The sequence below is a fragment of the Mytilus galloprovincialis genome, chromosome 8 (assembly GCF_965363235.1).
Source record: "Mytilus galloprovincialis chromosome 8, xbMytGall1.hap1.1, whole genome shotgun sequence".
NCBI lineage: Eukaryota > Metazoa > Mollusca > Bivalvia > Mytilida > Mytilidae > Mytilus > Mytilus galloprovincialis.
In genome coordinates this window covers 43,296,260-43,440,438 of record NC_134845.1, presented here as the reverse complement: position 1 = coordinate 43,440,438, position 144,179 = coordinate 43,296,260, and the positions used below count along the sequence as shown (strand labels likewise).

Sequence of the window (144,179 nt, the reverse complement as noted above, 5' to 3'; positions counted from 1 at the left end):
TAAGGAACAATTTTGAATGGTGACAAATAAGGGGAAGGAACTCCAGTTGTTTTATTTACGATCTAAAGCTAAGGTACTTGTTAATTAACAATGTGTTTGACACCAAAGCTGTCAAGTGAAGCCATGCACTAAATGGGTCACTTAATTTGACAGTTTACACAGCTAGATGAACTTCCTGTTCATGAAAGAATTACGAATTTGCTGGTATTTCAAAGAAAAATCACTTATGAAATCAATCTGAAGGCTAAGAAATCCAGGTGAAAACGGGTCATTTTCGGAATTCCAGGATATGCAATGACCCGGCGGGTGTGCCGGTTGATCCCTCAGAATTGAGTGAAATTCTCGGGTCACACCCGCAGAATACGTGTCAGTTGACAGTAGAAAAAATCAAACTGCCAAATGCATAATATTTGTTATATGAAGAATGAAATAAAAAACAAATCAATCCAAATCTTTATTGATATCATATTTATGTATCTGTTTCGCATTATTACTGTATATATATAGAAATGTATATATAGATACTAAGAGAATTTTGCGTATGTTCCACATCTGCACCACTACACGTGTCCAAAAAATCTTGTGTCCGCATTTCAGCTATCATGTTATTTTCGGTAGTGTAAATGCGGACATTTGCTTTTTCATATTTTGTAATCATATGTAGACAAATCAGTAAAAAGAGTAAACAGAAATGTGTTCTTCAATATAATACTCCATGCCTTTTTCTTTTCAACACATAAATTACCACGCTTACATGAATAACTGTGTATTGACTGTGACACGATGACTTTGGATTTTTTTCCAAATTTCCCGGGTTTCAAACTTGTTGACATAAGCTATTTATAGCATGTACTTTCAAACACATGGCATGGAAGTAAATCGTAAGTAATGAACATGATATCATCATTGCAACAAAATAGAGTGTAAATAAAAAACAAAACACATTTTTTCATATATTTATTTTATATATTTATTTCAAATTTTTATTGAAAAGTGTGATATTCGTTTTCCGTCCGCAAATCGCCGCTGTCCGCAATTAGGCGAATTTCCCCTATGTAATGATATAAACATTAAAAGAAGAACCAAATATTGTAATTTACATTTTTGTTTTGATTTTGTTTGTTTAGTATTTATTAATTCCTTCAAATGAAAGTGACAATACTTTCAAATATAAAAGTTATATAAACTGTAAAATATTCAAATTTGAAAAAGAAGAGTGGAAGCAAGATTTTAATAGAGATTAACATGTTTCTGTTTCTGTACTTTCAGTGGAATGTATCCCTTGTTTAAACCTGGATCTTCTAGTTTCGGTGGTGCCTTTGCAAGGGCTCATATAACCTCCAAACCACAGTTTGGTCCTCTTCATCAGGTAAATACAGTATTGAGACTCATAATTAATATTTTTATTCAAGGCTTGTGTTTTATTGATAGAATTTATATATAATTTATTCTCTGTCTCCAGAGTGCAGATGAAACCTACTCGGACAAATAATTTATTTTTTATATTTTAATTTTTAGAAATATTTATCAAACATGAAAATAGCACCAGAACAAAGTAACAAACTATCAACAGAAAAAATCTTCTTTTTCATTTTTTTTTTTTTTTTTTTAGAGAAAATGAAAAAAGTGCATACAAATAAAAAGCAATCATTCAGATGCATAAAAGTAGGGTTTACCTAGATACTGTTGGAACTAGTGGTTTTTATCAGTTTAAATGAGTAGCCATGACAGATACTTATTCATTCAGATGTTGAAATTCAGAAAAAAAGTAAAATGTAGAATTTAAACAATGCAATACTTATATAATTTAAGGATCAAAGCGAAGATGACTTGGAGGAAGAATTATCAGAAAAGTCAGTGACAGAGGATCCTGATTATGATCCAAATGACAGCTTCCACCAACTGTCTAGCCTTAAGAAGGAGAAGTCTAAGAAATCTAATCTGAGTGTTGTTGAAGAGAAAGAATCGTCAGTGTTTAGTGTTGTGATCTCTATAGACAGGGCAATGCATTTACCTCATATTGTTGACAAATCAAGGTAGAGTTGTCTTCTCTTACAAACCTTTCTGGAAACTTAAAAGAAATAAATGCGTACTGCAGATTTTATTCTGGTTGAGTCTTGTATTGCTAGGTATATACATGCAATTTTTTATTGAAATTACACCAAACGTGATAGACCTGTATTGCCAGTCAAGGTGGTTAAACAAACTCATTATCAATTATTTGACATCTGAGCATATTTTTAAAACAGGAACTAATCTGTAATTTTCTTTCAGATCTGATGAAAGTCATCCAAATGCCTATGTGTCTTACCAGACCTCAGAATCATCAAGTCCGTCCTACACAGCAGTATATCACAACTCAGATAGTCCCATCTGGGATCATCAACATGAAACTAAACTTAGTACAGAATTACTGTATCAGGAAAATAAGGTAACTATATTACAATTCATTTTGAGACCAGATATTGTTTCAATTGATGACAAAGTTACCAAATTTAAACTGCACCATTTTTTATGCCCCATTGTAGCTGAGTTTTACCCTTGTTCGTCCATCTGTACATTTGGTTAAATTGGTTTTCTTACTTTTTAACTTTATCTGAGTCCCAATGATACATTCACTGTCTATTGTTAAATACAAACAAAAAACATAAAAGTGTTAGTGTGATAAGAGAACTTAATAGCAGTTTGAAAATCGAAAGTTTTTAAAATTTTATGTATACAGTACTTAGTTCCTTGTTGCTCAAAATATTGAATTTGCTTCAGTATAAAACAATCTAGTTATAAAATTTTGACCTTCATGTATTTTGACTACTGTTCACTTGTATTTATTGACTTATGAAGAATTCATTAGGACATTTTCTGTGGAATCACTCTAGAAAAAAACAAAAAAGTTACCATTATTAAAATATCACTAGCTCCTTATAGTTATTTGTTACAAAAAACATAAAATATAACATTTAATTCCAGAATTTAGTGCTCAAAGTTTGGCATAAACCTCATGGTGCTTCTAAAGAACCAGGTATGTAATAGATAAATTTCAGATTAGTAATTCAATTTTGTATCCGAGATAAAAGTATCAGGCTTTTTCAAATATTGAACGGTTTTAAATTTTTGATTTAATTAATGTCCATTTCAGTAATTGATTATTTGCCTATATATGTCTGTACATTCACAACAATTCACATCACTATAATTACATTTTAAAATTCTTCATGTTATTTTTGACAGACAAATCAGCTGATCGAGTCCTAGGATTTGTGTCGGTAGATTTAACTCCCCTGTTGTCAGGGTTACAGGCGATTTGTGGTTGGTACAATATTACAGACTTCAATGGCCAGTGCAAAGGACAAATTATGGTAATTATTACTTTTGTTTAAATATATAGATTTATCTTTTAACTTAAAAATTCTTTTATTTCCCTAAGAAAAAAACTATTCAAGAATGCGTGACATTTTACAGGAGAAAAAAAATAACACTAGTTATTGACGTCATACAACAATCACTTTTACATTGCAGTGTCAAACATTTTCTCTTGTGACATTGAATGTCCATTAAAGGTAGACATATAGTAAAAATGTGTATTACTGTAAATTCAGAAATTATTGCGTGCATTTATTATTGCGATTTTGTCATTTCAGACTAAAATGCGATTTTAATTATTACGATTTTGAGAAAAATCCTGTTTCATTCATATAAAACATTTCAAAGTGCGAGTTTAAATTATTGCGTTTACAACTCAGTCGCATATTTCGCAATAATAAAAACCTCGCAATAATTTCTGAATTTACAGTATTTGTCCTAAATTATGTAGTTTCAATATATTTAATCTTGAATGTTTATCTTTTCTGGATGAGTTTGTATATCTTTTAAATATAGTTTATTTTCCCCAAATTTATTTATCCATTGTCAGTATATATATAAGAGTATGTGTGCATGTGCTTCATTTAACATACATTCTTAATTGTTTACCAAACATCTAAACATAAAAACACATTAAATGTTAAATTATCTAAATGACACGAAGTGTTAACAGATCGTATATGAATTCAGTAGAAACTAAACAAGACATCCTAATTTACAGAAGACTTTATTTTTGTAAAACTATGTGTATTTTATTTCAGGTAAACATATGTCCACAGGATTCAGTGACACAATACAACTTTTCTGAACACGGAGTACAACCAACCAGTTTACCTGCTGGAGTCAGTACATCAGGGATTTGGTTCTGTGATCCACCGATGTCACTACCGGCAACTACTGCTCCCTTTACCAGCAATCTACCTCACTTTAATGCCCATTATGATCAGGTCCAAAATCACCATCAACAGTTACAACAACAGCTCAGCGAAAATATACGAACATTCCTTCAGAGACATGAGGAGAATCAGGAATCCCCTGTATCTACTCTGCCGTCAAACGTTACTCTTCAGACAAGTTTGTCATCCAGTGTACCGTCCCTTAACCAAGTGCCAAGTCTTTCAACAGCTCAGTATGATGGTGGCGCCAGTGACTCCTCTAGGTCCTATTTGTTTTCATCACTCAGGTTAGTTTATATATACAGTACTTATCAAAGAATTGCAGAGAATCTACACAACTTATATACCAAGTATATTGAAGTTGAGAATTTCTGGAATATATTTAGGTATATTTGAAAATAACTCATTCCACAGCATTTTAGAAACTGTAAAAATATTTGTGGCTCTTTTTAAAAACAATGTATGTGAAAAAGTTTTTTTTTAACATGGAACAGATTAAGATAAATGTATACAAGATGTGGTAGGGTTTCATATGATACAACTATCTATCAAAAGATCAGAAAATAGGGTTGAAAACAACTACAGGTCAGGTCAACATAAGGCCTTCAAAAATTAGCAAAACATAACGTAAGCAAGAAAAGGCCTTGGATAACAAAATTTGAATTAATATCTTAACATAAGAAAAAAAAAACATGAAAAAATCTCTTGGAAAGGACTACACTCATCAGAATAGTGTATAAAAAACAAAGACATACAAAGTGTAATTTCAAGAGTTATCACAGATACTGATAGCTTATTCAAAGTCCTATTAAACTAGTACATGTAGATAAATCATATTTTCCTTGCCTAAATATCAATCAGTACATCTCCATCTGATTTAGTGTAAATATCTTGTAAGTAATCTGTTCATTTACAGCTATTGCATTTTAATGCTGAGGACTCATTATTAAAATTAAACACAAATTAATTGTTTGATTATATTTAAGATTATTTAATTTTAAAAGCATTGTATTAATCATAAATTTTGTATTTATTTCAGAAAACAAATGCAGGACTTGGATGAGATAACATACAAACTCAAACAGAAACTGGTTACCTCCCCACCAACAACAGGAAGTTCATTCCATGTCCAGCATCAGCCTCAGTATGTTACATCTTATGACACTCCACACTTGAACCAATCAGGATCAAGTTTACCAGTCACATGTCAGTCACAACAGTTGGTTAACTCACTAACTCAGTCTGGTGTTTCTACCTTATCTTCCCTTCAGTTTGCACAGAGTCGACAGGATACAGTGAGGCAAAATGAGGCAGAATTGATGTTGACTGGTTCCCAGGAGGCTGAATCCTCTCAAACGGGAGCAGATTCTGGAGCCTTCTCAGCAACTCATTCTAGTGAGAAATATCAAGACCATGATGCTTTAGACTCTCATAGGAGTGGAAGTGATAAACTTGATACGTTCCGATTTGGCACTACTCCAAGAGATTTTGTTGGACTCACTGAAACTAACAGTACATTAGCATGTGATTCCACACCTAGGGACCAGTCTAATAACTCTGATACAGGGATAAACATGAAATTTACGCCTAGAGACGATGAATTATTGTCAACTTCTTACACATTTACATCCAATGCTACTCCTAGGGATCCCACTGTATTAGGTGTGACTCCTAGAGACAATTACTCCCCTAGAGAAATTACGGAAAATTCTGATCCATCATCATTAGGATTTATGTATCATGGAGAAAATTCACAACGAAGTACTGGGTCATTTAAACTTGATTCAGCAAGGTCATCAAATGGAAATGGCAATGGCAATGGACATAACCATGTTGATCCTAAGGAAATGAGTATAATTCAGGAGAAAACAGAGTACGAAGGATCTGACGGCGAAGGTGATCCAAATTATTATCATCGCTATCGAGATATTCTTGATGAGGAGGAAAATGAAGATGATTCAGATGCTGAAAGGAGTGATGAAGATGTTATTATGCCAAGAACTTTGAATGATGTGTCGGGAAAGTTTGGTGGAATTCCATCTTCTGATCGTTCGTTTCACCGGACTTTAAAGCCCAGCGATAAGATGGTGTCAAATGATATTAATAGTAGTGCTACAAATGCAAGAGACAAAATGAATGAGGATAGTTTCTTTGACATTGAATCTGTTCCAAACTCAAGAACACCACAACGAACTCAGGTTTTAAGAGAACAATTTGTTGAAAAAGATAGCTGGTTTTCTGATAATGAAGATGATGAGGAAAACGAAAGATCACGATATAAACCATCATGGAGTCCTAAGAGTAAGAAACATGAGGAATTGAGTTTAAATTTTCACGAAAATATTGAAGATTTGAACAGAAGTTGTGATGCTGACACTGATCGTTTACTTGAAAACGTTGACTTAGAATCAGAGAATTCTGGTAGTGTCACACAAAGAGAACGAATGTCACGTGTGTCATCAGCGGGAAGTCAACGATCTTTACCATCTAGATCTGAATATTCAGCCGAAAGTGATCATGTGCCAAAATCTCCTAGAGCTTTATATAACAAAGTTGTTGACGAACTTGATGATTATTTTTATCCAAATGAAACAACTCCAAAGACGCGAGATCATACAGAGGCCAAATTATCTGTAGAAAGTGCTAATAGTTCACGATCAGCAACTCCAGTGCCAACAATAAGAGAAAGTGAAATTGACACTAAATTGGTAAACGGTGATGCTAACCAATATTCTGACTATGAGGAAGATGATTTTGAAAGTAGAAAAACTAAAAAATCATCTTTCAAAAGTGAAAGTAGAACATCTGCCATGCCAAACTTTTTCCTTCCTGCTCAACATTTGGAGGCTTCAATGAAAGCACTAGAGATAGCTACATCTGGACCTTCTTATCCAACGAGTGAAAAGGTGTGTTTATGTTTTAACAAATTAATGCACTTAACCTTGTAGTTTTCCACACTGTAAAACAATTGTTGCATAATATTTCTGTGTAATTTACACTTAAAATGACATGACCCTCTAGGAACAAATGAAAATAATTTTTGTACACTCAAACAAAGAAATAGTTTTACACTCTAAGCCTTAATCTATAATATAATAGCGATAAGAATAACATAAATATATATGGGTAATTATAAGCAAGTGCACCTTCGTTCAAACATTTTAATTTGTGTATATTTGAATACATATGCATTACTGGTGACAATTTTCACCTTACTTGCCAACAATTTTATTAAGGCCATTGCTCTCCCTGAATACGATTTTATAACAACTGTTATAGTGTTCTTTTCATTCCTCTATGTTTAAGGTTTAATTTCAGTCTGTTTTTACAGCATTGTTCAATGCTTTCTTTAAAATTTATGTACTATAATTACCTGTATCTGGAATTCAGTATCCCATAATACCCATCATTATGTATAATTTATTTCAAGGTCAAACCCTCATTTTTGAATTTATGAATATTATATTTTATGCAGGATTCTGATGTGTCTGATGATCCTGAAAGACAACAAGGGAAGACAAAGGAGGCATTCCATATGAAACAGAAACTTTCTGTAGACAAGAAGAAATTTAATGGACAAACAAAGGGAAGACAACTCCCAACAGCTGAAGAAGCAAAAAGAATAGCCAAGATTTTCTCATCCAAGCTGTCATGAATACGAAACAATATTATGTAAATTATCTTTTGATATTCTGAAGTGCCAAAATATTTGTATTGGATGTAAAATGCATTTGGTGTTAATGGTCGTTGTATGTCCTATTCTCCAATTGGTGAATTAATGAATGACTTGTGTTTCATGCACAAGTGATGTAAAAAAGGAACTTATTCAGACAATATTTACAAAAAATGTGGTCAGAATTGTATTGAAAATATATTTGTATTCTACAGCTCCGTGATTGTAGGCATATATAATATACAAAAGACTGAAATTCAACGTTTCAGAATCTAATGCATCCTGGGTAATTTTTTCAAAAGTGTACTCCAAAACGTTGTGAATGGTTAAAAATGTCATGAACAATGGAAATTCAACCAATGATGTGACGTTATTTTCATTTTGGGGTACAAACAATGAAATTACCCATGATGCTTTAGATTCTGAAACGGCCAATTATACGACCACAAATTTTAGGTAGTATTATGTTATGGTGGTTCTTGTTGTTGCTAAAATACATGTCTGAAAACAGAATCCAAGATAGGGTCAGTTAAGTAGGTAAATAGTCAGTAAGAAGAAAAAATACAGTAAAATAAAATATAAGTGATATCAATTTTATCCTGAAAATATGTTGTTATTGATTAATTTTGTTAAGATATATGCAAACCAAATACATATGTCTGTTCCTGGCCTTAGTTGGAGTCTAAATACCAATCATGCAATGGCAAACTATAATTGTTGATATTATTCTACAAAACACACTTTCTGTAATCATTGTTATCCAAAAGCTAAGCTCAATAATGAATAGTAGGATCAATTTGTGGAGAATTTTCAGAAGTAGAATTTTTACTTATTCAGCTGAAATATTTCCCATTTATGAATCATATTAACAAAAAGTAGCAGACATGTATAATATATATCTAATTTTTTTCATTTTCATTGCAAGATAAACTTATAATCTAGTAAATAGATATTATTTTACTCGTCAATACCTCCATCCATAAATTCAGTTAAGAAATCATTCAATTGACTTGAAATCATTTCTAGAGACATGTTTTGGGGGTTTATTTTGTTTAAAAGAAGTTCCAGTCTGGGAAAAAGAGTTGATCTGAGCTAAGATTGCCAAAAATGGGGTCTACTGCCTGTAAGGGGAAATAACTCTCTCAATTATTACTTTACAGTTCAGATTCACAATTCTGTGGATGTGTGAAGGGAGTATAAATATGATAAATGAAACAGTTATCTGCAGATGAGTTGTAGATAAACTTATTTTTAAAAAGTAAATAGGTAATCATATAGATTATATTATATATAGATAATATTATTTGTTATTTATAATTTTTGTTAGATATCAAGGCTATTTTTATCTATCTTTCAGCGATAACATTTTTATTTTTCTTAGAAATGCATATTAAAATAGTTATAACTGACATTATTTCATGACATTTTGTTTGTTAATTAGGACATTAATCTCCCATTTTTCATTACTTTTGTATTTGATTTTGACATGTATCTCTCTTATTTATCAATTTCAGTCTCTGACTGGTCTTATCTGTGATAGTATACTATTATCGCTATTTTGTGCATTTTTCCTTTGATCTTTTTTTGTGATAATTTTTCATATCATGCTACTCGCTTGAGATGGACAATTATCGCTAGAAACTAAGGTGGCACATGGCGTTGCTAATGAAATTGACATGAAATTGACAGCGTCATCATAGGTAAAATAGCGATAAACAGATTATCATTGGTCATCTCAACTCGATTGCATTTCTCGCTTTTGCTGTATCGGCTCAAGCGAGAGAAAATCAATCTCCTTGAGATGATCAACGATAATCTATAATTGTAGTCCTTATATAATTCCACCCAGTTTAGTTGTGACTGCTACTGTAGATTTATTAATATTTGGTGGATTGAGAGAAGATTATTTTTTTTCTGAATATTTTATTTCATGGTTTTTCCACAGTGTGCATATGTGCCAATAGAAAAAAAAATTCTACACCCATTTAAATCCAAAAACAAATTGATATAATGATAATAATGAATCTGCATTATGTAAGGTCAAATCACATCATTTAGATAAGTTACAATACATTTTTCATGATTTTAAATCTTTTAAATGGTACATATATTATGCAGCCCTTTTCTAGTATCACTTAAATTATGTAAATTTGGATATGCTAAGTATTCAAATACCTCATAGTCTTCTATATTTATGAATTATAAATGATTAAATACATATATGTTTGTTCATTTTTCTTGGGATTAAATATCTATACCTTATACTATTTATCATGTAAGCAAAACATTCCATTTCATTTTGCAGCACTCAGAATGTCTTTTATTTCCTGCTCGAAATTGATAATTACATATTTTCAGTTTTAGATTTCAAAGCCATCTTTAAGAAGTAAATCACTTTAATTATTTTCATCCTTGAACAAAAATATTAACAATTGTCTAATTTGTAGACAATTTTATTTTCTCATTATTAATAATCACATTTGAAGAGTTTTGAGTCATTGTCATTTCATTTTAATGTCAGTAGGAAAATAGTTCAAAAATGCATTTATTTATGGATATTTGTAGATGGCATTTCTTTAGCTGAGGGTATTAAGATTAGATTTATTATACCAGTAGGTACTGTAAAGTACGAGAAACATTTTTATATATCTTTACAATAGTCCTAAGCTAATGAGAGATAAAGATCTGTGTGTGTATTGGTAACATACAATATTAAATTTGACCTTGTAAGAGGAAATGTTTCAATTGCATAACTATTCAAATTTAAATTCTGAACTATAAAGCTGTGTTTGTATCTTCATGATTTTTTTCCTTTCGAATAAAAAAAAATCATCAAAATCCATCTCAATAAAAATTTTGAATGGTAGAAAATATTTAATTTTAGGAACACTTTTTTCTGATTTCTGATTTCTTTTTGGACCAAATTTTATTTGTGACATTTTAAACATTGATTGTTATTTTTTTCGTTATTATAACAGTATACTTCAAATATTCCAGTTTTTGATGTAAGCATATTTGACATACAAGGAAATGACATTGAATACTTATAAGATACAAGATACATGTCAAACTTTATTAGATGATATTACCTTTATTTTTAATGTTATGGATATTATTATTATTTTTTCTATTTAATTGAATATTTAAAGTAAATAATGGGATTTTTAATTGTCCGTCCACTATTTGTAATGTTGTACAAAGTATAAATGAACTGTGACTTGTTTATATTTGTACATATTATAAGTTATTTATAGAAACAGGTCTTTCCCTACACAAAATAAAACAATAAAGGAAATAGAGAAGTATATGTATTTCTTGTTAATGTTAGGGCTATATATATATCTTTATTCTCTTAAAGCCAATGCATTACATCAGTACAGAGATAACAACAATAACTATTTACAATATATACAAAACAAGGAGAGAGGTTACAGAAGTCACTAGCCAGGAGGACAAACACAAGTATTAATATTTTTATAAATAAACAAAGTTTCTTCAGGACTGGTTTTCGTGTACTCAACATAAGTTCCGAAAATTTAAATGTATTATGTCGTTGTACAAACATTTTTTATACGACCGCAAATTTTGAAAAAATTTTCGTCGTATATTGCTATCACGTTGGCGTCGTCGTCGTCGTCGGCGTCCGAATACTTTTAGTTTTCGCACTCTAACTTTAGTAAAAGTGAATAGAAATCTATGAAATTTTAACACAAGGTTTATGACCATAAAAGGAAGGTTGGTATTGATTTTGGGAGTTTTGGTCCCAACATTTTAGGAATTAGGGGCCAAAAAGGGCCCAAATAAGCATTTTCTTGGTTTTCGCACTATAACTTTAGTTTAAGTTAATAGAAATCTATGAAATTTTGACACAAGGTTGATGACCACAAAAGAAAGGTTGGGATTGATTTTGGGAGTTTTGGTTTCAACAGTTTAGGAATTAGGGGCCAAAAAAGGGCCCAAATAAGCATTATTCTTGGTTTTCGCACAATAACTTTAGTTTAAGTAAATAGAAATCAATGAAATTTAAACACAATGTTTATGACCACAAAAGGAATATTGGTATTGATTTTGGGAGTTTAGGTCCCAACAGTTTAGGAATAAGGGGCCAAAAAGGGACCCAAATAAGCATCTTTCTTGGTTTTCGCACCATAACGTTAGTATAAGTAAATAGAAATCTATGAAATTTAATCACAAGGTTAATGACCATAAAAGGAAGGTTGGTATTGATTTTTGGGAGTTTTGGCCCCAACAGTTTAGGAAAAAGGGGCCCAAAGGGTCCAAAATTAAACTTTGTTTGATTTCATCAAAATTGAATAATTGGGGTTCTTTGATATGCCGAATCTAACTGTGTATGTAGATTCTTCATTTTTGGTCCCGTTTTCAAATTGGCCTACATTAAGGTCCAAAGGGTCCAAAATTAAACTAAGTTTGATTTTAACAAAAATTAAATTCTTGGGCCTCTTTGATATGCTGAATCTAAACATGTACTTAGAATTTTGATTATGGGCCCAGTTTTCAAGTTGGTCCAAATCAGGATCTAAAATTATTATATTACGTATTGTGCAATAGCAAGTCTTTTCAATTGCACAGTATTGTGCAATGGCAAGAAATATCTAATTTCACAATATTGTGAAATAGCAAAAAAAATTTTAATTAGAGTTATCTTTCTTTGTCCAAAATAGTAAGCAAGAAATATCTTATTGCAAGAATTTTTTTTAATTGGAGTTATCTTTCTTTGTCCAGAATCAACTTAAATCTTTGTTATATACAATATACAATGTATATTCACTTTTTACTACCAACTGATAAATTTAAATAATCTTTACCATTCAGTGATAACAAGCAGTTTTTTTTACATCTTAACATTTTATGATGTATTTAAATGAGTAGTTATTGTTGCAAACTCCATTAGAATATTTTAATTGAGATTAGTTTTGGAATAAGGGAAAGGGGGATGTGATTAAAAAATTGGGTTCAATTTTTCTCATTTGAAATTTCATAAATAAAAAGAAAATTTCTTCAAACATTTTTTTGAGAGGATTAATATTGAACAGCATAGTGAATTGCTCTAAGAGAAAACAAAAATTTTAAGTTCATTAGAACACATTCATTCTGTGTCAGAAACCTATGCTGTGTCAACTATTTAATCACAATCCAAATTTAGAGCTGAATCCAGCTTGAATGTTGTGTCCATACTTGCCCCAACCGTTCAGGGTTCAACCTCTGCGGTCGTATTAAGCTACGCCCTGCGAAGCATCTGGTTGACACTTATACAGCTCACATATGATCTTTCAGTGTCAGATGAAATGAAATGGAGAAGACACCAATAGCCAATCAAAAACAACCGGTGTAAAAAGAGGCAACATAATTGTCATAATAAAAGACAAAAAGACAACATTCCACAAATACTGAAGTTTAAGCAACATAAACTTCACAAAAAAAAAGGAGCAAGAGCAACATGTATTTAATTTCTTTTGATGCAATCTTTAAAATAGACCACTTTCGAGTTCATCCGTCACCTTAAACAACTCGTCAATTATACGTGCCTTTATGACATCATTTACCAGATAGAGGGGATCGCCTGTATCCCTGCACTATTAACGTTCATCAATCGTCTTGGTGATCGTCATAGTGCAGGATAAACTAGAAAGAATGGTTGTTCTGTAGGTACTTAATGACAATTCCCTAATGACAGCAGTGCTGATTGTCAATTTTGAGAATTCAATTTGCCAAATAATTCGTACAATATAGAATTATAGTTTTCCAACAACTCGCTCAACATTGGAAATGGAAGTGACGACGCCCCTAAAAGCACAAATGACGTTCACTAAAACCAGAGTTTTTGACGGAAATGCATTGAACTCGAAAGTTGTCTATTGACTAGGATTGTTAGTTTTCCTATCGAAGGTTGATGGTTTTCTCCGGGCACCACGGCTTCCTCTACCAATAATAACTGGTTGCCAGGAAATAGCCTAAATGCTGTGCTTAAAAGTGGTGTTAAAACACCAAAAATCAATAATCATAATCTTGATGCAATACTGCTCTTACGGCAATAATATTAATGATATCATCTTCATATCTTATGAAAAAGATCATGGATTCATGTAACATACAGAAATTTATTAAGACCATAATTTAAAAGGTTCCTCCTGAATAATACTGATGTCAATACATTGTATAGAATACAGTTCATTGTACGGCACATTTGTCCCTGAAAAGTCACCAAAAATAAAGCAGTTGTAGAATACCATTACTGATCTAATTTAGTCTCTTCTGTGATGAGTGGTGCAGAATGCAAGACAAAGGTATGCTTGTACTGAGGGCACAGCTTAACCTTTTTTTTAGAAGTAAGAAGAACTGGAATATCCAAATCTTCTCACAGCTGCTTTATGTTCTTAACTTCCGACAGGTATTTGTCTATTGTCCTTTTCATTTTTCATAGTTTTTTCATAGACTGCTTAAAACCAAATGATATAAAAAAAAAATATTTGTAAAGAACAACTTTGGTATGTATTGTGCTTACTGTATGGTGCTATACAGTGACATATCAAGCACTATAATGTATTGGTTTTGCTCATTGATGAAGGTTGTACTGCTTGATAAAGGACTTGGGTATTGACAATTTACATTGAACCTCAACATATACTCCATCAACTGTAAACCAAGAAAGAAATACTGAATAATCATAAGTCTGTGCCATGTTCATTTGAAATTTTAACCAACGACGGAAGAACTGGATCTTCCATCACTGTATTCTATACCTGATCATATCAGTGTCACTTTTTGACACTATATATTGATGGGTCATCAAAGTGCTCCACGAAACCTTTCTAAATCCAGAGATCAGTGAAGTTCATACAACCTACGTCTCTTTTCTATTGCAATAGTATTAAAAGATATCTTGTCTTAGTGAGGGTTAAATGGTAAAACATACTGATTCAAACATAAATTCTCTAAAACTGACACTATCACATGCTTAATTTCTTAAACGAAAATATTTTTTACGTTAGGAGGGACGAAATTTAAAAAAACCTAGACATTCCAATGGGAACCAATGGTGGTCTACTCCTCGATGTTTTTATTGATGTATTCAATTGAGGGTGACTTCATACAGGAGCGTTTTAGGAAAAACAAAAAGAAGCCAACATTATCCCTTAACTTCACGTTCTGCTACTAGTATATAGATGATGTCCTCTCACTACAAAAATGAACTTGTGAACTATCCATTTCATTGGAGCAACATTCCAGCAGTGCCTTTTCAACAAGATAATGCTCATGCACACTCTGCACGACTCACAACTGCGTTCATCAATAACAAATATGTTAAGACATTTTCATGCCCAGCCTTTTCGCCGGATCTAAGTTCAATTGAACACATATGGGATCAAATTGGACAAGCCGTAAGACGACGACAGCCACCACCAGTTGTGCTGCGCCAACTTGAAATTGAATTGCGAGAAGAATGCACAAACATTCCACAGCACCGTATGTGACGTCTGGTCAGGTCAATGCCACGTCGCTGTAGAGATCGCGTTGCAGCACGCGGTTGACACATTCGTTATTGAGACTGTCAGTTAGTGAATTGTAGCGTTGTAATTGTTGAATGAACACATTGCATTCAAATCGTGGTAATTGAACATTTTTGTTTGGCTTTTATCTTTAGATAAACCCATTAACTGTCATTAACAATTACTGTAAGGAAAATACTATTTTGTATAAAAATGTTATATTTAAAAAACAAAGTGTTGCGTTTTCATTGGCACTCAGTATATATAGTCAGGACATGAAAGCTACGGTTCCGCAGCTAATTCTATATTATATAGATTTTTTTTGTTGTAACACGATTAATGGTAAAACAGTAAAGTCAGTAAAACAAATAATTTGAATGTCAACAGAGAATATGTTCTAGTATAAAGACACATATAATTTAATCTTCCAACAACCGGTCAAAAAACTTTTTTTTTCTACATTTATGAAAGGTGAGTTATTATTTAAGGTTAAAACAGATTACAGTCTTAAACATATTTTGAATGTCGAATAAGCGAACTAACGTGGGCGTCAGCAAAGGGCCGTGTCTAACCTTATCACATGGAATCAAACATGAACTTTCAAGTGAAATAGTTCACCTTTATTAACATTGCAGACCTTTTTTGTTTGATCAGGATTAAGTTTGAGTACTCTCTATCATAAATTCATATTGATAATTTTATTTTACCCATAAAGCTGGACAGACTGGGTGACAGGTATAATGTTATTACGTCTTTTGTGACAATTTAATTTATTTGATAACACCATATATAATATCTGATGTTTATGATAAAAATGAAAAACAAAATTCTAACCCTACACACTTCCAGGTAAATGTGAGTTCATTTATGTGATAGACGAGTTATTAAAAATAATTCGATATTTATGCCTTTAATGGTTTCAAGGGAAACAGATTAAAAAATTATCGTAAAACATGTGATGGTCAAAGTTTTTCTACAATTGCATATAAATGATGCGGTATTGAGTCCACTTACATAAACGGACAAACCTGTGCCTTTGAGGTAAGTTGTATTACCGTACACAGTTAGCTGTATTTGAAAATTATTTAGGGTCATTTTGGGTTATCAATGCTCTTTAACCTCGCACTCTATTTGGCCTTTTATTGTTTTTTTATTTAAGCGTGAACTGTTTGGTCTTTTTGTAGTTGAAACCCGCGTCTGGCATACGAAATTACCAGCCTGGTAAATACATCTATGATAAATTGTTGTTTACACTATAGCTAGAACTAGAACAGAATAGAATAAAATTTTATTTTTGTAATGTGTGTTTGTCAACTTATGTTCTTTAGAAAGTCTATTTCAAGTTATCCTTTTTTAAAGTATTTGTAAAAGAATTAAAGTGAAGAAGGAAGTCAAAACAATGCCTTTTAAGTTTTTGATTATTGACAATCTGTCCCCGAGAGAACACTGTCAATGTAGTACTTCGGAATTGGTGTGATCCAAAAGACACATCCCTTCTCATTTGATAAATCCAGAAGTTAGTACGAAAAAAAGGTTCAAATTCCCTCCTGCAAAGATGACCTTAGATGGATTTTGATTATTCTTTTTAGCTCCCTTTTTTCGCTCTTCACCTATTCAAGTATCTAAACATTTTTAGCTTTGTATTTTGTTTTGAGGGGTTTTGTTGAAGGTAAATATATTATCTGTGTTTCAGACTCATCAAAATTGTCTGTTTATATCAAATTCAAAAAATATGCAATAAGGCTTAAAGCTATAACGTTCAAACTATCACATGCAAAAAAAAATGAGAATTATGTTATATCTATTTGAAAAAAAACACTAAAATCTCCTCATTAATACATAAAAAAATATATAGATGTAAAGTAGAAAAAAAAAATAAAACTCTGCAAATCTAAAATAAATAAGATTCAACCAGTGAGACCGGAGAATAAAGATAAAAAAAAAAAACAGTGAGACCGGATCTTCTAAATTTTAATCCTGACAATTATTATAAATTCTGAAATGCATCATTTTATGTAATGATTGTTTTGTTTTATTTTCATTCGTAATGATTTTAATACACTACATACAATCATCAAAATACAGAAACGTCAAATATTACAGGAAATTGCCAAAGTGTGTAACTTTAATGAGCATGACTTGCTCACTTTTTGAAAATAATACTTTATATTGTTCAATCACGTGTGATGCTAATATGAACACTCTTACTTAAGTACTTTGAAAGTATTTGAAGTACATTATCGATGTAAATACTTTAAACTTAAAGTTATAGCATTTGAAGAACGTGTGTTGATAATTAAGTATAAATACAAAAAGTGGTTGATTACAGTTTGTTATTTAAGTAAAGTTGACTTGAAACTTTTCAGTTGGGTTTTGCCAAGTTTGGAATTAAAATCAAACACTTATAACATGTATAAGTTATGGCAGCAAGATATATATACATATTTGCAGGAAAATTGGTTTGATTTCATGAAAAAATGGCTTGTCAACTTTTTGAAAATAATACTTATGATCGTTAAATCACATGTGATGTAAAATGAACACTCCTAACGAATTAGTTATGATTTGAAGTAGATATTATATTATATATTAAGCACTTAAAGTATATTAAATATACAATACGCAGGCTGCTTGTAATAGAATAGTGCTCTTTATAAAGTGAGTAGTTTTTGTTTTGTGATACGAAACCTGAGTGATTTCCAAAAACATAACTTACTAATTTTTCTGCATCTTAAACATGTTAAAGTACTTATCTGACGAAAACAAAAAGTATAAAAGAATCAATAGAACCTAGGATAAAGACATATCTGCCTGGTAGTCTGGGTCGGATCCCGGATTTTTGACAGGGGGCGAAATTCCAGATTATAAAAGATATATAGTGCCGAGCGAATCGAATTATTTTTTTTTGCGATCAAGGGGGAGGATACGCCCTCTACGACCCCGGATCCATCACTGAGAATGGAAACGGGGAATGTTTCAAAGAGAACTTTTGATGTTTTTCATTTTCTATTATATATATCAATGTATTCATATCATTAATAAAAAGAATTATAATCAACAATGCATATCTAGTGCATTTTACAGTCAACATGGTCAATTGGATATAAATATTCTTATCACAAAGCCGTAAGCAGTTAAAACACTTTAAATTATTCACGTGTTTACCGAGACCTCCTTCAGACGTAACGTAACAATAAATTCCGTGTGAGCATGCCAGTTGCATAAGATTTAGAGGTGACAAATGATAAAACAAATGTTATTTAATACATTTTTTGGTATCGTGTAGTTTGCATCTTAGTCACAACTGAAATCCTTGAAGGACGATATAAGAGAACATTTAAGTTCTTTGACCTGTACAGGAACATATATATTGACTATATATACTGTTGGAGGGTTGGTGTTTACAAATTTGCTTTTAAAACAAGGATTATTTTCTTTACGTTTTGTGATCGACACGAATCATTTGGTTGGCTATTATAGAAAACTGTATCTCAAGAATGAATACGGTCTTGTTGTACTAGTCATAACCACATTCCTGTACTGTACACTTTTCCTAATTATTTTATTTTACATAACCGCTTGTCACGTGCAATCAAAATGTTACTTAGCCACGAGCAACAAGGCAGATACCAGTGGACTATATTCGAGCAGAAACTGCATTTTTTCCCACTTCTATCTGACTTAAGTTTGTTTTGTCTGCTTTATATTATTTCTACATACTTTTATTTTTCAATGTTTGTGTTTTGTCTTTCCGTCACAGTTATTGTCTTTTTTACTAATATTTGCTGTCAAAAACACACCAACTCTGTTTTCATTTCAAATTATGACAAATATTCCTATAAGGTCATATATTTAGATTTGATAATATTAGTGTACCGCTGATATATATATATATAGGTATCGCATAAAGCTAGATAAGAAAAACATATGCGTTACGCATCACAAACTGAATTTTACATGAACAACATCAGTAACATTAGGGACAACTGACGCTCTTGGAGCACCTGAGATTTTTCGGCTTAGGTTGTTGGATTTAGTTATTTAGTTCTCTTAAAATATTGTGTGAACTGTTGTTTTTCTATTCCTCGTTTTTGCTCGAGTGTGTCGTTCTTCAGTTAAAGTAAACGTTCCCTCTTTTTATTTTTTTTATTTTTTGCTGAATCAGATTTCAGGTCTAAATTCTGATATTATTCAAAAGCAGCTCTTTTTGTACAACAGAATATTATCAACGAGTACATAGACGAACAAGACGTGTGTTTGGATCACTTTGAATTAGACCTGATTTTGTAATACCAGCTAAAGATAGTACTGCTCAAATTAGTCTAGTTTTAGGATGCACTTTAGTCCATCACTGTTAAAAGTATGACATAATATAATACTGTAAACGATACATGTACCAGATACGACGAAAAAGCTGAAATTATATAATAATATATTGTTTCGTATATATCTTTTATCGATACCATTTCTCAAATGTTTAGACTTACATGACTTCGTCTTACCATGCTTACGACACGGAATGAAATGTAGAATCTTAAATTTTCCCAAGAGATGTTTGCTGCGGAAGTACAAACTGATATGCTACATTGAAGACCTGTTGGTGACCTTCTGCTGTTGTTTTTTTCTATGGTCGGGTTGTTGTCTCTTTGGCACATTCCCCATTTCCATTCTCAATTTTATATGGTATTTGATTGACAAGGCAATATATATAAAACATAAATATAAAACATTAAATTGTCTAGCCTTAAGCTGTCTTGTGGTTGTCAGTGTGATGTGTATTTAATAATATTCCATTATCATAGTATATTTTAATTATTTTATACCAGCGGAACTGATTGGGACATATGTTCAGTACTGTGAGGTAAACATTTTTTTTATGCTTCAGAATGTTTTACAGAATTAAATTTATCCTTAAAGGTCGTAATATTTTTTGTTAGTTGATGTATAAATTATTTTCAATATGAATTATGATCGTGATTATAAATGAATATATTAAAGTGCTGAATCACCCCACACTATTATAACTAACAAAAGGGTGGGGTGGGGGGGGGGGGGGTGTAACAAATGATAGCAACTAATTACACACATAAACAACACATGTTATTTCGCTTGAAAAGTTCTTCGGCCTTGAAGTATATATTGAAGTGAATTGTATACTGTTCCATGACTGTCATGATACTGTAGTTTAAAATTTGATGCATCTCGACAATTCTCTTCTTATTTTACTGTTCCCCAGATATATACAAATACAAATTATATCACGGGCGGAGAGACAGTTTTTGTTGTTGTCTTGCACCAATGACGAGCCAGTACAATGCCTGTCCGTTGAAGGAAACTAAACACCAAGCGAACGATGTTGTTTGAACATATTAAATATAAAAAGAAGGTAGTAACATCGTCACTGAAAAACAGTTGTCAAAATGTTGGGATTGGCAATACATTTGTTTGCATCACTTAGTCATTTGAAAAGAATTACCTGTAATTTTTAATGTTAAGGGAATAATTGAACCAATGCATGCATATATACTAGAATAAGTCCTATATCCACATCATTTTTCTTTTATCACGACTCAATGAAGTATAATCCACCAAAAATGTTCAAAGTTCAAAACATTGACTCTTAATTCGTTTCGAGTATTGCTGCCGAAGTGTAGCGATCGTGCCCTTAAGGTGTCATACAACCAATTCAAAATCCCTATCTATTCAACCACATTTTGCAATTTTCACAAATTTCTTAACATTTTTCCTTGAGTTTAACATCAAATTAACGAGGTATGTATCACCTTTCTACTCGCCAATTTTCAACCATCCTTTAAAGTCTAATAAGGAAAAAAAAAATCGTACCTACGGGACAGTAAAAATAACCCTTGTTTTTCTAAAATTCTGAAAATAGTATACTATGGAGCGAATTAATCCTCAATGTTTAATGCAAACTCATAGACTAGTAAATTTTGGCTCAAAATGTTCTAAATATATTTCTCTTTCAATTAAAAGTGACAATTTTTGTAAATGTGATGGTTAGTTTAAGTAAACAATGACACCAAAAACACTATTTCGTGTCGGAGTAGGGATACTTTAACATATGTCTTAAATTTGAGGAAGCGATTTGGTGGTCTGACATCCTAATAAACGAACAACACAGAATCATAAAGCACGTGAACAATAAGTTGAATTATTTGGTATATTATTTTTTTCTTTCCAAATTAATTAAACTGTAGACCTTCCAATACACGTTTGTTAATCTTTTCTCTTATCATAGGTGTTCCCTCGCACTCGCGCTGCGCGCTTGCCGAATTTCTAATGTGAGGTCTCGTGATTAAGGTCACTGCGTTTGGAAAAGCTATCTGCAGATTAGAGTACAAGAAGACAATAACAGCAGTTTAATTTTTGAAGATTTTTATAGTTAAACTAAGCCATTGAAGTATTGAAACATATTTTAAAACTTTTTTTTTATTTATAAGAATCATATTACTTTAAGGTTATCTGGGAAATCATTGGCCAGACATAAACATATCTGAATCATTTGACATAATAATATCGTCTGAACATATATACAAATACTGTGTAACATTTTCTCATAATTTTAACGTTATAGTGATAATTAAATAATTATAATATGTAATTACCATGTTTATATGTAATGTCACGTATTGCAAATAGTTACAGAATCAGATACGGTTGTTAGAGTAAATGAAGCGATATATCACTCATTCATATTTATAGACTGGTATACATTTTGTTTGGCATATATGGTTATAAGTGAGATATATTCGTATTTTATTACGCCGACAAATGGTTTGGTCAAGTGGTTTTGAATAAATTTGTTTCCTCAGTGGCCGTAAGTTCACAAATACTTACGGTTATTTTTTACCAACATTTACGTATTATTTTGACAATAATACCCATATAATACAAGGACTAGTGTTAAATTTGACCAATATAACACATTTTCGTGTCACATTATGGGGATAAAAAAGTAAATAAATAAATTACAGATTTATAAATTTGTTAAAAGTATAGATCATCAGAAGATTTTTTTTTTATGGATTAGACTGAAAGATTTAATATACATACTATTTGAACAATATTGTATTTCCAGATATTAAACATATTTAAAGGAAAAAGAAATACAATTTGAAATTTACGTGAGTATTATTTGTACATCATTATACATTATATTACACTATGTTTATGTTTGGAAAAGCCAGCTTGCATGGTTCGGACGCAAATGGTTAAATAAGGCTAAAGCATCAATCTTGCATATGGAAATTAAAATGAAAATAAAATGTAGTAAAAGAGAGTTGAAAGATACCAGAGCGACATTCATATTCATAAGTAAAAAAAATAGAAAAACAAACGAAAAACAAACTGGCAACACCATGGCTAAAATGGGAAAAAAAAAAAAACAAAAAAAAAAACCAACAAACAAACAATGGCACACACAAACTAAAGACTGAGCAACACAAACCCAACCAAAACCTGGGGTGAGCTCAGGTGCTCTGGAAGGATGTTAGTTTTTAAGATAAAAGAAAACAGTTTAATCTCAAAACTTTGCAACGGTTAAAACGATGCAAAGTAAAAATAAAAGTGTAAATTATATGCAGTGATTCACTTTTTGCACCATGTGTACTTTTATAATTGCATGTGGTTACAATCAGTAACAGGAATACAAATATCTCTATCAATGTTATCAGTTAAATCACTTTTAAACTTTTCATCTGCATTTTTACCTAGACGCCCTTTCAAATTTAAAACTTAAAACCAACAATTAATAGTTTATCCGCATGCCATGGTTTGAGGTAGCCGTATAAGGTTATGATACATTTAAAAGATAGTAAAAACTGATATGATGATTTTCGTTCCAGTTTAGTTATTGTAGACTGTGTGTGGAGTTTGTATCCTGGTCACAGATTTAAAATTTAAAAAGGCATCGAAATGGTAAGTTTACTTATATTTTACTTATTTTAGATTATCATACAACAATCATAGGGAAGTTAAGTCATAGTAATGATTTTTTTTATAAGTTGGGTTTGGCTTTGAACTAGCTGTCAGTAGCTGCGAGTACTCTTATATCTGTCTTTTTGTTGTTGGGATGTATAAGTACCCTGTCACATCCTCTCTGTGTGTTCTGTTAGCTGTGCTTCTGATTTTTATAGTTTGTTCTTCAGTTGTACTGTTACACCACTGTCCCAGGTTAGGGGGAGTGTTGGATCGCCTTCAAACTAGTTTCGTCCCGCAACATTCTGTGTTTGCCGTTCCCAAGTCAGGAACCTTTAATTTTATGATTGTTGTTTGTTGCTGTATATCATATTTATTTTTTGTTCTTTAATTTGTACAAAAATCAGGTCGTTAGTTTTCTTGCTTAACATTTGACATTTCAGGGTCTTTAATAGCTGACTATATGCAGTATGGGTTTTATTCATTGTCGAAGGTCGTACAGTGACCTATAGTTGCTAATTTCTGTGTTATTTGGTCTCTTGTGGAGAGTTGTCTCATTGTCAATCATACCACATCTTCTTTTTTTCTATATTATGCATGCATGTTGCTAGACATATTTGACACAAATTTTTAACCATTCTACTTATAAAACATGATATTTCAGTATCACTTTTATATGCTTCTTAATGTTTGTAAAAAGACTTAGAAACATGTCCTTCTTTTAAATCTTAAATTTACAAATCATTATATTTTTTCCTCAATTACATGAGGATTTTGCAGTAATTTTAGTCTTAGGTTACTAAATATAATCTGTTTGAAATACAGAGTTTAAGAAGCAAGACGTCACTTTTATCAGAAAAGGTAATTTCAGCCTCATTTTTGTAACTGTGATATGGCATTACATTATATATACCGACACAGTTGAACATTTTATACTTTCTATGATTTGATTTCCGCATTGTATATTTGAATAATTGATTTGTTTCCCTTGAATCGAAAAAGAAATAAGTTTAACCAAGGGTTATGTTTTTGTGACCGTTACAGTTCAGGGATGGACAGAGGGTCAACTCTCTTTTCCCTATCCTTACTTCCAGACGGTCGAAAATCGAATATCCCTATTTCTATTCACCCTTTCCCCAGTTCATCCAATCATTTCCATATAACCTCAGCTCTGTCCACTCCTCGTTTAATGGTTTGTGTTGTCTTTATATGCGTTTTGTCTCACCAAGAACTTGGTGTTGATATCATCACACAACAGTTCATCTGTTGTCAATTCCTTCACAATTTTTTTCTATACAACGTGTGGTCAGTCGTCCAATATTGAAGACTGATTATGGTGACATCTAAATTTCTGTTTTAATTAACACTTAATATTGCCGTTCACTGAAATCAACCGCACATCCCTTATTCTTATTAGCTCACCGGGCCCAAAGGGCCAAGTGAGCTTTTCCCATCACTTTGCGTCCGGCGTCCGTCGTCGTCGTCGTCCGTCGTCGTCCGTCGTCGTTAACTTTTACAAAAATCTTCTCCTCTGAAACTGCTGGGCCAAATTAAACCAAACTTGGCCACAATCATCATTGGGGTATCTAGTTTAAAAAATGTGTGGTGTGACCCCGCCTACCAACCAAGATGGCCGCCATGGCTAAAAATAGAACATAGGGGTAAAATGCAGTTTTTGGCTTATAACTCAAAAACCAAAGCATTTAGAGCAAATCTGACATGGGGGTAAAATTGTTTAACAGGTCAAGATCTATCTGCCCTGAAATTTTCAGATGAATCAGACAACCCGTTGTTGGGTTGCTCCCCCTGAATATGTAATTTTAAGGAAATTTTGCTGTTTTTGGTTATTATCTTGAATATTATTATAGATAAAGATAAAGATAAACTGTAAACAGCAATAATGTTCAGCAAAGTAAGATTTACAAATAGGTCAACATGACCGAAATGGTCAATTGACCCCTTTAGGAGTTATTGCCCTTTATGGTCAATTTTTAACCATTTTTCGTAAATCTTAGTCATCTTTTAGAAAAATCTTCTCCTCTGAAACTACTGGGCCAAATTAAACCAAACATGGCCACAATCATCTTTGGGGTATCTAGTTTAAAAAATGTGTCCGGTGTCCCGGTCAACCAACCAAGATGGCCGCCATGGCTTAAAATAGAACATGGGGGTAAAATGCAGTTTTTGGCTTATAACTCAAAAACCAAAGCATTTAGAGCAAATCTGACATGGGAACAATTGTTTATCAGGTCAAAATTTATCTGCCCTGAAATTTTCAGATGAATCGGACAACCTGTGGGTGGGTTGCTGTCCCTGAATTGGTAATTTTAAGGAAATTTTACTGTTTTTGGTTATTATCTTGAATATTATTATAGATAGAGATAAACTGTAAACAGCAATAATGTTCAGCAAAGTAAGATTTACAAATAAGTCAACATGACCAAAATGGTCAGTTGACCAATTTAGGAGTCATTGCCCTTTATAGTCAATTTTTAACCATTTTTCGTAAATCTTAGTAATCTTTTACAAAAATCTTCTCCTCTGAAACTACTGGGCCAAATTAATCCAGACTTGGCCACAATCATCATTGGGGTATCTTGTTTAAAAAATGTGTCCGGTGACCCGGCCAACAAACCAAGATGGCCGCCACGCCTAAAAATAGAACATAGGGGTAAAATGCAGTTTTTGGCTTATAACTCAAAAACCAAAGCATTTAGAGCAAATCTGACATGGGTAAAAAAATATATCGGGTCAGGATCTATCTGCCCTGAAATTTCCAAATGAATCAGACAACCTGTTGTTGGGTTTCTGCCCCTGAATTGGTAATTTTAAGGAAATTTTGCTGTTTTTGGTTATTATCTTGAATATTATTATAGATAAAGATAAACTGTAAACAGCAATAATGTACAGCAAAGTAAGACCTAAAAATAAGTCAACATGACCAAAATGGTCAATTGACCCCTAAGGAGTTATTGCCCTTTATTTAGTCATTTTTTTTTTTAACAATTTTCACAAAATTTGTAAAATTTTACTAACATTTTCCACTGTAACTACTGGGTCAAGTTCATTATAGATAGAGATAAACTGTAAACAGCAATAATGTACAGCAAAGTAAGACTGTAAAAGAAGTCAACATGACCAAAATGGTCAATTGACCCCTAAGGAGTTATTGCCCTTTATTTAGTCATTTTTTTTTTAACAATTTTCACAAAATTTGTAAAATTTTACTAACATTTTCCACTGTAACTACTGGGTCAAGTTCATTATAGATAGAGATAATTGTAAGCAGCAAGAATGTTCAGTAAAGTAAGATCTACAAACACATAACCGGCCATCACCAAACCACAATTTTGTCTTGAATCCATCTGTGACTTTTGTTTAGTATTCACATAGACCAAGGTGAGCGACACAGGCTCTTTAGAGCCTCTAGTTAATTACAGCTAAAAATATAATCTTGATGAAAATTAACTACGGAAATAAAATATATTTTTGGACATTTTCCATCATTATGTAATTTGGCTGTCAGTCTAAGTACCATATTATTGTTTTTACAAGAGGGTAAAATTAACGCATTATTTGTCGTCATCCCATTGATCCAGTGTATGCAATCTACTTCACAATTCGTCACTGTAGTATTATGCTAAGCGTCAACAGTCAAAATTGGAAATAAGGGTTTCCACTGTTTTTTGATAGCTGTACTGTTAATTCATTTGTGAAATAAATCAGAATCTATTCTTAAATCTAAATGGATAATATCTAAATTGTTTTATGAGATATGAATTTAATGTCTTTGTTAAGTGTTTTTATGTTTAAGCATTAAACTTGCCAGTACTTTTTAAATAAGGATTATTTTGATACGAAACCAGTTTTACTCATCATGTACTAGCGAGTCTTTACAATGATTATGTCCGATATGTACTTATAACTGAATGCGCTTTGTAAAGCATGATCTGTTTTGACTTTTGTAACATTTAATCTTTTTGCGGATTTCGTGTTTACCAATTTTCTCTGTAGTGTTTGTTGTACATTTGTTTGCATTTTCGTTTATTTCTATTGATCTTGGAGTTGTCTTTTCTTCTTTACTTGGTGCTTGGTTTCTTTCATAATTCATGAATAAATCGGCATATTCATTTCCATTTTACATGACATTTCACAGTCAAGCACATTATCATTCGAGACAAGATAAAATTAAATGTTGATAAAAAGAATAAATACAAATCTTTAGACAAGTTATCCTCTATCATAACCACGAGAAATCATTATTTCGACTTTCATATTGCAGTCAGTTAGTCAATGACATGTAGTCACACAAAGGTACTTGTATTAGTTTCTTTATTTAGAGGAGTTATTCGGACGAATCTAACAGGTCGGTGAAGTTTTATATTAAGTATGATAAAATGTTGATTCTAACAAGGATCTTTGCTTTTAATTTTATTTAACATTTTAAAATATGGGTATCCTGTTATTTACCCGTGATCACTACACGCGTAATAAAGATATTCGTAGGTGGAAAGGAACTACATGTATATAATTCAGGTCGAGGTAAATGATGTCACAAATACACAATATGTACTTTAAACACAATTATATGTTTATTTATTGAAACATTAATTAATAGTCTACTTAATTGCTTACGTTGACTTTATTTTCTTTACAATAGTCATTACTGCTGACATTGAACTTGAACAAAGGATGATATAGTCTAGGGTGGTTAAATTCGATGTATCGCGTAAAGGTACAGCGGGGGATACAGTCATTTTAAAAAGGGTGGTTCCCAACCCAGGATGAAGTGGGGTTCCAACTATATGTCCCCATCTTATGCATCAATAATAAAAAAAAAAAAAGAGGGGAGGGTTCTATCCCCTGGACCCCCCTCTGAATCCGCCACCGAGGGAGTTGACGTTAAAAAACCCTTGTAACAACATTTTAAAAGTTGGACTGATGATGTACCTGTTTGAAAGCTGAATTACGTTTTTTATACATGAAATATACCAGTTAACTACTGCATGACAGTCCAAATTTCCTGTTCTACATTTTTGCAGGAAACAACCTAATATTAGATCTTTTGTTCAATTGCACCCTCTCTCTCTCTCTCTCTCTCTCTCTCTCTCTCTCTCTCTCTCTCTCTCTCTCTCTCTCTCTCTCCTGAATATGGATGTAATATTTGCCACTGGAAGTAAAAGCACACCACAAATATATAATCTGTCTGAAAGAAAGTTGATATTCATCGATCAATGCATTCATTTATTCATTCAAAGTACAATTATTATAAGCAAATCATATGTTGCAGACCCCAGAAGGTTCTACCAGGAAAAGTATATATCTGTTCCCAGGTTCTACAGACTCTCATAGGTTGTTGGCTCAAAAACCTAATCTATAAAGGAAAAAAATACAGAAATTTCATACGAATATCTATAACTTCTTTTGACACCATGATGTATAGACTTTTCCCCATTTTCAAAAGTTCTGATTGCTTAGAGTAAACATGAGTCACGAATAGAAAGTTTCACATATATTTTTTTTGGTGTTTAAATCATTATTTACATGGGTGTGTATCATGCGTACATTTACTGTGTATCAATACATATATAGTATAATATTGTCTACACCCCCATATAAGACAAAAGTTACAATTCAAACTTGATTTTAAAGTCTTTAAATTGGTGTTCCTTTATCATATATTGTAAACAGTTCAAGATTGTGGACCGGTTTTATAATATTATAACCCTTCTATATATGACAGAGTTGTAAAATCAATAGAAATGCTTACCATCCCCAATATGTCGCTTGAATAAATAGACACCCACGGTTATGCATCTTACATAACTCGTACACGCACGTACCTCAGGGTTGAAAACGAACTTAAAAAAAATATGTCTTTTAAATTATTGTGTATATTTTTAGAAAATTATTCTCAATGAATATTTAACTAGCGACGGCAATATCTCAGAGGGCAATATATATGCCTAGGTAACTCTATTTCACATTATTTATAGAAAAGAAAGACATCCTTATAAATTGAAAATGAAAAAAATCAATTTACTTTTTTTCTCTCTCTCGACATATAGTACGTACTAATTACTAGTATGATTTATATTTATGTAATGAAATGCCTACATCATACATGTAAATATGATATGCCTCTAGCATCTAGTAAACAAAACAGTATTTCACCATTCAATATTGTTTAAAATATTTGACCCTTTAACTCCGGAAATGATAGGACTTGTATAGTTTCTAGTTTTAAACAGGTAAATTAAAGTTATTTAAGTTATGCATACAAATATACGAGAGTGAAACATTATAATGTTGTAATGCAAGTTCTAAATTTCCTGGGTGTATGTGATTTCAATATTATTATCTGATTTGAGAGTAAACACATTTAAGTTATATTTGATGTTATTTATTTTCTGTATGGTCGGATAATTTCAGACGACAACAAACAGACATGGCTACCCTGTTCAGGACACTGAGAAATACTGTGTATAGGTTATCCCATAGACGGAAGAAAAAAAGCAACAAGAAAAAAGATGTTAAAAATGATGCAGATGATATTGATGGTCCGAGAATCGAAGCGCGCGAATTAATTGACGAAACGAAAGATACACAAATTACAGTGGAACTGCACAATTCTGACGAAATGGACCAAAAGAAAATAACTAAAGACGAAACAGAAGATGGCATTAATTCAGACGACCATAATACAAAATCAAAAAAGAAATTCAAATTGAAAGACAGAATAAGTGATGCTTTGTCAAATCCAGACTTTGAACATTGTGAACCTGAAATTTGTGTGAAAATGATGCACGTTCCAACAATCAAAACTGTAACATTATTGAAAAAGAAAATTAAACAAAATGATAAAATATGGACACGTGGATTTCTAGAGGCTGAGGGCCTATCTGTCTTATTAGATTGTGTTGACACTTTAAGTAGTGGTCGTGTGACGCAGTTGGCTGATGCCTTGTTACTTCTAGAAGTTGTTGATAGTATTAAGGCAGTGGTCAGTTCTAAACTTGGTTTGGACTATCTGGTAAAAGCTGAAAATGATACAAAAAAACTTATTAAAGGTAAGCATTTAATTTTGATGAAACAATATGCACATCTCGTAGTATTTGCTGACCGATTATGTATGGTCAGTTCTAAGATTGGTTACGACTATCTAGTTAAAGCAGAAAATGATACACAAAAAAATATTAAAGGTATATAAGCATTTAAGTCTGATAAAAGACATCTTGTAGTATTTCCTGACACACTTATGTATATAAAAGATCGATTGGTCAGTAAATAAGACGGCAAGGCAATAAGTGTATCTTATCTACTGTGTTTACAAAGTCACTATACCACGATATTATAACCGAATTATTTGACCCCTTTATGACAACCTAGTTGAAAAAATACTGTAATCCAACCCTGATCATGATCTTCATGCCACATTACTGAAACAATTTTACATGTTTTAGTTTTAATCTTAATACGATATGTGTGTTTGTTATTCAACCTTGACCATGCAACTTGTAATTTCATACATAACACATGCATAACCAGTCTCACACTGATATGTAAATTTTCACAAAATTTCGATTTTTATGAATTTAAACACAGTGGATAAAACATATCGGATGTATTACGTAAATCTGTATTAAACAGTAAGACAATAAGTTATCGACTTATCGAGATGATAACTGTTGTGTGGTGATATTTTCTAAGCTGTCTAGAAATTTAATTTGGAAAAGTACAATCTTTTATTAAGGTTTTGACAATTCCTCTAAGGTAGTTTGCTTCTTTTCCTTTATGTTACAAGAGTTGATTGAGCTCTAGAAACATGGTCATCCCTAGAATTTTGTCAGTCCAGCAATAAAACGATTGCTTTAAAAATGAGACGACCATTTGATTGTTCAGATATATAAGTACACGGTTACGTCTGATCGGAATGGGGACTTCTAATCCGATGAATCATGAATTATCACGCTATCCTCGTGTTAAATAATCCTTTCCAATATAACCTTTATAATATTAAAAAAGCAAAATCCTTTTGAAATATTTGCCACTAGACTTTAAGCAAACACAATCAATTATTCTTAATCCCATAACCCATCTGTCTTTTGATACAATCGCTAATAAGTTTTTTTCTGGGTGCTGGGGTGAAGACGGTATGTAGGAATTCCATTTAGTTTTCTTCTTTCTATGTGCCTCGTAAGGCAACCTGTTTAAACAGCTGGACGGCTTTTGGTGAAAACTTGATACAGTTGTAGGACAATAACTGAGGACATTTATATCTGATCCTAGTTCAACATGTTCAAGGGAGCATTATGGAATTTCTTTAATAAACTAAACTTATTGAAGGCTGGTGGCTATACTATAGTGTGAGTTCAGTCTCAGCTTTTGTTTTCATAGACAATGCATTAGATATTAGTGAAAGCAAACCCAACAGAATATAACAATTATTTGATTGTGTGTCTATTGGGCACAAATGATGCCACCGCTAGCATATAACGTTATAATCGAGCAAAGCTCAAAGAATGGTTAACATGACGCCACCCAAATTCGAATGTGATCTGTATTTTGTGGTAATACGCATATAACATTTAGGCAAGGCAGACTTAAGTTAGAGAACGGAAACGATTCAGTTACAATAGTGAATGGTTCAATGAAAAAATATAATTATTTCTTAAGAGAACACTCATGACCTGAGATCACTCCAAGTTTATGTTTCTCAGTCTTTAATTTTTGTGTTGTGCATTGCATACTGTTGTTTGTCTTATAATTTTATTTTTTCCATGACTTACGAGTGTAAATATTCCTTTGGTATTTTCCGTCTTTCGTTAATGCTTATTTTTTTCAATATTTTGTAAGATTATGATATGCTGTTTAATACTAGTATAGTGTTTGAACTTAATAGAGATGTCAAAAGAAGCAAACACGTTAAAGTTTACTAAACTATCGGATAAACCAGATATTTTTTTCATATGGGAAAAGGGACATAATCCACTTTGTAATATGTTCAGTATCGCCAATTACACATGTAATAAATTTACGTCTGAAATATCATGGAGAGGATACGCTCACCTTATCCATTCATCTAGTCTTGTTATTCTTATGAGAAAGTTGATAACACTGATATTCATTAGAACTTGATGTAAAAGAAAATAGCATGAGGTGTCGTTTTCAGAATATAATTATACTTTTATTTGCGGATTATGCCATTGAAATATACAAATCTTCTTCTATAATGCGTCAAAGCAAGACGTATAAACTATATGAATTCAACACAAACAAAATAGTATCACATATATCAAAAAGAAAGTATGGAATAATTTAATGACTGTTATTTTATAAACTGCAACGCTATGCAATTTTTACTGATGGAGTTATAAAATAGCTGGAATGCCGATGTAAAATACAATTTCTTTGAACTTCTACTCTAAATATTAACGTACGTGTATCTAAAGATCCACATGAAAAATATCCTTACCACATCTTTTTTTATCCATGTTCAGTAATTTTAATTGCAAGAGAATAAAGTCATTCAGTATTAGTTACCAGGTAACTGTCCATTGGTTGTCCAGTTTTAATCTAAACACATATATATCTCCGTCCTTTCCGTTATTTAGAAGATGCTATTGGACACAAAAGTGACAACACTATATACCCTATGTTGACGTATATGATTTACATCTTTATTTCAAAAATGCTAAAGGCGTTACCAACGCATTAAATCTGTGATCCGGAAAAGTATTTGGACTAAGTAGCAAGGACCCTTTTGTTGTCAGATTTGAATGGCTATACTTATTTGTAGCATTTATGACAATTTAAAGATAATGATTTAAATCAGAGTGATGCATAATAGGAAAATGAAGAAATGAGGCGAAAGTTTAGTATGTATTTTAACACATAATCGTATTAGACACAGTATGCCAGACAATTTCGTGTTTAAGAAAGTTTAAAATGTTTTTCTTCGACGGATATATCAGTGTGTACAAAGTTAGTTATTTTATTTATTCAGCATCGGTTTGGTTCTCTTTTGAGTAAAAATTTCGTATTCTGTTAAAATATACCAATTGCTGAAAAGAATGAAGCAGACTTGCATCATAATTACACGTTCTTATATACAAGTCACCGTGTTATATTTGTTCATATAAACTGCTAAAAGGTGTTATTTATGAATAATGTGACACATTAGTCTGGAGATTGATTAGGACAACATATGAAATGTCAACTGTCGGAAAGTATCATGAGAATATTACCTAATGCAAATGTAAACTTAATTTAATTTAAAAAAAAAATAAAAAAATGAATTGTTTTCGACGCTGTTGTGGTAAATTTCAATGTCTTCGGCGGGAAAAGGAGAACGATAAACTCCAATCGACAGTTTCCATGGACACAAGAGTCGCAAAGAGTGATTTCGACTTGTATTCGACACCTACAATACAGATAAGTAATGATGTTGAAAGTGGGGACACAATTTTGGAACAAGTTGATAAGTTATCAGACGTTTCGCAATCTGTAATATTCAAAGATGAAGAGCAAGTGAAAGGTGCTGCTTCTGAGGAAGATGTTTTAATCGAAATCAAAAAGGATAATTATACAAAACAGGGTGTGGCAAGAGAGAAAGGAACATTTAAAAAACTGGTCACTGGAGCATTTGTTAACCCTGCTTTTGATCACTGTGAACCAGAGCTATGTATTGAAATGATGAAACACCCTAGTATGAGAACTTTCATTGCGCTGAAGAAACAACTTCAAAATAGTAATTCCGAATGGATATCAAATTTCTTAGATGCTGGAGGATTATTAGTGTTACTGGAATTTATTGATTCATTGAGTGCTAGTAGAGTAAGTCAGTTATCCGATGCCTTGGTGTTACTAGAAGCCGTCCAATGTGTGAAAGCTGTGGTTAATTGTAAAGTTGGACTGGAATATCTTGTTCAGAATATAGAGTTCACTAAGAAGCTAATAAATAGTAAGATTTTTTTTCAACCCGTACTTCCTCAATATACGAGGGTCTGGATGGGGGTCCTTCAATTCTTAAATGCTTTTAAACGTTTTTTCTATTCCCTATTTGTTTTCCAGTTCTTTATATGTTAGCCTCCCGGTTTTCCCTTTTCTTTATTTCATGGGCCTATTTTCGCCATTCTTAAATAAAAACATATATTTAGGGCCATTTTTCTGTAGTACATGTGTTAGCCCATAATTCTCTATTCTGTAAAAGTCATCCAGACCTTCGTATATATGTAATGTTATTTTTCAACACATTCATACTAACAAATGTACCAATAAAAGAACCTTTCTTATAAAGAGGTTTACTAATTCTAAACGTTAAAGCTAAAACAATTAAATGACATAAACAACCTGTTGATAACGTAAGTAAAAACAAAAACAGTATTTAGTGATTGAAAAATGACTTTTCTGACCCAAGATTTGTGACATTATATTTTATTCTTATGTAAGTTGTTACTTGTATGTCGAGATATTTCCCACAAAAATAAATCATGTCATAAACGACGAGAAAGAATTTTACCTTAACTTTATACCTGAATTTTGTTTTGAAAATTCTAACAACACACCTTATAGTTGACGTTTAACGTCTATATATTCAAAGTACTTGACTTCGAGAAAGAATTTTACCTTAACTTTATACCTGAATTTTGTTGTGAAAATACCAACAACACACCTTAAAGTTGATGTTTAACGTCTATATATTGAAAATACTTGACTTATTTCATTAAAAAAAAAAGAGAAATATATACGAGAAAATTGAATGTAATATCATCAAAACATTAATAGCTATTGTCTGTAATTAATGAGGAGAACATTTTTCAAATCAAAGACTTGTATCCGTGGTGTACCTATATAGTAGATTTCTAGATTATTGCCAAAAATCATTTGAATACTAGTAAACATATAATATATGTAAATATGTGTTAAGTCCAACACCTTTACAGTTTCATGAAAAAGACAATTAATAGAGCATTATGCTCTTAAGAAATACTTTTCTAAATGTTGATATACTTGTGAAGGGACAAAGGAGCTGAGGATAAGGGGTCATTCGACTCCGAAAATAGGTTGTTGTATAAAATGAAAACGAAAAAGGACACTTATTAACTTCTACACTGTATACTTTAAAAACAAATGTTGTTTTTTTTTTGCTCGTCAGTTGCTGAAGTTTTCCCTCCGCCATTTCAGGCAATTTCTACGCTGCTGTTTTGCATACATGAACTTGTCTTTTTACTCAGTGTTAAGTCAGGAAGGTTTAAATTGAAAGGGTATATGATTTAGAGCGAACTATTTAAACAGAACTACAGCATGTAGTAGAGGAGATCAAATCCACAGAAGAAATGTTCCTCGCGTAGTGATAGTCAACAAAAACTTTATCTCGACTACGTTTAGCAAAGTGCACAACAGAAAACGAAAAGCACTTTAGAAGAGAAATTCATGACTAACAAAAACTATTAATTGTTTTATTTTTATTTTATGAAACGAGGCCTTGTTTATAATTAATGACACATAAAGGTCAAATGATAATTTTCAGTATGTAATTTTGATTTCTTCATTTACATAACCTATGTTTTCGATCGATCTTCGTCCTAATAGTTATCAAAGGTACCATGATTATAATTAATTACGCCAGACGCGCGTTTCGTCTACATGAGACTCATCGGTGACGCTCATATCATAAATGATGCACAATAAAATGCAAATTTGAAACATAAAGACCTTAATTATTTTGATGATATGTATACGTGTTTACTCTGGCAAGCTAGACTGATAAGGCGGCGCGAAAAGGGAGATTATTTTATCCAACTGCCTCTTTCCCCTAAAGTAACTGAATTTACTTACTACCACTTTCATCCACTTTCTATCCCCGACCCTTCTTTTATGATTCCTGTCTTACTTGTCCTTCTGATCTTGCACGTGTTCCGTCTGTAAACTTGAATTGATAAAACGAAAAAAACTTTAGAACTAAAAAAAAAAAAAAAAAAAAAAGAAACAAAGAAACAAAGAAATAAAATCCATTTTAGCCTTCTAACTATTTGATTCGAAACGCGAGTCATGAGCCTGTTATATTTGATGTGTAATTGTATCCATTGCTTGTGAAAAAATCTATAGTTGTACTTGAAAGGGATTGTGAATTTGAATGTGAATATAATTTCAGTTAAATAGACAAAACTAACATGGCATCTTACAATTACACCATGAGGCTACACGTAACGATATTTGTAATAACTTCCTTGTGAACGCCCATCGTGTCAACGATCGCAGACGACAAAACAACTATTTCTGTACTTCAATTTTCAATCTATTTCTGTTTATTCAGCTATATATTTTTATAATTCAGTTATCTATTTCTGTAAGTCAGTTTCTGAATGTAAACATTTGGTTCAATATATCTATATATAGGATGTAAGTCTAAAATCAGCAGCTTTGCATATTACTTTGCAATTGGTACTGAAAACTTCCGAGATATGCATACCACGCAATATCATATTAAAACAACAGTAGTTTACCGATGTTAAAATCTTATAAATCAACCGAAATGAGTCAGTGATTATAGGTTGTTGATGTGACACGGTTTTCGTTGTTTTTATGCCCCACCTACTATAGTAGAGGGGCATTATGTTTTCTGGTCTGTGGGTCCGTACGTCTGTTCGTCCGTCCGTCCGTTCGTCCCGCTTCAGGTTAAAGTTTTTGGTCGAGGTAGTTATTGATGAAGTTGACTTGAAACACATGTTCCCTATGATATGATCTTTCTAATTTTAATGCCAAATTAGAGTTTTTACCCCAATTTCACGGTCCACTGAACATAGAAAATGATAGTGCGCGTGGGGCATCCGTGTACTTGGGACACATTCTTGTTTTGTATAGATTAGACCGTGGGAAAAACGAAAAACAGTAAAAAGACATTCAACAGTTTACAAAACACAACCTACAAAACTTAAGACTGAACAAGACCTACCCCACCAAACACTGGGGATGGTCTGCGGTTTTGCTCCACATATGTCACCCGTCATGTTATTCATGTAGGCATTCATGATGGCAATCATATATCGTAGTGTTAGGGACAGTATGTTTCCATCTTAATGTCACTATATTTTGTTTTTTTCAAAGAAAGTTTGTATTTGTAGATATTAATTTCCCCTCCAAACACAGCTTTAGTAATACGTTCAAAAAGTTGTCATATAATAGGGCATTTCAATAAGAGATATGAAGTTAGGGGATGTGATTCTTATTATTTTGCCCAACCAAGACTTTAAAAGATCTCAAACAAAAAGGATTAGAAAAAAAGTAAAACTAGGATGATTAGAAATTAAGAAAAAAAAATTATAATGTGATTTTTTTTGTAAACGTGTTAATGCTGTATATAATGTGCCAATCAAAATCTAGAGTTCTTTTGTAGCACAAGAGAGGCGAAAGAAACCAAAGGTATAATGAATGTCTTTTGACCGTTTTTCGTTTTTTACCACGGTCTAATCTATACAAGAAACGAGTCACACCAACAACATATAGGATTTTCTTGTCCCAGGAATAGATTACCTTAGCCGTATTTGGCACAACTTTTTGGAATTTTGGATCCTCAATGCTCTTCAACTTTGTACTTGTTTGGCTTTATAACTATTTTGATATGAGCGTCACTGATGAGTCTTATGTAGACGAAACGCGCGTCTGGCGTACTAATTCATAATCCTGGTACTTTTGATAACTAATATAACCATAACCATTTTCTAAAACAAACTGACAACAGATTAAATAACTAACTATAGATACCAGGGTTGAAATTTTGTACGGTAGACGCGCAATTCGTCTACAAAAGAATAAGTTGATACATATCCTTCGGAAAATAAAAATGAAAGTTTATTAATTGGCTGTGTTCGAAGCGCTTTTCTGGTTTGACTGTGTCGACCTATCTACATGCTTAGCTAGAATATGGAAAATCAATATTAATAAAACGTAAACATCCATTATAGTTCACTATTTTAACCATTAACATATGTGGTCTATGAACTGGATGTACTTTTGAATCTGAATTAGATCCGAGGATTAACATGATATGAATGTCCCTAGAGGACTGTCAGTTTAAAGAAAAATAAGCTAACAATCCTAAAAAACATTCAGTAAGGAAAGAAATCCAATCTTCTCAACGTTGATTATCACCAGTGTTAATTTTCTTTCTATAATAAATCTTAAAGATTTACTACACTGTAAATTAAATTTGAGGCAATGAGGTAGCAATGCTTTTTAATGATAGAATATGAATTACAATATTCATGACGTTTTTAATTCAATAAAATCACATGGAGTGAATTTTTGAAAATGTATAGTTGGGTAAAACAAAATTGGTAAGAACTTTCGTCTTAGCCAAAAGCTAGAAATTTGTGAGGAAAAAAATACACGTAAAACAAGGTATTACAAGATTATATCAGTGTTCTTTAATACTATCATATGGTTTAATAAGTGAGTAATATTGTAAATAGAGTCCATCTCGTTTGATGTTGTTCACCTTAACCATCTTACGATCCTATCCAAATTTTGTAACTTCAATCAGAGGATGTTTTATGTATGTCTGTCCTGTTGGACATGCCACCTTCATCAATACAGTATTTACAAGTCTTTGAAAATAATGATTTTTTTTTATATTTACAAGTCTTTATTTTTTTTTTTTTTTTAATAGTACTAGATTATTCTCTGGTTGCCATTTAGACGCTTAATTCTCTTGTCTTCCAAAATTTACACAAGTCTTTGTATCAAGTATTGGCATCAATATATTGTAAGAGATTGTTATATATGTATGAAATAAGGTTAAATACTCAGCCCGTATATATATCGTATAAGGTCACTTTCACTCCATATAGAATTTACAGACCTATTATTAAGTTACAAGGACACTGTGTAACAAATATTATCAACGTGAAAGTACAAGATTCAATATTATATCCGTTATTGTTCTTTCTTAGATTTTAGATTTTTAATAATCGTATTGGAACTAGAATTAACCCTGAGCATAATCCGTTTTATGACAGATCGCACAGGATAAGATTTTTTTCTCTCTGCGCTGGTTAATGAGAAATTACAATTTACAATTTAGATAAGATGGTTTTGCTTGTATATGGTTATAAACATTGATTTTCTTTTCTGTAAAATTGAGAACTATAATTATTGTAACCTAATCAATTATCCGGAATAAAATTACGCGTTTTTCCTATTAAAGTAAACTTTGGGTATATTTGAAGTAAAATAACAAAAATACCGAACTCCTTGGAAAATTCAAAATGAAAAGCCCAAAATCAAATTGCATAATCAATAGCTCAAACACATCAAACGAATGGATAACAACTGTCATATTCCTTTTGTCGAAAGTGGTGGATTAAACATTGTTTTATACCTTGTTAAACCACTTGTAATATAACATTTTATTTTATTGATATTAAAATGCTTAAATTTACCTTATTGATTTGCAATTACAAAACACAAAGAAGTGGTCAAAGTAGCAGTAGCCAAATAATAAATATGAATTAAAAGAGTTAATGAGACCCAAATCCAACGACACAACAAAACATTGAGAGCTCGACATAATGTGTCTTTTACATTATATATAGATGGCTATATGATATCATATGGCATTTTTCAATAACACGTAGGTAAATATCAACCAGAGACACAAATGTAATCCAAAGAGCACCCAACCCCTAACCTCCTCTTCGTCTTTAGTGGGGCATCATGCGACAACAACTGCTTCACTTCTCTCTGTCCTTACCCATGTACTGGGCTTGACACCAGGTGTTACCCATTTCTTCCAATTCTACTGTAACAGTTCGTCACCAAGGGATTTTAGGTATCTCTTGTTTACTTTTTCCTTGTGGTGTCCAATATAAATCTGTTTTAGGTGAGCGGTGTTGTGGCATTCTCATTCCCTAACCATCTAAATTATATAATATCACAATATTATCATATCGCCATATTTCAATATAACAATAACTATTCATATAAATCTAACATATACATCATCATTGATATTCTATATTTACCATATTTAGAACTAGAATTTAATCTTAATTTTTTGTTTGTGGGAGTAGTTTTGAAATCTGATTAAATGATTCCCCTGAAATCATAAAATCTTCAATAATACTTCATATTGCGACAGAATGGCTAAATAAAACCTGTGTGTATCATTTTTAATAGATTATTGGGGTTTCTTTTCTTTATTTACTATAAATATCTGATAATCTTTCCATATTAAGTAAGAACAAATTGAAAACAGAAGACCAACAAATCTTTTTTCCGACATTATATATTGAAACACGCTTGATCGTGATAATCAAGTGAGCAGATTTCCAATAATTTGTAATAGTACGCGTTAAACTTATGTTACATATCAACAAATTTGACTTTTAGAATGAGGGTTGTCTCGTCTTTTATTTGCTATTAAATACGTCCCTGGATGCTTAACATTCTTATTTTTATTTTTACCAACTAATCCTGGCGAGAGATTATTATTGGGGCTTAAGCTAGTGTAAAAATATCTCATATCATGACAACGTGTCTAACCCAGAAACAGACTACAGGTATCTGTATATGGCAAAATCTTTAAGAAGTTTGGGTCTTAAACATCGTACTTCATTTTGCATGTTAACATTTTCGATTTGAACGTGATGAGTCTTTAAAAATTTTAAAGCCTGGTATCTGATGACTTTATTTAGTTCATGTTACCAATATACTATGTCGAACGTTGAAATAAAGGCATTAGTAGTACTAGTATACCGCTGTTTAAAAGTCAGAAATCGATTGAGAAAAAACAAATCTGGGTTACAAACTAAAACCAAGGGAATAATGACGTGATAACAATTTGCTCAACATTTGTTACAACTGATTCATTTGATATTAAGTCATGTGTCACCCTATATTTCTTGTTCTTATTTGGAATTTTAGTTTCTTCATTTCGATTAAAAATCGGCATTTCCTCGTCTGTTTTCGTTTTAGGATTTTGAAACAATTTGGCTGCATATGAATGGTCGAAATGCGTTTTCGGTGAAGTAAAAAAAAATAAATAGAAAGTGTTGCGATATTCAAGTCAATCCCTCATATGTCGTTTAAGGTTTATGACCCCTTCTGTGGCCATTTTTGTACGAACTTTTCAAACTTCAATTGTATCAAAACTACACATATAATGAATAATAGAGATAGGCAATTTTGTACATATACCAAGGGTAAACTTGATGCAAAGCATTATTATTTACTGTTCCATTGCATTTAATAGAAAAAGATTACTTTGTGGCAAATAAACCAATATTTTTTATAGAAAATCCACAGCCTTTAATACAGATATTTTTGTTATAAAATTTGAAATATAGATTACTTACTTGCTTTTCTAAGATGTACTAGTGTTTATTTTTTACAAAAAGTTCTAATCAACCTGTAAATCCAAAATACCTCGTGCTAAATCACTAAAGTCGAGGGCACCCTATATAAAGGGTGTACTTGATTTGGTCCATATTTTTATTTGTTTTAACCAATTTTAATACATTAATAAACTTGTTTTAAAGAAATCAATGCTAGCACTGCATGCAACAATCCTATATCTATTAGTTATCAAATTGCCAAATATGAGAGTACAAGGAAAAAGGCTGTGGTTTTTCTATAAATCTTCCATATGTTTTGCATTGAATCAACACAAGGGTACATAATCCTCAAACGGTGTCGTAATTGTATCATGTTTACTTTATTAGACAAACCAGTCGTCTGTATACAGTTTTGTTATACAATAAAACTTCGTAAATAATATAATTTTACAGTTAATTTTCTTGAACCCTTTTGTCTGCTTCGATACAATGATGAACATAAATTGTTGTATAAACATAGTATCGGAATATGTACGAACTTCAAATTGGGATGTTAAAACAAATTGGACAAGCTTTCAGTCGGTAAATAATATGATTTGAAATGGCATGAATTGATCCATTCATAACAAACTTAATTCACGTTTCACAATCGACCATGGAAGATAAGTGTTTTCAGTTTATCTTTCGATGGTGGTTAATTCAAAGAAATTTATAATACACCAAAGATAAGGCGTGTATCCGTCTTTAATATTGTAATGGTCATTGATTGTTTTCTCTACAAAGGATCTGTATAGGACAGAATATAATTATAGACAATTATAGAAACATTTGACATTGATAATTCTAAGGAAAAGACCATTTTATTCATAAAAGAAATGTTAGTTGTTTCAGATCGAGGAAGTACATATTAAACAAAGGATATGAGGTATGATTGCCAATGAGGAAACTGTCCATCGAGGACCAATTCACAAGGATATGAAAATTTCAAGACACAAAGTACCGATAGAAGAGTAAAGAAATGTTCCTGTTGTGAAATAAATTCAGGGATAATTGAACGTGCTATCTGTGACAAACACTTTTCAAACTATGAATCTCAGAGGGGCGAAAAATACTAGTACCAGAGGGACATTCAAACTCATAGATGGAAAATAAACTGACAACGCCATGGCTAATAAAGAAAAAGACAAGCAGACAAATAATAGCACACAAGACACAACATAGAAAATTGAAGACTAAGCAACACGAACCCCACCAAAAACTAGGGGTAGTCAACGAGTTCTCCGGAAGGGAAAGCAAATCTTGCTACACATGTGGCGCCCGTGGTGTTGCGCATGTTATAAAAAACTGTTAAATAGGCTAATTCGGTAGATCACATTCGTAAAATAGGGAAGGGGATTGTAGTAACGACATCAGGAACAGTATACTATTTATACGAAAACAATACTAGATACATTACATATTTTTCATATACAATGTAGTCTCCTTAAGGTACATGTAATTGTACTTGCCCGACATTCTAATGTTATGTGGTCTACGTTTTATGTACCATTTTGACAACAGTACTATCAAACTGAATCAACTCAAAAAAGCATTATATATTTTAGGTAGTACTAGTAAGCAACATTTTTTTTAATCCATGGATGGGGCCAATTTTTAATATTTCGGTTTCAATTTTTTCATCTCATAAGTTCATCTAATATTTTCGTTTTATAATTTGTCAAAAAGACAACAACCCGATCAAAGAGAAAAATTAGCTGAAGGCTACCAATGGATCTATAAAAGAGCGAGAAAAATCCGGTACCCGAAGGCGTGCTTGAGCTGTTTCTTTAATTCTTAACATTCCTATTTCCATTTCGATAAATCTTTCCGTCTCCAAATCGTGTTATTTATAGTCACAATTACATTAAAACTTCTTAAAACTCTTTACAAATAGGTTTTCCTTCTGAAACAGCTGATGAATAGGTTAACCATTTTGTCCTTCCAGTATAACGAAGTCTAATTACGTTTATTTCCTTAGAGCGCAGACCATTAACTGAAGTCCTAAGGGAAGGTTTAAAAATTGATTGTAACAAGATTGTTGTCAAAGACTAGGCTGTTCTGAAGAGATCATCGATCTGTTGGCGTAAAGACACACTTCTTACTGAGATTGACTTCTTAGTGGTAAACATGGGGTCTTCATTCAGTAACCATATCTTTTTAATTCCTACTTGATTTTGTATCATATAGAAAAAGTGTTCTTCCATATGAATCATGGGTTCATACTGTACATGGGTAACACTAAGAAATTAACAGCGTAAAAGCATAAAAAACATACACAACATGAGTTATTTTTTTTAAATCATGCTACTGTTATCATATAGGTTTAGTTGCTCCCAGTCCAAACTGCAATGATATCAGCTTAAATAGAACTGTACGTGTTCCTGTTGCTCAAAACCTTTATAAAGACGAAACACTATTTTAATTCTACTATGTTTTTTTTTAAATGAAATTTGATAATATCAGATGTGACATTAATTCTTTACATTTATAGATTTTTAAAGTATGCATTTATAGCAGCATCTAAAATATTTTTCCATTGTAACAAAAGTACATTGGTGTATATAAAAAAATATTCTATTTTCTAGTTATGCACATTGATTAATTTTAATTATGCTCTGTGGTGAAAAACCTCATAACACCTACACCGATTTGTTAATGTTTTTCTATATCATTACTGACTATAATTATTCCAAGTTTGGTCATACTAGAATTAATACGAGGGAGCATTAAAAATCAATAAATAGTATGCTTGTTCTATGACAGACACAGAAGAGCTATATTCTTGATACCACCGGATTGTTGTTACGATAATTCGTATTTGAACATAATTTGTTCTAGGTTCCAACATGCAACGCGAAACAAAATGAACTGAACTAAAAAACATCATCAGATTATAAAATTTAACTTTCAAATCAATTTCTGAGATTATTTGAGAACTTTATTAAATTGCGTAAGACACGAACTTGGCAAGATATCATCTGCTATGTGTTATGTAAACATTCTGGTTGCAGTGACTGTCGGATAATAGGTTGAATATGCCAACCACATAATCAATTTTCCTCAATGACAGGATTTCAAATTATCAATTTCAACAGTGCTTTAAATCTATTTGCTGCTGTCACAGTCTAACGTAACAAAACGACTGGGATATTGACATTAGAAATATCTTCTGCTTAACGATCAAAACACAATGAAACGCCTTTCAAAACAAAGGTCATGTTTCTATCAAGAAAACACTGGAGTACAAAATCAGACGTCTCTCTCTGACGTGGAGTCCGACATTGATGAAGATCATGAACAAAGACATAAGTTACAAAGGTCCAACTCGGACACTAATTTGGCAGCTATTGCCACAGACTTGTTCCTGGCACAGTCGTGTGTCTTTCTGCTACGACATCCTTCTGTTATCAATTTCTATAGACTGAGAAAGAAACTGAGAAGTAACGACAAGCGATGGATGGGAGATTTTCTAAAACGAAATGGACTTGAATTACTGTTTGAATGTTTAGATAATTTAGGAAAATATTCCGGCCAGTTTTCTACACTGGTGTTACGTCTGGAATGTGTCATGTGTATCAAGACAGTAATGAACTCTGCCATTGGTTTACAGTGTCTTAGTAGTTCGGTCTACGCTCCAAAATTTGCTTCAGGTAACAATATATACCTTTTTTTTTCATCTAAAAGTAAGTTTTGTTGTAATTTTGTTGTTGTTTTAAAACGGAATTTTTAAAGCCGTCTTTTCAATTTCATCACTATAATTTCTATCTTTCACTTACATGACTTAGTCGTTATCTATTTTAAAATAGAAGGTAAATGCTGCTGTGTAATCAAGTGTTTCTTTTTGCAACGTCTGTTTCAAATCAAGAAAAGTTTTCACTTTGGCACGCTCAACACTCCAGCAGTTATTTTGTTTGTAGTTTACTTGAAAAAATACCATGAATACTTCTTCAAGGTTTCTTTTTTATAACAGTAATTTGTCTTTCCGAGGCTCGATGTATGTAGAATGTTTGTTTTGTAATTTGTAATTTATATGTATTAATTGGTTTGTCCGATACATTTTTTTGTATAAGCAATATTCGATATTACGTTTTTCTTTTTTTGCTGTTGTTGCAAGTTCCTTTAAGTAAATAAATAAATAAATGTTTTTTAAATTTAAGGGAACATTCAGTTGACAAATAGATACGTTTTGCCTGTGTGGTCTGATCTGAAACTTTATTATTAAAACTGCCGAGGTCGAATCTAGAAACACTACGTCTTAGTATCGCTTCAGTGACTTTCGTCGAATGCTCTATTAGTTAATTAAGAAATGCATTTAGTAATTGTTAAATTTAAACAGTTTTTTCTTGATATTCTCTTTTCATTCTGTTGGTTATATTGATCTGCATATAATCCGACCGTTTGATATGGGAGGAGTATCCTAATTGAAGTCCAGTCCAGAAGTTCGTAATGAACATAGCCGAATTACCTGACAGTGATTACATTCAAATTTAGTTTCGCGTATTGCAATTAATATATTATCATCGAGCATAACCTCCTCCCAATTAATTGAAAACGCAGAAAAAGGTTCATTGGTGCTAGGTCTCTTATCAAACTCGTCTCAACCTGTGTTTTGTACTTAAGACAGCTCAAATCAAATAAAATAAGTTCAATTTAAATAACAATGCAACATAAGATCAAAGCGAGCGTTTGAACCGACATAGACTTACTCTTAACTCTTTCACTTCTTCTACAGACAAACTGAATTTATGTCTTGAATACATCAAATTCTGAATTTATATGCTATCATTTGTAAACAGTCATTGCAACTCCATTACTTCAAACAAAGGATATTCATTAGAAATGCCTGGAATTGACTTTTATCATTAAAAATCACACAACATTAGATACTTGTCGAAACGATTTAAATTTGAAATCAAGGATTTACCGAGATTTTCTGATAATGTTTTTTTTAAGTTCAATATTTGAGTTATAGGATAAAGCAATAATGTCTATATATAGAAAATTAAAACATTTATATTTCCGAAGCTATAAAGAACGAATACATTATTGCCATGTTGTCATGGCACCCGGTATGTTGTTGAAGTAACAACATACAAGCACAGCTATTTGTCGTACATTGTAAAATATTTTGAACGGTTTCACATTGATAAATACAAAGCTAAGTTACCCCCTGTGTGTAGCAGTAATATACCTTATTATTTTTAAAACCATGTCAGGCCGTGACATCATACTAATAGGTAGAATATCGTCTGTTTTTTTCATCAAACAATAAATCTCAATTGTTATGCATTGCATGCAGTTTCATTATTATTTTAAAATGTGGGTCATATAATCTGCGTCTTCACTTGTCTAACTTTTCCTCAATAAAACGACAAAAAGTCTCATTTGAGAACTAGGCTTACGATAAACAAACACATCACTTAAATTTCACATTGTTATTTTTCTTATGAAACCAACTGTTCTACAACAATTGCATGCGGAGAACATAATTGTAAAATGGAGTACATATATTCGTTTGTATGATGATCCAGAGATAAGAGTTTGTGTTTCATTTAAAAAAAAACATTAATAGGAATTGCCGATTTAAAGGGTTCTTCTGATGAATCAAGGGTTTTTACGTGAAATTTTGACATTATTGGCTGTAATGAAATATATTTCGCAGGTCAACACAAATTTGTTCAAATCAACCATTTCATAACCTATTCCTGTCCTCTTTTCATCGTCTCAGTAATATCATCAAATGGGGCTTATTATCGGATTGTCATCTGTCACGAGCAACAAGGCGAGTGGTACTAATCAAACTGGAATCTCAAACTATTCCGATGCACCTGTGTGCTTCATTTGTTGTTTGTGAGATCTATTGCTTAGTGTTTAGTTAAGTTGGACAGTTATTGTCTTTTCGTCTTTTTTCTTTAAACCATGATGTTTTCTACCGTATTTTAACTTACGATATTTGAATGTGTCCACGTATCTGCATACTTTTTTTATGATGACGATCTCTGATATTAACATAGTCTGTTTTGTCCCTTTTTCAACGCGAAATCTCATTGTTTATAAAAAGGGTTGTTTAGTACCTAGCACTTTCCCAAAATTTAATTGACTATACCAAGGTACTTTGTATATTTATAACCCGGCACAAATTTTATTTGTTTTACTTTTATTGATTTGATGGAAATAAAGATTCACTAGTATTTGATTATCTTCATTCGAAAGAATTCTATCTATTCGAAACGTATAAAGATCTGCAGATTCAAAATGTATATAAAATAAATTTCATTAATTCAGTAAAATATGTTGGTCAGTATCTTTTGTTATATAGTTCTTGGTTTATATATCAGTCTAGTTTTGTAACCAGACATACCAGTCTGCTGAATGATCGATACATGTTAGCATTAGTGGCGTAATCCTTCATAACTCTCTATTTATTTAATATGTAGTATATACAGCTATAACAAATATCTGAGAGCTACATTTATATGTATGAAACAGCTGTACTGATTTTGTAGCATGGATTGATAATACACTTTATCCTTTGTTTTTGTATTAAAGATGGGCATATGCAATTCGCCAATCACACAAGTCTTGATAACAGTTTTTTATTTTTCAATTTTTATTTTAGCACATCTTCCGGGTTTTAGCTACACTAGTTTAACTGTTGTCAGAATAAGATGAAGACACTAAATATTGACCCTAGAAATAATCTAATTCACATTTATGACCCCTCAAAGCAAACATTTTTCATCAAAAAATTGCTTTAAAATTATTGGAAACCTTTTTATTTGTTTTATATGATTAAAAAAATAAAGCATGATCCGTGGAATATCAACAGCGAACCCCCGGGACGGAATAGAAATTATTGAAGTTAATGCAAAAAAGCTGAGAAAATATAACAGTTGATTAAATAAAAAGAGCCAGCACTCCACAAAAACAGAGCTGACACCGATGTAGAATTAGAATCAATAATACAGATGGTTTGCATTATTTAAAACGCTTCTTGGATGGTACTCTTTGAACTTCACCAAACACTTGTTTTCGAGAGAATACGTTCTTGAGCATGTTGCAGGTTTTATATCCAATAATTCTTTGTTGAAAATAACCAAAAATAGATTTAATCTCTAGTATTTTTGAAACAAGAAAATATTTTACTACGACATATAACTAACAATTTTGAATTTAAGAGAAACTTAAGCTTATTATCTGATCTAAAACGAAAAACTGCTCTTTATACTAGCTATTTTAAGGAAATGGATTATCAAGATTTTTCCGAAAGGGAAATTAATTCATCGATTTCTTTCCTCATATTATACCAAACTATCTGTGTGTAAAACTCGACTTATAATATAATGAATAGGTATTAATAATTTTTCATTTTGTGTGTTATACTCGTATATTCCTTGGAATAAGTAATAGTGATTTTTCATTTAGTGTGTAATACTCGTATATTCCTCGGATCGATCATAATGACTTCTCATTTTTAAGTATCATTTTGCTTCTCAGTGATATATTTCATGCCTTTATAAGTCTATATATGAAATACTGCCGCTCCTTTCCCATTAAAAGTACTAATAACAATGGCTTCCCTACACTACAGTTTTAATAAAAAAAATGTAATACAATCTTGATTAAAAAAAAATGTAAAAGTGTTAATTTGGTTTTAAAAAGGCACCAGGGTTGATGACATCTTAGAGAAGGGGAGAACTCACAAATATGTTTTAGGCTAGGGCAGTGCTCAAAACATGTTTCAGCACGCCAATTTCAGTATGTGTCTGTCACAAGTCAAGTGCCTCTTTATAGTGGTTGTAAGTTACTGTGTCATGTATATTTTTTGGTTTACTGCTCTGAGCTTGAATTCTTCATTAAATCGTTTCGCATTTTGTAGCGCCAAGGACTTTTAAAGCTTTCTCCACGGGTAGGTTTTGTTTATAATTGAAGGTCGTACAGTGACCTATAGTTGTATAAATCCCGGTCATTTTGGTTTCTGATGAATAGTTGTCTCACTGCTAATCATACAACATCTCCTTATTTCTTCATTTACATGTAAAGCCATGCAAACTAGATTTTTTCTAGATGGAAGGGCTGATAGAGCAATACTTTGAATTTCAGTGTCTGATTTAAGTTAATGACGACATTCATGTAACAAATGCTTGCATGAATTTTGTTCTGGTTGATATTCACGACTTATCCAATACGAGTAATTTTTCATTTTCATCTTAGTTCTTAGCAACCAGTTCTTAAAAATAAATCAAACTGCATTTGTTGCTTTCAAATGGTGTTCAATTCAAAATCGTTTTGACTTAACAGCAAATAAATTAAACAGTAGATTGTACTTTTCTGATTAAAACACTTCTTCAATATAATAATTAATTTCACTATATTCAAGGTGTCCTTGTTTGTCGGTTAATGATTCTAAATCAGTTCATATTCTCGAAGCTCTAGTGTCTAATTAAATTGGATTAATGGTGTTTCAATTTTTTTTTTACAAATGACTGTCAGGTTTTTTCTTTCGTAACAGCCAAAGAACTGGAAGGTATATCAACATATATCAACTAATCGTTTGAATTAAATTGTTTCGCGAGAAAAAAGACTTCTAGATCCTTAATAGTGTCAAAGTAGCGTAAGAAGGTTTTTTAATCAACATTCATTATACATTACCCTAAGTAAATGAGTGGAGGATATACTAATGAATCTTTTTTGCACAATGCGTTTATGTTTGTGTCTCTATAGCCATAATTTTGAACTCTAGTCTAACAGCATCTTGAACGTATTCTTAATCTTGACACAGAATGTGTGTCAAATTGATAACAACTTTGTCTAAGTGAGGGATAACTTGAGAGATGCAATCAAATCATTAGTATTCAATCATCCTTAAACCAGTTGTTAAATATAAAGTTCAACTCGGTTCGAATCTAGATAAAAAAAATGATTTGTTTTACAGATTCTTTTAATTTTGCATTCACGTCTGATGATAATTGTACATATATCAACTAATCTTTTTGTAATATCAACCGTTGAGAACCCTTCTTGTTTATATAATTTCATATATTTTATTGCTTTAAAGCTTCAGACATTGGGAAAGCCACGGTTCAATGTCGCAATAAGGAAGATGAAAAATCTTTTGCATAGTAATTTCTAGCATTTTTGCAAATGTCACAGACTCTTAAATTTAATTCAAGTATTACTTTTTCATATAACACACTATGGAATTACATAAGAATAGTAATGAACTTACACTGTCGCTGAATCGACAGCACAGAAGTACATTTTCTTTTCTTGTTACAAAGTGTAATTTGATATTGCCCTGAATCATAGAGGGCAAATAGGATAGTGAAAAAGGAGGTGGCTACTCTCTCCATTTCGGACGTATACCGCGGGTAGAAAAGCACAAAAGGCTGGTGTTAAGCTAATGACAAGACACAATGTATTATAGTTAAAAGTACCAAGTAAAGAAAAAAGAAAATCACAAAATCAAACGTTTTGATAAAGGTTTTTTTTAGATACTTTTTGGACGCATAATAATAAGTTTTGCCCTCTAACCTGTCTTGTGTCCCTCTCATAAATTTTATTCACCATAAATGCACACGAATCACCTATCTGCTATTGCTAAAAGTATACACAAATAAGCAGATGATTGAAACCTTTTATCAAGGATAGTTGGAACGTACTAAGATATCGATTACCACGAATTTGTTCCTGTCCTCCTTTTAAAGTAGTATCACCAAATGCGACTTATTTTCGGATGTCATGAGAAACAAGGCTAGTGTTACTGATCAAACAGGCAACCCAACTAGTATGGTTCATCTGTTGTTAGTAAGGTCTGTTCTACCTCATGAATATATTATCTTAGCTGTATTTGGCAAAACTTTTAGGAATTTTGGTCCTCAATGCTCTTCAACTTTCTTCTATATTTGGCCTTTTTAATTTTTTTGGATTCGAACGTCACTTATTAGTTATTTGAAGACAAGACGCGCGTCTGGCGTAAGTTTAAAATTGTATCCTAGTATCTATGATTAGTTTGTATGCGTAGACATTAGTTTTCTTGTTAGTGTTTCTTGGGCAGTTGTTGTCTTTTCGTCTTTTTTCACCATGCTATTTTCTACCTTATACTTACGATCGTTGATTGTGTCTTGGTATTTGCATACTTTTTGATTATGACGATCTCTAATGTAAACATAGTTGTTGTTGTCATCGCTAAATCTCATTGTGTGTAAAACATTACTCTTACCAAAACTTTAATTGACAATACCAAGGTACTTTGTATATCAATAACGAGACAAACAAAAATTTGAATTTTCCTTTTTTTAATTCGATAAAAATTTAATTTTACTATTATCTTGATTTATCTTTCTTTTATAGAATTTATTTATTTGAAATTTGTTAAAATCTTCAGTTTCATTATTGTTACAAAATAAATTTCATAAATTTCATAAATTATGGTAAGGTTATTTTGTTCTTTACTTCTCGGTTCATATATAGGTCTAGTCTAGCAACCAGACATATTAGTTGTCAGAATAATCGATACATCTTGGTATAAGTGGCGTAATCCATTATAATTCATTTTGTTTGTTTAAAATATAAGCAAGGAATTATGAATAACCATATTTGGTTGGATTAGTTTTCATCATATATTTCTAATGAATTTTCCAGAATTCAAAGTTATTTCAGATTCAAATAATTCCTTGTTTATTGTATATAGTTAAAGTTATAGCAAATATCTGAAAGCTACATTTATATGCATGTGAACAATTGTACTGATTTTATGTCATGAATGGCTACCATTTTACCTTTGTTTTTCCATTCTATTAAAGGTGGGCATACACAATTCGTCCATCACATAGTCAGGATAAAACTTTTTTATTTTTATTTTAACCACATGTGCCCACGCTTTAGCTAAATTAATTTTATTTGTAAGAGAATAAGCTAAAGAAACTATATGATATCCATAAAACTAAACTTTTTCACATTTATGACACTTCAAACATGTTAAAAGATTTATTGTCGAGACAGTATTGCTTTGATATACACACATTTCTATTTTTTATGCCTTAAAACTGTTCTTTTCCTCCCAAACATTGAAAGTGGGATTCACTGCTATTAGTTCTAATTTTGAAAATTGTAATTTTAGCGGTATATTTAACATTGCCATATAGCGCAAAGTTTGGATAGCTACAACACCAGGTTCAACCAGCCTTTTTCTTAAAATGTCCTGTACAAAGTCAGAAATATGGCAGTTGTTTTCTAATAGTTGTTTTCTATGTATGTTGCGTTGTCGTTTGTTTTTGTTGCACTTCAGTGTTTCTGTTGTTTCGTTGTTGTCCTCTAATAGTTGGTATGTTCCCCTCAGTTAAGTTCATGACCCGGATTTGTTTTCTTTTAATCGATTTTTGAACAGCACTATACTACTGTCTTTATGTAGTACTCTTTGAACTTAAAAACATTCTTGTTATCCAAATAAAATGTTCGTTTGCATGTTGCAGAATTTATATCTAATAGTTCTTTGTTGAAAATAACCAAGAATAAATTTAATGTCTTGTATCTTGAAATAACAAATATTTTACTACGACATAAAACTAACAATTTTGAATTTAAGAGAAACTAAAGCTTATGATCTGATCTAAACGAAAAACTGCTATTTATAATAGCTATTTTAAGGAAACGGATTATCAAGATATTTCCGAAAGAGAAATTAATTCATCAATTTCTTTCCTTATCTCATACCATGATATCTGTGTTATACTCGTATAATATAAGAATCGGCAATAATGATTTCTCATTTAGTGTATACTACTCGTATATTCATCGGAATCGGTAATAACGATTTGTCATTTAAGTATCATTTTGCTTCTTTCATAAAAACAATCAGTGTTATATTGCATGCCTTTAAAAGTCTGTCTATATTTGATATACTGCCGCTCCTGTCCTATTAAAAAAGCACTAATCACAATGGCTTCCATACTTAAAAATTTGATACCATCTTGGTTAGAAAAAATTAAAAGTATGAATTTGGTATTAAAAAGGCACCAGAGTTGATGACATCTAAATATTGTATAAGTAGTCATGTAGTGATCAGTAGTGTTACTTTTATGTTGTATTTTTACACCACTATCTTAGGTGTGTGGGATATAATGTTATTTTTCTGGATGGGGTGGGTTTTGTTCATGATTGAAGCCCTTACAGTGACCTTTAATTGTATAAGTCTCTGTCATTTAGTTTCTGACGAATAGTTGTCTCACTGCTAATTATACAACATCTCCTTATTTCTTCATTTACATGTAATGCCATGATATTTCTTTTCTGTCTGGAAAGTTCGACAAAACAACACATTGGTTTTCAATGTTTAATTCGTCAAGGACGATATTAATGTATCAAGTTCTTGCATGGAGTTTGTTCTGATTGATGTTAACGACTGTTCTAATACGAGTCATTTTTCATTGTTAAATATGTGAAAGTTCATAGCTTCCAATTCTAGAAATTTCCCATTTTAATGCCCGCTCTGCACATGTATATACAAGGCAAACATACGAGACTGTGATTACAATGTTTTAGAAAATAAAAATAAGACAAACTGCATTTATTGCTTTCAAATTGTGTTCAATTCAAAATGGTTTTGACTTAACAGCAAATAAATTAAACTGTAGATTGTACTTTTCTGATTAAAGCACTTCTTCAATATAATAATTAATTTCACTATGTTCAAGGTGACCTTGTTTGTCGTAATACTGTTTCGGTTAATGATTTTAAATCAGTTCATATTATCGAAGTTCTCGTGTCTAATTAAATTGGATTAATGGTGTTTCAATTTCTTTTACAAACGACTGTCAGGTTGTATTCTTTCGTAACAGTCGAAGAAGGTAATCGTTTGAATTAAATTGTTTCACGAGAAAAAAAAAGACTTCTAGATCCCTAATTGGGTCGAAGTAGTGTAGGAAAGGTTTTGATCGACATTCCTTATACATCCATAATAAATGAGTGAATGATTTTTTTTCATTTTCTTTTTTTTTTTGTTATTTAAAAATAAAATATGTGAAAGTTATCGGTGAAGAAGAACGAAAAAAAAATGGATCTTTATACGCGACATATATATATATATATTTTTATTTTGACTAAAGATTTCAGTTTCAAAAATCGACAATAGTGCAATTTAGCTTTAGGCATGAACATGTGTTTACATGATCTATGTATCAAAGCACCTAGGGAGAATTTCACCCCTTAATGGTCAATAAGTTCGAATAGAAAAAAGGTCTTCTAGATCTTTGATTGGATCAAAGTAGCATAGGAAGGTTTTTGATTGATATTCCGTATACAAAACTAAGATAATGAGTGAAGCTTAAAAAAATGACATATGTTTACAGGATCAATGTATCATAACACCTTGACAAATGTTATCTACTTTATGTTCAATAAGTTCGTAATGACGACCATGAAAGAAATCACATGACAGTCCATATTTGAAATATACGCTTACATGTACTACCTTGAAAGAATTTGTTTTATTATTTCTTTTTTTTGATTGTGGCTCGTGTTTTACGCCACTTTAACAGTGTCGGACAGTTTTTATTTGTGAAGGAAGGCGGGATACGCTGATAGAACAGACAACCTTCAGCAGGAAATATCAATACTAGTTATTTAAGATAGGAGTTGAATGCATCTATCATGAGCGTCATTCGAAATCTCAGTGTTATCATGCTGGTAGTCACTGAAGTTTATCTATTTGCCACCGATGACCCTTTTATAGTACAGCATTTTGAAATATTTGCTATTTGTGCTACCATAGTTAGTTAAATCGATACACGTTAAAACTTAAAATATCATTATTTTTGGCTGAATTTAATACTGGAGACCCGCCTTTAGATCGGAATTTGTGTTAACCACTTCTCAGAAAGGTTTTAATTAAAGATATTATCAGCAATCGTTTTCTTCTTTAGTCTTCGTTAGTATTGTCTTGTTTAATTATCCACAACATCCATCTGTAGCCCTAAATTGTTTTTGTTTTTTTTTTTGTGGTGGCAAATTATCTCATTGACCATCGCCGTATTATAGTTATATAAAAGTACTTTCTTAATACCTCTCAAATGATTCTATTTTGCACAATGCGTTTATGTTCTTGCCTCTACAGTAATTTTAAATACTATTCTTATATCATCTTGAACGTATTCTTAACCTCGACACAGATTGTGTGTCAAATGGATTTCAACTTTGTCTATTTTAGGGGGAAGTTGAGATGAATCAAATCATTAGTATTCAATCATTCTCAAAATAGCAGTAAAATAAAGTTCAATTTGGTTTGAATTTAGATACGAATCAACTGAATCAAATTATGAAAAGAGTGTTTTTTTTATATATATTTCATATTTCTTTATTCACGTCTGATAATAATTGTAAACATATCAGCTTATCTTTTGTAAGTTTTGAACCCTTCTTGTTTATATAACTTTATATATTACTTTTATTGCTTTAAAGTTATAGACATTTGGAAGGCCACGGTTTAATTTCGTAATAAGGAAGATAGAAAATAATTTCTAGCTATTTCACAAATGTAACAGACGAAAAAATTATTCGAGTATATACCTGTTAGTTAATACACTGTGGAATTTCATAAGAATAGTAATGAACTTACACCGGCTATGAATAACTAATTTTGTCATTTAGAGCTAATTAGTACATTTTCTGTTTCCTATTATAAAGTGGAATTTGATCTTGCGCTGCATCAATGAATATTAAAGAGAGACAACTCACCTCTCTTCGAAGGTATATTTTCGGTAGAAATACTTTAAAGGCCGGTGAAAAGTTAATGATAAGGTGCATATATTAAAATTAAAAGTGCCATATAAAAAGAAAATCACCTAAACCATACTTTGCGATAAAGTTTTTTTCAAATATTAAGCGCATATATGTTTTGCCCAACAACCTGTTATGTGTGCATCTCGCATCTGTTCTGTTCTTCATTACAAATGCACATGAACCATATACATTTACTATTACATGGACATGTTGGCTAAAACTAGGTTTTTCCACTTCTATTAGATTCGATCGTTAGACGAAAAAAAGCATCATTGAAAAACGTAAAATAGAATTAGTTAAGAAAAACTCTGAACTCTATTAAACCTATCTTATGTGCACATGGTGGGATGATTAAAACTAGGTTTTTCCACTTCTTTTAATTTCGATTGTTAAAAGAAAGAAAAAAGGAGCATCGAAGAACGTACAATGAAATAAGTAAAGGAACACTCTGAACTCTAAAATACCAATGTTAGTACAACAAGAACACATTTACACACAAAACAATGCTCCATTTAATTTGTTCTTACTTGATTGTTGTATATTAATACATAATTCAATAGTACTCCATAACATTACTTGATAAATGGTTTTATTCTGTTGTATTCTTTAATGAAGATGCAAAATCTTCTAAAAGAGACATAGGAAAGTAATTGACAGATCGGTTAATTTGATAGCAGCTATAGAAAATGTATTTCGACATAAGACATACAGTTAGCTACTTTATTTTCTCGCTGATCGATTTGATGAAAGTAGAGTAGTGGTGAGATGTAACAACATTGTGTAGCATTGTATATATATTGAAAATGAGATTAGACCTAATCTCTAGCTACTAAATAGATAGGATATTGAGTTATGTTGCGGCACTTGTAGTTTTGTCAACTTGGATGTCAATCTGATTTTCTTTCTTGACACAATTATGTTGACGCTGTAGTTTACAAGAACTTTTATCATACATACGAGTTTCTCGTCCTAATGTTTGTGTTTTACCACGTGATTGCTATTTGGATCGAGTCCTATGCTTTGATTGTTAAATTAGTTTGAATGTTGAACGGATGAGAAAAGATAGAAATGTACTCAGTAAAACGGATAGAAAGATGAAATTAAATGTGAAATATGTTACACCCTCGAAGTACATTGCTGTCAATCAAGCTACAAGATGTTATTTTGTCATTAATTCCACGTACGCATGTTGTCTTGTAATATATGAACATGCATTTTATTTTGTTGATTTATTTGTAAAGAATAGTAGTCTACTTACTTTTAGAAATATTGGAAAATTATTGCGTTTTGCATTAGTTTCATTTCATACTCCCCGGTAATGTTTTATGGTTTAAAAATTGTCGTCGACATTAATTGAAAGCCTCAACATTTTTAACCATGTTATATAAGTTAACTATATATTTAAAGTAAGAATACCTAAGTTGGTTTCTTTCTAAACAAAACATATCTATAGTTTTAAAGCGTAACAGTGCGTGTTTGTGTTGATTTCCATATAGTAGTTTGTTTGGAAATGTGAAATTGAATACTTGCGCTATTACTTTAATTTGTGAACAGGTTGTTTTATGTATAGTCAAAGAGAATATGCCACATTGAAATTTACTTGGTAAATTTTTTCGAAAACATTTTCATAGTTATAAAACCTAGGAGACTTATGTAGTATTATTGTCAATGAGACACCTAGTATCCACAAGTGACCAATAGACATGGTTATAAACATGTATAGGACACTGAATACATGAATATCAATAATGTGGCCATTTTTCTAAATTTCCTGTTTACAAAACTTTGAATTTTTCGAAACACTAAGGATTTTCTTATCCCAGGCATAGATTACCATAGCCGTATTTGGCACAACTTTTTGGAATTTTTGATCCTCAATGCTCTTCAACTTTTTACTTGTTTGGCTTTATAAATATTTTGATATGAGCGTCACTAATGAGTCTTATGTTGACGAAACGCGCGTCTGGCGTACTAAATTATAATCCTGGTACCTTTGATAAATACGGCTTTCAACATGAACAAAGCCCATACCGTATTGAAATATTTGAAATGTTTAACAATTTTAAAAAAATCGCACCAAGCTATGGCCAGTATGGGTAATTGACAATGTGTTACCAATTGATTTCTACACGGGATGTCGCGCGTTTTTTGCATGCATGCACTTGACACCACATGTACGTTATCTTTTTCATTGTTAAGTGATACATCAACGACCGTTCTTTAGTAAATGTCTAGATTTTATTAACTTTATGTTTGTGAACGTATTGAGCTGTTAACGATGTCTGAGGAAATTATATTAATCACGTATGATGACATAACTTTTTAGACCATTTGGTGTAGAAAAGTTGCAATTTGTTATAGTTCAATCCTTTAGGAATATTCCCGGAAGTAAAGATGCTTATATAACTTAATTCCGCTAAACCCAATTGATCGTGATAGAAAATCGTTATAGGACAATGCTATGTGTCTGAATGAACTTACAATAAAACCTCCATTATATTGAACGAAGTCCCTTGCCATTATTAATGGCGTGAAAATCAAACAGTGCAAGGCTTAAGGTGCTATATATACGACAACTTTTTTGTTTTGTAATAAAATTTTAACAGATCGGTAGAATGACTATTGATTTTTAAAAAAGCACAATCTAATTAAAAAATTGTATTATATGAAGTTTTAAGTTTCCCGTAAAACTTGTCATTTCTGAAGAAAAAAAAAATGTGGAATCATGTTTGCGTATAAAACCGGTTTTCAAGCAACTATGTCTACAATTCAAGGCATGATACACTCTCAAATTATATTCTTATATTGTGTGGATTTTTGGACAAAGACCATTGTACAAATTAAACTTAAAGGGGATGGGCAACCAAGTAATTGTAACAGTCACAATGCAAGATATAAAGTCACAAAACCAATGTTTAGATTTACAATTGTTTTTTTTTTCTGACAAGAAATGTAGAGGCCAAAAGAAAAAAAGAAAAAAGGAAAATCACAAAAATACTGAACTCCGAGGAAAATTCAAAAAGGAAAGTCCTAATCAAATGGCAAAAGCAAATGACAAAACACATAAAACGAATGAATAACAGCATGTTTCCATACGAAATATAGAGTCCAACGCACTATACAAAATACAAGTACTAAGGAAGCAGGCTTGATCGTCAAAGTACCAGATATAATGCTTACCAATCCTTATATTATTCAATAATAATTACGTGGATTTTTTTTCTGGCGTTTCCAGAATCCTACGATTCATATCCGTTTTATTGGTATATAGTGCGTTCATTTTGCCAGACAATATCATAACATAAAAATAGTTAATTGTCTACGAGCTACGTTTAAGAGTACAGATGTATAAAATGTATTTCATGAATTCCCCTTTTAGGAATCTGAAATTAGTTTATAAGATAATAAAAGACTAAATAATTAAGAAAAGTACATTTTCATCGTCTAGTAACGAAACGAAGTCCATAAAATGAAATGAAAAATAATTAATTCATTAAATGGATTTTTTTTTATTACTAAATGGAAAAGAAGTTATCATCTTTATTATAAGAACTTCGTACTTATTTGTTCATTATGACTTTTTTCCTTTGATAAAACAACTTATTAAGCATTAAAAACAATGATACATTTTGTAATTGATTTGTTCATTATAAATTTTTCCTTTGACAAAACAGACAGATTCCATTAAAGCAAAAAAGAAATGTTATTGAGATATCATATCAAGTTATATTTTTGTGTCCAAGTGTGATGAAACCAATATTTATAAATTCAATATTTGTAAACGAGTTAAGCGTTGTACAACAGAGTCGTTTTGCACTCACATCGATTGACGGAACAAGTATTGACATATACTTGAAGGTGTTTTTTTAAAGTCTACTCTGTGGCGGATACAGGATCTTGAAAAGTTTTTGTTAATTGACTGTAGCAAACAATCACTTAGTCAACTGTTGCTATCGTTTCTTACTTTTACAAGTCAGTATTTGTTTACTCCTATATGTAAATAGTAAGATTTATTATGAGGGTTAGCGTATGGAAAATATTTCAAATTGAACTCGAGTATTATTATTTCAACATTGTTTGTAATAATATATTATTATTTTACAAGGATGTCTAAATTTGTGAAGTCCGAAATTAAATTTTTCAAACTACCTATTGATCATGTTCTAGAAAGAGTAACTTTTGTTTTAAAGAATTAACTTCCATCCACACAACATGTTTTAGAAAGAGTAACTATTGTTTTAATGAATTAACTTCCATCCCCTCTCTTGAAGTGTTGTCGTTTTCGTCAATTCGTAAAGCAACAGTAGAAAAAAATTGACCGCCAATCAAAATCGATTTTACAATTGGCAAGCATTTCCGGTTTTATTCAAAATCATCGAACTTACGACTCGTGTTTTAATTTACTTGGTCGAGGTTAACTGTCATTGTCGAAACAATTCACCTAATCGACTGTTAATGCATTATCAAAGAAGAAACTATCATTGTCTGCGCGCGAGTCACATTAAGTAGATCATCTATGATGATCAACAGTAAAGTATACTTTACACCGTACATCTATAATGGTCGACCAATAAACTATCATTATCCCCGATAAATTGTGATTATCTATCAATGTGCTTCCCGCGTTCCATAGATACGTATACAGATACAGCATATATGTAGGGCTGTACCTAATGGCAGGATAAAATAAATTCAATGATATGTTTTACAGAACTGGAAGCCTTTCTAGCATGTATTTAATATAAATACCCCGATGGAGCATTAATGACAAGATGGAGAGCTTAGTCGATTCTTAAATTTGCGAATCGTCTGAATCAGTCAAAGGAAAATTTCGAAAATGTTTATAGAACTGGAAAGAAAACCTGTTGCGACTAATATTTAAAACTTTTCCATCATTATTTAAGGCAAATTTGTAATATAAATACCTTGATGGATTGCATAAAAATATCCTGATGGTGATCTTATTCGATTCAGAAACTGGGGAGTGCATTAGGTAACGGAAAATTTCGAAAAGTTGACCTTCTTGGTCAATTGAATATTGTTGTTAATAAGACACATATATTCAAAACGTTTTAAATGTGTTCTGAGCATACACATTGGGTATTGAAATCAGAATCCTAGATATTTTTTGCAATAAAAACCTTAAAATCTTACATTGAATACTTCAGCCTCTATTTCTAGTGATTACCTTTATCATGGAATACCGACTATAATATTTAATTAGTATTCTATGCTGTTGTCAAAAACCAATTTTGTTAATAACAATGACTTAAAGTTCTGTAATAAAGACACTAATTTCACATCATTTCCTATTTTCTAACACTGACGACTACGCATAATTAATTTGGAATTAAAGGATACAATTTCAACAAAAGATAGTTAATAATTAGACGGAATAGGTCTTAAACTTTTTCCAAGAATTTGTAATAAAGCGTTTTTCTGTTCTTGTCTTATTCTCGAAGTCAAACAAGGAATCAAGAAATATTTTTTAATCCGTTTGTATATTTTTAATACTTTGTTTGATCTCGTCTCACAAATTTCAATACTAGTAGTAAACATTGTCTCTTTTTCAAGATATGATGAAACAGCTATAAATACGGTCATGTTTTTATGATTTTCTGAAATTCGTGATGTGAAGTAATGCAATACAATAAAAGCATTACAAAGACTATTCCAGATCATCATTGGGAACACTTTAAAGCTATAATATCCACACTTTACAAATGAAATAATTATGTCAAATTTTTGTCTTTTGTGTTACATCTATTCTTAGGGAAAGATCCTTAGTAGTCCGGCCGATCGGTGAAAAAATTGCTCAAATAATGAGGAAAGCACCAATTTTTGCATGATGGTACATTTTTGTGTACTGAGCAATATTAGCTATGGACCCATCCTCAAAATTCAATATGGCGGCCTATTTCAAGATGGCTGCCGTACGTTCTAAAATATTTTCCAGTATTGCACAAACCACAGTGGATTTGGTGCTGGGTGCACAAAAATCAACATATTTGAATGACTTGGTGTACTTAGCAAGATTTTGTTTTGTTCTATTTTTTAAATACAAAATGGCGGCTATTTTCAAAATGGCCGCCTTGAAAAATAAGCAAATATTCATTATTGAGAATTGACCTGAATATAAGCATTTTATTGATGTATAGTGTCATTTGATATCTGTCCCAGTTCTGTCCTTTCTGATTTTGCCTTGCTTGTCATTTCATACACAAAGTAGTAGCTTTCATAAAAAGCTGCAGTAGTAGCTTTCATTAAAAGCTGCACTATTTGTTGTCTTGGGTACACATAAAAGCTGTAATTTGGGATTTATCTGCCTTAAGATATTATTCAGTGCCTATCTTATCTCTTGGTCGCAATATTTTGCAATTTGAGACATTAAACTGAATTGAGAATCAGTTAAACACATATCAGTGAAATGGCAGGAATTGAGGACAACAAGGACAAGAACATTGAAATGGCAGAAACTAAATCACTTGGTGATATTGAGAAACCCACAGCTGAAGACGCTTTAACAGAGGACAGCTCAGAAATGACTATTAAACAATTGTATCAAGAATATTCAGACAGATAGAAAATCAAATGCTAAAAGAACAGTTGATATTTACCGCAATATAAAACAGAGCGAAGCGCGAATATATAAAATATGTGTTGGTCTCATTACGTTTCAAGCTGAACAGAAAGTGGCAATGAATATCAATAACAAACAGGTGAAAGCAATATATCAGCAACTTCAGCAGTCTGAAGACAGGATAAACCACAAGGCTAGTAATAATTGCTTGGCGGAATTGATGGTCAGACCAATAAGATATTCAATGTTGTGGTGAGACGAATGGACAAGCTGACAACAACTGAGGAAGGAGACACAGTTCTATTTCAAAGTGCATTTGAACAGCATGGTACCTTCCAACAACTGGCATCTGTTGTGAATGAATCAGTGGACAATCGAAATAAAGAAGTTAATATTTACTGCAATGGACACATCATCTAAGCCAAAATTTGACCTTAGCCAGTACAACGCAAGTTTATCAAAAGTACACAATAAAATCCATGCAGTGGGTCTTTCCACAATTGTAGTTCGCATGAACCATAAACCGTGCCAACTCTGTTGAAGGTGTCTTCGCCTTAAGTGAAAAGTCCTATGCCAGTGCCCTTGGCCCTGCATGAGACAGTTCAAATTATTCAACAACAATCTCCACTTAAGAACATACTATAAACCTCTAGTACTAATCAAGGATACCAGCAAAAGGCTTATGTGTCTTCTTACGCACACTAACCATCTACTATGAGTCAATAATATTTGGTTTAGATCAGCACACCATTACAGAAACAATTAGCTGCAAATGAATTCTATCAAGTTTCTCCAATGTTGAATGCAGTGCCTACTTACGGTATCATCCCAGTCGAGTCAATGGCAAATCCCACATTTATCACTCCAATTATGACAACCTCGTCCGCTTCTGGAGCTCTAATATGCTTCCCATAACATCAAGTTGGCTCCATTGACCGATCCAGGAAAGGGCACAGGAAAGAAAAAGAGTGTGACAACACCTCTTCTTCAGACTTTTCACTGGAGAGAGAATATACCATGTGGCAAGAACATCTATGAGCAAGGGACCGGAGCCGAACCCCACAGCTGCCACAAATTTAAAAACTCAATTGAAGAGGATCCATCTCTTGGGAGGCGCCCATTTACCAATTTGAACGAACTGCCGGTAGATGACAATGGGAAATCAGGAAAAATGTGTATAGGCCCCAGATTGCCAGGCCGATGTTGGCTTTGAGTACGTTCGCATGGTAAACACAGATGATGATTCCAAGGCCTTAAAAAGCATTCATTTGGAGCAGCGCTTCAGCAAGGAAGACGATCAAACCAGATTGCAACCAAAACATTCCGTCGAGGATGTAAAGACAAAGAATCTTCAAGGCATGTAATAGAGAGGAACCTAGAAACATTCAACAAGGCGTTAAAACACGTGAAAACCTCAAAAGCAAACCAGATGGCGATATATGGATAAAAAGGTGCCAATTATGACCATCGACCACCGTTAAAGAAAATATGAGCAGTCCTTTGGATTATGAGTTACATAACCTCACACTGGATTGGCCGATCAATATAATCTCGGTTCTTCTGATAAAAAAATCATGGAAGATCACCAGTTCAATGGAAGATCACCTGATCAATATAAACGTGGAAGATCTATTGAGCAATACAATCGCGGTAAATCGGCAGATAGAAGTACATCCAAGCTTAATGCCTATCGATCAGTAACACCCCCACTAAGCTAGAGATCATATAGTCCCTAAAGACAACGGTTAGCATCTCCACGGACAAACTCCAGAAATCCCGAATATTTTAGACAACGGTCACCTTCACCAGGATACGGAGCAAATCAAAGTTTAACCTCAACAATGGAGCAAAGGGTCGGGTCAGTAGGACAACTCAGATTCCAAAGTCTATTGGCAATGAAACATCATCTTATCACACAATCGAACAGAGGCCCAGTGCCTCGTCCAATATTGTCATCAGACGAACCATTTGAAATAGCTTAGTAGTACGAGGTACTACACATGCCCAGAATGTGAGCATGATTGTGGACACTGCTGCAATGATAACATTAGTAAATGAGAAATTAATTCCGGTAGAAAATTGAGATTTGGAGAACGTAACGCTATGTGGTGAGGTTAACAGCTTGTTATTGAGAAGATTATAAGGAACGACTCTCGACATTAATAGAGTAAACATACAATGGGATGTGTGCAAAGAGCCATTAACAGACGATGTTATACTTAGGCTAGTTATTTTGGACACACTGATCGCAGTGATAAACCTGAGTAGTCCCACAATTACCATTAACAATAAAGAGATAAATGCGTCATTTGTTAATAGTGGAAACGAGATTTTAACTCAGCTAGTTTGCATAAAACGAACCATCACAGTTCCACCAAATTCAAACATGACTGTTACCATTAAGACTAATAAAAGTGCTGACCAGGAGTGCATTTTAGGACCATGCTCGCTGAAATGTTGCAAATTGGTTACGTACGTAGTTGGAAAAGGAAATAGTTGCCCCTTAACCATTTTAAATGATGGCAATCGTCTAATCCGCCTGAAGAAAGGTACACCTATTGATTACATAGAATAATTTGACGATGTAGTGGGTACGGCAGATGCAAACGCGATAAGTGACGTAAGACGTGGCATTGAAGAGACACGAGACAAGGTGCCCTCGGCACTGCCTCAAAGTTCAGATGAGTTTATCCGACCTATATTAACGTCAATCGACTCGTTTCAACCTATTTCATTCCAACCATTAAAACTGAAAGCGTTTAAAGAACAATTACAATAACATGTTACATTATGATATTGATTAACATTTTGAATTTCACTATTTGTTTTTGTATATGCAGCTATATTTGCAACTTATGTGTTATAGAAATACCCAAATTATTTGTTTTATACTTTTGAATTAATTGATAACAAATTCAAGAACATGAAGTCCATTTTTTAAGAATCATTACTTTAATTTCCGAAATTATATAAAATACTTTTAGGACAATCTTGAATTTTATACCGTTTTTCCGCCATCTTGAAAATGGCAGCCATATTGGATTTTTCAGAGTGGGTCCATATCTGAAATCAAAGGATATATAACCAAGAACTACTATGCAAAGTTTCATGCTTTCCTCATCAAGTGAGCAATTCTGCTCTATATCTGCACCAATCGGCCGGACTATAGATAGGAGGAATATACAAATGACAGTAACTGCACGAGTCAAAAGAAAAATACAAAATGAAAATCTTGTCTTGTCGGTATTGTATAAAGCCTGCATCACAGCAAACCCAACTTTACCATTGGTTTGCAATTAGATTTTTCTATATCTATAGTAGTTGTGACTAAAAGTACTAGTTTCAAAAAAGCCTTTTTTGTACTTAAACATTCGCTCTACTCTCCTTCAGATGACAGTACAATTGAATGAAGAAAAACATATAAGATGTGCTCTTCCCCCTTATACTGTGAAATAAACCTTGTTTAGACTCTGTATCAATTATATTCCTTTTATTTATTGCATTTCGCCATGAAAATCCCGATGATAATCCGTGAAATGTCCCACTGGGGATTCTTTCATTGTCTAACTTAAAAGGTGAATGCAGATTGTAACAGTTTACGGATACTCCAAAGTATATTCGTATAGCCATTATAACGATGTTTTTAAGGAATTAAGTGAATTAAGTGAATTCATATTAACAAAGTAACATTTGATCTTATATTATTGAAACGGATAATTTGAATTAAGTGGCCAGCTGAAACCTTCTTCCGAAAGCGGGATATTCTCGCTGTGTTGACGACCAATGGTGGCCTTCGACTATTTTCTGCTCTTTAATCCGGTTGTAGTCTCTTAGAAACACTCCCCTGTTGCCATTTTTAATTTTATATTGTAAATATTTAGATCTAGCAGTGTTCATGCCACCATTTACACATCATGGCAATATGTAGCTACCATTTTCAGTAAAAATCAGCAATTATTAAATGTTTCGGTCAATCATACTAATATAAAAAAGAAGATGTGGTATGATTGCCAATGAGACAACTATCCACAAAAGACCAAAATGACAGACATTAACAACTATAGGTCACCGTAAGGCCTTCAACCATGAGCAAAACCCATACCACATAGTCAGCTATAAAAGGCCCAGTACTCTAATTTTTATAGGTGTATAGACATGTCTTGCGATTTGTCATCTTAATTTTACTTTTACCTGCAGCTAAGGTATCTAAATCGATATAGGTGAAATGAAACATTTTTTTTTGTCTCAATTTTACTATTCTTAAAGTTTACCTGTGTACTTCCTGAGAAATTTTGTTTATTCAGTTTGCAAAAATATGAATTATTCTTATTACTAAGGATTTGCTTATCCCAGACAAAGATTACCTAAGCCGTTTTTGTAATTTTGGATTCTCAATGCTCTTCAACTTTGTACTTGTTTTGGCTTTCTTACTCATTAGATCTGAGCGTCACTGATGAGTCTTATGTAGACGAAACGCGCGTCTGACATATCAAATTATAAGCCTAGTACCTTTGATTACTATAATGAGACATACGATATTTTATTTCACGGCTATTGAAGATGGTAATCCTTCTTCTTCCTTTATTGCCGAAAGATGAAGCCAATAATCATGAATCCGAGTAATTTTTGTTCAAACATACTCAGAAAAAATGCATGATACCTTTTAACCGGAAATGAATCCTGGAGTATTAGTGAAGACAAATTGCTCATGACAGGAAATCCTTACCCTATCGACGCATCTAATGTCAAGAGAGTTGAAGTTCATACAACATGCACAATTATACCGCTGTTCAAAACTCGTAAATCTATGGACAAAAAACAAAATCGGGGTAGCAAACCAAAACTGAGGGAAACGCATTAAATATAAGAGGAAAACAACGACACAACATTAAAATGCAACACACACAGAAACGGACTAAGCATTGGACAAAATCCGATGAGAATAATAAATATAACATTAAAACCAAATACATGAATTTGGGATAGAAAAGTACCGTGACGCGTCTTATAGTAATGTGAACAAACACCAATATGCACACATCGATTGTTTTTGACTCTTGAACCATAATCAATGATATACTGTTTGTAATATCTTCAGTTTCCTGCTGTTTAATTGACGTAGGTAATTGATGCATACGTTGTATATCAGTATTAATATGGCAAGTTAGGAAAATGATAGGGATTCAAGAAAATATAAAACTATGCCATGTAAGGCGATTTTTGGAAAATAACATTAAAAAGTTACGAGAAAAAATATTTGAAATCAAATATTTCTTTGTTTTATTTTAGAAAATGAGAACAATTTCTGTTTCATTTCCTTCTTTGTATCCATTTCCCGCTTTATAACGTCAACACACATTTTAAATAATTTAAGTGAATTGATTTTGAGTACAAGAGACCTTAAACAATGTCATTGTATGTATCAGGACAAAAATAGACAGAGAGTAATAATCTTTTAAGCTAGAATATAAAGCTAATAATGAAGGTAGTAAAAATTCGATATCATTTGTTTTCGGGGACGCAAATTGCTGGTTTTGTTTAATTTGCAACCTTGTTATATATTCTCCTGATAGAACTTAAATATGATACGGAGAAAATCTTCTTTGTCTTGTATTATTGTAAATGTTTAATTTCAATTATCTAAAACAGCGCATGTTCATGATTTTAACTGACATTATTATTTCTATTAGAATGTGTCTATAACGCCAGTTATATTATGTTGATGAAAACTGTCTGAATGGGATCGGATAGGAAGGACTGAACTCTTTTCTACCTTTAACCCTGTTCTTCATGTTTTGAAATTAATTCAAACTTTTGGTAATGGTGGTCAAATGCTTGAACTAATTATATCTACCCTAATACCATATAGGAGCACCGACCGAAAATCCTAAACCAAAAACATAGATGCGAGATAACTTGATTTTAGTGTTAACATCCATCATTTATAAAAATATGATAATATTAAGTATCAAAATTTAGTAACTCATACTTATAATGAAAGGAGATATATACTTTTACCTCTTACAGGTTTCTATCATAGCCTTTGGGTATATTTACTCGATCAAAATTGCATACATACCTCTTATTCGGGTCGTCAGAATGCATTCTGGTACGTATACTGCTCATCGTTTATACTTAACATGTTTTTTTTTATTGATATGTCTTTGTTACATATTTGAACATCACTTACCTTATTTTTTCTATGCTGAACATTTAGTCTTATGTAGACGAAACGCGCGTCTGGCGTACTAAATTATAATCCTGGTACTTTTAATAACTATTTAGACTTCATAACTGTTCAAGTTTTTATGTTATTCCTTTCAGCCTTAGATACAAACAATGTTATGGTAAAGAAACAAGTTTTCGAATTATTGTCTGCTCTGTGTGTTTATTCCAAAGAAGGATATGATTTGACAATAGAAGCACTAGATAGTTTCAGAGTGAGTAGTATTATTTCTTTCATCAACGAAATATGTTTACACCATTACTAATAAATATTGTTTAATCATATCATTGACTTTTTTACTCATTATAAATAATAGTCGTGTCCAACATCTTTACAATAATAATAATAATAATGAAAAAAGATAGAGCGCCCTATATAGAAAATAAAAGTTACTCTAAGGCGCTGTACATTCAGCATGGTAATTAAAACAAATCAAAGACAAAAACATAAAACATACACTGTGTTAGATTCAAATACTAATTAAAATATTAATAAAAAATGCCTGCCATAATATTAAAGGTCCATATAAAACAAACATTGTTGAGGTCCATGATTTATTGTCTGAACGGATATTTTTTTATACATGTATTTCATACTATTCATTTAAGAATAAAAACAAACCATTGTGAAATTTTGTCAGTATTTCATTATTGTTTCTGTTTTCTAATTATTTCAAGACATAGAAACTACGGGCTATCGAATACTAAAGTAATTGTCATTACAGAGTTAACCGATATTTTTAAGGAATGATATTTTCTGTCACCAAGAGGACAGGTATCATCAGTTTAAACTCAAAGATATTATTGTAGAAATCAATCATGTTTAAACAACAGGATTGGATAAAGGTTCATCAATATAAATCATTACCCTTAAAAGATGGATAGAATAACAATTGGTTTTAACATTTAACAAAGTTAAATGCTGTTCATATTTGTAATTTTGGGGTCTTTCATGGCTTGTTATTAAAAAGGTTTTGATGATTATTAATGATCATACATACGGAGATATTTTACAACATTTGGTATTTAGTTGAGAGTCGCTAGTCATTATTCAGCAGGACCCTTTCCGGAACTCACGAGTTCATAACCATTTTTTTAGTCAGGTTCAGTTTGTTCTATATTTATTTTCATGTATATTGTTTTGATGATTGTTTTTTTTTCTTATCTGCAACGTATCATTTGTGATCGACCAAATCGGTAGCTTGCAAATGATATTTGTGCTTGATAATTAAATAAAACCTTATGAAATAGTCTTCATTTTAACCATTTTTAACTGAATATTGTCATTATGCGGCCAACTTCCAAACGATGTTATCGGAGTCAGACCAGGATGCTATACTTTAATGAAATCGAGAAGACAATGATTTGACAGGCTACTGACTTTGATATTCAATAAATGCATAAAGATTATGTGAAAAAAGAAACCAAATAGGTCGGATTTGTGCATAAATATCAGTTGACATTTACCTGTTTTAATCGATTATTGAAATATTAAATGTGTTTTGAATTTAAAACAGCATATTATACTATGACATTAGCATATGGCTAGTAGACGTAAATCAATTAATGCATACGTTGTATGCATACTGCATCGATGTTATGGTAAGTTCGGAAATAGTAGGGAGTCATGTAAATATCTCATTTTATTTTTTTAAGTATGAGCCGATTACATATTTTTTTTAAATAATTTTACTTGTTTCTAAGATTAAATAAACACAAAATAACAGCATATAAAGAATTTTAAATTAAAAAGTTAAAACTCATTATTTCCAACATTGTTTTTGTCTAGACATTAAAGAGACAGCGATACAGATTTAGCTTAATAGTAAACGAGTTGAAAACAGCTGAATTGATACCATATAAAACAACGCTTGTTGCATTTGTAAACTGCATTTTGGTAGCCACTGAAGAACTAGAAGACAGAATACGAGTGAGGAATGAATTTATTGGTACGTCTGTTATTTATGTTTATCAGTTAGTAGATATGATTTTCATTAGCAGCCTTAGAAAATTATTACATTATAAATTTAGCTACTTATATAAATTCCTGTTTATTGAACTCCAAATCATTTATCAAAAAAACATCTTTATAAATAGGATAGTAAAATACCTCTTTATAAATAGGATAGTAAAATAACGACGTCAGCTGAATCAATTACAAACAAACATACAGACAAGGGTAAACAAGCATACAATAATGAAGACGATATCATGTGACAGAGTAAGTGAATATCTCTTGCCATTCATAGAGTTCATAAATTTCAAAAGTTCTTATCTAGAAACTAGGTACACGACAGCACTAGTAATCATATCAGTCTGGAAAGTGTAGATTTAGAATCTATAACAGAAATTATTGGCATTAAACAACAAAGAATCGCAGTAATGTGTAACCAGTTTGCATCAGGTCGAAAAACGAAAAAAGCAATCTGTTGTGACAACCGTCGATGTTGTGAAGTTAAAGATCTTGATCGAACTAGTTTTTTACATCATAGCCTTACAAGTGGGGACATTTTTAATTTTGAGTATACAAATGTAACATGCTTCAGTACATCTTTTAAATTCATGTACAAAAAAGCAATAGACTGTTTCAGTTACTATGATTTTTTTTTTCAAAAATGGGAAGTTGGCAATAGGAAAAATGAAATCTTTCTTTGTGATCAACTATAAAAAACACATGATCCTGCACATTTATCTCACCATATCACTTTTAATATCATATACAAATATATTTTTTTTATAAATCTATTCGGCAGTAATTTCTCGGAGCTATACAACAAATTATTTCCGATAATTATGTAAAATTACATTTACACCTAAACTTCAGGTTTGAACCTGCTTGACCTCATACATAAACTCAGGGATGAAGATGACGAAGATCTTCAGATTCAGTGTGATGTTTTTGAGGACGAAAAACACGAAGATGACGAGGAATTATCAGAAAGCACACCGGAAGGATTAGATATTACTGATCATCTTAAAATCTTTACTGCCATTTTCCAAAAGGTTAGTTCATAGAAAGAAACGATTACATTCACTTCAAACAAACATCTGTAGTCGAGCGCGTATTTGTTGTCTCTAAATTGATTGCAGTGTTTTGGTATTTCTGATGAAGTTTCAATTTGTTTTTCAAACCATGTTTCAAACTAGGTCGAAAGATAAACTGTTTTCAAATATGTTTCTGGAAAGAAAATCCCAGAACAAGCTTCCTAAACTAACCAACCTCCTTGTTCGGTTTGAAGATTTTACAATAAAAGGTAAAATCACTCAAATACCTAACCTCAAACAGAAAGATTGATTGATTGTTGGTTGCTTGACGTCCAGTGGCAAATATTTCATGCATATTCAGGACGAGAACAAGTTCACAATAAATACAATAGGTAGGTTCATACGATAGAGGCCATTTGGGATGATGGTCGGGGAAATTTGGACTGCCACTGGAAAATGAGGGTACATTGGATAGGGACCGAATTTTGCCTTGCAACAGGCCATCTACGGACCCCTCAAAGAGTGGTTGCAAGGGTTCTTAACGTGCAAAGAGCGTGTCACTCTCTTTACACGAGGCATCGGATTTAACGTCCCCCTTCTGACCGGACGTGACTGCGAACTTGATACATCCCGCACATCCACACGGACGCCCCACTTAGGCAAGCGTTTTACTGTCGGTCGGGAGAAGACCAAATGACCATATTTCTATACCCCAGTCACCCTTGGGGATTCAAACAGAAAGATAATTATCTGACGTTACTATTTTTATTGGTTCTAAACTAAAACACCTCTGCTCAACTGGTTTTAAACCAAACCATAAACCATGCATTCAATAATCGAAACTGTAAACTTAAACTTGCTTAACTGCAGGAAATACGCCCTTAATTTTCTAAATTCATGTTTATTTACTGTTCTACCGAATAGTGCAACACAATAACAACGATGGAAAGTGTTTGGTCTGTGTTAATCATACAGAGATCGCAGATGTCAATACAAATGAAGAATGAAGAGAGACTTTATCGTTCTAAGTACTCTAAATTAATTTTCTACAGTTCTATGTTTTATCTTTTACCATAATTGTCTACAATGTTTGTTTAATCTATTTAAGTTATTGGAAAATGTTTATATTTTCCGTCCTCGGGAAACATTCATTGACACGACATTAATCAGTTTAGAAAAAACCTACAAAATCCGACGGAAGTAATATCCATTCATTTAAATTGTAATCAATGACAATGGAGAAATTATTGACATTTCAGTCAATTAATGTGGTGATTTGATTTGAAGACGAGTTAGATAAAAACTTTAGTCTTTCAAAATGAGTAAAACAAAAACAAAACAATAAGTAAACAAATACAAGTTAAAATGTCTATACAAACGGACAAAATCAAACATTTTCAATTAATGAAACGAGAGAAAGACAACTTTCATTTATCTGACTTGGTACCTGCATTTTCTAGAACAAGGTGGGTTAAATCTGATTTCTTATCTGGTAAAACCTCTCACTTATATGAAAAGTATTTGTAGTTCCGTGATATTATCAAAATTCTGTGAGTATCCCAAATAGTTATCAAGGGTACTAGGCTTCTAATTTAATACACCAGACACGCGTTTCGTCCACATAAGACTCATCAATGAGACATACTAAGTTAATATTACAGCAAATGGGATCCAGGCTCATCCAGCAGTGACCTGTCACAATTATCTAAAGAATACAAACAAAAATGCAAATAAATCTAACAAAGATGTCAATAAGTTATCTATATTTGTTTGTTTCATGCGAATATTTATAAAACTTGTTTTAAAAAAATATGAAGACATGTACCATGTACACTAAGCCAACTTTGTGTTTGATTTTTAAATCCCTGGAGACTACATTGCCGTATGCCCAGAATAAATGACATTCACGTGACTATTAGCAAAGTGTCATTACCAGCTGATATGGATGATAAAGATAAAAGTAGTTACTCTTCATGATGATAATAAAGGGATAGGAAGGCATTTATCACTAACAAGACGACAAAACACATATATCAATTAAGTAAATACTAAATACTAAAATATGAAAATAAGGAGATGTGGTAAGACTTATGTTTGAAATAAGTTTTGCACAGTATAATATAGTATAAGTACATATATAGATCGTGAAAAGAGAAACGTAGCATCCAAATTAATCAAGAGGGAATTTATCGAATTTGAGATTTTCATAATAGATAAATTTCATGTGACAATATGTTTTTCCGTAATCATCCCTTTGTAACACCTTTTTTAATGATTTAAACTGAAATTATCTTTAATATTTTGTAAATATTTGTTATCTTGCAGGTTTATAACACGCCACAAGCAGATTCGTTTTTAAGTGTTCTCCAGTCCCTTATTCAAATTGATCCAGAAAATCCAGTAAGGTACGTATGACGATGATATTTAACATTTATTCAATAATGTTCAAAGCAATTAACGGACCAAACAATATTAATAATAAGTACTTCATATTTCTATTTCTCCCTGTGAAATTTGTGAGTATGCATACTTTGATTAATTTGTATGACCGTCTATTACCAATAACGTATTACCTTAATAATCGCTTTTGTACCGGAGTGAATAAAAGGTTTTAAATAATTCATGCAATTATTTTACTTTTATTAAAATGATATTGAGGTCAATCACTTACTGACAATGCCAAATCAAAAAACGATAAACGATGAAAAAAAACCCCAAAAAAGACACCCTTACAAAAGTGCTAAATAACAATCTAACTCGTCGGTGATCGTTGGTGTTCCGGGCGGCTATGCTTCACATGTGGTACCCGTCGTTTTGTTCATGTTTGTTAAAACCCGGTATTAAGTATTTTCGGTAGGTCAAACTCGAGAATAAGAGAACAGAACTACTTTAAAACATAATAAGACTTTTGTTTGGATCTTTTATCTTCATTTAATCATAAGGCTTCTGTTTACATAGTTCCTAAAATTGTGCCTTAATAAACAATATCTTAGTTGTAAATAGCCTTTCTTTGAAAAACATGCGTCTGAAATTGAAAACGATTTGTTTAGTCTCCTTATGAATGTTGTATATCTTATCAATTTTTCATTGTTAAGTAATTTTGTCGCTATTTTGTGCATTTTTCCTATGGTCTTTTTTTGTGATCATTTTTGATATCATGCTACTTGCTTGAGATAAAAAATTATTATTAGAAACTAACATGACTAAGGAGGCAGGTGGCGTTGGTAATGAAATTGACATGAAATTGACAACGTCGTCATATGTAAAATAGCGATAAACAGATATTCATTGGTCACCTCAACTCGATTGCTTTTCCGTACCGGCGAAATCGAGAAAGTGAGATGATCAACGGTAATCTATAAATATTTCATGTTTTTCAGTGATATACAGTGGAATTTGATACTGACTTCAGTGAGGAAAGCTATTTTAGTAGAGAAAACTCATATTGGTTGTGATATTAAATCGCTGGTTGTGGTAAATCCATTTGAAAGACAGCAATCAAATGTAGTCACGTGCTCAAAATGTGTACAAACTGAAGTCATTGAATTGCCTTCAGTAAAACAAGGTGATGTTATAATTTCACCATCTACAGGAGAAAATGAACCTATAAAGATGAATCAAAAAACGAATGGACTAATGAATGGTTCATTAAAATCTTCTAGTACTACAGGCAGTCAAAAACAAATGAATGGTCATGTGACTTCGAATCATCGAACAGATAGTGTCGAGACTAATGAATGTAGTAGTTTAAGCAATAGTGAAAGACATTCCTCATCTTCGTCATCAAATTCAGAAGATGAAGACGAAATTAAAAAAAATAATAACACAAACAAATCTGCAACGAATTCAAATCAAAATGGACATATCAACGAAGAAATAAAAAATCATGCAACTATCCTTTCTTCTGGCAGCAACCAACATCCATCTTCTACATCACATTCTCATGATGCAGTGCCTCCACCACCACCACCACCTCCTCTGCCGCCTGGTATGATGGGAGGAGTTCCAGCTGCCCCTCCACCCCCACCAATGCCTGGAGTTCCAGGAATTCCAATACCTCCACCACCGCCTCCGCCACCTGGAATGCCAGGAATTCCGCCACCACCACCTCCACCACCACTTCCTGGGATGCCAGGAATTCCGCCACCACCACCTCCACCACCTCTTCCTGGAATGCCTGGAGTGCCGCCGCCACCACCACCCCCTCCTGGAATGCCTGGAATGCCTCCACCACCACCGCCGCCTCCTCCTCCACCCGGAGTAGATGGAAAGATAAGAGCAGTACCAGCACCGCTCTCATTTGCAAATACAATGCCTCAACCAAGAAGTATATGGACACCAACACCGAAACACAAGATGAAAACATTCAACTGGACAAAAGTTCCTGCTCATACAATTGCTTGTAAGTAGTATTATAATTAACAATGACAGCAAAAGAAGTTATTAAAAAAGAAAAATATATGATACAATTTAAATATAACATGAAAATTAATATTTAAAGAAAGGAAAATATCCTCCTAAAAAAAGTTAAAAAAATAAATAAGAAGATCCTTAATGATAAATCATTAGCGAGATTAAACAATTTCATTTACGGTGATTTAAGTGCAACACATACACATTTCAAGCTTCAAGATGCGTGTTTTGCCTTGATATCACAACAAATAAAGTCATCAATTAACAGACACGAACTCCTTTTTCTTCGATTTCTCAGTATATATCATAATCTTGAATTGGTTGTAATCTCATGATTTTGAATTTGTATTAGGATTTTCATTTTCCCAGTAAGTAGGAGGGGTCCTCGGTGGCCGATTAGTCTAAGTAGTTCATTTATCACTAGCTTGTCAACACTATGGTTGTCAGTTCGAAACACGCACGTGATAAATGCGCTGGACTCCAATCTTAGTTGACTAAGACTGTCAAATGGTTGGTGGTGCTCTCCAATTACTCCGGTTTCCTTGACCAATAAAAACTAATCATCATGAATAATGATGAAATGGTGTTAAACACAACTTTAAAATCAATCAATCTCTGTTAATAGGATTTATTTTTTAATTCCTCTTCTATTATAGCCTTTAAATTATCCAGGTGTATTCAGAGACATATTTGCAATTCTCGACGGAATATTAAGACTTGTTTACAGTTGAATTTGTTTAGAAGCATTTTTTTACAAAATAAACGAACTCCTCCTACTACTTTATATGAATAAATGAGATGTAAGGTTAACAACCCATCAAAAACAATACGCAAAGGACCTTTGGTTACCAATATACAGTTTTTAAAATATATAATCTTAAAGTCGTCCTTAATGTTAAACAGTTCTTTATAAAATTATCGGAAAATTTCTTAAGATATTCCAGGAAAACCAAACTCTTCAAATGACAATAACAAGAAGATACTACTGACACAGTTCCCGACTACGGGTAATCACATTAATATGTGATGAGGTTGAACTAAATTTCTCAACATTTGTATCTTAAGTATAAATATAATAACATACCGTTTGCTAAGCGATGGGGTCCTCAAACGCGAATCATAAACAAAGAAAAACAGATAAGAATAAAAACTTATACAAGTCTGACTCTTTGTATAAAGTAAAATCACAAAAATACTGAACTCAGAGGAAAATCAATTCGGAAAGTCCATAATCACATGGCAAAATCAAATAACAAAACGCATCAAAAACGAATGGACAAGAACTGTCATATTCCTGAATCGGTACAGGCATTTTCAAATGTAGAAAAATGGTGGATTAAACCTGGTTTTATAGCTAGCTAAACCTCTCACTTGTATGACAGTCGCATCAAATTCCATTATATCGTCACCGATGCGTGAATAAAACAAACAGACACAATAGGTAAAAATGTCAAAAAATAGGGGTACAGCAGTCAACATTCTGTTATCATCTTAATCACTTTAAAAACAACAATATATCAATGCATCTATTTATCTTCAGCTCATAAGAATATTTGGAAAGAAGTACTCGATATGGAAGATGCTATTCACATAGAGTATGACACTATAGAACAATTGTTCAGTAAACAACAACCAGTGACCGTCAAGCCTGCCGAACAAAAGAAATCAAAGCAGAAAACAGAGGTTTGTCGTCAAAATATACTTTTTCTCTTGTTTTTTTTCCTATGAAAAAACAGAAAACATGTAACCTTGAGTACTGTTTGATATACACTTATGCAACAATTCGGTCGAAAGTCTAGAAAAAGAATAAACGTATTCTCGGTTTCTCGCTTAGTATAGAATATCTATAGTTACGAGTTTTATTATAACGAGAGGATTTTGATTCTAAATTTTCGTCTGTGTTAAAAACGAATGAATTATTCAAGTTTGTTTGTTTTGTCCTTTGATGGTTACCTTTCTATGATTCTGATTTAAGATAGTCCTCTACTTCCCACAAGAGACACACAATAAATAATAATCACATTTGTGTCATGGGACATTAATTTTAGCATATAAAATGATGTCATGTTGTGTCCGATGAACTGTTCATAATAAACTTTCGTCAGAAACTCTGAAAACAATACAACAAAACTTCAGCTAGTTGGAAACTTAAGTTTCGATGGATGTTATATCTAAATTATCTAATGGCAAATTCACGAAATGTTTGTTATAAATCGTGTTTAGTGGGGAAGCATTTTCTACTGGCATAATGATACCCTCGGGAACCAATAGTTAATCTGCAGCATTATGGATCCAGTGGCTAGAAAATGAAACTACCTTTTAGGTCTGTTATTTTTCACACATCGTTGTCAATATAAAGGAATTTTATGCGACTGTCATACAAGTGAGAGGTTTAGCTAGCTATAAAACAAGGTTAAATCCCCTGTTGTTTACTTAAGATTATGTAGGTATCAAGTCAGGAATGTAATAGTTGTTTTTCATTCCTTTGATGTATTTGAGCTTTTGAGTTTGCCATTTGCTAACGTTCTTTCTGTTCAGAATTTTCCTCAGAGTTTGTTTTTTTTTGTTATTTTACGTTTTTGTAAAATGGGAAAAATAAATGACTGCACTTAACCAAAAGTAGATTTGTCACAAGTCCGAATTGAAACAAACAAACAGCACAAACAAGTGAAATCGTATAAATTTTGAATTAGATTATGGACATATTATGGATTTCATCCTATGTCTACATCACCTGTCATATACCGATCGTGCAAGGGTTGTATAGCCAGTCAAGGTCATTAAAAACTTTCATCATCAACCTGTCATCGATTTCATGAATGAATTTATTTCAAGTGTCAAAGCCCCAATTATGAAAAAAACAGCGACGATGTTAGATGGCAGAAGTTGGGCATGTTGGGTTTATGAAGAGTTATCGAGCTAGTTGTGAAACTGATTTAGTCTTACCAACTGTTTAATGAAATATCACTTCGCCAAACTCAACACATATATCAAGAAGTTCAAATTTTATTATGGAAAACCTGTTAGTTTTGTGTTTTTATGTTTTAGTTTTGGGGAGATGAGTTCCAGTTTTGTTGGTCGAGTATCTTTTTTTCATGACATAAGAAAAGAAATTGAAATACACATTAACCATATATAACTATATATATATATATATATATATATATATAGACGATAGCATTATTGGTTCTGAAGATGTAGACATTTTTTTTAATTTAGAGAAAATATACGATAATAACACTTTCTATAGTTTTGTGTGTCCGAATCGTGTTTCTAGATTTAGCTACATTAGGAATTTTTCAATCCCAAAATTTTTTGAAGCAATGGAAGGTATAACACATGAAAACGAAAGGAATTAATTGACCAAAATAAAAATAAAAAAATATCCAAATTCATCTCAAATCATGCAAGAAATTATTATTATTTACTTCGATTATATATTCTGTACTATGTATTACTGTTATTCAACTAGGTTTTACTACTAGATATGAAGAAAAGTATGAATGTGAACATCTTTTTGAAACAATTCAAATGCAGCCATTCTGAGATTGTCGACATGATAGTAGAGGCAGATATTAATAAGATTGGACAAGAACGTTTAAGAGGTCTACAAAAAATCCTGCCAGAATCTGACGATGTAAGTTCGTTTTTTATAACATGTTTTTGAACAGCATTTTTTTTTACAAACCTTTTCGGAAACAATCAAACAGACACTGCATGAAAAAAATTAAAAAAAATACAGGACTATTTTTATCTTGTGTTAGCATAAACAAAATAGAATGGAGTTTTGAAATTAAATTAAACTTATCGGGATAAAAAGTCATTTTTTTGACCATTCATATGCTCGAAGTCAATAAACCGGGAAGTAATACACATAACATATTGATAAGCATATAAAAAAGAAGTGGTATGATTGCCAGCTCATTGATTTCAGCTTTGTGTGAGAGTTTCTCAAACAGAATACTGATATCATGACAGCCTTCCCATTTTATTTTATTCTTTAACAAGAAAATTCGATATGGAGAATTTCTCGAAGGGATTGATTGACAGGAATAGATTTTTGTTGAATTTTTCATATGAAATGGTTCATATTCTGTAACAATTTATATTTTTGTTTCAGATTGCAACTGTCAAAGACTATGACGGTGATAAATCAAAACTAGGAAATGCTGAAAAATTCTTTTTAACGTTGTCTGGTTTGGCAGCTTTCAAATTGAGAATCGATGGTTTAGTACTTAAAGATGACTTCAAACTGTCGTGTGATTCTCTGCGACCTAATATAGAGACATATATAAGAGCTTGTGAACATCCATTAGATAACGAATCTTTTAAAGTGTTTTTACGCTTTGTATTACACACAGGGAATTTCTTGAACGCTGTAAGTGATCATTATAAGGTGTTATTTCCTTGTTATAGGTTTTTAAATACAACCACAAAGAACACGTCTTTCTGCCTAAAACAATATGCAGGACTGACAAAAAATTGAAGGATGGCAATAACCGTATCAAGTATAATAAATAGCCCTCAAGGCATTCAAAGATTTTTGTTGAGAAATTGATATGAAATTTAAAAAAAGTAAAATCACAAAAATACTGAATTCCGTAGAAATTTCAAAAAAGAAAGTCACTTATCAAATGGCAAAATTAAACGCTCATACACATCAAGCAAATGGATAACGCCTGTCATATTCCTGACTAGGTACAGGCATTTTCTTATGTAGAAAATGGTGGATTAAACCTGGTTTTGAAGATATCTTCCATGTCTTAACGAGCAGAATTTCGACAAAATATTAAAAAAAACAGCTTCGGATAACGTTTTGATTTTATTTATGCAAGTAATGTATATAAATGTGTTACTTTGACTCGTAAAAACACATGCCATCCTCAATTATGTATAGTCAGCGGAGAGGAATAGAATTCTTATCGATAAATACAACTCATGTTACAAACTGTTTTCAACAGCACATAATTTGCACAAAGACATACATTTAATTATCTTAGAAAGGAAATATGCACACCAAATTACCAAGACCCACGGTATATTAAAACAGGGGGAAGACTATAAAATCTTTAAAAAAAAACCCATCTCCATTACATCAACCATCGTGACTACCTTGACATGAAACCAACATTTTCCAACAACAATGTTGGGTAAAACCAGTTTTGTACTTTTTTTGTAATTTGTCGCAAACCCCTATGTTTGTGGTATACAAATACTAAGATTGATAAATTACCTTAAACTTTAGTACATTTGAAAATATTAGTTATAATGTGTTAATTTGAAATATAAAATAAATAAAAATAACTAGTAAAGCATATCAATAATGACATTCATTAGTATAGAACTGGACAAATCTTTAGATTAGAAATTTGCGCAAGTTTGTGAGACTGAACTTGTACACACACACTCGATCGTATTCTCTAAATCAGAGTCGACAGTGAATTGATAAACAAAACATCAGTAAGAACAATGAAGAAGTTCTACAAGAAAACATACAAAAATACCCTTAAATAGTCTTTATTTATGTAACTGAACTCAGAATATGAGCAAAGCATTATTCCTAAGTGACTTTAAGGGCTCAACTTACAGCGGGATGTCAGATAGCCCTAAAAGTTACCAAAGGTACCAGAGTACGCCAGACGCGAGTTTCTTCTACAAAAGTCTCATCAGTGTTGATCAGATCAAAATAGTTATAAAGCTAAACAAGTACAAAGTTGAAGAGCATTGAGGACCGAAAATTCCAACAATAAGCGTATTGTTTGTGGATAAAACTGATCTAAATGTGAATCTTCATTTTGTATAGGAAACCTAAAGGTATAATAAGCTAGCATTCAAAAAGGTACTGAAATACATCAAAGATAAATGTACGCTTTTATACTTGCAAACAGGGTGGATACGCTGGAAATGCAGTTGGTTTCAAAATAAATTCCCTAAATAAACTGATGGACACACGTGCAAATAAACCAAGGGTGACATTGTTGCATTTCATGGTTGCTGAGGCTACAAAAGAAAATAAAGATGCTTTGGATTTTGCTGACGAGATGTATCCAGATCTCAATTGTGCAACAAGGTAAGCATATTTAGACCTTTTAATAGTTATATCCATTGCAAAATGCCCGATCATCATATAAAAGGTAGTTATAGATAAACATTTAGAAATCTAATCGAATGTATAACACTTGCAGAAGTTCAACAGAAACACAGATTTATAAAAAAAAAAATCAGAATCGTGCAACTTTACAACTCAGAAGATTTTGAAAAGAACTGCAACAAAGATGGACAAAATTTTCTTCATGAATATAATCAATCACTGAGTCAGTCAGACTTTCCGTTTTTGATTTTTCACAACGGTCATAGTATATTACTCATAAAGACCAAGAGACGAAACTAACATTACAGTTGTATTTAAAATTTAATTAAGTATAACAGTTTTGATTAAAAAAGATATAAGATAAAAGTAAATATTACGACTTCTCAACTTCATCAAAATATATAACTTGAAATCACCACCATTCTTTTCGTTGAATAACACATATTCCGCGGTGCTAGTTCTGAGTGCAGGTAAGCTGTGAGTAAACGTAGAATGCTTAAGCAGATCTTGATCTGATAAAAGTTGGTCTGCACAAACAACATATCCATCCGGGGACAGTGACAACCATTCACAATTTTCAAACATATGATATGCCCCTAAACGTGTTCGAATAAAACTATTTTAGTTAGTTCACAAGCCTCTTCATATAATAAAAACATATTTAAAAACTAATATACACAGCCTACGCACAACAAAAAAAAAAAAAAAAACAACCCGAGAGTAGGCAATAATTTTACTTGCACCACTTTTTATGAGCCAATTAATGTTTTACACCACATCATTATGCCATGATTTCAAATTAATGTTATAACCATAACCTTTAGCATGATTTTTCTACTACTTCGAGGACAGAAGGATTAATGTTGTAGGTTTACTTGCTTCGTTAACAATTCAAGATGTCAGTTAGAAACTGAAATGAAATGAAATACTTCCATACTACTTAGTATGTTCCAATATATGTAATAAGCGTTAATGAAATCTAAGGTCAATTAATAAATATCTTGTTACTCATATTTTTTTTAAAATTTGTATTCTGTATGAATTTATATTAGAATTGCAGTTATACATATATGAATCATTTTTATCTAAATGAAAACAAAACAAATAAAAGCACATCACTTATACCTGAAATAAACAGCAAATAAGCTCGAAATAATATTTAATCAAAGTCTTACATTTTTATTATTTTTTTAAGATGTTCGAAAGATAATCTAACCACAGAGCTAAAGCAGTTAAAGGACAGTGTACACAAACTGCACAAAAATCTAAAAGGTGCTCCAGATGACGTTAAAAATCAACTTAAAACGTTTGTACAGGTACATAACATTGTATATTGTCAAGCTACTTCAAATAAGGTGTTTTAAAGATTAAAATACATGTATTTATTTGTCTCGTAGAATTGCTTGCATTGACTAATCACATAAGCAACACGACGGGTGCCACATGTGGAGCAGGATTTGCTTACCCTTCCGGAGCACCTGAGATCACCCCTAGTTTTTTTATGGGGTTCGTGTTGTTTATTCTTTAGTTTTCTATGTTGTGTCATGGTTGTTTGTTTGTCTTATTCATTTTTAGCCATGGCGTTGTCAGTTTGTTTTAGATTTATGAGTTTGATTGTCCCTTTGGTATCTTTCGTCCCTCTTCTCTTATTTAGTTGGTTTATACATGCGTATATAATGTTTGGTGTTTAATTTAGAAAAGATATTTTTCCAGTTTATTTTTTATGTTTGTTTTATACTAAAAATATTCTAAATGAAGTAAAAAAAAGACGGTGATGAATTTGAAGTGAGTTTTTTTCAACCCGTGTTTAAGGCCTCAACGTGACTGAGATTAAGAACAGCAATGAAAGCGCAATTTCTTTGCTTTTTATGTTCGTTTGCTTTAAGTTTACTTATGTTGTGGATACCTCACATTATTATTAAGTATATAATGTTTTATAAATAGTCTAAGAACAAACTTCTGTTATCTAGTTGTTGTTTTTTCTGTCGATATATTTGAAAATATATAAACATTAATTAAAATATTGATTGAGAATCTTGAAATTACACATGATCTTGAAAATTCACATAATAGTGTATTGCATTCAGTATATTTGTTTAAAACATATCAAATATACCCAAAATGTCTGCATCATTTTAATTTCAGTGATCAATGATGATTGAAAATCTTATTTCCCAAACCTTATATCATATCTTATATTTGATAAATAATTTTAGGATGCAGAAGAAGAAATAAAACAAATGGAAAAGGGAATGAAAAAGATCTCAGACTTGTCCAAAAAATTAGCAAGTCATTATTGTGAAAATGAAAAGTCATTTAAAGTGGAAGAATTGGTAGAAACATTGAAAACTTTCTGCTCTAAAGTTCAGCAGTGTCAGAAGGTAATTTATATATTGTTATCTTTAATAGCCTAAGGACTAATAAAATGAATCCAATATTACAATATTGTATACATCATTTCCTTATAAAATCTAATGAAAAAAAATGTCAACAGTTAATTGTCTGATAGATGTAATATATATAACGGATTCCATGTGATTACAGCAATTTTAAGGAAAATATTAACATGAACTTAACCGTAAAATGTCATATTTTGCAAACTTTATAACCTTTATCGTTGAAATGGAAAACACTCGAATATTGTACGAATAAGTTGCGATCGAATCAAGGCAGTCTGAAGACCAAATAGTTATGAAACTGAATCTTGCTGTTTAGAATGATTCTAACATTTCATACAGTACATTAACAATAAATGACATCACCAGTAATAGTAGTTATCAAAGGTACCAGGATTATAATTAAGTACGCCAGACGCGCGTATCGTCTACAAAAGACTCATCAGTGACGCTCATAGTTCCTGTAAACAAAGATGCACTTTCAACTGTGTTATCGATACCATCAAAGACTAAACGATAACAATCATTGGATTCATATCGAGCTTTGTAATTGAATAAAAAAATCATAAAAAATACCATGCTTGATTTTTGTAAGGCAGAGGCGAATTTTGTTTCTACTTACTCAAGCCTCGTCATTTTCACTCTCGAATAAGAACAGTTGTATACAAATTTGAATCCAAAGATGATCAGAATTGGAAACCCGAAATTTCAAAAAGTGTCAAATCTGGAACATCTAACGGTGCATTGGAAAGGACATGAATAATGTTTTGATTGATGTTTTTAATTTTGTTTTAATTTTAGTTGTGCTATCTGGCAGGCATTTTTGGCATTGTCTGTTATTTCTTACGTATTTTCCCTATGTGTAGATTTATTTTTACTCTGTGTGTATCCAGTAAAGATAAATACAGAATTGCGCATCGACAACATCCCATATTTAACTTTGACCTATACTCTAAATTTTGTCACATTGTTGTTAGTTTGCCAGAGAGAGAGTATGAACCCTATCAAATGGTTAAAGCCTCCTTGTGTCTAGTTTTTGCCAATATCGATGCAATGATTTCCCGGTAGAATATAATAAATCCTTTTTGATATTATGAAGGTCAAAACATCAATACAATGAAGGTTGTTTGATGGGTTTGCAGAATATCACTATTGAAATATCTGTTAAACACTAACTTTGTGCAAAAATTTAAAGAACGTAAATGTCCTGGTAAAAGTTCCACAATGAAATATTAAAAAAAAGTACAACACTGTTATGCAATGTATTGTATATCATACTTCAAATTTATAAAGACGTATATAGCAAAATCGCAAAAATAATGACTTCCGAGGACCCATTGAACATAAGGATACAAAACTGAAAGTCCCTAATCAAATGGCAAAATCAAAAGCTTAAACATTAAATGAATAGATAACAACTGTGATATTCCTGACTTGGTAAAGGCATTTTCCAATGACGAAAGTGATGGATTAAACATGATTTTATAGCTAGTATGATACGTGTATGATACAGGCACTTCAAAAATATCCTTTGACGGGTAACCCTTTGTCATAATTAAAGAGACATCCCTATGTGTAGATATATTTTCTGAAAAACTCAGCGAATAATTCCGATCAAAATAATATATTTACCATCAGAATATTTATATGTTATTGCATTCAACGCCAAAGTATCAAACTTCCTCTGTTCATAAAAAAAATGTTTTATGTGTAACACTTTTGTTATTATAAGTATTTCATATATATAGGAAAATGAGCAACGACGCATTCAGGAAGAAAAGGCAGAGCGAAGAAGAAAACAACAAGCTGAAATGGTTGAAAAGCATAAACATGGTAAATATCAGTTTGTCCAATCCATCTTCTTGACTCATCAACTTGATATATCAAATCGGAAAGTCCTTTATGCAATGGCAATATCTAAAGCTCATATTATGGACTTAGAACGGATATTTCCTTATGTAGAAAATGGTGAATAAATTGGTTCCAAAGCTACCTTAACGTCTCACTTGTATGACAGTCACATAATACTTGCATGCCCCAACTCACGAGTCTGTTACTAAGTGGTGGGTGTTGTATGTTTCTATTGATAGAATTTGTTTTTGTTTATCAAATTTGTTTTTGTTTATTATTTTGTATAGTGTGTTCTTTTGTTGTGCTGTTGCATCGTTGTCCAATGATAGGTGAGGGCTCGGCTCAATCTAACTAGTTAAACCATGTTACATTACGTTTGTACCTGTCCCAAATAAGGAGTCTGTAAATCAGTGGATGTAGTTTTTTGCTGTATATCATATTATATTTTTGTTCGTTATTCTAATTATAAATCAGGCCGTTATTTTCTCATATGAGTGATTTTAAATTTGTCTTTTCGGGGCCTTAAATAACTGACTATGAGGAATGGGTTTTAACTGATTGTTGAGACCTTTATTTATCAAAATCTGAGTAATTTGGTCTATTGTGGAGAGCTGTATTATTGGCAATCACCCTACATTGTCTGATTGTATATATTAATGCTGAAATATCTTAGCTATAAAACCCGCACGTTACTGTTTGTAACAATATCATAACCAATTAAACATTTTTTTTGGGGCAAAACATACGTTATTAGGGAAAAGAGAGTATTAAAAACAATTGAGAAAACATTGTCAGTGTTATTTTTATTTTTAGCTAAGCATGAACCTCTACCAAAGGATGATGACGGCTGTATAATTGACAGATTACTGACAGATATAAGAAAAGGATATAGTTTACGTAAAACCTCTCCAGGAAAATCCAGAGGAAAATCTCCTGGCACTAAATCCAATACACAAATGCCCTCAACACCAGAGGACATGGAAGTGAAAATAACCGATTCTCAAGCTTAAATGTTTATACCGCTTTATGATAAGAGAACGATTCTTAAGCTTGAAAATTAATATCATTGTACGAGGCAATTACCGACTCTCAAACTTTAATATTTATTTTACTGTACCAAAATATTAATAGTTCTCAAGCTTGAACATTTGTTTTTATACGCCCGTCAAAATGTTGACGGGACGTATTATGGTATACAAATGTCCGGTGTCCGTCCGTCCGTCCGTCTGTCTGTCCGTCTGTCTGTCCGTCTGTCTGGCTGGCGTAAACATGTCGCACCGTAACTTGAGAACGACTTATCCAAATTTCATGAAACGTAATATAGTTGTTTCTTATGATGGTCAAATGATCTGTATACTTTTTGGTGAAAATTAGATTTAAACTTTTTGAGTTACGGCACTTTGTAACTAAAACGGGTGTGTGTTTTTTTTTCACATGTCGCACCGTATCTCAAAAACCATTCTTGATTATGGCTTAAAACTTTAAAGACTTCTTAGTTATCTTTATCTTAATATCTGTATACTTTTTGATGATGATTCAAAATTTCATTTTTGAGTTATTGAGTATTTTGTAAAAAAGGGGGAGGGTTTTTTACATGTCGCGCCATATCTCAAAAACGATTTATGATTATTGCTTAAAACTTTACACATGTCTTTGTTATATTAATCTAAAGATCTGTATACTTTTTGGTAATGATTCAAAATTTCATTTTTGAGTTATTGAGTATTTTGTTTAACAGGGGAGGTTTTTTTTACATGTCACGCCGTATCTCAAAAATAATTTATGATTTTTGCTTAAAACTTTACACTCTTCTTTGTTATATTAATCTAAAGATCTGTATAATTTTTGGTTTTGATTCAAAATTTTATTTTAGTGATATTTAGTTTTTTGTAAAAAAAAAAAAAAAAAAAACAGGGTTGGGGGTTTCACATGTCCCGCCGTGTCTAAAAAACAATATATGGTTATTGCTTAAAATTTTCTCAGAAACTATTTTTGATTATTGCATGAAACTTCCACACAAGACGTCGGGCGTATCATGCGCTCATGGCGCAGCTGTTTATTCTGTCCTAGAACACTACCGATTATCAATGCAAGCTTGAATATTCATATCATTGTACCAAAACATTAACGATTCTCAAGCTCGGATATTTATATCACTGTACCAAAAAAATAATAAAACTAATGTAAACTTTGTAAAATATTTTTTTTATAGAAACTTTTTCCTCAGGAAGAAAAACCTCATAAATATTTAGAATATTTTTGCTAGTGCAATATTGAGAAGTACGCAAGACACAAGCTTTTCTTTCATTAGACTCATTTGTTCATTTCAAAAATAAAATGAAATAAAGATTGCAATGCGGAAATGTATTTTAAAGTTAGTCTAAACACATAGAATGATGTACTGTACAGTTTAAAAGGTTTTTTTTTTTTTTATCTTCGACTGACAAATATTTCCTTTCAAAAATTCAGTTCCCGAGTTAAATCTTGGTACAGCTTGAATTATATATAGAAATGATTGCCTTTAATACTTCCTTCTTATTGATATTCTTTTTAATTATTATGTATGTCTTATGTATTTTTATATTGCTAATTTTGCTGATCAAATAAAAAATATTAGCCCTTATATGCCGGTGATAACATTGAAAATAAAGGATTTTTTTTATACTTTGTAGTTCAATATTTTTTTTTATATTCCATTTGCCCATTGATTTAAAATGTGAAACCCATTTAAAAAAATAGCAGTTGCAGAACTTTGATTATAATCGACTTTTTATATATCTTTGTGGCCAAACATGCGTTAATTCTTTGTTATAATATATTGTATAGATATAAAATAGTTTTTTACCTTTCCAGCGCACATGAAGTTTGACGTTATATTGTGTTTTGTTAACCTTTCTACCTCTTCTTGACCTTTTCCTTTTTACCATGTCAGTTTACTACTTTTGAATGTCCCTTTGGTGTCTTACGCATCTCATCTTGGTTAACGGATGCCCAATACATATCAAATTTTTATAACCGTAATCTTAAAATATTGAATATAATTTTTAGTGTAGTATTCCTTTTGATTTGATTTTTAGGTCCTTGTGTTAAATGTCAATGTAATATTTACTTAAAAAGTCGGAATTTGTACAGGAAAGAAGTTCCAGATTATAAATGTGAATTTAACCAAACTTGAATATATACTAGATATCACACATAATGAAATAAGAACTCTACTTATTTTAGGTTCATATGAAACTTCAAATTAGACAAAAAATGACGCAAAAGTTTTTTTATAACTAGATGGCTAGATTTCATTAGAAAACTTACGTACTGTACTTTTTTCATGAAGAAAATTCTTCAATTTACCTTAATTGCAAACTTACTGTTCGGTCGAGCGTTTGGTTCATCAATTTTTCATGAACTTCTTTGTTTTTGAATTGACCTAATTTCGATATTTCCATTATTGTGTTGTCCTGCATGTCACTTAATTTGTTTTCAAAATACAGGATGTGCAGAACTGAACAAATTTATACAGATTATATAGAGGCAAGCACATTTTAGAAAGAAATGAGTCTCCGTGCCTTTTCCGGTTGTCATATGAAAAATAGAAATAGTTCTGTACACTCCTTCATACAAAATGTCTTACCATTCAAAATCTTAACCGATTGCGATATATAAGTTTACTTTCCAGGATGACAGAAAACATTCATTTAACCTTAATGAGACTTCAAGTTATTCTAGTAGTTCATCCAATTCAACATATTCTAACTTTCATACTAATTTATCGGTATTTCGTATATTTTCCCTTTGATCTTACTGCCTAATATTTTCCAATATCAACGTACTGGCTGTATCACTGAAAATATTAGGCAATACATTGTGTGACGTCATAATTACCGATAAACAGAATTATAGGTAGTTTCGTTTTTGACACTGACTATATCATGTGGAATATCTTAACTCGCCCTAACGGGCTCGTCTAGATATTCCACATGATATAGTCAGTCTCAAAAACACGAAACTACCTATTATTCTATATATATGTATGTTTGTAATTTAAAAGATGTAGGCTTTAACATGTTTAAGTGTCAATGTTATTTTGCGATTTCGTTGTTGACTCTACAACTGATGAATTTGTATTGTCCGTTTGGTATCTTCTGACACTGCTATAAAGATGAGAATTAAAGGACATCACTGCACAATCGAAAATAAGTAAGCCATGCTAAATGAGTCCTAGCTAGAAAAAAATGTATTAAAAAAAGTCTAGGCAAATTTAAGTCATTGTAAACGTTATAAAACAATCAGCATGTCGACAAATTGTAGTGAGCAACCCAAACAGACATATTGGTAAATTGTGACAGAAGTTCTCATCTAACAGCCCAAATTGACATACAACATAACTGAATTAAAGTTCATCAAACATATAAACAAATTTTACAAAGCCGCCTACAAAGAATTTGTTGTATTAGTAAGTAAATTCTACCAAGTCAAGCTCAACTACTTAAATTGAACTGTGGCTGACTTACATGACAAATATTTTAAAGAAACGTATACTGATGGTGATTCAATCTCTCATTTTCAGGTATTAAACAGATGACAAAAAGGAGTGAATACAATCCTTAGTTCATAAATTTTATACTGAGAGACTATGCATCAATTATACGTTCAACGATGCAAAATAAAAATAGGTGTAGTAAAAAACCAAGCAAATTGACCAAACCAAAAATTATGCTTGAGTGACATATTCTATGAACTTATTATGTCTTGCAATACTCATAAGACAAACCAGGCTAATAACTTGATACTGCAGTCACGCGTTCTGTCAAAATAAAACCTATCAGTGGCACAAGAATTAGAAAAGGAAAATTGCAAAAATCAATACGAAATTTTAGATCATTATTAACCTATCTATACCTGCGAGACGAAAATGTCAGCGTTTCGAAGAATTCAAACACCCTGTAAGCAGTAAACGTACATCAAATGAACATGCATAGAAATGGTATTAAATATACAGAAATGAACATGAAAAAGGTGATATTGATTTTGCCTTTTGATTAGAGACTTTCCGTTTTTATTTTCCTCGGAGTTTGTTATTTTTTGTTCTTGTACTGTTTCATGTCAACACAACAGTACCTCTTTGCTTCAAATACCCCGAGAACAAAGCATCTACAAGCAGTAGTTATGACAGCTATACAAATCATGAATGAATTAAAAAACGAAAACAAATCAACGATCAACTTATTCATAATTATAAATGAATAACATGGGGAAATGAAATTTCAGAAGTTCTTCCTCATTTCCTTGCTTGGGTGGTTTCAATATTAAGAGTGCACCTTTATCAAGGAGATAGCTATCCATTTAGATGATTGAACTTTGTGGAAAATGGTATGTTACTATGCATGAATCGAACTGGAAAGAAAAATGAAGTCATCAAATATCACAGATTGTTGAAATAACTTCACTTAATATATATCTTAGAGTGAAATTAAATTATTTTTCTACATTTATATTTTTCTAAGTGCAACTTAATGTTTTTTTCTGATAAAACTACGCATATATCTCCAACCAATTGTGACACGAGAGTTTGGACCAATGCCAAATAAAGATGTGACTGTCGGAATTCAGTCAAGTGACATCTACAAATAAATGCGTGACGTAAAAGTTCAAAGAACACCACTATAAGAACTAGTTTTGAAATAATATTCTTTCAGTCTTTTGTTTATTGTCTATTAATGAAACGTCTCTTCCCTGTTCAAGACGAAAATGAATTGAAAAGGCTAAGATAATCGAACACGAATTACAAAGAAGGAAAATATTGTGCAAAATTCCATATAAATGAAAATCCTTTCTATTTTTAATTACTGATTCACATGTTTTCTTTGTAAAGTTTAAATTAAGATCCGTCATAATCAAAACTGCCTACAAATTATTTCCTTTAAGACAAGATTAACTTCGGTAAACATATGTTTTTTTACCTTCAAAGTGTGAACTAATTCACATTCTAATTCCAAACCTTTTTACTTTCGAACACCCTATGAAGACTGAAAGTATAATGATAAAAGTTTGTCTGTCAATCCTTTTGTCCAGTAGGTACAATTATGTAAAACACAATTCGGTTATTTGGCTACAAATGTGACTTTATTTTTGTACAATATCGTTGAAAAAATTCTTCCAATTGTAGTACATGTTCTTGTTACAAGAAAATATTTTTGTGATAAAATGTCATAATTCTAAAACTTGGATCAACAAAAAAAACCCCACAAAAACCCACAACCACAGGGGAGGTTCTTGACTTGATGTTATGATGTTATCTAACTTATCTCATTCTGCAACGAATATACTGCTTGTTGATATATCAGTCGAACATATTATGATCTTGACCTTTAGGTGGTCTGGAAGTGTTTGAAATAAGGATGAAGCTCAAGTAATAAGTTATGGGTTTGAAATATTTCGCATTCGTATTAACTAAATGTACACGATAATGTTCTTCTTACATAAATCTTTGACTAGTAGGTGGATTTCCGTTTTATCGATTTAATTCCAATATTGGAAAGTATTATTAAATAGACTTCTATTATAAAAATTTTTAAAGTGTTATTTAAAAAAAAAAAGCATTTCGAAAGTTTAAGGAAAGTGAGGTTCCGACTCCCACAGGAAAAGTTGATTTAAGATAGTCTGGGCTGTTCATTTTATTTTAATTTGGTCACATATAAATAGTTCCGCACGTATTCAACTACTAACATTTTCTTTACTTTCAAAGTTTTGCGTGGGAGGATACTAATGAAAATGAATACATATAAGTGTTTTGGACACACCTTAAGATATAATTTTCATTTAACAGCAGGCAAGAAAGTTTACCTTTACAACTCTGGTATAGCATTTAACGAAATTATTTCACAAAATGCAACTTTATTTTATGTTTGTTTCAACAGCATTGAACTCTTTACACATATTTGCATTACTACGTTTCCTTTGTTATATGTTGTGAACATCCTAAATTGAATCGTTTTTTACTTACAATGTATTTAAAAACGGTAAACCTTACATTATATAGATACAAGCATAATAAATGGAAAAGATGTTTTGACGTGATGTATCATTAATAAGTTCATGTTCAGCAATTATGAAATTGCATTTCAAAACATTTACAACTTTTAGAGAAGTTTTGGCTTTGTTGAATAAAAAATAGCAACAAATTAAAACCAATATTAAATGATTGTTAAAATTACACAAACAAGAAAATAAGACGAGAAACAGACATAATAGTAGTACACATGAAACTAAAAATATAGCAACATATATCTTTATCGAATTTGGGGTAAAATCTAATGTGTTTTTTTATGTCACATGTTACACATGAAAACCATGCTGGCACAAAAAATAAATACAAAATACAACAAGGAAAACTTAAAGTAAACACAGCACATACCAAATGATTTCAAAGAAAACTGATTTAATTATGAACAGCAATACATTTGTTTTTAAAGATTTATTATAACTGGTAATCACCAAGACCAAATTACATGCATGCAGTTTTTTTCTTTTTTCTTATTATTTTAACTAATTTTTGGACCCCATGTTTAACAAAAGTACGGTTGCCGATGATCACACTAGATGTTTGTGCAAGTTGAAGGTCATGAACTACGTCAGTTCTTTAGATGAATCAAAATTAGCCAATAGGTGTTAGGAAAATAGACATGTTTATCTTTGTATGACGCATAAATTATGAATGTGGATGGCACTCAAAAGAGATATTCGTTTTTTAAAATTAAAAAAATATTTGATAATCATTAGAAAAACAGAGATTAATTTAAGTATGTAATCGAATGAAAAGGCCTAACCGAGGCTCGTACTTAAAATCGGATAATTGAATTATCTCGATTAGATAAATCCTATAATTAAATGGTACTATTGTCAGAATCTATAAGTTTTACTATACATCTACCTTTTTACGGTACAAACAAATCTCTTAACACCTTTTTATTGTCAATACGGAAAAGATTATTAAACAAATGTTACATTCTTATTTTATTATATCTGATAAACCGTCAGCCGGAGGCGTTTCCCTAAATATTCTGAAGAGACGATTTTCCTGAATTACAAAGATACAAAATTATGTGCTCTATAGAAATGGAGCTTACGAGTGTAGGTACTTTGTATCGTTTACCTTTATATTAGTTTTTGTGCCTCATACCAATCTGATGGGTAAAGGTGTTCAGAGATTCCAAGATTTAGAGAGAGTTGAGAGCTCCCACTTTAATACGTTTAACATATATAGGAAGATGTGGTATGACTGTCAATGAGACAACTTTCCAACGAAGTCACATTGTATAACAAGTAAACAATTATAGGTCAAAGTACGGTCTTCCTCACGAAAACTTGGGTCACACTGAACTACAAGCTGTTCACTGACCTCTGCAACAATAGGAATTTGCTTCTAGGACAGGCGCCTGTAACATAGTGGTTGTTAGTGGTTGTTCTCTGTTATATCTATTTTGCCGAGTCTTTTGTATATCTCCGTTTTATTTTGTTTTCCTGATTTGTTTTGCACAATCGAATTATGAAACAACGGTATACTCCTGTTGCCTTTATTTGTCATAAATCAGTCTTTTAATTTTTGCACGATTTTTTGCACGGTGATCTATAATTGCTTATTTTGAGTCATTAAAACTTTGTTGGATAGTTGTGTCACTAGCATGCAAACCACTAGAAAAGCGAACTCATTTGGAACTTTTTGAATAATTTTAACTCTGATATCAAGTTAGAAAAAGACAAATTGAAATCCATATTCTAAATATTCAAACTGAAATGTAATGCCAAGGTCAACAGTATTTGACAATTGGACCTTTCTGATATTGTTTAAATTTCAAATAGGGTTATTACCTGAATTTTTAGACACAATAACTTATCTACTAAGATGTAATGTATTTTGTTGAATTATATATCCGGAAAAAGTATTTTTCGTTTAAAAGTATATATTTGTTAAAATATATAAATATAAATGCGAAATTTTTAATCTAAAAATATGAATACGACTATGTTGGGACTTTTATGTGCTTCCTTAATTTATACTTTTCATAAAACAAAACAAAACACAGCCAGGTATTTCATAAGAGGAGAGAAAGCTTGTTGGATAAACTTCCCTAAAGGGTCAGTAAATAATTTAACGTAATAATGCTGTAAATTAGTTTTTCAATAGTTTTAATAGTGGATTTTGAGTTTTCAAATCTATGCATATTGTTATAATTTAAAAAAAAATAACCCATAAGAATGATAAAATAATGTACAATAGATGCAAATAATAAATCTTTACTGCCACTATGCAATGCGTTGTTTTTGTGTCTGTCACTAAATGCGTTGAAAGTATTCAACTCAGTTTTATCAAACTGTACAAACTACTGATCCATTCATTGTGCTTATCAAAAGTATTTGACAAAAATAAGGATATATATATATTCATATTGAAATTTTTAATGGACCATAACAACTATTTCCGTGTAACTTTCCTATTGGTTAAAAATCTTATATAGCGAAGTATTTAAAAAAGCTAGATGTATATTACCATGACAAAAATGGAGCACCGTTTTCGTATCATTTAAAAGACTTTGAATAAGTCTTGAATCTTTGATGAGTTTCTACGAATAATTATGACCTAAATAAAGGCAACAGTAAGTAGTATACATCTATTTAAAAATAATACTTTTCTTAAGCATAAATAAATCTTGGTAACAAACTAACACATGTACACTATAAGAGGAAAACAACGGAACATGTACATCACTAAACTACAACTACTACAGAAACGAACTATATATAACAACTGCCATATTCCTGACTTGGTACTTTGGTAAGAAATGGTGGGTTGAACCTGGTTGTATGGCTAGCCAAAACTCTCGTTTATATGGCAATTGTAAAAACTCCGCTAAAAGGAATCTCTACGAGACTAGAAATAAAGTAAACACAAACACAAGAATGCTCAGCACAGAGAAATACATTAATAACTAATGTAATAGTACATTTTAACATATAAACCGCATGAGTTATTCAGTATAGCTTGTAAAGTGTTCAGACAAGACATAATGCGTATGAAAGATGCAACATTTGTAACTTGAGTGATTAAATGTTACAGCCACCTGTGTAGACTTTAAAAACCCTATTTTAAGTATTTCAGTATTAAATATTGTAATACTTAATGTTTTTGGTAAAGGAAAAATCAGAAAATGTAAATGTGATATTATGTTTGAAATGCCATAGAAATTGTAATGTAAAGCATAACAATGCATTATAATTCGTCCACTCCTGCTAAACACCAAATATAGTACTTAAGACTAGCGTTGAAAAGTGTTATTTTTATTATGTTCAAGGTTCACGACACATGTGTCTTTGTGTTAGTTAGAAAGGAATCATGAAGTAGAATAATAAAAGAGAGACGAAAGTTACAAGTGGGACAGTAAAACTCATAAATCGAAAATAAACTGACAACGCTATGGCTAAAAATGTAAAAAAGAGAAACACACAAACAATAGTACATGTACACATGACACAACATAGACATATAATGTAAAGTTATACGAACGCATGAGTGAGTAAAGTGAGAAAGATTTGTCTATTAAATTTCATATATTACACTACAATTATCATACATCAAAACATAGTCATCATATAAATGCGTATAAGAAAGAACGTATGCTTCTGTTTTGTTTTGTTTTCAATTTTTCAATTTTTTCAATTTTATTTTCTATATCTCAATTTTATACAGATAATATGCACGGTAGTACCTCAAAAGCCCATTTAGAGGGACCAACGACCATATTGAACGATGTTTCAAGATATTAACTCAGTATATATGAATACTGGTAGTTAAAGTAAGATCATAATGTTATTTCCAAATGAGACAATTTGCATGGTTGTTGGAATCGTTGGAATCGTATTTTTTGTTATTGCAGTAATGATATTATTCATCTCATGTAAAATTAGAAATAGAGCATGCGGCCATGAAACACACCAGGAAAGCAAGACCGAGGTAATTATTTGACCGAGTTGTTAGAGTTGTAAACAAAAAAGGTTAACTTTCGATATCATTTGTTACTTTATCATGTTAATGTTAAGCTTTTTATTTTTTTTTTGTTATTATTTTACACAATTATTTTCGTTGCATTTTCCAAACCTATAATTCTAGTCAGTCAATAAGGCATAAACAGACATTGCTAACATCTACGACATTTGAATGAGAGTTTTATTATTAGCAATGATACCTCTGTAACTACTTGACCTAATTAAACTTGACAAAACTATTTTGGGGATATTTTGGTTTGAAATCTGCGTCGGATGACTACGCTTGACAACTAAAACCTTTGTCACAATGAACCTACGACACATCTATTAGCTCCACGACATAAAAATTGGTCAAGTCGTGGGTCATCTGTGGTCGTCGTACGACAATCGCATGACAGTCGCACGATATTTTGAGCATCGTGGCGCTGGCGTGTGTCGTGCGACGAAATTTGGACCTGCACCAGCTGTCGTGAAAGTGTCTTACAATCGTCGTGCAACTGTCTTGCGATAAACACATTGTCGTTGGTATCAATAAAATGCATGTTAATCAAACAATCGTCGCACGGCTGTCGTACGACAATCTCACGACTGACACAGTCGCACGATTGTCTCTCGAATACCAAATTCCGTACGATTATCGCACAACATTGATTGTCTGTCGTACGACCGTGGTACGTTCGTCGTGCAACATATTTTGGTTGTATTTAGAAGAATACAATACGGCGGGATGAATGTTTGGAAAAACATACCGTCTACCGTTTAAACAGGATGGCTATTTCATCAGAACGATTGTGCTTGACCCTGCTGAATAGGTGCCTTGGCGGACTTCAAACAAAAACAAAATATGGTCCCGTAGCGTTGATTCGAGCCTGTTAACAGTATAAGAACCAACAAAATGCCCGACGTTGGTGGGTTAGGCCTGATGTTTGGGCAGTATAGTACACTGATGTAAGAGTTGGAGAGGGAATGTGCCTGTGATTTCTTTGAATTAATGCGGATAGTGCCTTGAATGATTCAAGAGCTTTTGTTGAGAGTTGTACGACAGTAAGGCCGTGTTCACACCAAACTCCATGTACAGTAAACTTGTTTACAATTAGATTAATGTACTGGACATTGGTTTCACATTAAATTTGTTCACATCTATACACCTTGTTTAATTACCTGTACATAAGATTTGTTCACACTTGTAAACTTTATGTCATTTAAATGTTTATTACGTATAATCGAATGAAAGGTTTTCGGACAACTTTTCTAGCAGTAAGGAAACGACCATTCGACTCTAGATAGGGGATGATGGAAATATTCCGAACCCCAATTGGATAAAAAAAAACAATTCTGGTTCTACAGATGATAAAAATAATCTTAATCAAGAGTTTCCCCATACATAATAGTGTTAAATGTTGAAGAAGAAAAAAAATTGATTACCTGCATCGAAAAAACAAAACGGAATGAAACGTTTGGGCGGAAAAAATTCTGACTCAGATAAATAACAAAATACCCCCCCCCCCTTTTTTTGAAGTTAAGTGGCCGCTTTTTTATGAAAACCATTTTGATGATTTGCAGTAGTTTAAAGATACTATTAAGCATTAGAAAACCGTAGGCTACAACAGCTTGCTTACAGACGAAGAAGAGGGACTGATATATTAGGGATCACTATATTTCTATCGTTTCTGTTTGTTCAAATGGTATTTCTTCTCCAAGAGGTATTTGGCAAAGGAAGGGGGTAATGTTTTTTTTTCTTTACTTTTTAAGTGTAATTTCACGGATCCGAGATACTAGACGAACAATACATTTACCTCACACTTTTTAAGTAATGAATTTATGAGTGAATCGTTGTTTGAGTAAAGACCAGTGGCAAATATTTCTGTGTAAGTCAAGTCGATTCAGAAAGACCTCAATTTTCAAATGAATTATGTGTTCAACAATGATGCTGCTTTGAGTCTTGATAAGGGCTTAATAAAGTTTTATTTCTAAACAAAACAAATAAATATATCAAGTTTAGACAAATATTTCTGTAAAGAACTTTATCAATAATTGCTATAAATATCAATTTAATTCCAAAATCGTTTCTTCCTTAAATATGCACGCTGAAACTAATGTTTTAATCTACACAAGGCCTACATCGAGTATCGACTGCATGCAGACAAACCATGATTTACACTACATGTAAACATTGAATTTTATCAATGGGAACGTAATTTTGTTTAGTTTACGTGTGAGTTACACTGACACAACACCGAGTTTAGGTCAATGTGAACACGGCCTAACACGCGCATCCATTGACATAAAAGCCTGAAAGTAGCCCCAAATAACTCACGATTGTCGTATGATTATCGCACGACTGTCACACGACCGACTTGCGAAGACCAAGGACAATACAATTATTTTTTTCTGTCTTGTACCCATCGTGGAACCATCGTGGACATGTCGTAGTTGATGTGACCGATCGAAATATTTTTTTTTGACATTTTGCACGACAGCGCCACGACCACGTTTTTATAGATCTTCCACGACAAAAAGTCGTACGATCTGTTGTGACCGGGGCTTAACATCGCCGACATGACTTAAAAAGTAAACACAAAGTCTGTAAATGATCTTGAAAACTGTTATCCTTAAAAAAGATATCTGACCGTGCTGATGAATCAGAAATGTACAAACTTTTATGGTCTACCTTCTATCATTGCGCTTAAATGATGAATTTAACCATTTATTTGTATTTATGTCTCACATATTTAAACGTATAAAAGAAAGAATGAGATGAGATTAGCAAATATGATAAAAAAGACAATACCTACAAATAAGTCATCTTCGCCAAGATCGTCATTCATTTTGTTTCGGGAATTAGTGCTCTTAAATGACATATTTTACCATGTTTATGCGTCTTTGTACCTTGAACATTTATGTAGCTAGATAGAAACCTAGTCATTGATGCGTCTTTTGTAGACGAAACGCGCGTCTGGCGTATATATAAAATTTAGTCCTGGTATCTATGATGAGTTATATATAGCAAAAACATAAACAATACATAATCAACTCATAAAGTAAATACCAAAAATCGTCAGTTGTCTCCTTTTTAAAGTTCTAGTGCATATCATATACATTTAATGTGTAATAGATATAAGCATTGAAATGATCAGCAAGACAAGATCTACGAATACATTATTAATGCTGAATTGGTTGATCGACCCTATATGGTCTTTATTAAAATCCATAGAATGCTCTAATCAATTGTCAAAATAAAGTTTTTATAACATTTTTCTTCGAAATGCGAAAACGCAAAATTTGAGATTTTGTATAAATTATGCATTGGAAAATCCATTTTTTTGGTAGAAAAAGAAAACTAGATAACATGCTTATGGATCAGAAAAGAACAAAATGGGGTCTCTGGACTTGTTTTCTTGCTACATTCTAAAATGGACAAATTCACAACACTTAGGAGATAACTGTATTGTATTTTAAGCTCCGACGGCATCAATTGTGGATTTGATGTTCGCAAATTAAGTTTACTGGCGACGCGTTAGCGGAGACTGTAAACTGGTATTTGCGATCATCAAATCCCCAATTGATGCCGTCGGAGCTTAAAATACAATATTGTTATTTCCATTCTAATGAAACTGACTGAAAACGTTAAAACGTGTATTTAAAATTTCTCATATGCCGTCTGCGCTTGCGCTTACGTCCGATAGCATCAAATGTCAATTGATGCCATGTAAATAAGTGACGTTATCCAATCAAAATGAACGTTACAAATTTGTTGCATTAGAACTTTTATTATAAAAAATACGTTATCTGTTTTTTTTTCACCTACTATCTGAGTTATCTCTCTTTATGTGGCAAAGTTGAAAGAAAGAAGTAAACTAAAATAACGTGTTTGAAAAAAAACACCGTGAATTAAGATAAAACACATAATTTTCGAAATTTACATGGAAAATCTTACGCACGAATTACATTTATTTACTACAGTCAAAATGCGCACATTTCATTAAAGATCTAAACCAATTGTTATCTGCTGCGTCAAAATCCGAGATAAGGAAAGACACCCAAGCCACCTTAATCAACTTATTTTTTGCTATGCAAGTGGGTATATCTTTAGATTTTTTTTTAACTCGATAGTTTATTTACTTTATATGGATAGCTTAAACTTGACGGAAAAGAGGACACTAGAGAATCAGCTGTATTTGGAGATCACAGCCCAGAACTTCAGCGCTATACTAAAAATCCCACGAATGAGAGCAACGTGACAGCTAAGGAATCAGATGAACAAGGGGTATACTATCACTAGATATTATAATATTAACAGTAGTGTTCAATTCATACAAGTGCTGATCTTTTATTTGCTGTAAGAAGAAGAATTTGATTTTGTCATATGCAAGCGCATATTTTATTTATTTGGAAAATAAATTAACACCTTATTTTTGAATAAAGATTAATATTAAAAACGATATAACAAAACATTATCATCATATGATATACATGTTGAAACTTCACGATAAATCTATTTAGAAACGAAATCTTCAGGTGTCAATTTCGGTCATTTGACGTATTAAAGTTGATCAAATATGAAAGTTGTAGCCTTCATCACACAAAATAATGTATGCATTATGTTTTTTGTGTTAAGCGCATTTTCAGATACCTTGAATATGTCATTTCGACCCGTGAATTTTATATGACAGTACAAATATCACGCACTTCATATAAGGTTTGGCCTTGGTGTACAGACTTGTTTTATATATTGTTTAATTTGTTCTAGTCAAGAGTATGTTTCTGCCAAACGAAATGGTAGTATTCTTTTTAAGAATCAAAATGCATGGAAACAGTGATCATTGTTTACATTACATATTCAATTTGTCACAGAATGCCTTTTTTCAAATATAGTTCAAGAAAAATTAAATTCAGATGTTCCTTTCTATAAGTCAAAATATAAACAACACTTGTATTTGCGATGTATTTTGAAAGATATAGACAAATCAATTGTTCTCAGCATATTTAAATGAAAGGGCAGAAAAACATCCAAAGGGGTAGTAAAATATGGAGGAAAACATATCAAATAAGGCTAAGTTTTCAGTGAATAACTATCTTTACGACTTTAATATCAATTAGCAGGTAAATGTTTCTTACGCTTTTCAATTGATCATGTACTTTTGTGTAAAATTAAGAACCCATACAGAAGATGCCTAATCATTTTGAAGTTTTTTGATGAACGCTACAATTAAAGCGTGGATTACTAGTAATATCAAGTTTCATATGGTTATGTTAATGTATAGAACAAAGCATAATTATTGTTAATGAATTTTATGGATTTCAAAGGGTTATACATTGGATCACGAATCTGAAATAATTTTAAATGAATATTCAGACAATCGTTTTGCTTGTTTTGCTTTAAAAAAATACTGAATTGATGCCACTGTTGTTGGGGGTTTTATTCCCCGAGGCTATCATCAGTACTTCTGTGTTGATATGAATTATCAATAATATGGTAATTATTATAAATCGACTGTTCACAAAACTTTGAATAATTGAAAAACTTGGGCTTTTCCACTACAGGAAGAAATTGTATTTGATGTATTTGGCCAAACTTCTATAAATGTTTGCTCCTCAATGCTCTTCAACTTAGTACTTTTGGCTTTTTTTTTTCTATTCAAGCGTCACTGATGTGTCTTTCATAGATGAAACGCGCGTCTGCTGCAATTACAAAAAATTAAATCATAGTATCTATGATGAGTTTATTTACACTATATCATTAAGTAGGAATATCGGAAAGTGCACATCATGGAACGATGAAAAGACTTTATATTTATTTCTTTTAGGAGCCAAACTATGATTATGCACGCACAGGAGAAATATCTATTTGCTCAGGTAATGAAACACAGAACAGTCAAGAAGAGGTAAATAAACTTATGTAATAATGTTTTTCGAAATACAGAATTTAAAAAGTAAATGTTATGTCATTTCTTCTCTTATTCCCTATATTTCAAACACAAAATAATATGAATTCTTTATTTCATCATATGTGAAAAATATGTTCTAAATGCGTTTGTGTGTATATCAGATATTCATTACAATTATTAGTGCTATGCCGGATAAGGATTACGATACTTTGTGGGTATTACCATTTCAGTCATTGAAGCTGGTCCTAGGAACAACAGTTTATGTTTAATTCCTATTACAGCCACTTGTTAAGTTTATTGACTGTATGGTGTTAATTAAAACTTAACTATACTTATATGAAAAGACAATATATTAACGATGTACTATGTAACCAACAATGTCGTGTTTCTAATTTCATCATTATTTCGAGTCAGTAATAACCTTTTAGGCTTCATGTTTTCCTTCTGCAAAGTTGTTTACAAGAAAAAGCTCTTAATATGTTTATCTGCAGGTTTTTGTGTTGAACCCTTGAATTTTCTTTTAAAACTTTTCGGTTACGTGTTATGGGAGGAAATTAAAGAAGATAAAGATATATTTTTTTATTACACATTTTTGAACTCTAAATACTTGTTTGATATTAATGTACATTGTTTTTATTAATGTTCACCAGTCAGGAATCCACAAAAAGGAAAATACGAGAAAAAACGAAAAGGAGGCCACGAAGAAAGTTGATGAGCATGCTGTTATTGAGACCACTGAAGTTAAAAGGGTATATATCGTTTCTGAAATTAACATTAACGATTAATCTAAACAAAACAACATCCTATTCTATTTTCATTTTCTGTTTGTCCATTCCTTAACACCAGTATACCATATTTCTCAGCAGAAAGAAAAAAACAGTTTACCTCTACAGTATTTAATACTTTAGAACGTTTTGTTCACAACACGGTGTCATTAATTTTAAAAACAGAGTCCAAAAAATATTGCAATAAAACAAAAGAGAATGTCAATAAACGAGACGCTATCACAAAAACAGGAAAAGAGGCAAACTTTAGGTCATTTAATATTCCAAAATTTCGAAAAAGATTTTGAACAAAAGATTTAAGACATTGAAAAGAATCGCGATAGTAACTATGTCATAACAAACTCTAAAACAAGTACGCTTATCAGCTATTAAGATTTAATTAAACACATCATAGAAACCAGAATTAAAAGGTTTATCCGTGACGACTGATATAAAAATATTAATTAAAAAAGCCACAATTTAAGGTTAACGACCAGTATTCGTTAATCCTCCAAGTATCCATATTATGTAATAAGTCTTAATATCCATAGTATCAATGACACGTAATAAGCTCTAAATGACCAAAGTATCTATACCATGTTTCACGATTATAAACCACCATAGTATGCATACTATGTATCACGATTCAAATCACCAAGGTATATAATATTGTCACATTCTATACCGTTCTAGTTTCTACATCATGTATCTCAATTTTTCAACTTTTTGAGACAAGATTTGAAGAAATAGATCCCCGGAGTAGATGAGCTGTTTTTTTTGTATATTAGAACCGTTATTTTAACACACTTTCAATATGTTTCTCTATAGTTTATATTTATTTCCAAATTTAACGGCACTAGTACATAAATATTTTTCATTCTTTTCTAGACTGAATTTATGTGAATTGGTTGTTTGATTTCCTTAATAACTTTAAACTATGTTTGTTTTTAAAGACAAATGTAAAGAAGCCTACCAAACGAACAGATTTGAAAAGTGGTGCTGTACATTATGAAAATGAAACTGAGTATACCTCTGTTAAAAAGGTAATGAAATCGAATTTAAAATTTTAAAAAGAAATAAAAAAAAACAAATTATCTTGACTTCAAACTTTCGCGATTTTGTTCAAAATAAGTGAAATATTATTTCTTAATTAAAATGACTGTTTTTTTCTGAAAACTTTCATGAACGTAGTATCTATATTACCGTTATCTGAATGATTTATATGATGAAAGCAAGAATACATTAGACAAGCAAAAAAAGTCAAAAAAATAAAAGAATATTTAATAAAAAAATCTTTATAGATCATTCTAAGAAAATTACAGTATTATTACCATTTGTACGAGATAAATAATATTTTAAAATCCTATATATTTATACAAACAGCAGTATGATTTGCAAAGGCATTCTTTTATATTTTTCTTCTCATTAAAAGACGTTGAAGTATATTTATTTTTTTATATTGACTCTATTGAGATTTTCTGCATATATGACACAAATTATCATGGGTATTTAAATAATTATCCTGTAACTTTTCACCCTATTTCTTAGACATATGTGTTTTCCTATGTACATGTGCAGAGAAGTACTTTATTTTCTACCAGATTGTGTGACTTTCGTCCAACAAAGTTGTGACTTTTTCTCAAGTTTCCAAATATAAGAAGCAAACTTAAACAGAGACATGAGTATTAGGGATTAGAAACTTCAACAACATACTATCTTGTGAAAAAAGCTATAACCCTCACAACTATTTAAATTACTTTTTGATCTAATGAGCTAACTGTTTTTTTGTTTTTTTTTTGTTCGATTTTGATGCCCCACCTACGATAGAAGAAGGGCATTATGTTTTCTAGTCTGTGGGTCCGTTCGTTCCTTCGTCCGTCCGTTCGTTCCTTCGTCCGTCCGTTCGTCCCGCTACAGGTGAATGTTTTTGGTCAAGGTAGTTTTGATGAAGTTGAAGTCAAATCAACTTAAAACTTAGTACACATGTTTGCCATGATATGATCTTCTTAATTTTTCATGCCAAACTAAAGTTTTGACACCAATTTCACGGTCCACTGAACATAGAAAATGATGGTGCAAAGTTCAGGTTAAAGTTTTGGTTAAAGTTTTTGGTCAAGGTAGTTTTGGATGAAGTTGAAGTCAAATCAACTTGAAACTTAGTACACATATTTCCTATGATATGATCTTTCTAATTTAAATTCCAAATTAAAGTTTTGACCCCAATTTCAAGGTCAACTGAACATGGAAAATGATAGTGCGAGTGGGGCATCCATGTACTATGGACACATTCTTCAAGATTTCAATAACAACAAAATTAACAACACATTTCAAAATAATGAAAATTTAAAGATTTTAAAGAAAGGTTTGTTATCTTGGCATTGTAAAAATCAATCAATTTTATGTTTGATAGTACAAATAGGATGTTATGAAATATAATAATTTGATTATAGCGTCTTTAAAAATGTTAGTTAATGTATGATCCTTAAGTTATTTATGAGATATTATGCTTTTAATTCATACTTTGTATGATGTAACATAAGAGGTTAAGGCAAATGTATATCTTTTAGAAAAAATGTAGTGTTAGATAAATGTAAATGTCTTTAATTTTGCTAATTGTTTTAATTGGATAAATTTTGGCACTCAAAATAAGTTCAATTCAAATTTTTTTAAAAACTTTTATCACGTTAAGGTTGCACTTTGTAAATACAGTTGTTTCTCGAACCACGCCTCTTTTGGGGAGATTTAGAATATTAATAGAAAATTATTTTGTTTACATACTGGTTCCCAGTTATGCTCTCTGTATCCATCTCATAGAGACATAACTTGGGAATGTTACCAGTAAATATACATGTGCATATTGTTTATATTGAAATCTGTGGTAACCCATCATTCGAGGTAGGGATTGTTCAGAAAATTAGTGTTAGTTTAAACTCTGAGAAGTTTAGGTCATATAAACGTTGAAAATATGCCGCACAGCCCTAATTTTGACCTTTGAAAAAAAATATGAACTTTCAATTCTAGGACAAGATTTTCTTCAAAACTTCTTAGTGAAAGTGGTACAGTTTTAACCGTAAAAGGACTTCCTGGGAAATTGCATAGTCAATATTTAGAGAAATGCAACCTTAAGCTTTTCAGTTCAAGAATAAATAGAAATACATTTTGTAACATAAAACGTCATAATATATCAGAGAAGCAAATGAACATCCCGTAATGAACACTTACAGTTCACCCTATGATTGAGTGCATTAAATAGGAATTTACACAAAGTTCACAAATCTTTGACATTTCCAGTGATGAGTAGTTGAACTAATTTTAGGACGATGAACGCTTATAAAAATAGGGTTTAAACAACTGTCACCTTATATCTATATAGCATTCACATTGTAATACAAAGTAGAATCCATCTTCAGCTGTATTCAATGTACAAAGTTCACATTTTCTGTCTTTAACATGGCCATGAAAGAGGGAGGTTTGGCATGCCAAAAAAAAAAAAAAAAAAACAGGTTCAACCCACCATTTTGTTTTTAAAATGTCCTGTACCTAGTCAGGAAAATGGTCAAACTTCAAGAAACAAATTTTTGAAGACAATCTCAGACGAGTTAAATACACTCTAAAATTCGCATTTTTACGGAGATAATTCTATGCCTTTCATACCTTTAGTTTCATTGAGAAAACAAAATATGGACTCGTCTAATTGCCAGTTTGAAGGTCAATTAAGTTACTGTACACAGTCATATACAATCTGATTAAATCATTATACATGTATGAAAAGCATGGAGAGTTTGAAAGTAAACTAATACATAACTTTATCCAATCAAATCGCGCAACATTCAAAAACAATGACCGTTCCACATCATAATAAGTAATAGGGATAGACTGGGTAGGGCAAATATGACAGATATTTTACGTTCAATTTTCGTAATGACTAATTAATATTTTTCAAACAAAACGTTTGCTATAATTCATAAAACATGTCGTTCTGTATTGGTATAGTTTTTTTATCTTTAATTTACGTATTTAAAGCAATATAGAGTTTGGCCTTTAAAAGTATACATAAGCATCGACTTTGTACAGAAAATTCGCACTTTTAAACACTAAAAGTTTCACAAATAATACGTAAATATAATACACAAATCATTTTATAAAACTCTGCAAAAATTTTCATTCTGATTGGAAGAGTACCAAAAGTTAAGCTTGTAGTTTAATTTCGTATTCTTTTTAAGATCGAATTTATGTGAATTGGTTGTTCTTGATTGCTTACAAGATATTTGAAACTGTGTTTTATTTAAGAAAGAAGAATCGAATAGAAAAAAAGCCAAACAAACGAACACGTTTGAAAAGTGGTACTGCACATTATGAAAATGAACCTGTGGATTCCTCTGTAACGAAGGTAATGTTATCAATATACAAACGTATTAAAAACACTCTACATGTTTCGTTCAGCTAAAGTTGCGGGATATTGATCGAAATAAGTTAAATTAGATTTACTATATAAATGTTCTGGATCGTCATTAATCATCATATTATCTTTATCATAGTTATCTGAAATATTTATAGATGTAGATAAAAAAAAGACACTAATACCAACAATGACCACTGCCCTTTCCTCGATCTTGATATCTATATCATTAACAGAAAGCTGAATACTAAAATTTATGATAAAAGAGATGATTTTTCATTTCCTATCGTTAATTATCCATTTTTAGATGGTGACGTTCCCTTGTCACCATCTTACGGTGTTTATATATCTCAACTTGTACGATTCGCTCGTGTATGTAACAATGTTTTAGATTTTAACGAGAAAAATTTATGTATTACTGAAAAATTATTACACCAGGGTTTTCGATATCACAAACTAGTCAAAACATTTACTAAATTTTATCATCGGTATAAGGACATCATTCGTAAATATAGCTCAACATGCAGACTTCTTATACGTTCAGGTATTTCACATCACATTTTTTATGGAAATATTCTTTATAAAGCACAAAGGTGTCAGTATTCACCTCAAAAACTAACAAAACCTTTGAATAGACTTATTAAGAAGGGATATAGTTACGATACTGTTGTCAGTTTATTAAAGATTGCATATGTTGGCGTTAATATTGATTCACTTATAGGGTCTTTGCATCGGAACTAAACACATTTATTCAAAAACCAGTTGTTGGCATGACACGGGTTATGTTCTTCTCATATATGTTATGATGGTATGATACTAAACCCCTTAGGGGAAGGATTGTGCCTGATGTTCATATGATGAAATTATAATCTTTCAGTCAGTTTAATTGAAGTCTGGAGCTAGCATGTCAGTTAACTGCTAGTAGTCTGTAGCTATTTATGTATTATTGTCATTTTGTTTATTTTCTTTGGTTACATCTTCTGACATCAGACTCGGACTTCTCTTGAACTGAATTTTAATGTGCGTATTGTTATGCTTTTACTTTTCTACATTGGCTAGAGGTATAGGGGGAGGGTTGAGATCTCACAAACATGTCTAACCCCACCACATTTTTGCGCCTGTCCCAAGTCAAGAGCCTCTGGCCTTTGTTAGTCTTGTATTATTTTAATTTTAGTTTCTTGTGAACAATTTGGAAATTAGTATGGCGTTCATTATGATCACTGAAATAGTATATATTTGTTGAGGGGCCAGCTAAAGGACGCCTTCGGGTGCGGGAATTTCTCGCTACATTGAAGACCTGTTGGTGACCTTCTGCTGTTGTTTTTTTTCTATGGTCGGGTTGTTGTCTCTTTGGCACATTCCCCATTTCCATTCTCAATTTTACTAAAGGCACAACGTTGATAATTTGGTATTCCAGAAAATGTGTTTTGTCTAGATAAGCCATCAATGTATCACGAACAGGGTTTATACAAAATGTGCTTCGATCATAAACTTCAAAACCTTACAACATTGTAGCTATGGCACATGCTCGTATTTTAATCTGCTTATTTGAATTCTATATATAGAATTTGTTTAAATTCATTTAGGCAAACGACGTTACTGAAAATGAAAGTGTTTTAATGAGAAAAACAGATGGTACATCTGACCTGTATGAGAATGACGGCACTAAGGGTTCTTCAAATGAGGTAAATTTACAATTTTTCGACATTTTAGAAAAAGAATATAATATCGCAATTTTGTTTTAACACTGCATGTGTGTTTTAGGTATCCTATGGAAGTTTCCTCTGTTGTAAATATAAAAACAATATTTTGGAACTGAAATAAATGTACTTTGAACTAGACATACGAGTATAAGAATATGACATGTTTTACAAGCAGCCTTTTAACATTTAGCAAGTATCTATGGAGTTTTCTCGCTTTGTACACCGTCTTACAATTTTATATATATATTCCTTCATAAGTGGTGTAAGCATGCCATCTAATTGCAGACCCCAAAAGCTATTTGTTCGGTGTAATTGGAAAGTGCTACAGAACTAAAGTCGCCTGGGTAGGGAATTGCTTTGTAAAAGAAACTTATAACCCGTATTTGTTTTCTCTCAATCGATTTATCACTTTCGAAAAGCGGTATACTACTGTTGTCTTTATCTATAGTCTTAAAATGGCAAAATTCCAAGGATTATGAATATTTTCTTAAAACTTTGACAAGCCTATTTGAAATTATCAGAAGACATATTGTCTCTCTTCCTAACATTTGTTTTCTATATACATGAAAAGGTTTAATGGGTTAAAATGTTTTTTTTAAAAGTTGTCGGAAACGCGTTGAATATAATATAAAAAAATGTCTTTGAAATATTTGGATTAAATTGAAAACATTCGCTCTCACGATTTCATGCGTTTTGTATTTCAGCGGCATGGAAATGAAAGTAACGTAATGAGAGTATGCATGGTTTTCCAAATAGTATGGTAAGTACTTGTGTGCATAAGTTCTGTTTTTGGAGAAACCTTTATTTAACGAAGAAAAACAGTCAACCAAGCAGACACTGTTGGTAGTTATTGTGTTGATGGCTGTTTTATAAACTTGCATAAGATACATTACTTATTACTTTATTACTTTCAACATAGAAAAAAGCAATTTGTTTTAACGTTTAAGATAAAGGTGATATGGTTTTATTGCCATTGGCATGAGTGATACAACTCCCCAGAAAACTAAATGACAGAAAAGTTAGAAAATGAGAAACACCCATACCATTAAGCATTCCCTTAAACGCTTAGAAAAGACAAATGTGAACCATTTCAATGATAAAACTAACATTCCTATTCATGTATAAGCGATAATATTAAAAGAAAAAAAATATGATACACAGCAACATACGACAACCTCTGAATCACAGCCTTCTTAATGTAACGGGAACATAAATATGTGTACGGGCACCCTAACATCACTGAACCCTTACCAGGGATGAAACAGCACAACAAAATAACAAACAATATAAATAAGTTGGAAAGGGCGTGACTTGTCAGATCCAAACAATGCACAAACACAACTAATCTAAACACCAAAGATACAAAGTTCAGATTTAAGAGTAAGCACAGATAAATAATAGAGTAACATGGAGTCAAATATGCCAGATCCAACAAAACGACTGCAACCCTTGTAAACTATAACGTTAGAACTATGTAATCATAAAATTGTCCTTAAAAATCACATACTATTAGGTAATATATAGATACCAATGAATATCTTGGATGGTCAGTCTCATGTTTGGTGACTTAAAACTTACCCGACCAATTCCACAGTCCATTTGGTGTATTCTGTTTCATTCCTACACATTATATATCATTAGTGTGTGTTTATGGTACATATTTTTACTCCAGATGACCGTCGTAAACCTAGATATTGAAGCCAACAACGAAGACTGTATGGCATCATCAAACAATGGTATTAGTGAAAGTATAGGTCACAAAAAGTCGAGCACAGACAAAGAAAATGTACCAACTTCCAATAACAGTTATAATAAGAACAGAGATAAAGACCATGATGAAAGGTTGGGAAAACGGGACTCTATCAGTAAAAGGGAGAGTCAGGGAAGTGGTCAAAGCAACGATAGCAGAAAAAGTGACGAAAGCAAGGACAGCAACGAAAGTAACAATAGTAGATCTACAATTACTTCTGTTCGTTCTGACAATACAGACATATCTTTCCGTCTGACAATACTCCAAAAGAAACAGCGCCATCAACAAACCCCATTCAAGACAGCAGTGTTATGTACATAAATGCAAAATATGTTCATATTGGTTCGAGCACTACTACTATTGTTAACTTGCATACAGAAAAGCTCATTGTAAAAAGTTAAATATCTTTCTATAAATAATAAACGGAAAATGTTAGAGGCCACAGTTTATATATTCTTAATTTATAATTCCATTTGAAATATATCAATTATTCAGAAAGACCAGAGAAAAACCGTATGAAAATCAAACGGAACGAGTCCGAGTGCATCAACAAGGTAAACGTCTCCAGCTTTTTTATATTATCACTCTTCATGTGAAATCAGTTTTAGGTCAAATATTTCTAGACCGGAAATTGGACACAATAGATATATTTCAGATAAGACTACTATTTTGGTTCAAACTGATTTTCATGAAAATTAAATAATTCTTGAACAGTTGAATGAGTTTCTCATTGTTGTATACGTATCGACAAGAGGATCCCATAATGAAAATCGATGGATGGAAAATGTTATGGTAATCCATCAATATTATGTATGAAATATGATAAGTGAGGCCTCACATTAATGTTATAACTTCTGGGTTTTTTTCCGATGTAGTCGGTATAGTTTCGGTTTGTGCCCTTTGAACTTAAGGACGCTTAACTATGGCAACAGAATACGCATGCTCGAAAATCCTTTCTGTGATTGGACAAAATGCTGTCATGGTGGGTGATTTAGTTGTGTTTGAAAAAACGTCTCGTTAATTATATCGTGATGGAAAGCAAGTGAAAAACTATAAATATTTGAACTAGATCTTACAAAGATTTATATTTTTATTAAAATAATTGCTTCTCCAATAGCTCTTTGCATCCGTGACAGCTGTTTATTCAGGACAATTATATGATTTTTAATGTAAACTTTGTTGTACGAACGTACATGACTTTTAGAACGCACCTACGCATGTGAGATTTCCGCGGGGTTTTGGTGAATGTAAACAGAAAGATACGAGGTTCGAGAATACTGAACACAAACAGACAAAACGTTATTTAAATGGCATCTTTGTGCTTCTGCAGGTTATCGAAATGATAATTTTAAACATATACTCAAATTTAAATACGTCGGATATCTTTTTTAAAGATAGTTCTTGTTAATCTTAATCTTTCGGTTTTCATTATGAGCAAACTAGAGGAACAGTATTCAGGTTCAAGCAAAAAACTTGTCGCACACAATTCAATCAGTATTGCACGCTTTTTTTAAGATGTCTTAGGGACATTGATATGATCAATTGAAATATTGCAAATATCCAAATAAAAGTTTATAGACAATCACCAAAATCGTAATTTCCGATAGTAAAAATATTTATTACCCTTGGTGGAAATGTTTTTAACACTTTTGTCATTCGTAAGAGAATCCCTCTTCTTGTCGATTTGTTTCTCTAATATTATGCAGCAGAAATTCATACTTATTCTCATTTCTTGATGTGTATGCTGATCGAAAGTAAAGACCGGTTGACAACTAATTGTACGACAAGGGAATAAAGTAGTTGTTTCCTACAACAAAGCTAGTGCCTCTTTTGATTTTGGTGTTAACCTTTACATGTATATTTCTTACTCAAATGTAAACTTAAGTCTGCAAAGGCACAATGACTATTGTCCTCCTGTAAAACGAATAACTTCGACGTTCATTCAACACCGTGAATGGTAATATTTTTTTGAAGTGTTACATCAGGCTTGATGAAATTCGGCAGATATTATATTTACTTGTAATTGTTTCGGTTCTTCTGTCAGAACAAGTTAATGTAAAGTCTTTCGATGTGAGAGAAAATAAAAAAAATAAACTGAAACATTTAACATTCACTTATAACGACCACTTTCTCTTCTTTTAATTACTGACATGATCAATAATATACTTTCCTAAAATACCCGTAGATTAGGAATTCATTAAGAAATGTTGATCGTTAATCTTAGATGAATTTAGCTACTCCTTTTATGTTACTTTTAGTTTAATAGGTTCACACGTAATCCGGTTTACATACATCTTTTTGGTTTCACTGTTCCTGACGAAAGTAAACATCACTAAGTGCTTCGGAAGGACGATATTTTTCAAAGTGTTATTTCAATACATAAACATAACACTTTATAAAATAAATTCGTTTGTCAATATAATGAAATTTTATGCAACTGTCATACAAGTGAGAGGTTTAGCTAGGTATCAATCCAGGTTTAATCCACCATGTTCTACTTAAGAAATTGCCTGTACCAAGTCAGGAAGATAACAGTTGTTGTCCATTCCTTCGATGTATTTGAGCTTTTGAGTATGCCATTTGGTTAGAGAATTTCCGTTTGAATTTTCCTCAGAGTTTAGTATTTTGTGATTTTACTTTTTAATCTTTGTACCTGGGGTAAACTATACACAAACAGCTATTCATGTAAGATTCTTTTCTTTATTTCTAGCAACAAGTTTCGAATAACTAAGGATTTTCTTATCCCAGGTATCGATTACCTTAGCCGTATTTGGCACAACTTTTTGGAATTTTGAATCCTCAATGCTCTTCAACTTTGTACTTGTTTGGCGTACTAAATTATAATCCTGGTACCTTTAATAACTATTTACACCACTGGGTCGATGCCACTGCTGGTGGACGTTTCGTCCCCGAGGGTATCACCAGCCCAGTAGCCAACACTTCGGTGTTGACATGAATATCAATAATGTGGTCATTTTTATAAATTTCCTGTTTACAAAACTTTGAATTTTTCGAATAACTAAGGATTTTCTTATCCCAGGCATCGATTACCTTAGCCGTATTTGGCACAACTTTTTGGAATTTGGAATTTTGGATCCTCAATGCTCTTCAACTTCGTACTTGTTTGGCTTAATAAATATTTTGATTTGAGCGTCACTGATGAGTCTTGTGTAGACGAAACGCGCGTCTGGCGTACTAAATTATAATCCTGGTACCTTTGATAACTATTTACACCACTGGGTCGATGCCACTGCTTGTGGACGTTTCGTCCCCGAGGGTATCACCAGCCCAGTAGCCAATACTTTGGTGTTGACATGAATATCAATAATGTGGTCATTTTTATAAATTCCTGTTTACAAAACTTTGAATTTTTCGAACAACTAAGGATTTTTTTATCCCAGGCATCGATTACCTTAGCCGTATTTAACACAACTTTTTGGAATTTTGGATCCTCAATGCTCTTCAACTTTGTACTTGTTTGGCTTAATAAATATTTTGATTTGAGCGTCACTGATGAGTCTTATGTAGACGAAACGCGCCTCTGGCGTACTAAATTATAATCCTGGTACACAACAGCCCGAGTGGATTTTGCTTTTTCCACCTGCCCACTGTGGGCAGCCCACCCGTGCACACTCTAGCTATAATCTATTTTTTGTTAAAATATTGATTACAAATGCTTATCTGCTTTTTTTCAAGTGATTGTACTTGCAAGTCTTTAGATTAAGCTAAAGAAATTGCATGCCCACTCCTATGGATGGGCAGAGTGGACAAGGTAGAAGTTTTGTCCACCCGGTGCCCACTCCCATGGTGGGCCGGTGGACAAACCAAAATCCACCCGAGCTGTAGTGTACCTTTGATAACTAATCCGACTAAGCAGTCTAAGAATTTTTCAAATATCCTGATCATTTTTTGTGCATCAAAAAACATTTGTTCTCTTATTTTACATCATCAGGTCATAAAACACATAATATTCAAATAAACAATAGAAACATTAAAGAAATATATACACAAACACAAAAACACAGTTTCATGTATACTTAAGTTTGTAACTTTCGTACGGCTCTTTTCGCCATCGATAAGTGAAAGTGTCGTTTAAATAATCGTACAACATTTTGTTGTAAGGTTCATAAAAATCGTACAACATATCCCTTGCTTTTTCTCTTAAAGGAATGTAAATTGAGCCTGGTCCTTTATTGATAATTCTCTTTTTCAGTATATTTCTTTTGACCATTTCTGTCCTATTCATTTGTCCTAAAATAAAATAAAAACAATAGGAAACAAGAAAAAGTAATACCATACACACCTAAATACGTTTTTGTGGAGCAGGATTTGATTACCTTTCCAGTTCATATCAGATCTATCCTCGTTTTTGATGGGTTCGTGTTACGCAGTCTCTATTTTTTTTAATTTTGTGTTTTGTATACTGTTGTTTGTCTCTTCGTTGTTTTTGTTCTTGTTTTATTTCCAATGGTTTGGTCGGTTCGTTGTCGAATGCGTTTGACTTTCCATTTGGTATGTTTCGCCTATCAGTCCGATCAATTACCAAATATCAAGAATATAACAATTTGATGGAATGTACTTAAGTTTATGTTTAGATGATATCTCTACAGTAAAAAAAGAACCACGATATATACCGATCAAAGCAAACATTCCTTTTACAGTTAGAGCTTATTTGTGGTTTATGTTACCGTTCCTAATATGCATAAATAAAGGCAACAGTAGTATACAGCTGTTCGAAATTCATAAATCGATTGAGAAAAAAACAAATCCGGGTTACAAACTAAAGCTGAGGGAGACACATCAAATATAAGAGAACTACGACACAACAGAAACACAACATTAAAATGTAACAAACACAGAAACGAACTATATAAACAATGGTCATTTTCATGACTTGGTAAAGGACATTTTAAGAAGAAAAAAAAAAAGAAAAAAAATAAATAATCATAAAACTGTCGTTGAGGCTTGTGTTTAAGTATTTTTTCGATTCGAGAGCCTCAACTGGTTTTATGTAGATGAAACGCGTTTCTACAATGAAACTAAAGAATTAAGTTCTCTGATGATTTTTGTATTCTCTATTTGTACAATCATATATTCTTTTTTGCAATTGACATTGTGTCTGTGGTAAATACAATGTTAAACTTATTCAATATAAAGGATTAACAAATTATACTTACTTATTTCCAAAAATGAAAAAATTCTATTCATTGTCTCAAATTTGTTGTCTCTGTATTCTTCAAATGGTATCACCAGAAACTGGTCCCTTTGGAAAACAGACATCCATCGTTTTATGTAGTAGACATATAAAGCTTCCAATAGAAAAGTGACAGATACTCGCCACCTCAAACCTTCCTGAACGTCAGACATAAAGATAAAGTTGTGATTTAATAAAACTGTAAAACGTGGATAAATATATTAAGTTTGACTTACATATTATAGTCTAGAATATGATGTTCCACCATATATGCATAATATTATACGTCAGTTCTGGCTGTCAAATTTATATTTATATTTCTAAGTGGGGTTAAATTAAATTAATCTTATTTTGGATATTTATTATTTTTACACAAATTATAAGCCTGGTACCTTTGGTCAGTTGTTATTAACAAGAAGCTTGATTTCTTGACTGCCAACATATTTTCACGTTTGAAGGACGTCTTTTTCAACAAAGAATCATCATTCACAAGGAAACACACTTCCTGTTGACTTATTACTTTATTCATTTGAGGCTGACTGCTATTATGAACTTCGTAGGAGGAAAGAAAAGAAGTTTGTAGTATCCTTCAACTTAACTGTGCGCTTCATAAATGCTTTTCGCTCACTAGATAATTCAAAATTTCGTGATTAGGTTGAATGCATTTATCCCATCGAACTTGAGATAAAAGATACAACAGCTACATATTGGTCTGTCACATTTATTGAATTACATCTAGAAATTGACAATGACGATCGTGTAAAAAGAAATCTTTATCACAAAAGTGTTGATTTCAGCTTCCAAATTGTACAGGTTTCGATTTTATGTAGGAACATTCCAGCAGCTCCTGCATACGGAGTATATTTTACCTAATTGATAGGTACTCCAGGGCTTGTATTTCTTATCGTGATATCTGCTTACAAGGCAGCTATTAAACCAAGAGTTCCAAGTGGTTAAGTTGAAATCATACGTTTGTAGATTTATTGAAACCATCATGAGTTGGTTGCATTGACCCTTACGGAATATCCGTTTCACAAATGATAGCGATAAGTTCATTGAGTTATGTTACGTCCCCTTTTCCCGAAAGTGACATACCGAATTAAACTAATAACCGAGTTTGTACATCATGATAAACACGACGGAAGTCACACGTTAAACAGAGTCTGCTTACCCTTCCAGAGCACCTGAGATCACCCCACGTTTTGGGGGGAATTTGTGTTTTCCTTGTTTGCAAATTGTGTACTCTTGTTTGTCTGTTTTTTCATTCTTTTTTAGCCATGCCGTGGTCAGCTAAAGGCTATATCTTTGGTTAGCTTGCTTGATACTCTTGTTTGTCTGTTTTTTTCATTCTTTTTTAGCCATGCCGTGGTCAGCTAAAGGCTATATCTTTGGTTAGCTTGCTTGATACCTGAACCATTAAGTCATTATTAGGTAAGGTATACTACCCTCTTTTCGAAGAAGCATAGTCCAACAGTCAGATAGATTGGTTATCTGTCGGATTAGTCTACTCGTAAAGACGGGTAGTTTACCTAACATGATAATGACTTCACGGTTCAGCTAGCAAGCAAGCTAAGCAAAGACATTACATTTAGCTGCACACTCAATAAAATCGGCTGTAATCACATACAGATTTACCTTAAGTTCGTTTTCCATGATGCATCCAAATTCCGATTTTTCCTTTATACATTCTCTTATCTTGCTGATTGTTGGATAAAGAAAAGTTTCGAATGGCTCCACATCCTCTTTCTTCCATTTCCTTTTCGTGTAATAGTAAAACGACTGCGATCTTAAAACATAATAATATAGCCGATGTCTATAAATAACATTAACGGTACCATATTTTCTGCACCAGATGCGCATTTCGACAATTCATGTCTCTTCAGTGATGCTCGTGGCCAAAATATTGGAAATGCAAATCTTTTATAAAAGTTGAAGAACTATTATCTAAAAGTTACAAAAAGTATAGCCAAATCCGTGACAGGAATCAGAGCTTTAAAACTAATGCTGTATGAAACAAATTCTATTAGACTGACGGATAACATGATGAAAGTTCATTTTTTGTCAGTGTTCATTCTTTGTAATATTTTCTTTGTTTTATCGTATAGTTATGTAAAGGATTTTGTGTACATAAAAAGCAATACGTAGCTTAAATTTAAGATTTGGCAATAGACTTCAAAAGGAACGTGTCAGAATAGTAATACTCGTTGGAACGTCACAAAATCAGTTTACGATTTTTATTACGATTTTTATGATTGCTTTATCGTTGTTAGTATCATAAACAGAAAAATCAACACGTGATATATAAATTGCATGCGTCCGAATCGCTTTTTCTATATAGATTTACCCTCATCGGGAACGCGACAAAACAAATATTTGGAAGCATAGGAATTATTAGAACAGAATTGATTTCATTATGTTGCATTATAGTATTTATTTTTCTCTCTATCTTTCTTTATTTCTAACATATCGCAATATGCATACGCAAATTGATTTGTTGTTATTTTTATTAGCATATTCAGAAAGAAAAAAAACCTCTCATATTGAGTCGACAAAAGATCGACATTATACAAAGAAAAACGTAACAACTATAAGTCACCGTATGCATTCAACAAAGAGTAAAACCTATACCGCATTGTCAGCTAAAAAGGCCCTGACAAGACAAATGTAAAACAGTTCAAACGAGAAAACCAACGGTCTGAATTGGTTCACAAAAAAAAAAAAGAAATTTCAGATTGCAAATTTTACCTTTTGATAACTATTTACCTTTCAACTGGGTCTCGAAGACTTATAAGCAGTTTGACATTAGGTAAGATACGTTTTATAGTATCCGCAATTATGGCAATAGGCGTCAATCTACCTCTATTTTGAGGCAATAGTTTCCACCAGTTCATTTCTATATATCTCACAGAAAATTCGCCTACAAAGGGGAAACAAATAAATAGTAGTTTTGAAAGCACATACAGCACATATAGCAAAAACAACATGAGTTTCAATTAGTATAATAAATGACAATAAGACAACTCTCCATCCATTTCACAGTTTTTAAAAAGTAAATCCTTATAAGTCAAAGTACGGCCTTCAACACGGAGCCTTGTCTCGCACCGAATCACAAGCTATGAAGGCCTATATAAATTACTTGTCTAAAATCATTCAAACAGGAACACCAACAGTCTAATCTATATACAACACGAGAAACTAGAAACACTTGTGAACCACATCAACAAACGATAACCACTAAACAACATAGGACAGGTGCAAACAAATGCAGCGGGTTTTAACGTTGTAATAAATGCTAACCTTCAACCTGATCTGTAACAATAGTGTAACATCAAAACATAGTTGAATGATTATAAATAGGCTAATACCATCGCAACGATATAACCATCACGTGCTAATGTGGCGTTAAGAACAACCTCATCCAAAAATACACCTACCCGTTATTGAATGCCTTTGTTCTTGGATATATTTTGCTGCCCTTCTAAATTTATTTACATACTGTTGAAACGTTTGGTATGGGCCATCATGACTATTTTCTGATAAAAAAGAAAAAAAAATACTTACACAATCTAATTATAATTTTTCTGCAAATTTGGTAGTGACGAAACGTATTAAAACATTTTAAGAAATATCAATGGAATCGGGATAAAAATGATGAAAATATTTGAACGCATGTGTAAGATTTTTTTATAAGACTCGTTTATTGAAGCATTAATCTGGCTTCACTTTAGTGGTCCGTTGTTTGTTTGTCTTCTTTCTGTTGATCATAGTAGTGTCTGTGTATCATCGACTTAAGGTTCGTCTTTGTTTGTTGTTCCCTTAATTTTACTAATGGCCGCCTCGTTGGTTTCGTGGTAGCGTGCTCGCCTCCAGTGCGGGATGTCGTAGGTTCGAACCCGAGCAGGTCAAACCAAGGCCTTCAAACATATTTGCTGTTTTTCGAGTAAGCAAGCGACATTCATAGAGAAGTAAAAGCAAAGGCTGATTGACTTGAAGTCTGAACAATATGTCTGTGTAAGGTGCATTGTATTCCTGCGGACGGTTACCTTGTGAACTAGTGCGTAAAAAAACCGGCACAGCGTGAACAAAGCAATAATGATATGTATATTACTTTAAAGGGGTTTGTAACAAATTATGTCAGTAATGAAGTACAGACTACTGAGCTGATGAAACCACCGGCGATTGATAAGTCTTCAGTAGTGTTATCGACCAGGTGCTATAAAAAATGAAAAAAATCAAAAAGAAATCATGCGTTTGTAGCTATTATAGGAATATAAGTACATAGGAGACTTTACAATAAAATCATTCTCTGTTATTCATACATACTATAATAATGTCTAATGTTGAAGAAGTTGATCTCCTTGACAGCAGGAAAGTGTGCTACATCCGGGTGTCTCTTTAATGAATCAAACATATCACTGGTTCCGCATTTCGTGACACCTATTTGAATAAAATACGGAAGACACATCAGTTTCCCAGTAGATGAATGCCAGCAAGGATTCTTATACTGTTTCTCAAATTGAGGTAATATCTGATGTTGGTTAAACGTCGATTAGGCAGCAATCATAAAATACACAAATAACCAAAAATGATGTAGTAAGAGTTGAATACATTCTTCAGTATATAGTCGGGTCATGCATTTCATTTATCTACGATTTAAGGTTTCTAATATGTCTTCGCTACAAGTTGTGTTATGATGTTTTCTCAGATTTTCCAATTGAATTAAAATATGAAATATCATAATGAGAAATTGCTTTCTTTCAAATACATTGCTTAATATAAAGATATATACCATACAAAGTAAATCTTCAGTCGAGTTACTATATCCTTGAGGACAAAGATTATCGGTCTGTATTAAGCTGTTATTTGCTTTTGACCACTGGGCACTGCTAAAAAAAAAAAAAAAAAAAAAAAAAAACAATAGTAAGAATCAAGTACACTTATAACTTCTTTTACGATTTGCATATCTACTAATACTTGAAAGTGTATGGTCTGTTCTGTTTTTTTTTCTCTTGGATACTATTTGAAAGACCATGTTTTCGAAACTATTTTCGTAGAGTGTAGCCTCCATGTAAGTAACACAATGTCAATTCAATGTGATATATTCATGCCCTATATATTTGAAACCCAGCGATCTCAAGAACGTTAAAAAACTTAAGGAAAACACAGCAAATGTTTAAGTAGAAAATTATAAGAATTGAACACACTGGTTATAAAGTTATTAAATTAAAAATATACACTAAATCACTGAAATACAAACTTCAATGAAAATCCTTTCTGACTTAAGACTTTTATTCAGAGTGTTTATCGGTAAAAGTATACACTGAATTGACCAGACTATATATAAAACTTATCATTTCATTACGACATTTAAGCCATGGTGTTGTCTGTCGTATCCCATTGATGATTGTGATGACGTGTTATGTTTTGTTGTGAAGTGTTGTTGTGTGTTTTGTTTTTATTGGAATTCATCATTTACATTATATTCTAGAGAGTAAATGATGTCTTCTCACTACATAATTCAAAGTTTGGAGACTAAAATGCTTGAAGACCGCATCCATACAATTGAACTTGAAATTTGTATCTCCTTTAAATTTCTCATTAAACATAATTTAACAGGCCGGATATCCATCTTTGGCGTCATTAGTGGAACAGGAACTGCTGATCCCTCGAAATAAAATTGAGAATACAAATATGGAATATGTCAAAGAGACAACAACCCGACGAAAGAGCAGATTACAGCCGAATGCCATTGATGGGCCTTCAACGCAGCGAGAAACTCCCGCAGCCGGAGAGGGGCCTCAGCTGGCCCTAACTAAAAATGTGTACTAGTTCAGTGAAAATGGAAGTCATTCTAAACTCCAAAACATTTAAATGAACTAAAATTAAAAAAAACTTACGAAACATACAAACGCCAAAGGCGAAGGCTACTGACTTGTGTCGGACGCAAAAATGTTTTTGTGAACTTTTGTAAAGAACTTGAGTTCTCTCTCAGAGTTTGTATTGCTCAATTTCAGTTTGATGTTAAGTGTATTTTTGACTGTTAACGTTGTTTGATATGTTTCATGTTGTTTTGCTACAGTGAAGTCTGTTTTTTTTTACTTTTCACCGCTGAATGTTTTATTTGCCAATTGGTTTTTCCACTTCGTCAGTCAAATGTACATAAATGTATTCCCCATTTTGTAGATATTTTTCCAGCGAGTACTCGCCGCTCGTTTAAACAGTTCTCGTCAAGATATTTTTAACCGAATAGATATCTCTATCATAAAGACCACATTTCATACTCACTTAAAACTCTCTGCTTCATAGAAACTGGTTACAAAGAAACGTGAATGTAAAGCTGTATATATTATTTGAAACAAAGCTGCCAGAAACACAATTCCTAGAATCGTTGTAAATGTAAAATATGAATGACAAACCATCGACCAGTTCTGTGCAATGAAAAAAGAAAATGAACATATGGAAAAATATTTTCTTCTATTTACTCGAGTTTAAAATTTATGAAAATATAGTTAAAGTGTAAAAATCACAACCAAAAAGTCAAATCACGAAATACCGAGCTCCGATAAAAATTCAATAAGGAAAGTCACTAATTAAATGGCAAAATTAAACTCTCAAACACATCAAACGAATAAATAACAACTGTCATATTCCTGACTTGTTACAGGCATTTTCTTATGAAGAAAATCAAAACATTGTGATTGTTTTCTGAATACCGATATTATTTCAATAAGTTAGCAAATCGCATCATATTGAACACTTCCATCTCAAAAATATATTAATTTAAAATATAAATAAGAGTAATTTTTCCTTGCAAATGTCAATAGGCAACATATAAAAGAAAGAAAAGACTTACATTTGCAGTCATTGTCGTAAGTATTACCATTACCGTTAGTCTGTCACAAGTATTACCATTACCGTTAGTCAATAGTTCCCCCCTTGTACCCAAATGAACAGATATTATAAGTGAGTTTTTAGTATTCGACATAATTTCATATGCAGATGTGCAAACTATGATATATATTTATGTAATTATTGATTGCTATTATAAAACAGTATTTATACATGGACATTATTTGTAAACTACATATCAATTGTTTAAACTGAAAATGATGATTATTTCTTTAACAAAACTTGTATTAAATAATAATTCAACGATTGTATATATGAAATTAAAGTTGGGCTACACATTTCTGTTAGTTAAAATATATTACAGTAAATGGGCTACAAATATGTCATAGATTTGGAAAATGATTGCATACTACTTTTTCAGTTCTGTCAAATCACCTTATATTTTATATTTAATGGTATTTTTAGTTGGGGAGGTGTTGTCTTACCACTCTTATTACCGATGGGGTACATGTATTTTATTCATCGTATTTTGTATTCTACAGAGGCTAGTGGTTTATCTGTTGTTCGTAGTACAAATAGTTTACGTATTGGTTCACTTATAAGTTCCTTGTTGTTACCATGTACTGTGCCTAGCAGTTGATTTTCATACCTCCTACTTTTGGTAGTACCTGCATGTAGTAGATAACCTGTTGCGCCTTATATAACGTCATTGTTCTCTGTTTTGTTTAAATAGACGATTAGTTTATACATCAATCGAATTTAAAAAATATCCGAGTTTTGAAGTAAACAATGAAAGTAATTGTGTAATATCAATGTCAGGTTTTAAAAGCATTAAAGCATAAACTCACTTTTTTGAACACACAACAATAGCTGTGGACGTTTTCTCATCAAAGTTCAGTGAATCATGCAGTGGTACTGCAAATGTTAAATTGTTTACCTGCTATGTATAATTGATTCTTTTAAACAACCTCCGACTTGTGTATGTTCAAACATTTAGTTTTTTATATATGAATTGTATTTTCATTTGCATACACGTTTACGGGCATTTATGATTTATTATCTGAATAGACATGTTTGATTGTACCTGTTCTTAGTTAGTAACCTGTTGTTCAGTGGTTGTCGTTTGTTCATGTGGTTCTTAATTGTTCTTATTGATTGCTTCTCGTTTTTTTAATACGGAATAGACCGCTGTTTGAATTGTTTTACACTCTTGACAACTTGCTGTTCGGTGTAGGCCAAGGTTCTGTGTTGAAGGCCGTACTTTGACCTATTATAGTTTACTTTTTACACACTGTGACTTTGATGGAGAGTTGTTTTTTTGGCATTCATACCACATCTTCTGATGTTTACTAAAAGATCTAGAACGAGAATAGTGGGTGACATCTAGGTACAAAAGATCACCTCTGGTAAGATGTAATTCTTATAATTCTCAAACTTATAAAACTCAGGAATTTTGATTCATATTTTATGAGCGAAATTTCAGTTTGTTTAATCCTTAAATTTACTATACTAATTGTAAGTGATTTTTTTTCTTCTTAGTTATCAAATTGATTGTATTTTATTTTTTATGCCCAATCAGTGTTTGTAATTTTGAAGCTCTAAGTGTTTTACTTAATTTTATAACCCCGTCGTGTTTAAACTTTTTGAATCGCTAATCCATATCCAGAAATCTGCTTTAATTGTTTTATTTTTTGATTGTTGCTGCAGGTTGCTACTCAGTTAAAACAACATCCCAATTAATGAGGATGAAGGTTTTCTAAGCATGTAAACAACATTTTTTTAAATTCATGTTTAGTGAATGTTGCTATACTTATAACATTTTTACATAGTTTAGAGATCATATGCAAAAGGTTTACGGTAAATTTTTAATGATATACCACGATTGTGCAGAGATTTTTTTTAAACAGAAGAGAGCATTAGTGAAACGTTTGTTTCAAATAGTCATTTGTTTCTAACAGTATGTTTGAACTCCACAGAGGGATGACGACAAATGAATTATGATCTTTAAAACCGAATGGCGTTCCTGATATAAAGATTTCATGAAGTATCCATGCTAAATATAAAGAATACTTGTTTAAGTAGGACAAAAGCTAAAAAAAATCCTATACAAATCGGACAGCAGAAGATAAGAAGATTTGGTATGATTGCCAATAATACAACATAAACCATGTTTAAGCAGCCATGTTACATTACAAGGTGGCTGCCAACAATCAGCAAAACTCATATCGTATAGTCAACTATGAAAGATCCACATGACAAAATGCATAATAGTTCAAAAGAGAGTAAAAAAAAAATGAACAAGAAATAGCAGTCAACAATCAATGATATCCAACAAATAACAAGCTCCTGATTTGGTTAAGGCATATGAAGACAGGGTTAAACATGCTTGTGAGATCTCAACCCCGAAGTTAGGGATGTTGGGAAGATATAAACATAGTTTCAATCTACACAGCAGTCTGAAGACGGATTATTTAAGAATTTCACATAAAAGTTATTTGTTTTTGTACTCGTATGAAGCAGAATTCATTCAAACCCTTCTAAAAGTCAAACAAAAAAAGCACCTTGCTAAATTCTTTAATTTCACTTTCCGATATATTGATGATGTCCTATCACTGAATAACCCATATTTCAGCCAATACTTGCATCTCATATATCCCAGCGAACTTGAAATTAGGGATACTACTGATACTAGAAGGACTGCTTCATACCGTGATCTTTTCCTCAATATTGACACAGATGGACGACTTCACACGAAAATCTATGATAAACGGGACGATTTCAACTTCCCAATTATCAATTTCCCATTTCTCAGCAGTAACATACCCTCTGACCCTTCGTATGGTGTTTACATATCTCAATTAATACGTTATTCTCGTGCATGTTCACACTATACGGACTTCATATAAGGAGTGTGCTCCTATCGCAGAAACTGCTCCAACAAAGTTATGAGGAATACAGATTAAAAATGACACTACGTAAATTTTACGGACACCATCACGAATTGGTTGATCCATACGATAAAATTGAAAATGGAAATGGGGAATGTGTCAAAGAGACAACAACCCGACCATAGAAAAAACAACAGCAGAAGGTCACCAACAGGTCTTCAATGTAGCGAGACATTCCCGCACCCGGAGGCGTCCTTCAGCTGGCCCCTAAACAAATATATACTAGTTCAGTGATAATGAACGCCATACTAATTTCCGAATTGTACACAAGAAACTAAAATTAAAAAAATACAAGACTAACAAAGGCCAGAGGCTCCTGACTTGGGACAGGCGGCGGGGCCAAACATGTTTATGAGATCTCAACCCTCCCCCTATACCTCTAGCCAATGTAGAAAAGTAAATGCATAACAATACGCACATTTAAAATTCAATTCAAGAGAAGTCCGAGTCTAATGTCAGAAGATGTAACCAAAGAAAAAAAAATGACAATAATACATAAATAACAACAGACTATTAGCAGTTAACTGACATGCCAGCTCCAGACTTCAATTAAACTGATTGAAAGATTATGATTTCATCATATGAATATCAGGCACAATCCTTCCCGTTAGAGGTTTAGCATCATACCATCATAACATATATGAGAAGAACATAACCCGTGTCATGCCAACAACTGGTTTTTTAATAAATGTGTTTAGTTCCGATGCAAAGACCCTATAAGTGAATCAATATTAACGCCAAAATAAGCAATCTTTAGTGACCTGACAACAGTATCGTAACTATATCCCTTCTTGATAAGTCTATTTAAAGGTTTTGTTAGTTTCTGAGGTGAATACTGACATTTTTGTGCTTTATAAAGAATATTTCCATAAACAAATGAATGTAAAATACCTGAACGTATAAGAAGTCTGCATGTTGAGCTATATTTACGATGTATCTTTGTCCAAACTAACTATGGACATTTTTACCACGTGTTACATTGTGGTTTGTCATTACGTCGTCTGATCTTTTTATTACCGAACGTGACTTATTCCCGAATGTGACTGTTTTTCTGAGTGTGAATTCGTATTGCTTTCAGACGTGGCACGGTACTTATCCATCCCAAACTAATTTGTGGGGTTTTGATGTTGTGTTTGTTGTTGTCATCGGAGTTTTTCAAATGTGTTAACGTTTGTAGTTGTAAATCGTATTATTTTGTTGTATTGGGGGATAACTACTTATCCAGTTCATTTGGTAGATTTAATTTTGGATCAACGAAACTTACACTATATATTTGGTTTACAGTTTGATCAGAAGAAACGACAACATAGCTAGATAACACAATTATTTATCTAATTACTACTTCAATTAAATATTAATTAGTATTATAATTTTCACTGCTAATAATATAAGTTAGATGAGTCATACAAATCCAATCTTGAATTTCATCCAAATTCCCTTCATTTTCGGAACACGTTTTAGAAATTTATATGTGACGTCACTTTGGGCGTTACATTGACTATTGGTAACAGGGCTGTGATTTTGTAATTTATTCGTTTTTTATTCTATAGCTAGTCATCACCACTTTAGTTTAATCATGTATATCTATTATATAGTCATTTGATAAAATTTAGTGTTTGCAAAACTATGTATTATTCTTGATAATATTGATGTTTTGTCCTAGGCGGTTAACCCTGGCCTCACAACTTTTTGGAACTTTTGGTCCTCGGCGATCTTCAACTTGGTAGTTGTTATGGCTTTCAAACTTTTTACATCTGAGCATAGTTTTGTGTGGACGTAGCGCGCATCTGGTGTATAAAAATATTTTTTAACCTGTTACCTTTGGATGGCTATTATTCGTTTGTTTCTCTGTCCTATATTTTCTCCCATTTATCTGTTTATTTATTGTAACCCTGTCGTGTAATGTTGTAATTTTAATGTTATAATTAACACTGCTATTAAAGCGGGAGGTTTGGCATGCCACAAAACCAGGTTCAACCCTCCATTTGTTCATAAAATGCCCTGTACCAAGTCAGGAAAATGGCCATTGTTACATTATAGTTCGTGTCTCTGTGTTTTACGTTTCAGTGTTGTGTCTCTGTTGTGTCGTTGTTCTTTTATATTTGATATGTTTCCCTCAGTTTTAGTTTGTAACCCGATTTTTTTTTCTCTATCGATTTATGAATTTTGAACAGCGGTATACTACTGTTGCCTTTATTTAACTAAAATCAAAGGAGATGATTGATATCCGCCAACGAGATTACAAACCAATGACCCAAAATAACCAAATGACCAGTAGCCATTTTTTAATAGTGAGTTACAACAGCCATTATGATACCGACAGATCAAGACGAAAGTAAGCCTTCATAAAGATCGGTGTTAACTTACCATATGGGTAGAAATTGTAATGAACTAATGGGATATGCATACAATATAAATTCAGACATCTGCATATCTTTCATTATATTTATTCTTTTAAACATTAATTATCCGAGTGTACTGCACTCACCGCATTTTCTACTCTCATGGCCGAATCCCCTGCTACATCCTCCAGCATCGTAGTATTTCTTTATTCTGTCACTTCTAGCGTCGTACTCTGATTGGTGATTACAGACCCACAGAGCTACCACGTGATCACAGGTGTCAGCACAGTTCATCATTTCCGCACGTCTGCAAGCACATTTTGGCCAGCCTTTACATGACGATACTACACCAAAATCCTTGATTAGTTCACGGCTGCTGGCGTCGTATGCTTTGCAATTACAACTGAAAAATAAACGATTTCAATTTTTGATGTCGTTTTTAACATGCACAAACAGATTTAAAAAAAATCAAAATCCCCTTTTACTGATACGAAATACAATCATGTAGTTGTAAAAATGGAATGATTTCTATGAATCTGAATCAATCTATGGGTTGAACGGCAACACAAAACAATTAAAAAAATAATTTTAACTTGGCTTTAACTGGATAAAAATCAAACAAAGATTACGTTGTACATCTGATTTATATGTTTTGTTAATGTTCAGAAGTAAATTTCTCTTCAAATTTTATCGTATAGGGTAAACAATACATGCATAACAGAACCTGTTCACCCTTCGAGAGTACCTGGATTTAAACGTATTTTGTGTTGCTCGGTATTAAGTTGTCTATGTTTTATACAGTATGTTGTTGCTTGTTTAATGGTCTTTTTCATGTTTGGCAAGTCGTTGTCAGTTCATTTTCAATTTCAATGGGTTTGAATATAAGTTACTTTTAAATAATAATCATTTCAGTTAATAGTTTGTAAAAAGTATTATTCTGATGACATAAAGTTTATAAAACTTACTAGCGGTATTAAGCCTTGAGAACATGAAGCCATCCATGGGCAAAAGTCACTGTTATAACTAGTATCAAGAGAGTAATCCAAGTTCTCATATTTCTTAAGCCTGAAATAACACAAGTAATGATTATTAAAAACAGCAGACAAAAATGTATTCGACATGATCAAACCTAGAAGTATGAATGTATATAATTATTCTGCAACACTCATATCAAGGAAAATATTCGAAAAAGATAATAAAAAGATTGAAGGTGAAAATAAACAATACTTTTAATGATTAATTTTTATATTATTGCAGTATTGTTCTCTACATTGTAATGTAAATTTGAAACAAAAGGCAAAGAAACTGGACGATAAAGAAAAAAAAAAAATATGGAGTAAAAAAAAAAAAAAGTTTTTTTTTAGAATTAAACGTTTATGCATACAAGTAGTGGAAAACTTTTTTTGATATAATTGTCTGCTTTTTTGTTAATTTCAAAAGTTTGAAAGTAATAGTATGTGTCCCTTAATCGTTTATTGTAATCAATTTAGAAAGAGATAACTATATATGATACTTACAAGGTCAATTGTCCTCTTAAGCAATAACTGTTAAACTTCTAGGAGAAGACTATTTTTTTGCAATGGATTTGAAACAAAAACAGTTAAAACCAATACGTGTGGTCAATAAATTTACTGTACACAAGCTGCGAAAAGGTCATACGATATTGTACGGAAGCCGATAAGGGCCATTCAAAAAAAAAATTTTATGTCGTAATTACGACATAGCATGTCGTAATTTCGACATAACATGTCGTTATTACGACATCGCTATGTCGTAATTTCGACATAACATGTCGTTATAACGACATTGCTATGTCGTAATTTCGACATATCATGTCGTAATAACGACATCACTATGTCGTTTTAACGACATAGCTATGTCGTAATAACGACATCGCTATATATAAAAGAATATGTATTATGATTGCCAAGAGACTAAATGACACAGAAATTAACAACTATGGGTCATCATAATACCCCCAATAATTATAAAAGCCCCCGATTAGTCAGCTATAAAAGAGGGAGGAAAGATACCAAAGGGAGAGTCCCCGAAATGCTGTGTGGCAGACAGTGTTACTAATTAATTATTAGCTCCCTTGGTAAAACTCCAAATTTCATATTTAATGTATTTCATTGTTAAATAATTTACATGAAGCTTAATAAGTATATATTTGTTAATTGCATAGCTTTTGCTATTTGAATTCATTGGTTAAAGATTTTTTATTTATATTGTAAAGTTTAATATTTGCATCGTCGCAAAATCTTTGGTTACCTTCTTTGGATACCTTCAGTGAGAAACTTGTATATTTTTAAAAGCCCGTCTAAGTTTTATAAGTTACCTGCCATGGAAGGGCTGCACAGCCAGACAAGTTTGAAATAAACAAATAAGACGTGGAAATATATGAGGACTGACATTGTATGGCAAGCATTCCATCTCCCTTTATATAAGCGCAAACTAGATGGCTTTTTGTAATAAGGGTGAATTGAAGTATTGATAGCTCTATTTCTACTTTCAAACGTTGGGCACGACATTCCTACAACACGACGTTACACTTTAACATGCGGCGTCGAAGAGGGTTTTTGACTTCGTTTAATTTTTGCAAGTTTTATTCGGTTTTTCATAATTTGTTGGTTGATTCTGGTTCTGTTCGTTTTGTGATGTCAAAAATTACCTCGAGTTGTGGAAATCGATTTAATAATGTTTACTCTTTAAGTTATTTCAACTAAAAATGCAATACTGTCGCAAGTAATGTAGGAAGGAAAGATGGGACGGAAGTACATGTATACGGTTTTCCATATTTTTGTTTTATCTTAGGATGTTTAACTTTCAAGGTGCATATCATCTGTCATTGTAAAATTTCTATATCTTAATTCAACCAATACAAATATATCTGACACTTTGCAAGTAAATCGAACATTTTTACCCTTGGTTAAATTTGAATAGAATTGTATTTTCCCTGGCACATAAGTTGTCGAAATACACCCCTTCAATTACTTGAACCTTGGCTTGAGAATTATTTCCCAAGTCATCTATAGCGTTTAAAACTTCTGATATACATTCTAAAGTATAGTAATCTACTCCTGGATCGTCCGCGAAAACGGCAAATATAATCCCGGGTTTTTATTAATTCGATGAAACGGTTTTCGTTGCTGTTTGGGATTCGCCTTTCAATTACTTCCGTTTCATGCACAAGTTTATATTGACGAAAAGTTCCGGCTTCGCTAGTACAGGAATTATTTTCATCACGACCGTTATAAGTTAACATGAATAGCAGGACAAATCACGAAGTAAAACATATTCCGTGAACTGATATTAAGTCTTTAAATATTGGTGGTGGCACCTTACTGAAGTGACGACTTTAAATGATCTATTTCGGAGTACTTCCGTAACATAAATTTCAATTCGCATTTTACATTTAGAGGACTGTCTTGGTGTCTCCAATTTGTCTTTGCAAAAGTTGGACGAAGTTCATGTAATGGGATGTTTTCCCCATTTCCCAATTCTTTTAAATAAATCGTTAAAAGCTATAAACGATTAATAAAAATTGCAAAATTTAACCTGAGTCGAACCTATGTCACCGGGCGGAGTCTATAGCAACATGCACTATTCTTTTTTTTCGGCAGCAATCATCAACCTCTTTTTCCAAATTTTATAACACGATTTGTTTTAAGTATCATGAACATTTAATTGAAACTTTAGCGCATGTAACGTCGGAAATTAGCGTTTTTAGGATTTTAGACATTTTCAGACGTTTGGACAAATTGGCTACCGTTTTGTAATGTGTGGAAGCTTTTTATTCCTTTAAGACCCAAATATGTAGGTAATAAGAAAAGAATCTTGGCATTTTTTACTGTTCGTGTATCTAACTATTCTAACTGCTTTGAAAAATGAAATATCAACTTGGACAAAATGGTTACCGTTTGAAAAACGACTGTGTAGAGAAGATTTTTATTGAATCAGCAATATTTGAACTCACATGAGGCAAATATTTGTACTTTTGTTAGATATTATTATTGTCTTACTCTTTTTATTCATTTTCTGCTTTATCTACTTATAAAATTCACTTTCAGTCGTTGAGTTAATGAAGAACGTCGTTGGACATTTTTCTTATTCCAGCTTAATATGGAGTCATCGAGTCAAATGAAATTTGGCAAAAAACGGCTTTAACGGCACAGAGAATCAACACATGTCGTTGTTCCTGCCAAGAACCAAGAAGATCGGAGAATAAGAAATAGGATCACTATACATAAGAGTTAAAACAGTTTTTCATAAATGTAACGTTGGACATCCGTTTTTTTCACATAGCCTTCTTATTTTTATCCTCAAATAAACTAGATATTACTTAGTATATGATCAAGAGATGTAAAAACATAATTTAAAACATATACTGAATTTGTTACAATATTGTTTCGTGTTTTCTAACATTTTTATTTTTATTTTGTTTTGCGGATGAAATTTCGAAGATTTTGTTTTAAATTCTAGGCGTTGTAGGAACATCGTGCCCAACGTTTGAAAGTAGAAATAGAGCAATCGATACTTCAATTCAACCTTATTACAAAAAGCCTTGAAGTTTGCACTTATTTGTAGGGAGATGGATAGCTTGACTTGCCTTGGTAGGAATGAATGTTAGACCTAACTTACAGGGTCGGTATAATTACATGGGATCTATAAAATATATAAGTTTCTCACTGAATCTATTCAAAGAAGGTAACCAAAGATTTTGCGACGATGCAAATATTAAACTTTACAATATAAATAAATATCTTTAACCAATGAATTCAAATAGCAAAGTCTATGCAATTAACAAATATGTACTTATTAAGCTTCATGTAAATTATTTAACAATGAAATACATTAAATATGAAATTTGGAGTTTTACCAAGGGAGCTAAAAATTAATTAATAACACTGTCTGCCACACAGCATTTCGGGGGCTCTCCCTCTGGTATCTTTCCTCCCTCTTTTATAGCTGACTATGTGGGGCTTTTCACATTATTGGGGGCATTATGATGACATAAAGTTGTTAATTTCTGTGTCATTTAGTCTCTTGGCAATCATAATACATATTCTTTTATATATATAGCGATGTCGTTATAACGACATAGCTATGTCGTTTTAACGACATAGTGATGTCGTTATTACGACATGATATGTCGAAATTACGACATAGCGATGTCGTTATAACGACATGTTATGTCGAAATTACGACATAGCGATGTCGTTATAACGACATGTTATGTCGAAATTACGACATGCTATGTCGTAATTACGACATATTTTTTTCTTTTTGAATGGCCCTTATCGGCTTCCGTAATATTGAGATTACATTCGTGGAAACCCGATTTCTGTAAAAACATATTGAAAAACATAGATATGTGTTATGATTTATATCCATGTGTTAAAGGTTAAATTGTATAAAATAAAAAATTAAACATTTCTTTTTTTTATCTTTCTATTTCTTTCAGATCGGCAATATTCCATCTTAAAGAAAACTCTATATGATGTGCCTTTTGATTCTGTATTCTCCATTTCTTTAAGCCATGTTTTCCCTATTCTATACAAATTTTTGACTGCTATCTTTCTATTCTAAGACTTTATATTTTAACCCCAACCCCTCCCCTCCCCATCATTGTTTAATTCTTTATTTTGCTTTTCTGTTTTTTTTTAATCAATTCTTGATAGGTTAATCCTTTATTCTGCTCGTTTTTTGTATTATTCTCTTGTAATTCCCATCTAGATCCTTCTATGCAATGATGTTACAGCTACATTTTTTAATCATAAAAGACAAAGACAGAGGTGCGATGAAAGGCCATGTTTCACCAATTAATTCGAAAATAAAAAAAAACAACGATAAAATAACACTCTTCAGATGATCATTCATCTTTAATAGGCCAGACATAAATTTTTTTTCATATTTACATTTGGCATTAAAAACTGCTAAAGATTAGTGCAAAGGTGCACATATTGTCAAAATAGCTTCATTTTGTAACAGACAGACACACAATGTAAGTTCTTTTTACGTTTCTTTTATGTATTTCAGAACAACTGTTTATATAATAGATCTATTCAAACACATCAGGTACGATAAGTAGTCACCATATCAACAATCCATGTTGTTTTTGAAAATTTTGCGTCCACACAATATTAAGTTCAATTGGAATAATGAACTAAATTGTTAACTTTCCTCGGCTTGCAACTGTTAAAGTTATATTTATTTTACAAAACTATACTATGAATTTAAAAAAGTATATACTTTAGATGTTGATCCATGACTATAGACGACGTGTCTTCGTGCTAATTTAACCGAGTACAAAAATGTTCATATGCTGGAAACTTGCACTAATCAAGTACAAGGATGATCATTTTTACTATAAGGCATTTATGATTTCGACACTTTATTATCAAAGCCTATTAACCGGTTAACATTATATAAGTGTCCTTAAAAACGGTATATCCACCATTGCAGTACATAATATCGCAAGGTTGTTATCTGCAGGGTAATTCTTTATCAAATGATGATTTGACACCAGGGAATTTGTAAGTCAAAACGGTACTCTAAAATGAGCAAAATAATCTTTTATTTAGTTTTATGAGGAAATATATCTAAAAGCAAAGTATTAACCCTTGATGTTACTGCTTCAGTATTCAATAGGAACCCAATCATTTCACACTGTATACATTACAAAAAATCATGTTAATTTTTGTATTTTTTTTTTTTCTTCTTCTGGTATTTTCCACCTTTTTCATATTCATATATCTATTACTTAAACACTTAAGTGTCTATTTCAATTGATTCAGTTATTTTATGTGAAATATTTTAACTGATTTTGTCATACAAAACGCTCCGATTCAAAGTTGAATATGAAAAATCTATCAAATATGCCAAAAAATGTCACTTTTAAGATCGTTTTTGTCAAAAATGAAAGTGGCCGCATACGTGTTCATCCTCAACCTTTATATATGTTATGTATTATCATCAAATACAACTTACATTTCAATATCATGAATATACACAAATGCGGCCGCTTCATTTAAGACGAAAACCGTCAAAAATTTAACTAAAATGCTTAAATTGTGAAGATGTCAGTAATTTAGCATGACTTTATGATGCCTGTACTCGATATATGCGCATTGTATTGTCAAAAACAGCACACATGTATGTAGCAGAACCATTCTTCTTTCCAATAGATAACTAGACATTTATATTTTTAAAATTTTGTAAAACTGCTATATTTTGGGGGTCAAATAAGGGTCTTACCGGACCTACACCTTTGCCTGTTTGAACTTTGAATCCTTAATATTTTGTCATGTGAATAATATCGTTTTATGTTGATGTATCTGAATAAATATTGTTTAAACTAAGCTGATAATTCTTCTCAAAGATAAAAATTGCTAATGTGTAAGATGAGTGTGATTGTCTTGATTTAGGATTTGTCGATGCGCAAATGAATTCTCAGCAAAGGTTAATATTTGTTTACATTGATTCCTCTGTTGAAAATGTCTGTATACTTAAATATCAGCATTTTTCCTTCATGACATTTTAAATCTGACAATTATACCTAGTAATATTCACTACACCCAGCATCTTCAGATCGCCAACATTTTTTTTATTCGTCGTTGAACTACAAACGTCAAAATTATTCAATAGCGTAGTGGAATGAACTATTTGTTGATTCTTATAAGTTATATATACATGTATTATAACTTTTAGACTATTTTAAATCTCATTCTATTTCTGAAATTAATTCTTACATACTTTTGATTTTTTAACCCTGTATGCTAACATTGCCTATGTGAAATTTAAAAAATAATGTTTGTATATACATTAAACGACAAATATTTGTGACGTATACACTTTTCTGACGCCAGACACACGAATCAATGAATTTTACGATATATGAAAGGTTTCTTCTTTTTTTGTAAGTTTATGATATTTTTTTAATTTTAATTGGTAACATTATCTCTTTAAAGCTATTACCATACTGCCATAGATTTAATCCCATTCTTATTGTTTTTGTTTGATCAACTTATTTTTACCTTTTATCTTTTGATTTTATCATTTTTCTTTCACATTTTAATCCTTTAATTTATTAAACATATGATAGTAATGTCTCTTAAAAAGGAATCAAAAATCGGTTTTTTAAAGTCATAAACTCTAACCTAGGTAGAATCATAAATGATGTAAATAGCACATAATTTTAAACAATTGTTCTTAAAATTCACAGTTTTACCTATATATAAGGTTTTTAAACTTGAGCACCACATCACACGGTAAATATCTGTAAATATTTTAAACCATATATCCCCAAGTGGGAGTGCTCTGATATATAACGGAGGAAACTACCTGAACAGGAACAGAAACAGAAACAGAATGTGTTTGTAGATAGATGTTTTTGTGTTCTGTTAAATTGTTCCTTTTAAAATTGTTACACGATGATGACTGGTGTACCCATATTTTGACTATTTTTTTATTATGTCTGTTTAGTTCACGCATCATTGTAAATATAACGGAATTTGATGAGACTGTCATCAAAGTGAGAAGGTTAACGCTATAAAACTAGGTTTAATCCACCATTTTCTACATTTTAAAATACCTGTACCAAGTTAGGATTATGACAGTTCTTGTCCTTTCGTTTTTGATGTGTTTTGTTATTTGATTTTGCCATGTGATTATTAATTTTCCGATTAGACTTTCCTCTTAGTTCAGTATTTTTGTGATTTTACTTTTTACATACAAAATATGTATTTTATATAATGATTAATCTTCTGATTGTAATGTTTTTAAAAGAGTTTGATTTACGTGTTCAATTGTGTTTGCAGTTGTAGGGCCACAACTTGATTCTGTTAATTTGAGTTCAGTAACCGGACAGTAATTCTAGTGCACATTTTAAATTGTCCCTCTCTGTTATTGTTTTCCTTTCGTTTTTCGTGTTCATTCATGGCTAAACACCTAAGTTTTATGTTACAGGTTTCTGTTAAATTAAGGCGACAATAGTCTGTCGATGTTCAAATCTCTTAAATTGATTAGGAAGAAACAAAACAAGGAAACATGCAGAAACTGGAGAAATCGCATCAACACATAAAGTAGGAAGACATGTTATATCGACAGAGTATCGTCTCCTGCCACACATGCACGCATCATTCCCCCTTGCGAATTCTAACTAAATAAAAATATCCCAACTGGGAATAGGAAAACATTTGTAACATTGCAGATCTGAGACTTTACTCAACATGTGAACGTCAAACAAATGTATAGCCCGTGAATTAAGACACCAACATATCGTTTTTATTCCTCCAACTGGTCATGGTGATTAAGCTTAAGTAGTGTCAATATTATTCGTTCTTTCTCATAACTCATTTTAAACAGTTTTTGTGTATTACATCTCTGTAAATGAAGTCGGTTAAGTAGACCATAGGTCCGAGACCATAATTGTCGTCCCTTGATTTTCGTTGTCCAGGAATATAGTCCCTAATGTGGACAGTGTGTTACTTGCATATATTTTTTATATCTCTTCTAAATTTATATCTCCATGTTTTATACTTTACATAGCAAGTAAGCTGTCAAAAGATTTCAAGGCCCCCTTAACATACAATTGTCCATATTTTGAGTAAGAGTTGATGAAGTTTTCTATAATTTTGATGTAATTTGTCTGAAAAGAAGTACAACACACTGTAAACATATTATTGAGAAAGCGCAGGTGGTATTTTTTAAACTTTCATTTATTGTCCAAAAGAAATACACTACGAAATAACTGTGGTCTCGGACCTATGAGGCGAAATCAGGACATTTAGAATCTGTACTTTGGCAATTTCCCTGAATTATTTAATGGTGTCAATTTGTCAAATATCATGAAACTTGACATCGATTTATGAGTTTGACTGTCACTCTGGTAGCTTTCGTCCCTCTTTTAAGAATTTAAACTTTTATTTGAAAGAATTTCCGTAAAAATGACCAATTTTGGCATAATATGGTGAAAATAAGCATTTCATAGCTTTTCAATTTTAATGCATAAGTGGCATTCTAACTTTCTATCTAACAGGTTTTTATGTGTCAATATTTGTGTTTCTATGCTTTAATCCAGTTGTTTTACTACTATGTGAACTCTGAATCTACAGAAAAGAAGATTATCTCCGACAACTTGTTCAAAATGTGTTGCATAAATGACCCACGACTAACCCCCAGTTCGGATCAAGTTAAATGTTAAGAGCTTGGTACATAAAAGTTGAAGTCCATGATAAAGACCTCACTTGATTTGTATAAAAATACTTTACAATGTCTTTTGTACCTGTTTCATTTAACATAATATCTTTGTTTTCTCTTGTAGGAAAGCAAATGGTTTAAATATAAGCCTGTTGAGATTAAAATTGCATGCAAGTTTTTCACTGAAACGTGACAAATCTTTGTATCAGACCATACTGTTTGCCAAAAAAGTTGAATGTAAGTCTTTTTGTGATCAGATTTATTGTATCATGTCGCCTGAGTATAGAAATGATAGAAAAGACACAATCTTTATTTCTTATAGCTTTAATTTGTAATTTTAAATGTAAATATATGCTATGGCCTAAATTGACCATAAATTATTACTTGGCCTAAGACCCTTTTAAACTAAAATGATAATGTTATTTGTCACATTTCTTTCCATTTAAAGTACATCCAATACAAATGTAAGGATTGTTTAAAACCAAAAGGCTCCTAAATTTCAAAATTGCTGGAAAATATTACATCTTCATGTAAGGCACCGCTCATATACATTTGACTTTTGAATAATTATTATAAGTCTGATAAATGAAATGAGTATTCTATTGCTGTAAATACATAATATAATATATATTAAGGCATTTAAAAAGTATTTTTATCCAACATTTTTATTTTTTGAAGTCCCATGTTGAATGTAGATTTTTTTTCAATTTTAACGTCAAAATTTAACACGGAAAGTTGACTATAAATTTTATCATATTTTCTACAATATATATCCTATTGCCATGAAACTTCGTAATCAGTCTTATAATTTACTAAGCTTTGGTCATAGTAAGTTTTATAAAGATTGGTCAATATCTTCTATTCTATTAGATCCGAGAACACAATTGTCGTCCCTTGATTTTTGTTGTTTACGAATATAGGCCCTAGTGTGGTCAGTGTGTTACTTACCAATATTTTTTTATATCCCTTCCAAATTTATTTATCTATGTTTTATGCCTCACATAGTACGTAAGGGGGTGAAATGACGCTGTAAAAAAATCTGGTCATGAATTTAAAAAGTAAAGTAGTAATATGGTACAGCTGAAAAAGGTTAAAAATTAGCACTTCGGAAGCTGTCAAAAGATTTCAAGACCCCCTTAACTTAAAAAGTTATCCATGTTTTGAGTTAGAGCTGATGAATTTTTCTATAATTTTGATATCATTTGTCCCAAAAGGAGTAAAACACACTGTAAAAATATTATTGAGAAAGCGCAGGAGAGATTTTTTAAATTTTCATTAATTGTTTAAAAGAAATGCACCACGAAATAACTGTGGTCTCGGACCATAAACGAGCGAAACGTTTTAACTGAGATATGTAAACACTAAAAATTAGAGCAGAGAAATACTGCATAGAAATGAGAAGTTGATAATTGGAAATTCAAAATCATTGCGTTAATCATTGATTCTCCTAATAAGTCTTCTATTTATTTCAATATCGTGGAAAAGATTAAGATATGACGTTTTGATTTTATCCTTAATTTTATTTTCACCGAGATATATATCACGTAATCGATCTGTGGGTTATAGAGTGGGGACACAACATCATCAATATGTCTAAAAGTGAAATTAAAAACATTTATGAATGACGTGTTCTTTTCATCGTTTAAAAGATCTATATGAAGTCGGATAACATTTGTGCACAATTGATATCCATTGGGATACCGATCGTCTGCTGAAATACCATTCCACTAATTTCAACAAATATTTTGTGGACAAAAATTCAATATTTTGATCACAAATATTGAGTGTATTTGTTGTTATAATCTATAAGTTCAGTTATATTTCATATGGCCCTTGTTTTAACTATTTCATGGCAAAGTATCCAATTGCATCCATCAGTAGCCTTAAGGATGTACTTTGGTGAGGTTTTGGAATTTGTATTAAATGTTCGGACTCCTTGGTGTTTTTCCATACAATACAATGTAAAATATTTTGCCCTATAACAAACCTTTTATTTTTTCATATTAGACTTAATAGTTCATGAAAGGTCATTTACTAAAATTTTAGAAGATTCTTAATTTTCTTTCTTTTGTTTTGAGACCCAAATAGTACCAATGCATATATAAGGTAAAAGTCCAAGTCCGCCTTTTCCCGCCATATTTTAAATCTCAAATATCTCGAAAAGGAGGTCCATGACCTATCAATATTTTTAGCTTATCTTAATCTTTAATAGATGCTCTACCAGCTTTAAGTATCAATTTTAATTTCTTAATTTATTAATTTTTACCTCAACTCACCTAAGTACATCCTTAAGTAACTCTTTTAATTGATGGGCTGTTATTTGGATTCGATATTTTCGGTCTTTGGCTTTCAACTATCAATGTTGTTCATTGTTTACAATGCTAAAGTCTTACGTTATAACATGACTAGCGGGACTTTGTAAGTAAAGACTGAAAAAGGAGTTGTAATATTGTAACTCATTCTTGGCTTTAAATTATTTTGCCTTTAAAGCTTCCTGAGGAACGTTCACACTTACAAGTCGAAAATAAACAATTCCATAACTAAAAGAGAAAAAGACAAAAGACTAACAGACAAATGCATAACTACATTATATTCAATTTTCCTGAGATCTTCAAACTTTTTACATGTACCAAGCAAAAATTGATTATAGTTAAAAAAAATAACCTCATCTGGAGATCTGCTCACTAATGATCATTTGTAAGAACCATTTTAACCCATACAATCATATTGAATTTGTCTATTGGATAATAGTTATGCTGATAAATTCTGGTTAATTGTGGTCATATATTTCAAAATTGAAATACTAAAAGGTCAAAAACTTTATGTCATTTTTTTATTATTGTAATTGTAAGGTCCGAAGACTCTAGCTTTACACTTTTTTTTTATTATTCATTGGACACTGATTTTTGCGGATTTCTTGAGAATGGATATTCAATATTAGACATACCATTACAAATATTATTTTTTTATTAACATTTACATATATTGATATGGTTCTAGTTTTGTTATTTGTACAATACAGTAGGGGTTCGTGTTTAATAAGAGAAGAGGAAAAAATAGGATTTAAAGGTTTTATTTTTAGAGAAATATGGACAATGGATTTTCATAAATGATGTCATTGTATAATTATGCGTTTGTACATAATCCAAGAAAATCAATATTTCATATGTAAACTTTTAAAAATATATTCAAATGAAGGCAACATTAGTATATAGTTATCAAAGGTACCCAGTTTTAATTAAGTACGCCAGACGCGCGTTTCGTCTACATAAGACTCATCAGTGACGCTCATAGTATACCGCTGTTCAAAGCTCGTAAATCCATTGACAAAAAACTAAATCGGGGTAACAAACTAAAACTGAGGGAAATGCATTAAATATAAGAGGAGAACAACGACACAACATTAAAATGTAACACACACAGCTGATTTCCAAAAAAAAGATGTAGAAAAATAAAAAGTACTAGCTATAAAAAGTAAAATCAGAAAAATACTGAACTCTGAGGAAAATTAAAAACGGGAAATCCCTAATCAAACGCAAAATCAAATGCTCAAACACATTAAACGAACAGATAAAAACTGTCATTTTCCTGACTTGGTACAGACATATTCTTATTAATAGTAACTTAATCGTAAGTGCTTAGAAAGTGTTTTGTGAACTGGTGTCTTTCTGTTGGTCTTTCCATATCTATTTATGTTATTGTTATTTTTAAATTTCTTATTTGCAATTACATACTTGTAATATTTCCCCATTTTAATCGTTTATTCTATTCTCGAGATTCTATTTAAAACTTAATTTGCTATTATAAATAACTCCAATCGATATTCGTAATTATAATAACGTTGACAAAAACTTTCCATTTGAAATCAGAAAAAAATATCTTGATCATATAAGATTAAATCTTGCAAAACTGTTGACATTGGTGCGTGGTAAACACTTTTTAAAGACAAGCTGTCACATAGAGATTGCGTGCAATTGTCAGGTACTATAAAAGTCATGATATAACATGCGAGGAACCTGATCTTTGTAAACATATCA

At 31.9% G+C, this 144,179-nt stretch overlaps 3 protein-coding genes across 9 annotated transcripts in view; all 3 read left to right on the top strand.

Annotated features, from left to right (window-relative positions):
- LOC143042012 (C2 domain-containing protein 3-like) overlaps positions 1 to 11,236 on the top strand; it is a 48,261-nt gene extending 37,025 nt beyond the window's left edge. For all 4 annotated transcript variants that reach the window (XM_076214218.1, XM_076214219.1, XM_076214217.1 and 1 more), the window contains 8 exons: positions 1,270 to 1,369; positions 1,813 to 2,036; positions 2,275 to 2,431; positions 2,968 to 3,019; positions 3,229 to 3,356; positions 4,122 to 4,543; positions 5,296 to 7,162; positions 7,732 to 11,236. In XM_076214218.1, coding sequence (XP_076070333.1) covers positions 1,270 to 1,369; positions 1,813 to 2,036; positions 2,275 to 2,431; positions 2,968 to 3,019; positions 3,229 to 3,356; positions 4,122 to 4,543; positions 5,296 to 7,162; positions 7,732 to 7,911 — 3,130 coding nt within the window. In that variant the 3' untranslated portion in view covers positions 7,912 to 11,236. The remainder of the gene's footprint in view (positions 1 to 1,269; positions 1,370 to 1,812; positions 2,037 to 2,274; positions 2,432 to 2,967; positions 3,020 to 3,228; positions 3,357 to 4,121; positions 4,544 to 5,295; positions 7,163 to 7,731) is intronic.
- Positions 11,237 to 29,487: 18,251 nt separating this feature from the next.
- LOC143042002 (inverted formin-2-like) lies at positions 29,488 to 89,732 on the top strand. Of its 4 annotated transcripts, XM_076214207.1 has the most exons (15): positions 29,488 to 29,626; positions 29,808 to 30,445; positions 69,432 to 69,547; positions 71,122 to 71,281; positions 72,157 to 72,335; positions 74,643 to 74,722; positions 75,698 to 76,719; positions 78,271 to 78,413; positions 80,203 to 80,367; positions 80,851 to 81,108; positions 82,619 to 82,800; positions 84,017 to 84,137; positions 85,038 to 85,202; positions 86,966 to 87,050; positions 87,882 to 89,732. In XM_076214207.1, exons 2-15 carry the CDS (start codon positions 29,824 to 29,826, stop codon positions 88,076 to 88,078), a joined length of 3,495 nt encoding a protein of 1,164 aa, XP_076070322.1. In that variant the 5' UTR covers positions 29,488 to 29,626; positions 29,808 to 29,823; the 3' UTR covers positions 88,079 to 89,732. The 4 variants fall into 4 exon arrangements, with proteins under 4 accessions (XP_076070322.1, XP_076070321.1, XP_076070320.1 ...); XM_076214206.1 differs by lacking the exon at positions 29,488 to 29,626 and having other exon boundaries at positions 29,698 to 30,445; XM_076214205.1 differs by lacking the exons at positions 29,488 to 29,626; positions 29,808 to 30,445 and adding an exon at positions 33,602 to 34,338.
- A 7,978-nt stretch (positions 89,733 to 97,710) lies between these two features.
- LOC143043302 (uncharacterized) lies at positions 97,711 to 113,324 on the top strand. The gene is made up of 9 exons (XM_076215679.1): positions 97,711 to 98,073; positions 102,241 to 102,372; positions 103,913 to 103,990; positions 104,644 to 104,742; positions 105,711 to 105,800; positions 109,048 to 109,147; positions 110,743 to 110,841; positions 111,564 to 111,619; positions 112,532 to 113,324. The coding sequence occupies exons 1-6, from the start codon at positions 97,927 to 97,929 to the stop codon at positions 109,114 to 109,116; spliced, it is 615 nt and encodes a 204-aa protein (XP_076071794.1). The 5' UTR covers positions 97,711 to 97,926; the 3' UTR covers positions 109,117 to 109,147; positions 110,743 to 110,841; positions 111,564 to 111,619; positions 112,532 to 113,324.
- The last annotated feature ends 30,855 nt before the right edge of the window (positions 113,325 to 144,179 follow it).

Bases quoted from the DNA above. Each gene is read 5' to 3' on its own strand.
- LOC143043302 (XM_076215679.1), top strand. From the start codon at position 97,927: ATGTTATTTCCAAATGAGACAATTTGCATGGTTGTTGGAATCGTTGGA. The intron at 98,074-102,240 runs GTAATTATTTGA...TTATATGGATAG, and splicing joins ACCAGGAAAGCAAGACCGAG to CTTAAACTTGACGGAAAAGA. The intron at 105,801-109,047 runs GTAATGAAATCG...GTTTTATTTAAG, and splicing joins AGTATACCTCTGTTAAAAAG to AAAGAAGAATCGAATAGAAA.
- LOC143042002 (XM_076214205.1), top strand. From the start codon at position 33,669: ATGAATTGTTTTCGACGCTGTTGTGGTAAATTTCAATGTCTTCGGCGG. The intron at 78,414-80,202 runs GTTTGTCGTCAA...TTATTCAACTAG, and splicing joins AATCAAAGCAGAAAACAGAG to GTTTTACTACTAGATATGAA. The intron at 80,368-80,850 runs GTAAGTTCGTTT...TTTTTGTTTCAG, and splicing joins TCCTGCCAGAATCTGACGAT to ATTGCAACTGTCAAAGACTA.